The sequence below is a fragment of the Lepeophtheirus salmonis genome, chromosome 9 (genome assembly GCF_016086655.4).
Source record: "Lepeophtheirus salmonis chromosome 9, UVic_Lsal_1.4, whole genome shotgun sequence".
Taxonomy (NCBI): Eukaryota; Metazoa; Arthropoda; class Copepoda; order Siphonostomatoida; family Caligidae; genus Lepeophtheirus; species Lepeophtheirus salmonis.
In genome coordinates, this window is record NC_052139.2 from 20,162,898 (window position 1) to 20,307,076 (window position 144,179).

General features: G+C 30.6%; 2 protein-coding genes and 1 long non-coding RNA gene across 6 annotated transcripts; 1 reads left to right on the top strand and 2 right to left on the bottom strand.

The window, feature by feature from the left end:
* Positions 1–2,163: 2,163 nt before the first annotated feature.
* LOC121124407 (neurexin 1) lies at positions 2,164–41,052 on the top strand. 4 transcript variants are annotated; one of them, XR_011781690.1, is made up of 21 exons: positions 2,363–3,255; positions 3,799–4,084; positions 4,141–4,301; positions 4,820–4,852; positions 17,112–17,270; positions 17,323–17,484; positions 17,545–17,613; positions 25,465–25,569; positions 25,640–25,829; positions 25,892–26,083; positions 26,152–26,295; positions 28,356–28,682; positions 29,017–29,228; positions 29,291–29,459; positions 29,524–29,745; positions 29,799–29,957; positions 30,152–30,508; positions 30,572–30,868; positions 31,729–31,938; positions 36,430–36,748; positions 39,747–41,052. XR_011781690.1 is itself a non-coding variant. In XM_071890899.1 (20 exons), exons 1-20 carry the CDS (start codon positions 2,608–2,610, stop codon positions 40,409–40,411), a joined length of 4,767 nt encoding a protein of 1,588 aa, XP_071747000.1. In that variant the 5' UTR covers positions 2,363–2,607; the 3' UTR covers positions 40,412–41,052. The 4 variants fall into 4 exon arrangements, 2 of the variants coding, with proteins under 2 accessions (XP_071747001.1, XP_071747000.1); XR_011781691.1 differs by lacking the exon at positions 4,820–4,852 and having other exon boundaries at positions 2,164–3,255; XM_071890899.1 differs by lacking the exon at positions 36,430–36,748.
* Positions 25,464–28,466, bottom strand: LOC139906288 (uncharacterized). The gene is made up of 2 exons (XR_011781692.1): positions 28,346–28,466; positions 25,464–27,278 (listed from the first exon to the last, which is right to left on the bottom strand). It is a non-coding gene; the product is annotated as an uncharacterized lncRNA (long non-coding RNA).
* Positions 41,053–41,332: 280 nt separating the features above from the next.
* LOC121124058 (uncharacterized) lies at positions 41,333–81,838 on the bottom strand. The gene is made up of 3 exons (XM_040719169.2): positions 81,721–81,838; positions 80,623–81,659; positions 41,333–42,562 (listed from the first exon to the last, which is right to left on the bottom strand). Exons 1-3 carry the CDS (start codon positions 81,774–81,776, stop codon positions 41,409–41,411), a joined length of 2,247 nt encoding a protein of 748 aa, XP_040575103.1. The 5' UTR covers positions 81,777–81,838; the 3' UTR covers positions 41,333–41,408.
* Positions 81,839–144,179: the final 62,341 nt, after the last annotated feature.

Sequence of the window (144,179 nt, forward strand, 5' to 3'; positions counted from 1 at the left end):
TAGAAGCAACTCATGAGTGCAATTACAAACTAAAACTAAATTAAATCTTGATTATTTTTCTATCCTTCAACAAATTATTCTCAATTTCTATCTACAAATTATTATAATTTTTCCTTTTGATACACTGCAAGTTGCACTTAAATCAGCAAAAAATCATGTTCCTAATGATTTGATTATAGCTCATATCTTATGTTTGATGGACCATATTGGCATCAAATTAAGTCTCACTAAACAAATCATCCCAGAAATTTGAAAAGAAGGCCTATTATTGACCAAAATATGTCTATTAAATATTGGCCTGTATATAAAAATGTGGTCATTTCTTGTTTCTTTTGATTATTTTATTTTTGTGTATAAATAGGTCATGTATATTTTTTTTTATTTTTTAGCTGAGTCGTTTATTTTTTTTTTTTTTTCCAATTGGTAATCTCAAAAAGGAATTTTCTTTTTCTTAGCTGTTGTCATTATTATTTAACTCCTGAGTAGTAAACATTCTTTCCTACTGCAGTTTTAAACCTGATTGAAAATTTGCGTTTGCTCATAACAGACAGAGAGTAACTTTTCGGATTTGTTGTCGAGTTTTAATTGCAAGTCCTTATAGGACTCCGATTAGAATTGAGGATTAATATAGGAGTAATTCTAGCCTATTTTTTGTTTTTGTTTATTTCCTTCTTCCTCTAGGTTCAGCTGCTTGTAGCTGATCTTTATAAAACGTTCTGATAGCTAAGTTGCTCTCCTTCAGAACTTTCTTCAAATGGTTGATTTTTGGCTATTTTTTGTTTACTTGCCCAAAATACATGCCATTTTCATTACTATGTACGAAACATGTCATAGAAAGCGGGAGTGGCTTTTCCAACTTGGCAATCGGAACAAGTTTTTTTTTCCACCACTGTTGTATATATTATTTAATTCTTCAGAAGATAACATCATATATATCACTTACCAGATAAGTATATGTATCATACATCGTGTTGGGCCAGACTTTATATAGTTAGTCCATTCCATTGTTAATACCTGTCCCTTCAGTCCTTGAGATCGGTCCTTGAAACTGTTAGCCATTCTGGCTCTCAGTAGTACTAGAACTGATTTTTGAAAAAATAAATAAAGGCGAGTGTCGTCATCAAGGGGACAGCAGTCCTCAGTCCTAAATAAGTAAATACACAAATTTTCAATACAAACATTTGTTTTAATAATATGTGGATTGGCTTCTTTTTTAATATGTAGGAGCACTATTTTTTTTAATTCAAGATTTTTTTGTGTGGCAACTTCTCACATATAATGCAAAAGAAGAATTGCATCATCACAAACAGCGATGAATCCTTTTTCTTACAATGATTATGTAATAGCAATATATAAAGAAATAATGAAAGACTCAATAAAAGGTTTAGTATGCATATGGTACCTACTTAGACCCTATCTTTTTCTATTTTTCTTGGAGTGAAAAGAAGAATAAGAAGAGGAAAAGATAAAAAAGGAACATTAAGGTGAGGCCTGTTGCACCTATCAAAAGAAAAATTGTTATCAGCTTCTTACAAAAATCTGTAAGAGCCAAGAAACATTAAATATCATGCTTTTTTGGTGCACTTTCATTCACAAACTGTATATGTGGTGTATGAACATAAAAACAATTATTATTAAAAATCAAGAAATAGAAAATATCCCAATTCTTTTTTTTTTTTTTTACTTCATATAAACCACATACAACATGATATTTATAGATATGTACATATTATTGTACAATTACAGTCTTTGTTTTCAAATTTGTTCGAAGTATATTAGCAATTGCTTAGAAATTTTGTTAGATTTAAGAGACTTATATTTGCTGCAATTTGTCCCCTTTCAAATAAAACCCATCAACGGGCCTTTTTTTTAGCGTGACTATAAGAATAATTTGTGCATAGAAATGAATGATAATTCGTGGAAAAATACAAATTGAATCCACACACAACTTTAATAGTCTGTTTGTACGTTGACGGGCAACATATACCTACATTGTATTTATACCCATGTATGTATGTAAAAAAATCCGTCTACCTATTATAATTTTTCATTTTTTCCGTTTAACTTAGCAAAAGCAAAGCAACATAAATTTTTTGTATGTGATCAAGAGAGGCTTTCTACACACATATATATTTATATATAAATATAACGACTACCATAAATGGAATTGTGAGTTTAACTTTGCTGCGAAAGGCTTTTTTTTTTACTGCTCATTGAAAAGCTCATGGCAGAAGGCCTCTTCTTTTCTCTCTCTTTCTCTCTCATGGCATGAACCTGAGGGAAGGAGGAAAGTTAAGAAGAAGGGAAAATTCTCATTCTGTTTTTCTCGCTCATGGCCTGGATAAGCTATGTTGTTCTAGTTGTTATTTTTGGTAATGACCCAGGGTAGGGTATGAAAAAATAAAGAGAAATAAAAAAGAGAGAGATGATTTTTTTAGCATAATTCCTCAGTATTATAGACAAACACCAAGCCAGACGTGCTATCATCAGAAGGAACGTATATATATTTATCCTTTTATCAACCCGTACAACTCATACCACTCAAAAGAAATATTTGAATATGTTTAATCTGTTTCTCATCTTGTTCACGCATTCCATGCAGTCATCATGATACTTTTAGTGCTCTTAGTGTCATTTCTACCCGTAGAGGGTATTGTACTTGAAGGATCCCAAACCTCCTATGCACAGTTCCCACAATGGCTGGGGGACGTCAACTCTACATTAGAGCTCAAATTTCGGACTAATCAGAAAAATGCTCTTCTCCTCTACACAGATAATATTGAACATAGAGATTTCGCACAAATCACACTCGTATCTGGGTCCAAAGTGAGACTCCGCTATAATTGGAACGGAGCACAAAATGGAAACCGTTTCAATATAATAACAGTGAACTTGGGAGCCAGCTCTCCTCCTGGTTCAGTGCATCGGGTGCGTGTCCTTAAAAATGGAGCAGAGACTTCACTCATAGTAGATGATAGAAAAGAGTCCCTCCTCACGCCCCTTGTTCTTACATCCACGCAATCATCTGCCTCGCTGCCACCAAGCACCATTCCAGTTCCATATCAATTTGGGGATCCTGTCTCTAATTCCTTTCTCTACATTGGGGGTCTTCCCACTTGGTATAGGGAAAAGTTTGACATACTAACTTTACCCACAGTCATTCTTGAGCCAAGATTTCGAGGAGAGATCTCAGACATTAAATTTAAGGATGCTCGTACCAAAGTTTTCAAAATTCAGGAGGTTCTTGCTTACAAGGTAAGAAGGAATATGTTGTCAAATCTTAAGTGAACATAAAGTACTAAATTAATGTATGTGATTGAGCACGTACTATGTCATGTTATATATTTTGGTACTAAATATTTAATGCAACTTTTAACCAAATTAAAATGCTATTCCTTTTTTGAAATACTTATTTGGGTTTTGACGGATATTAAAGTTTTTTACGATAAGGTTGTTCAGTAGTTATTATTCATGTAAAATAATATATTCAAAAGTGTTGTATAGATTTCTCCTTCTAAAATTAATTATAAAAGAGAAAAACTCTGATGATTATTTTATGATCCCAGATTCAAAATATAAATATATATTTTTTAATGAACATCATGAGTTTCAAGAGAGAGAAAGAGAAAATAAGGAATACAAGAGCTTTTCTTCTATCCCCCCTTCCAATTTTTTCTCTCTGTGCTCTCGTTCAAAAATGATTCCCCCTTGCATTTATATTGAATCAGATCCTTTCCATTCCAACACAAAAGATACAAAGGATTAACACAATCATGCATGCTATGTTTTTGATTTCAGGGAGTAAGAGCAAGCACTGTCAACGCCTGTGATCATCAAGACCCCTGCCTCAACGACGGGATTTGTTTACCCACGGATAGTGGCCCAATTTGTGATTGTTCTAAAGTTGATTTCATTGGACTCACCTGTGAAACAAAGAAACAACCCCTTGAAGCCACATTCCGTCACGGAGATTACATCACCTACGATCTCCAGCAACGGAACGTGGAGCCAATCCTTTCAACGAATGACGATATTTCACTTTTTTTCAAAACAAGAAAGTCTTCCGGCCTTTTATTTTATACAGGTGCGACATTGGCAAAGAGTCTTGCATCCTATTCTTTTACTCTATCTCACCTATAGGAAACGGAAATGATTATATGAATTTGGGTATAAAGGACGGAGGGGTATCCCTTACTGTTCAGCTAGGAACGGGGAAATTGGACACGCAAATTAAACCCTCGACCGTACGATTTAATGATAACAAATGGCATCATGTCAAAGTTTCTAGGATGTCATCTGAGGTAAGTGTCTATAAAAGCCTTTTCATCTTTCCTTTCCCTCTTTTTATATTTTTAAATCGACATACCTCCTCTTTCCTACTTTTCGTTATATTATTTATGTTTTCCCAAATTCTAATATTATTTACATTTTATTAAAAATCAAATTTCGCTTTTTGTGATTTATTTTAATCGCTCCCCGTTTTTTAACTATTTATTCAATCAAAATACATTCAATTTTTAAATGTCCTCATTTTATTACTATTTGATTTTATATTCTTTTTCTTTCCATTTTTGTGCATCGTAAGAACTTTTTGCTTATTTTTTTCCTTCATACAATATTTTAAAAAAAAAATTGATAAAAAACAACGAATATAAATCATACATTATCTTAGTATTTAAATCATTGTCAAAAAAATCTAAAATACATAAATAAAAAACATGAACTGGAACTGCCCCCAAAAAAAACAATTAATTTTTTTAAAAGAAAACAAAAGATTTTCGTATATTATTTTTCTCCGCTTTATTGCTGTAACTTTCAGGATTTGGAATTCAGAAATCAGATGAATTGCCATGTAAGTTAAAAAACATTTTCTTCACTTTTCCTCTCCGTACTTTTTTTTTTTTTGAATTATCATTTTCATCATCTAAATAAAATTTGAGACTAAATTATAAATATATTTTTGTACGAATTAGTATTAGAAAAAAAAAGTAATTGTATGTCTGTTTTTTTGTTCTTTTCTTTACATACCATTTTTTTTTTTTTTTTTATCACTGTATTATATGTACATAAGAGACTGTAACAAATATCCTTCTTTTAGAAGACATAGAATCTCTCAATTGCTGTCATTCATTTGATTTTTAGAGAAAACCCTCTTTTCATTATTTCCTAACAAATGAACAAATAAATCCTGAATCAAAAATCTTGATCTTATTATTATTATTCCTACCCTTGCTCTCATCTGTATTTGAGTCGTTTCGCAAGACATTTTCCGAAGGAAAGAGACTTGACTCAAATTTAGTATTTCCTAACTTTCCTATAGTAGTCTTATTGAGAAACAAAATAGAAAATTTGTAACTCAGTTCAACCATGAGTTCTTAAGATGAAGCAATTAGCATTTTAATGAATTTGTGATGTATTGTAAAACAAAGTAAGTTATAATACATTAATGATAAGCTATAGCTTAATAAAACTTTTGTTATCCTTTTTATAAATTTTTTCCAAGGAAAAAGAAGGTAAACCGTGAGCCTAGTTTTGGATCGGATATTCTTAATGACCGATATCCTTTGATTCTTTTTTAAATTTTAACTAGTGTTATGTCGATCCTTATTTATTTTGTCCAGTTCAGCTCAGTCTTAGAACCGGTTCTATTGGCCTTTGGAACCGGTTCTACAGATTGTCAGTCCTTAGGTCTGCCAGTACTACAACTGATTAAATAAAGAAAAAATAATGTTAAGGGATGTCATAGAGGATCTAAAGTTATAAGTTTTATGTAGGACTGAACTGGAAAGGACTACAGTCTTACGTCCTAAATAAGGACGGATACGAAACTTTGTTTTAAATATCTAAAGATAGAACACTTAAAAATCTGGTATTTTTTATTTATTTATGTAAATTGGTAAAAGGATGAAATTAAGACTAATGGTGTGATTTATAAAAATCCTAATTCCATTTAGTGAGTGGTCCATTAAACTCTGACTACTATGAATTTTAAACTTCAACAAGATATAATTTATTAACAAACTGTGGAACTTTACCAAAATTAATACTATACATAGATGTGAGTTTAAACTCTCTTAATCATTCATGAAGCCGCCCTGAGTGGCAATGAGGGCTTCCGGGATGCAGAGGAAGGCCTGGTACCCCTACAGATGTAGTCATCTTTCAGGGCGTCCGTGTGCTGGCTGACATTGGCTTTAAGGACCTTGGTGTGGGGATGACGTACACTGTAGGCCTTCTCCTCAAAATGCACCCAAAAGATGTAGTTGAGGGTGTTGACATCAGGGCTCTAAGGGGCCAAAAGTGTCAAAAAGAGTTCAAAATAAATCGAAAGACTTTTTCAAAAGAATTTTGCAACGGAGGAGATTGGGTTCTGTCATTACTGGTTTCAAAAGTGGCCTCTCCACCTTCACAAGGCTCTTTCAACTAACTTTTATAATAGTCCCCTGGACCGCCTGGTGTAAAACTCCAAGAACCCTTGCATGGGCTTTCATGGACTAGAAGGAATTGGCACAGGCTGATTTCTTTAAATCATCTGGGTCCCGTTTCACTGCTTTGATAGAGGTCTTCCTCCTCTCATCCGTTTTGTCTTGCTGGCGGCGTAGACGGTGGTCCTGAAGACGTCCAACTGCTCGGAGTGCATAGTTGTGACTAGTTTTTTATACTTTAATACCTCGAAATATGAATTCATTGAAACTTAGTTAGTTATTGAAATAGTAAGTGTTTAGATTTCAATGGATCACTCCCGTATATCGTAAAAAAAGAAAATAAGGTTTTACAAACATACCCATTTATTGTAAAAAATATATAGTATATCTACAAAAAAATACTTAAGGAATAAATGAAGTTATGATATGTATAAATCACAGCATTACTCCTAATATAAATAATAGATAACAGTTGCTAACAAAAAATATTTTCTTTTACTTGGAAATAAAAAATCCTTTCATTTATAAAAGTCGAATTTGCAAGTGAATAAAAACACTTCACGTTTATATTGCCATTACCTTGCTAACACAAAAAATATACATTATATTGTGTTGTCAACTGATGATATCTGCTAACTTTTTCCTACTCATTGTTCTGAACGTTATTCTGGGTTAGATTAGAATTCGATCTTGTTAAGCTATGAATAATTTCCAAAAATTATATAATAGTAATTTTAATAATGAAGGGGTAATTGGTAATGTAGGCCACAACTAATTTTGGGCCTTTTATCTGTTTCTCTTTGAAAGAATAGTTGTGTGATACAATAAACTTAACAATGTGATATATTTTAATATATCATCATTAATAGCTGGTAGAGTTAGATTTAGTCTGTGGGGCGTATTTTAATTAGGTGAAAAACAGTAATCAAAATGTCGTTTACATTATCTCAATTGTGGCTTAAAAAATAAATTTACAGAGCAACCGTTCATATGGGACCATCTTTATCTTGGTGTGAGGTGTATATGTTCATATATATCGTAACTTAATTCAACTATTAAAAAAGAAAATATGGTTTCATTGAACATACTCTTTTAATGTATAATAGAATCAGTGTATTAAAATACAATTTTATTATTGATATTATTTAACCAATCACACCCTTATTTCTAATTCCATGAGTTTTACACTCATTACTTTAAAAAAAAAAAATATTTATAAGTGTTTTAACTTTAGATAGCTAAAATGTTATCAAAATCACAATGTACCAACCATGAAAAATGTAAAGTTAAAAACAAAGATCACGGTTGACTTCTTTTTTCTTTTTTTTCATAAATATTAACATGAGTTTTATTTAGCTAACTGGCTTTTAAATAATGTAATCAATCCTTTGGTTGGATTGGTCTAAAAAACTAAAAAGACAGAAGTCCTTTCAGTTCGATCCTAATAAAATTTGTCAGTCCTGGGACAGGTCCTTATCGGTCTTAAAAATTAACTATAACAGCTGAAATGACATATTTACTAACTTAAAAAGATAGCTAAAGTTTAAAGTAGGTGTTGTGCAGCTATTATTATAATTTCTAGGTATCATTTTTTATTGGTTTTTATTTTAGTATTGGTCTAACATGCACTATTGATCTGCAGGATCATATATATATTTATTGGGGGAATTAAAAAAAAAAAAATTATTTTAAAAAAATTAAGAAATTTAATTTTGTAGAAAAAAATTAAGAAATTTAATTTTGTAGAAAAAATGTAAGAATTTTAATTTTGTGGGAAATAATTAGGAAAATTAAATTTATTAAAATAATTTTTAAATATTATGCATATTTTTTTAAAAAGAGAATTGAATTCACTAATTTTTTTGGAAAAATATAACAAAAATCCACGGTTATTCACAAAAAAATTTAAAAATCCATAGCTATTTTTAAAAAATAAAATTTTTTGGAAAAAAAATTTGAGAATTAAATTTCAAGTATATATTTAAAAAAAAAAAAATTATATATATTTAATTTTTCGAAGAACAATTTCTAAAATCCATAGGTTTTCACAAAAAGAAATGAAACTTTTTGCAAAAATTTGAAATTTTCTAGAAAAAATCAAAAATGTCTCAAATGGGTAGGGTGGCTTCAGCCCCTCCGTCTTACCCTTGCAGACTCCCCTGAACCAAAAATTCAGCTAATTTTTCATATTCTCATAATTCAGAGTTGGATAGCGTAACGGATCTAAAATTTTAGATAGACCTATGATATAACAAACCAAAAGTGAATTAAATCCCTTTCCTTTTGAAAATTCCCTTTGGAATGACCCGTCTTTATCAATAACATTCATGTACCATATGATATATTCTACTTTGTCATCATCCTCATCCATGTAATACCCTTCTTTGTTGCACATAGCACGTATATTCTGGTGTTATATTATCAGAATACCTACATATGTATCGATATACAAATGTCCATATATATGTGCCCTTAAAGAGTATACCATATAAGTTTGCCCCCACCCTCATACTTTCTATTTCGAAATTTGAGATAGTAGAAAGTTGAAATTCAATTCCCACAACCTTTAAATTATAAGAAAATAACTTTGCTAAGCAAATTATATATTATTGCCATTGGACTAGGACGAGAAGTACCTCGAGATATTGAGACAATTAGCACATTGAAGGATCATGAAAGTAGATGGAAGGTCTCATTATCTGAAGAAGTTTATGAATTCCTCTTTAACGAATATACAAGGGGAGGGGAAAGAGTGACTCAGAGTAGATCCATAGACTGGGAAAACAAGCTGGAGAAGATCAAATCGTAGAAATAGTCATAGTACTTTAAATGATGAGATGTGATCTCCTCCAGCCTCATCCTCAGTCCACGGAACGACTCCAAGTCCCTCTCCTCTTACTCCGATGATGTAATTTTGGAGTCGCTTCATTTAACAAAGCTATTTATTTATTATTACAAGGTTTCGACAATTGAATTTCAACTTTTTGCTGTCGCTGTCTCAAATTTTGAGATAGAAAGAGAACGTATGACGTGCGGGCAAACTGTAGTGACTATAAACTAAGTGTGTCCATCCTTGTTGTTTATTAAAAGAAGGGGCTTGTAAGAAATAGGCTTCAATTAAACATTGCTACAACTTTCACACCAGCTTTATAAAGTTCTTATTCCTCACAATTAGTGTTGTTTCAGTCCTTATCTATTCGTTCCAGTTAATTTCATTCTTAGGACCAGTCCTATAGGTCATTGGGAGTGGTCCTTGGGACTCTCAGCACTAGATCTGAATAAAGAAATAAAGTTAAGTGATAGCATCTGAGCTTTATAAATTTTCAGAATAGTATTTCCATTATATTTCAACAGATGTAATATACCCATGGTTGAATGATGTGAAAAAATATTTAGAAAATGCAGGTATGAAGTTAAACATAGACTATGAGGGTCACTATGTAACCCTCACATTAGAAAAAGTTTAATAAATGATTTTTGAGGCCATAATTATGATAGAACTATGATATAGGTATCAAATTAATTGCGTTTCGGGATGAGAAGCTTGAATTTGATGGTATATTTAGTGTAAAAATAAGAAATAGCAATAATTTTCAATGTTTTATAATAAATTAACATTAAATTTGCATTGTTGAATTTTAACTGAAGAAAGTAACAAACATGAATAAAAAAAATTGAGTGGGATATGGGGCTCTTTAAGTAAAAAAAAGTTGTACAATCATTGATCCTCAAATTGGGCTCCAAAGATATGTATTTTGAAACATACAAACATTTACAATGATTATACCAGGACTGATAAGCAGGACTGAACTGGAACGGAATGAGACTGAACTAGAAGGGACTGCGGGTTTCAGTCCTAAATAAGCATAAACACAACACTGCTCATAAATTTCATCTTTCACAATCCATGTAGGTTATCTTTTGCTGATGACATCACAGCTAAAAGAAATAAATAGCGAGATGGAAGAAAGATGAAATATTACTTTTCAAAACCTTATGAAATTTATTTTTTTCGAATGTTAAAGAATAAACTCAAAAATTGAACAAATTTCATAAATAATAACATACTAATATATTTTGTAATAATTTGTGAATATATTTTTGAAAAAATTCAGGGGTGTCACCCGATCAAACGATTATCAAACACAACTCGAAGAACAACTTAATACAAAACTGAAATATAAAAAAAAGAAGGCATAGGTCAATAATTAGATTAAACTACCTGATCAGTTGATGTTGGTATCTAAAGATACTTTAAGGAGAGTATATCAATGGGAAAAAATCATCACCTTGAATACTGATAGGGTTAAAAAAAATTATTTCTCTCATGATGAAACACCACATCTATTATGCGTGTACACCTAATTTATTTCTAAAAACTTTGCATATTATAATCTTCGAACCTCAATAACTTTCTTCGTTAAAATGAAGAGTTGTTGTAATTTAAAATGTCTTGTATTTTTAAGATTGAAAATAGAAAGGATAAATCAAAATTTAAGATGATTAAAATTTTCTTTCCTACAAATCCAGAAATATAAAAGAAAAAATAATGTTTAAATTGCTACATGAAAAACGCCAGCCAAATTTCCTTAATTTAACATTAACCTGACATTGTTATTTCCTAGATCAAAACTATAAATATTATTTATAGTACTCCGAGCATACAGGCTCGAGGTTAGATAGAAACCCCCTTCAAGATTTCATTTTTATTTCATGGATCAAAAATGACAGTCTTCATTCCAAAATTCATTCATAAATACTTATAGGTTTTGCTCTATAAATATAGAATTTAAATTTGCACTCACTGAATACTTAGCAATTATTCTCATCCCTTACAATGAGGATCACTTTTTTAAATGTGATGATGAAAGAGGGGAGGATTATTTATTATGATACACAATATTTTAATTCATTATCCCCACATTTTGCAACACATTATTAATGATGCACTGATTGAAGAACCTACATAGATTAGCAATTTTTATTTTCTATGCGATTCTCCTCAATTTTAATAGGTTACATACTTCAAATGCATAATTGGAATCATTTTGCACTTTTATAATTATTGTGGTCTAGATATGCCAATGTAACTTTTTAGAGTAAGATTACAAATATTGAGTATACTTACAGAAGGGTATAAATTATCATTTATTATCATCAAAACGGGTAAAATGTATAAAGAAAATAAATGTTTCATATGTCGTGCTAAACATAAAAACAATCTTAAAGAAAAATCAAGAAAAAGACTTAATCATAATTATTGTTTTTACTTCACATATGAATAGGTGCCCAATATTCATAGATATAAAGGGTGTGCAAGCTATCTATTTTGCCAACTTGGCAGGCTCTCCTGCGCAACCCAGGTACTTAGGTAGCTGATTTTTTGTTTCTTAGATAGCTTGCTTAAACTTGCTCCAGTTGGAAAATAAATATTTGGAAAAGGTACGGATCCCTCCTTAGAATCCGCACATAGAGAAACAACATAAAAACTGCTCAAACATTCGCTGGCTAAGTTAGGTAAAAATTTGATGCCTAAATAGGTAATTTTAAGGCAATATAACTCGAAAAAAATTCTCAAATGGCTCCAAAACAATTTTGACGATTTCATCTCACCGGAATCTTGCCTCCAAATTTACTTGATCTGAATCTGAGGTATTTTTATTTTTTGTGTGTGTGGGGTACGATAAATCTACTGAACCCCTTGGAATACCAAAGACGAACCTATCAGTCGGATCAAGAAGGAATTTGCCAAGAAAACAAGTGGCGTAGGTCTGCTTGTGCTTTTAGCCTCGTATAGAGACTACAATTGAGGCTGGAGGTGATTTTATTTAATCGAATAAATAAAAATCTATCCAGGTTTGAGAATCTGGTTTTAGTTTTTTATGAGATAACTGGTAGAAAGGAAAATTCTGTATGAAAAAAAACAATATTTTCGCGGCACAAATAGCTTGTACATCCTGTATTTGAATTAGTTGTAGGCTTCATATTCAAATTTGTGAGATGATTTAAAATAGCCAAAAATTTATGTTAACCTTTAGTACTTTTATTTGGCTTAAAATAATTATATTGGCCCCCAAGTCATCAACAATCTATCCATTTTTGTTACTTTAAGTACAATTTGTGTACACAAACAGGCTTAATAAGACTAATTTAATGATAAAAGTTGATGATAATTTGTCGAGGAAAACAAATGTAATACACTCTCAATTTTGAGAAAAATCATTCCAACATCATTTTATGTAGAAAGGCAGCTTGTAATAGTTAGTATTAATGTATTCAACCAAAGATAAGCTTACAAATTTCAAGGATTATAATCACTAATTTATTCACTTGAAAAAAGGTGTACAATAATTTCATTTAATTAAAAATGTATGATTCTGTTATAATAAAAATATTTTTTTCCATAACGGTCCAATTAATTATTGTATCACAATAAATTCTTAAGAACAAAGAAAAATGCATTAATTCTCTATTAAGGATGGAAAAAATGAGCTTATTTTTTTTCTTAGAAAAAACGACACTTCAAATAAACAGTTTTATGTTTGGATATATATACAACCACAGATTACATGATAAATCGTTTTGTTACATTGAAATTAAATTAATTACAGTGTTCGTAATTAGATTATGTTTGTTTACAAATTATTTAAGCAAAGAATCAATAGATATATAATTGTAAATATATATGACCTAAAAAGAGTGCAAAATTATTTATAGCTATTCTTTAATCCTTGAGAAGGGAATATACATGGATAAAGTTCGTGTGCTCATGAATGACTGAGAGTTACTCTAATAATTAGTTGAAGAGTTATAAGTAGTGATGAAAATCGTGTGTATTTTGGGCATGTTAAGAGAAATAAATTGAAAATCAGCATGATGCCACTAACGATGGGAAGAATGTTTTGGAGGAGAGCAGCTTAGAGGGCATGACTCTCATTAGATCAGCTACAATCACGTCTGACAATGGAAGAGAGAAGACGCAAATAAGCAGGGGCATTGGCAGGAATTACTCCAATGTCAACCATCAATTCTTCTCTGACTTCAAGGATTTGCAATTATCACTCCTCAACAAATCCTCAATGTTTCTCTCCGTCTTTTATGAGTACACATGAATGTGCAATCAGGTTTTCAATATAATTGATTGTAGTAGGAAAGTAAGTTGACTAGTCAGGAGTTAAATAGTAATGACAACAGCTGATGAATGGAAAGTTTATTCGTCAGATTACCAATTTAAAAAACAAAAACAGGCCAGCTAAAAACTACACACCGTTAAAATCACAAGTTGTAAGTGTAAAATTGAGTTTCCACTAGAGATGCAAATATTGTTATAGTAACGTGCGCCTAAAAAAAAGAACTGCTTGAGAGAAGGTCATATAAAATATGGTCATTTTTAGAAACAGAAATCCCTGTAAGCTATACTGCTTCTTGCTCGCTGATACGTTAGATTTTTCAAAATAGGGATGAATAATTAATGGGAGCATTCACATTTTGCTCTTACAAACATGTAGTTTTTAAACAACTAACGCTGACCTCAATTAACCCAATATTTCACATCTATTATTTATGTTACTACACAGGTAGTAGCATTTGTCATTTGTTTATAAACTTGGCATGTTATAGTATTCAAACCTCAACCATTTTTCCTTTCGAAATAAAGAGGAGATTTAAAACTTTTCTGGTTGGGGGGGGGGAAGAAATTGTCAAGTTAGTGATTTTCTTGGGTCCAAAATATTATGATCTTGCAATTTACACTCCTACAAGCAAGACATCTTTTAAGAAAAAGAAACTCTTTACTTTGAAAGTTAGAATTGTTGAGTTTTCAAGATATGCTAAGTTTTTTGAATGAAATTACTAGTATATACGAGACTGATAAATGGAGTAATCCACCTTAAGGAGGGTTCACTGAATTGCTTAAGCACGTATAATATTTCTCTTATTATTATTATTTTTCACTTCTTTATATAACACGGCGTCACAAATCACTAACACAAAAATACAGCATGTATTTTGTTTACAGCTGTTGATAAACTCGTGTCACTTGATATGTTATGGCTATTTCATAATTTATTATTTTTGATAAATAAACAAAGTTATAATTATGCTCCGTTTTCAAAAGGACAAAATTACAATCTCTTATTGATCCCTATTTGTATGTATATATACATGGCCCATCTTATATTTTTATGAAGAAATTTGGCTACAAATGTTGAAAATATTATTAGGTAATACATAGCACAGTATCAACTAAAAAACTATATAGAGTTTTAAATATTATGAAATATATATATAATATATACGAGTATATGACAATAATAGTCTAGGAGTACATAATAGATAAATCTCAGCTGGTATGACTGGTATTTGGCTTACTAATAGATGATTTTTTTCTTTGTTGGGGAAAGGTTACGTGATACAATAAAAGTAAAAACGTAATAAGGATAATAATTATAAAGGAAGAAGATATGCGTGAGAAATAATTAAGGTAGAACTCTGTACAGTGAATCCACCTTAAGTCCATGTTAGACTCGGATAAGAATTTAGGATTTACGTCTGATTAATTCCTGTATATGGAGTGAGATGTCCGTTTTTATACTTTCTCGTCCTCCCATAGCTATTTGCAGCTGATTTAATAAAACGTCATGACAGTTAGGTTGCTCCCCTTCCAAATATTATCCAAATTGTCAGGATTACCAGTTTAATTTTTGGGTTTTTTTTATTTATCCTATCTTATATAACTCTATTAATAGCACAAGTACTCGTAGATGTTGGATAAAACCTAATAATTCATAAATTACAAAATAACTTTCTTTAAGTACCATTATATTAAAGTGAAATTTTTGGGTCAAATTAGGAGTAATAATTTTTTTAAATATTAGTTTTTTAGTACGACAAAATTTTAAATGTAGGTAATTATTGAAAAAAAAATGTAAAATCACTTTTTTAAGACATTTTTTAGGATATATAGAGCAAAAAATTGCAGAAAATAATGCAAATATATACATTTGTAAAGATTAAAAAAATTGTCTCATTTTGAGAAAGAATGGAGATCCTATCAAATGTCTGTAAAAAAGTTTGTTTTAACTTGAACTCGCATAATCAAATATTCCAGTATTTATTAGTCAAATTTATAGTATCACTTGTACAATAAATGCAATATAAAAAAAAAATACATAGAAACATGTGGTGCGTCAACATAAAAACAATATTGAACAAAAATTAAGTAAAGGAAAAAATCTTTTTTTTTACTTCATATAATAATACTACCGAATATTTTACAGACATATTTAACTAAATGAAAGGATTTGTATCCAAATTTGTGGGAAGAGTTTAGATGTTGAATAATTTTAGAAATAAATTAAACTTTTTGAAAAAAATCATTCCAGCTTGATTTTGTGTTGACAGGCCAGATATGTAGAAATTCTCATAAATTCGAATGAAATTACTCAAAAAACCTGATCTCGACAATTGATATTTTGCTCTAACACGAACTCAACTCGAAGCAAAAACTTATCAATTTGAAGATGCACTTTGTTTAATCAAATTGTAAAAGTTGCAATTTCATCTTCTTAAAATGCATTATTTAGTTAAAACATCGAGCATTCCATTTTCCCTATTATTTGTTGATCCTATCATTATATTTTGATCTATTCAAAATACTTGGTTATTATTCATTTATGAGCTTTTAAACTTTACAATGTACAACATAATACTTAAATTTAGTCATTTGTATTAAAAATTACGCCAATAAGATTAAATCATTGCATTATCCTCATCCAAAGTACATTATATCCTTTATTTAAAAATGTTTATTCTCATACCTTGGTTACAACTTGTACACAACATATAAATAATATCCTGAAAGTAAAGACACTTTTCCCTCGTACTTTCAGATTGATAAAAGTGCTTCAATAAATATGATGGACTTTTTTTCTATCACTATTTTCATATCTGAAGGGTTTATCTCAACTTTTCTTCTTTCACATACAAACATACCTTGTTTTTATCTGTTTCTTATTTAGTAAATAAATAATACTTCAAATTTATAAAGAAAAAAACAAAAGAGTTTCTTGATTAGAAATAACTGATAGTGTACATTGTTTGCTTTATCTCTCCTAAACATAAATAAATACATAATATCAAAATCTCCAAAAGATTAAGACAAAAAAAAAGATTTTTTTGGCTTTGTATACATTTTTATGTGCCCTAGAGCGAAATGCATCAATGTATATAAAATTATAAGGAAATCTCCTTTAATCTGTAAGAAGTGCTACTACTATATATTTAATTAAACAGCATCTCAATGAAATAGTTTAGCCATGTATGATTTATATGACAAACAATCACAATCATTCTAAGCATGTTTTTCCACGTCATCCCTAAATCAAAATGCAGCAACGCTTTTGCCGAAACGTCTCTAGAACAAACCACCTCCACCAATAGTAATAATCTCGTATAAACTTTAATTTACTTTTGCGTGTATTTAATCCTCTTTAATACCTCCTTCAATGTATGACTAAATGTGTTACTACTTTGTAACTAAATAAATATTCCGTCATACTTATTTCTTCGCATACACTAGAACAACAGTATTTATACCATAAATAAATATTTATATATATACAACGTAGCTGTCCGGTTCAGAGTAGAAATAATTGCAATTCTTCTTGTCCATCTCTTGAACCATAGGTGACACTGACCGTGGATGATCTCTACAATGAACGATGGGTTACTTCAGGGAGTTTCTCAGTACTTGCATCAACGAAAGTCTTTGTTGGTGGGAGTGAAGCAACCTATACTCTTCCTGGAACCAAGGCACAAAATAACCTTGTTGGATGTTTAAGATCGGTAAGAGGGATTTATATCAACATAATTTGAGTAATTAGCATCTTTGTCATAGGTTATATATACGGCAGATAGTCTTATATTGGATTTATTGGGACTGGCTGAAAATAATAATCAGCTTATTTCTGTTATTGGTGATGTGGAGTACGAATGCCAAGACATTGCTGCTGTGCCTCCTTTGCCTTTCAAATCACAAGAAGATTCATCTTCAAATATGGTTGGAATCAAATGAGGCTTTATTACTTAAATATTTAATACTTTTTTTTTTTAATTGTAGGCATCCATATATATGATGCAAAATAACTTGGGTGGAATTATTTCCTTTACGACACAAGAATCATTTTTGGTAAGTATTAATATAGCACTCATTTTTTATGTAGATTTTGTTTATTAAATTATCAAAATAAACGATTCTTCCTGAAAAAAAATAACATAGAAAGTAATAAAGATAAATCTGCATCGTCAATATTTAATTTGGCAACAATACAAAATGTTATTGAACATATATATAATTAAATATTATATGAAAAATTTCTTCTAGATTTAATAATATTATTAAGTAATTAAGTTCATTACGCATCTGGATCGTCAAGGATCGAAAGGATGTCATCTAAAGGGGGGAGAGAATGCTTAAAGAAGTCACTATGACATAAACGACGAAATAGCACAAGTGAGCAGCGTAGGCCAGCAATCGGGGTTAGTTGTGGAAGATATTGAAAACATGTCAGAGGTACTTCCTAAAACGGCTTATGGGGCTTCTGATCACCAAAAAGATCAAAAAGAAAGACAAGAAAGTGAGTCAAATAATAGCAATAAAGGAATTCGTTGAGAATTCTTTCATTTATTGATTAAAAAACAAGACGGACTTGTCCCATCAAGTGAGGACTTTTTGGACTATGATGTAGTTGAGATAGCCATAAATAAGTTAGGAATCCCAGTATATGATCTGTCCTACGTCAGCTCTGAAATGGGGCCTCGATGGGGCTTGATTGGAGTTAAGCAACCGATTGATATACTGAACAAATTGAAAAACTTAAAAACTTCTTTATGAATATAAAAATGGAAACGGGGAGAGCCTTTTGAAATTGACATAAAAGGTCTGCAAAAAACGATTGAGTTCCACTACACAAAATGTTTTCGCGCAAAGGCACTAAGGACTCAGGCATCACAGAATAGTCACCGATAATGAAGAAGTATGGATAGATCCCAAACCCGCTGTATGCTTCATCGAGCATCCTCCCTCCTTGGAAATCAAAGGAAGGAGATTTTCAGGCGCGTTCAACGGGAGAGAATGGAGAGTTAAGTGGAGTTGGAAACGTGAACCTACACTTTCCAACAGAATCGCTGAGTATAAAATGGTCGACGACGTAAAAAGAAAATTTGACATCGAAATAGCCAGATGGATCGATAATGGATGGCTCAGAGCTCACAGCGGGGCTACCAACAGGGTGATCCCCCTAATGGCAATTGTGCACAAAAAGAAAGACAAAGTTCGACCCGTTCTTGATTTTAGAGAAGTGAACGACTTTGTCGAGTGTAGTGGTCGATGCGGACGTATGTGGCGATAAGATCAGACGTTGGTGAAAATGGTCCCGTAACAGAGTGATACTGGATCTTAAGGACGCGTACATGCAAATAGCTGTGGATGAGTCGTGCATGAAGTATTAGATAGTGCGGGTGAAGGGTATAACCCACACTGGCTCCTCTCATCCACGAGGACATGTGGCATCATCCCAGTAGAGGTGGCTCGGTCCTCTTGGTCCAAGCCCTCAAGCCACAGCCTCAAAATAGACAACATTCTTTCCAAGGTCCATTTTTATTCCACTCGGAATCCGTAGCTGCGTGACCACCTTGATTAATTTCATGGACTCCTTCTAAAGTGGAGGTTCAAATACGTTGTTGACAAATAGTATATAGAATTGGGAGATTTACTCGTTCTTGATCCTCTTTGAAGGGGGAGGGCGAGAGAAGAAAAAAAAAATGTCCTTCTATTAAGGTTATTGCGTATTCTAATATTTTAGATTCCGAAGCTAAAGTTTATTTCAATTTATATAAAGTAAATTGAAGACGTTATTATTTACTATATATAAGAGGAAAAAAAATGAATGAAAATATATTGAAGTCATATATTGTTTAGTATAATCCTCGACTAGGATGACTTCGATTTGTTATTGCTGGTTTTATGTTTTAAAAATTAAAGATTTTCTTTTCCATGAAAAGGTCATAAAAAAATCATTAAGGCCATGGTTTTAAAAATTTAATTTTTTTTTCTGAATTTATAAAATAAAAATAGTAGTGCAAGATACATTAAAATTATATTTTCTGTGTTTGAAGAAAAAAAAAATCAACTACACAATATCTTAGAGGAAATATATAAATGCTCATGAGATACAGATATTTTTTAGAATAAATATTGACAATTAATATATATAGTGTGCAAGTTACAATATCTTTTAAGTTGTAATTTGTATAAACAGACTTTACAAAATACAATTTGTAGGTCTTATAACAGTTAGAAAAACTGTCGTTTGAATTACCAAATATTATACATTATTAAGATTGATAAAAATCACTCATTTATTATGTATTTACGAGAAAAATAACCCTGGATATTTCAACTTTATAGTGGCATTGACCAAAAATATATCAAATTTCATCAATAACAGTTAAAAATGACAACATTAATATATATTAACTCACGATAGTATTAATTCCATTATCCATATCAAAAATAAGGGGGTTCAACTTGTACAATTTGCACATACAGCTTGTACACAAACAAACAATTATTTTTGCTCAGACTGGGTTTGAGATGGCATTTTTTCTTATAGTAGTGTTTTAACTAATATTATGGCCAAGCCCGAAATACAAACCGTGGACCAAAATTTCATTTTCTAAAAAAACGACATAGGACTGGTAGAAGGCATAATTTTTAAATGGAAATTGGATTGAATTAGTTAAAATTATAACAAAAATATTTCCGGGAAAACTTACTTTTTCCCCCATAAATGCTTATTTTTTAAATCTATTTTCAAAATAATAAGAAGAAAATCACAAATGACGTGATCACTAAACCCTTTTTATGCTTCGAGCAATAGTTATATAATATTTAAGTTATAAAGTACAGTTTTAAGGTCAAAGTTACTAAAAAGGTCAACTTCGTCCAAATTTTTATTTTAGGGTGACCTGTTAATTCGATTTCTTGTTGTATTTTAATGAAAAAGTTGTTTGTAAAGTTTTGGTCTTCAAAGAGTGTTTTTTGACCTCATTTCAAAATGATTTTTTTAAATAACATTCTGTATTTGTAAAGGCATTCAGAAATTTTAATTTTAAAGTTATGTTGTGTTCTTCAAAAGTGTAAATTTTAAAGTGATATTTTGAATTTCAAAAGTTTCAGTAAAGTTCATTTTCTCAAGTGATACATAATGTGCTAATCCTTACTTTTAATTTTGAAGAAAAATAAATTGTAGCCCAAAGAAATACTTTGGATACTGAAAGGATCAGAACCGCTGTACTTACCTCCAAATCGAAGCAAATAAGTATCGATCCTCAGTCCTAAATTTTATTGTAAGTGGCTAAAGTAATTAAAATTACTGTTATTTGGAGTACTGAAAACAAATGTACACATAGTTGGACAACGAATAGTAAGGGCAACTTTTCATGAAGTATTTGAAGAAATAAACAATAAGTATTGTAGAAAAATATTTCAATATTGCTGAAGGGTATCAAAATGCCATGCAAATACCATAACGAGTATTTTTAATATTTTGTAATATATATTCTGGAAATTTTTGGTTTGATGTAGCTTTATATAAACTCATCTCCCCGATTGCATCCATATTAATTATGATTGATGATGTACAATTTACATAGATATCCGGTCAGACATCCCATTCCATAGTATATACAATGAATTTTGACTTATTTAATCTATACTTTTTTTTAATGTAAACATATTTACCATTGGAAATAAATCTTAACAATATTAACAATTTCATAAGTTATAACACTTATGATTTATAATAATTAATTTATTCCAGTTGTTTTGTATTCATCTTACAATTTCCAAGGTAAAGATAATAATATCAAAGAAAAGTTTCCATTTTAGTATTGTTTCAACTTTGTATGACGATCACCCTCATGGATCTTTGAAATTGTATTTATTGATGCTCTCATTACTCTGTCTAAGTAATCATTTAATATATTTCTGAACTTTTTTTTGGTTAGATATGATAGTATCAAAATTTACAAATACAAAAATTAATTACTTATACAATTATGTTTGAATTAATTGAAAGGTTGGCTGGGACTATTTAGGATATCTCAAGGATTTATTATTTTCAAATCAAGATAAAGTTCCTTCATTTGCCTGGAAATTAACAATTATTTTGTCTAAGGTGATTAGAAGATATTTTTGTAACCGAAAAGTAGGGCTAAAATTGAATTTGATTTTAATCCCACCCTCCCCAATATAATAGAGTTAGTATGTGTGTGTGTGTCCTTTATGCATGGCCACACTGTTGGTAGGAGGCTGAAATTTGCATGGGTACCTCTCTTGAACATGGGCAGGCTAAGGCGGGGTCCAATTTTCTGAGGGGAATGAGAGAAGTTGTTTTTTGGAGCCAAAGTAGAATAGAAAGGGCTATGTTATAATGTCTCAAAAAACAACTATTCGAATAACAGCGTTTCCTAAATGTATTCAAAATCATAAAATTTATGAGGAAAAAAAACAAAAAAACATTATATTTCTGAATAAAATAAAGTTTGTAGCAATGCGTCTGGAAATTCGTTTGCTTATAAATTTAACAAATAAAAATTACTTTAAAACTGAAATATCAATCATTTTCAAAGTAATTTTTCAATTTTTCTCTTGTTTTTCTCTTTTTTCATTTAATGTCAATTTTCAAGTTATTGAGCATTATTTTCTCGACGATATTATTCCAATAACTTTATTATTTTTGCAAATTCAAAATAATAAAAAAATCCTGGTTGCTTTGTACACTTAAAAAAATACTATTTAATACATTTTTTTGCAAAAGTTTAAAAAAAAAGTTTTTTTCAATTTTCTTCATAAAATTCGATTTGGCAATATTTTTACAAAAATAAATAATGGGCTTCTTATAAATAAAAAAAATTTCATGCATATACGTTGATATGTTATTTGAAGTTAATAAAACTTTCATTAAATTCATACGTGTATTGTAATTCTCGCCCACAGCGAAATTTTTTATTTACTAACGAATTTTTTTTTAAATTGTAGCAATTCTCCCATTTGACGGGTTTTAGTACCAAAATAGTCCCTGTACAACACGATAATCACTATATGATACAAAAAAATTTTGTTCGCGAATAACATGACGACCAGGGACTCTGTGACGTACAATAAAAACGACAAACAAACATTTTTAACTATTTGTATCTAGGATATTTCAATTGAGAAAAATATCTAGTCTGCTGAAAATATTTTTGATTACTAAATTCATTTTATTTTATATGTAGTTAAACGATTATTTGCAGATGAAACGCCAAGAGTCACTCGAAACGATCATAAAAAACATTGTTTTCCAACTCGACTCCATTTTTTTTATTCTACATAATATGTATGTACATCTATAAAAGAGTAGATATTATTATTTGAAGTAAATCAACACCTTCAAGTACATGGCATTGGTCCAACTTTTATTCTACATACATACACAGAGTAACATTAATTATAATATTATAAGACGTGGCGTATTTTCTTTTCTTTTTTCTCCTCTGTGTGTTTCTCTAATATATTACCTGATATAATTTTTTGGACAATGAGAGCCTGAATTCCCAGACAGTCAGAAATATTTTCATATCATCATATAATTAATATGTATGTACAAATGAACGGACTCCATCTCAAATAAGGAAATGAAACATGAATTTCTTTGTCCTGTTCATGTTCAAAGGTGAAGAAGCTTTAAATTCTTGAAATGACACATTCAGAGTTAGAGAAAGAAATGTATAGAGGTCAAAAGTTGGTAATACACCTGATCTAGATTTTAGCTGTTCACAAAGAGGGTTGGAGTTGATAAGAGTTGAAAAAGAAAATACATTTAGAGGAGGTAGAACAAATTGGGGATCCAAAACTTGCAGTAGCATGTAATTATAATATTATTCCAGGTTTTTTAAATGACAGCTGAAACAAAAATAAATCATTTTTGTTTTTATCCTCTGTCTCTAAGTGGAAAAACGTTAGAACAGCAACTAAAAAGGCAACGCGTGTGCGATCTCCTCTGTGTTGGCAACGGTGCCAAAAAAGGCTGCAGAGACAATTGGTATAGACTGCCTACAACATCAAGAAGTCCATTACTCCCCCATAGAGCCAGGAAGACAAAACTTTATCAGCAACAATATAGTTGACTTCTCCTCCATGTGGCCCTCCTCCAGCCAGACCTGACCACCCTGTACTTTGTAGTTTAAGGCATCTTATATTTGCCCATATGGATTCTCTCTGAGCTGTCATTATGACAGGGTAGTACACTATGGACCCACCCATCATCATCAAGACCTGCCAATTTGTTGGCCGACGTGCCACGGCTGTCATTGTTTGTAAAGGAGGAGATATTGAAGAACATTTTAGCTAATTTGGTATTTAAACATATCACAAAAGGGTTTTTAATTGACTTATCTTCATTTCATACAAATAAAATTTTTTGTAGTTCAGTCATGCTACTGCAAGTTTTGAATTCCCTTTCTGTTGTACCGTTTTATTCATTCTAAAAGGAGTTCAATTTTTTTGCTTCCTTGAGGGAAATTAGTTTTCCGAATGATTAAATCAGTATAATTAACGCAGGAGATGTAAAAAAAAACAATGGAGTAGGGTTAATGTTGAACTCCGTTGTATTCTTTTATCAGCTATCGATGTGTACGCTTTTTTTCCTCTTATCCTTGTTCTGAACATTGATTGCTTAAATTAAAATTAGCTCCAAATGATTTATGAACACTTTTCAACAATTATGGACATAGCTAGGAAGAATCGGTCAACTATCAGTTGATTTTGGGTCTTTTTGTGTGTTTTTTTAGAAGGTAACGACGTGTGAATTGTCAAAACTTCTTTTTTCTATCCAAGAACATCCCTACCTAATCTCTTTTTAAAGCAGCTGAAATATTCTAACCAATCTGTAATTTCAAAAAAACGTCTCCCTCCACAACGCCAAACTGCCATCAAAAATAACTTGTTGTCTCTTTATACTTTTTTCTCATTGTAATAAGATTATAAAATTTTAACTTTATAGTAAAATTTGCTTTTAACTTATTATGTAAATAGACCTGGAGTATTATTAGTCTCATAAGTAGGTTATGACTCTCACCTTTTCTAACTAAAAAAGATATTAAATAAGAGTGATAGTGTAATTGTATGTACTAAATAATATAAGATATTTTTAAAAAGGTTTTTTTTTAATTTAAATTTCACAAAAAAAAAAATATATAGAATTCTTACCTACAAAATATGAAACATTAGTCAAAATGGAACAATTTGTGACCAATAACTATTTATAACGAATAAATAATCTTTCAAAAATGTTTCTATAGTTTTTTCATAAAATAGTTATGTCTTCTAAATATGACAAATAAAATACCTACGTACAGGGTATAGCACTCACTTTTTTTACTTTTCTGTATGACATTAGATGTAAACTTTTTCATAAGTAAAAAAAATAAATACTTATATGGAGTACCCCCAAGAAAATTAAAGATGTACTAAAAAGTCCTATATCTAGCTCATATATTTCTCATGTCTCCATGTCATCAATAATTATATTTATGTTCTTCATATATAAGAAAAAGTACTATACTCCATTTTGTTTAAAATATTCCCTTTTAACTTTGAAAAACGCGTTTGAAAAAGTTAAAATGATATATTTTACATAATGGGAAATAAAGTGAGTGCTATACGCGGTGCACCAAGAGTTTATTTGTCGGGTTTTTTTTTTACAAAAAACAATGACTTTAAGAGGAAACTATTTTACCATTTTTGAGATATCTTTTTATTTTTTATAATATAACTATAAATAATAAGTAGCTTTATTTAGTTTATTGTACACCTTTGTGTATTTTCTATATAGTTATATATATATATTTAAATATCAGAGAACATAAAGTATTACTTTATCAAAACGAGATTACATGATTGTTTTTTCTAAATATTTTTTCTTTATTTCTTAAGGTTTTACCTTCATGGAAAAGTACAATCTCAGGCTCAATATCCCTCAAGTTTCGTACTAATGAGTTGAATGGAATTCTTTTATTTAATGGAGGAAATCCACACAAGGTATTAATTCGTAAAAGTAGTGTGAACAAAAGTAAAGTATCAAAAGTCGAATTGATTTTCTTCTAATTAGGATTACTTTGCATTTGAAATCCTTGATGGCCATCTCTACGTACATCTAGATTTGGGTTCAGGACCTGTAAAGATTCGAGCTTCCAGAACACCTCTTAACGATGGAGCTTGGCATCATGTAGAGTTAACTCTGAGTCAACGATCAGGACGAATTAAAATTGATGAGGACTCAGAGTCCTTTAAAACTCCAGGTTTGATTGAATTATTCAAGCAAGGAAATGTCATTAAAATCAAACAATTTATATTTTTATAGGAGAGGCTAATCAATTGGATTTAGTTGGTAATTTATTCGTAGGGGGAGTTGATTATATGGACCCCTATATGAAGTTTCCACCAACACTATGGACAGTGACTCTGAAATATGGCTTTGTTGGTTGTCTTCGAGACTTGACGATCAATGGAGCATCCATTGATGTTGTTAGCTATGCTCATCAGCAAGACGTTGGTAAGATGAATCAAACTAACTTAAGAAATCTGAGTAACTAATAGGTATCAATTTTGCTTGTCATATAGGATCCATCAGATCTTCTTGCCACAAAATGCCGGATCAATGTCATGATAGGCCGTGTAATCATGGAGGAAAGTGTTCAGAAGGCTGGAATAGATTCTTATGTGACTGCTCCCGAACAAGTTTTACTGGAGCTACATGCGGATACGGTAATATTAATGAAGTTAAAAGATTATTGTATCTGTTAAAACATTCATAGGTTTACTTTAAAAATAAAAAGAGATTAGTTATGATTAGGGTGCAGAAAAATATGTGATCATATATTTTACAACACAATTTTGGATTTTGGTCAAAAACAACATATTTTTCACTTTTTGAGTAAAAAATGTTAGATGATACCCTTCCTAGCACATTTAAAAAGATTTATTTTACGTAAAATCTTCTATATAATGTGAAGGGAGTTTTATGGCTGTACTAGCCCTGCCTGATCTACCTAGCTATAGATAAAATACGTCGAGTATTTTTTTTTTTAATTCTAAAAGTTAGTTGAGCAAAACAATGAAAAGTGTAGTTATTTATAAATCAATCACTCAAGAATTTTCATGGAATCATCCTATAATTCTATAAAAGTGAAGAATTCCATTAAGAAAAACATAATCCGTGAGAAACGAACATAAAAATATTTGAAGTCCCCTCAATGTTGTTAAAATAATTATTTTTTACTACAGAATTTGAATTTTAAAGTTATTTACGAAAGCGTCAACATATTTGTCACATCATTCCTTAAAGTTTTATATTTCTATGAACCAACTTCTGGCAAGGCTTTATAACCAAGTGGCTTAACGACGTTAACGTGATCAATTTTTGTACAAATTTGCAATAATACTTTTTCTTGTTACGAGATTACCATGAGTTGCTCTATAAATATAAGGAAATTACTATTTTAATTGAATTTACAAGAATAATAGTTAAACAAAGAAACTGAAAAATGCTTTCTTTGCCCATGTCTTATAAATTCAAAAATTAAAAATTAACTGTGAAATACAGTATATAAAGAAAACTTTAACATGTTTTGATACTTATCTTTACATATTTTGGATTTTTTCTTTACATATATTCCCAACATATTTTGTTAAAAACATAATGTATTTTTCTGACCTCCAGTCTTGATTATATTTCTTTTTTTCGTTTGCTGAAAATTAAAAAAAAGCCTTTATTTAATGAAAAATAGTTCTACATACTTACTTTTTGAAAGGAAATATCTAAAAACTAGTACTAAAAGTGACTGATTATATATTTACTACAACGATTAGTATAAAGAAATGATGCGGAGTAAATCACTGTATTATAATATTTTATTAATAAAGGAATTAGAAGTAGTGATTATAATATTTCTATGAAGAAATAGTGTAAATTCATTCATAGAAATAAAAAAATGGCCAATATATATATAATATATTATATAAACGACGGTGTATAGAAAAAAAATTGTATTCCCATTCTTTTGTATAGAATCTTTTAATATTTTTACTTTGTATATTCATCAATAAGAATGAAATGTGAAATTGTCATTACGTATCAATGGAGAAAAAGGAATCGACAGCTAACAAAAAGTACATAGGGTATTTTTGTATTAGCGAGGTAACAAATAGGTTACAATAAATTATTTATAAAATTAAATTTAATAAATCCCTAACAGGATCTCAAATATAAACATTAAGGAAAAGTAAATTTTTTTTTTCAAAAATTTAAATGACACCAATTTGTTGTGATATAAACTTTGCTCTGAGCTAAGATTTTTCATTTTTGAAGAGATTTTCACTCATAATTATCGTTTAAAATCAATGGAGTTTTGTTCCAATACTAGTGCCGTCCATCTGCTAACAAGTTTTGCCCTACGTCAAACAGTCGCTGTATGATTTTATATCAATTTTAAGGTTGGGATGAACAAGCAATCCAGGGTCGTACTTGCGTTAGAATTTAAAGTGAAGTAACGGAGTGTAGAAACTGATGTTTGTTATTTCATAGGCATTACAAAATATGAGTCAATGAATTGAACTTTAAAAAAGTATCTTCTTGAATGTATTTTCTATATAGGTAATACGGATACTCTATGCATGTATTTATTAAAAGGTTATAATAATAAATAAGTACATATTATAGGCAGCTACAGTTTGTACGTAGCTATTAAATATATTTCAAGATTCAAAAATCTTGATATAGCATACATAAGTGAAATGTTGGTACATTTAATCTTACCCCTTTTTAGCTGCTGCAACCGTCATCTTTGAGGGCTCTCACTCCATCAGTTTGTCCTACAAAGATGGTACAACAACTGAGGCAGATGATATCATTCTTCGTTTCCGAAGTATGGAGCAACACGGAATCCTATTTACAACTCATCATGACACCTCAAAGGATAAATTAGATGTGACAATGGAGTCAGGGCGTGTGAGACTCAGTTTTCAAGTTGGTCATTCTGAGAAGACCATTTTTGCTGGTCAAAGCCTAAATGATGATATTTATCATACCATTCTCCTTCAAAGACGAGGAACCAAAATCCGGGTTGTGGTAGATGATGATGAGCCTATCGATGGTAATGAATAAATGATTGGGGATGTGAAAATATACAAAATCCTCAAATGAACAAAAAAAAAAGGAAGTAAATGTTCATAACTTTAAGAGACGTCATATATATCGACAAATATCTCTATATGAACCATTGAGCTACATTGGGCCTTATACCTTTGAATTTTCAAAATATGGGGCAGGAACAAATAAGAGCCCTAATATCAACAGGTTATCAAAATATGCGTACTTTTTTTTAATGTTGCTCGCGAGGGGTTTGACAATTTTCACATCTCCTTGAATGATAAATATATGTTGAATATATCCTGATAACTTCTTTTGATTTTCCATCAAAAATTTAGCTGAGCTTCTTAATTCCGAATCTATTCTTCGGTATAGTCAAATTAACATTGGAGGGATAGAGCATGGGGATTTAATCACCTCAACGGCCCCAGGTTTCAAAGGAAGGATGCAGCAATTCATAATCAATGCTAAAAACATTTTTGAGCTCATTAAATCTGGACAGATATCCAACCACAAAATGAATGCTATCCTATCAAAGGATGATAATCAAGTATAAGCCTTACCCATAATATTTACTTTTTATGTACTCCTGCCTAACCTTTTTTTTTATAGATTGATTCACAACATAACTCCGTCTCGTTCACTGTTCAAAATACTTACATTGGCTTGCCTCAAATGAAGGCATATAATTCAATAAATATAAGATTTCGCTTCAGAACATTTGAACAAAACGGACTGATCATGTATAACGCAGGCAAAGCAAGTGACTTTATCGCTATTGGTAAGTTATGTTGATATCCAACGATGTGTGTAGGCAATAACATAAAACGATTTACTCCACATAGAACTCATCAAAGGAAGACTTCATTATACATTGAACCTGGGTTATGGATCACTACGAATAAAGGATAATGTACAAGGGAGCTTATCGGATAATGAGTGGCATAAGGTAGTTATAGGTAGACCTTCTAGGTACAGACATACTTTGATGGTTGATGGACATATTGCGAGTAGTAGTACAAGAGGAGACAATTATCATTTAGACCTCGATGGAATATTGTTTTTAGGTACAGAAAATATTAGACATGTCTTGAAGGAATGCTAAATATTTCTTTAATAGGCGGAGTCAGACAAAATATGTATACACAATTACCTCGAATTCTTTTATCCAAATCTGGATTTCAAGGATGTTTTGGTGGGCTAGAAACGAATGGGGAGTTAATTGATGCAATTAAAGATGCATTAGTACCTAGTGCACTTGTTGAAGAGGGGTGTGAAGGTAAAAATATTTATGGAGTTTAAAAATATGTATACAATAATGTAAAGAGGTTTAGTGAATTCCTTTTATGTACTATGTTCCGAAATAAAATGGAAAAAAAGTATTTAATTGAATTTATAATAAATTATTATTTTTAGTAGAGTACAAGTATTGAGATACTAAGACTTCAATGTTGATATTTTTTTCTAATTTAGATGCGGTTTCATATCATTGGGGAACTGGAAATATTGTATATGAATATCCTTCAGACAAAAGACCAGATACAAACAAAGATACTTTATCCCTTGGAATTATAACACCATCTTTTGATGCTATATTAGCACGAATCGATTCATACCGGGACAGTAGTAAACCAGGAGATTTTATGCAATTAGAAATTAATGGAGGGAAAGTATATATGAATTATAATCTCGGCTCAAAGGATATCAACATTGGAGACATATCAACAAAGATCAATGATGGAAACTATCATGTCATTCGATTTACAAGAAACGGAGCAAACTCTACTCTCCAAGTTGATGACAAACCCATCATTCAAAAATATCCCCAAGGTTAATTTTGATACCTATGTTACATGAATACAACTCTTTGCATCAACACTTTTTCTTCCTCAGGTAACAAACACTTGACGGTTTTTAATGATCAAAATACGATATCCGTTGGAGGTCGATTGATTCCTAGCTCCAATAAAGTAGAGAGATCATTTATGGGAGTAATCACTGGTGTTGTATATAATGGACTAAGACCTTTAGAGCTTGCAGCTGTTGGAGATGCTCGCATTCGTGGAAATGTAAAAAAGTTAGAGACAATACCTTTCGACTATCGAGATAGAAATCCGGATTTGTTTTCAAAGGAAGCTATTCGAAAAATGATTGACAAAGTTTATAAATCCCCAGAGAAGGAGAGAGTCGGTAAATTATTTATGTGTCTGTATATTTATGTATATTTGTGGTGCGTCAACATAAGATAATATCGAACTAAAATCAGAAAAAAGAGAAAATCCCAAATTATTTTTTATACTTCATATACATACATACAGCCCAATATTTCATATTTCATTAATATATTTGAGACAATTATATACTTTGTCTTCAAATTTATGGCATGAGTCAAGATGGCCAAGACTTTTAGCTATAGTTCAGAATTTTTACTTAAAGAAACTTGTATTTGTCTCAAATTTGTTTCATTAAAAAATCTATCTATTTCTCATTCTTTAATTGTGACAAAATCAATTCTGGCTACTTTAACTGCAATTTGCAGTAACTCCAAAGGGTCTATAAAAATAATTTATTGATAGAAATTGAGAATAGTTCGTCGAAGAATACAAATATAATCCACACTCAATTTTGATAAAAATCATTATATATTTTTTTTTATCTGTTGACGGCCTACATTTGTACTTGGGTTGTAACGGGCTCATTATTAGAGTGAACTAATATTATAGTAGTATAGAGTTGTATTATTTTTCCACAAGACAGTGTCACTCTCTGTTGCCTTGTTTATAAAAAAATAAAAGTAAGCAACGCTCATGCCTCAGTGAATTAGTTGAATAAAACTTTAAGTATCTTTCGTACAAGAGAATAGTTTGTTATTATTCTCAATCAATGCCTTATAAATGTATTAATTGAGCTTATTGATAATGTAATCACTGGCTGATATTGGTGGTTAGGTGATTTGTAAAGATTTAGTAGGGTAATGTCAACATTATACCCCTAATTTGTACATACATACATTTTTTTTATTAAATGCATCTGCTTTACATTAAATACAGATGGGAGTAATCCACGTGGGAATGGTGAGACAGTTAAAACTTCAGGTTTGAATGGTTATTATAACTGTGATGATGAAGAAGATTGCCAGCCAGGTTCTGGTTCTGGAGATTCCTCTTGGGTTGATTTAGAAAATGAGGATTCGCATAAGGAAACTATTAGTAACAGCAATAAGGAAGACATTCGTGGAAGTTCGCCTCGAGGCAGTGATAGTAAGTTGATTAACATTTTTTTCTGTTCTATGTATGTTTCTTGTCTTGTCCCTATCTTTTCAAACAAAAAATAATAAAGTAAGAACCAACATATTTTTTCTGATCAAAACAAGTTTAAGAAAAAAAAAAGTACCTACTCCAATCCCTATTTGGGCCTTTTTAGTATTGGAAAGCGCATCTCATTATATTGAGGGTGATGGAAGTGTGTTGATTTTGTTTCTCTTTATTTTCATTAGGATGTCATGACAACTTAATTTTCATTTTAATATATTATTATTATTGATACCGTATGTGAATCAAAAGCAAAGCATTCATTTCGTGTTATGTATATTTTTACTCCTCTGGCACTTTTTTTTGTTCCATGCACAATATTTATAACTTGTAGGGATGGCTAAAACGTAGAGAAAAGTAACATAATTTGAATATTTGAAAAGGAAAAACGGTATGTGCTATCGTTCTTTTTCCAATTTTTTTCAATTATTTAGTTGATTATCGTGGTGTGCTCATCTTGCTCTGAATAATGAACTCCCAGTAACTTTTGGTTTATTTTTTATTAAATGCATAATAAAATAAAAGTATATGCGTTTAAATAAATTATCCTCCACTTATACTAATTTATACATTTGTTAAAAATATGACCTTCCTGCATTAAAAAAAAAAAAAATCAACATGGTAATCCTGACGATTTGAAGAATGTTCTAGAAGAAGACAGCTTAGCTGTAACCTTCTAAAATATGAAGGAAATAAATACAAATCCCACTCCGCTCTTAAAAGGACTTGTAACCCATTACTCCGATGTCGATACTGAATTCTACTCTGAGTCTAACAAATAACTACATTTACAACTCCCCAACACAACCTGAGTGTCTTTCACGAACTATTGACTACATCATACTATGCATACATTTTACTATCTCTCTACAAGATTAAAATAACTTTATTAACAGCGTTGGAAAATAAAAACCACTGTTAAGGCAGCAACTACAAAAAAAGTTCGCACTCGTCCAATGTAATAGGTTTTACAACTCTACTAATTTAAATGTAGACAGTTCTCCTCACTATAATAGTGATACAAATTTGTCACTCTAAAATTATGTAACATTCAAGTGATGTTAACAAGGGTCGTAATTTAGTAGAACCACAAGTCTCACTCCCACCTTTTCCTTGTGCTCTACAATATGCCAATCCCTACTTTTTAGTGTTTTGTCATGATTTTTTCGATATCATTATTCTTTCAATATCTACATACAGGTTGGGGACTTCTCCTTTCGCTTAACATTAAAAATAACGATAAACAAGTATTTATTTCAGTTACAAGTTTACAACATACTGAATTTCAATTTATGATAATGTTGTTGACCTCAACCTCAATCTCCCTCTCACTGAAGCGGCTAAACGTTACCTTCATCATGCCCTTCTATAACCAGCTGCATTTTTTATTGTTGGTGTTGATGAAGAAGATCTTGCTTAAACATGCCTCAGAAAGATGAGTCCATAGGATTCAAATTTAGAGGGCTGTAGGCTATTTAACTTTTGATATGGAGTGGTAATAGTGCTCTCCCAACCATTCAATCGACTTTTTCGACATGTGACGGAATTTTCTTGATCCAGAGAAGTACCATGACCTTTATAGTTATAATATATCATTGTCTTAAAGATGTGAGGAGACATGAAATCCTCACAGTTCCCAAAAATTTGGTATCCATGACCTTTCGGGCATCCTGAACAATCTACTTTGTTTTTTACCTATTAATTTTCTGGTCTTATGAAAAAATCTGATTTTTACACATATCTTATTGGCTTCTTATAATTTTGTATGGACGATATAAAATATTATGTCAAATCCAAATCCGTATACATCAAGGTCATATAAGCAGTAATTACTCACTTTGGTGGACTTCTTCTCCTCTCGGTATAAATAAAACTCTTACAATAAATCATATATTGACCCAGTAGTAGTAGTACCAACCCTGTATACACACAAATATCCCTCATTCATATCTAAGAAGAAATAATGATTGTGATACTTGCATTTGTATAATCAAGAAAAAGCTGCTTTGACTCCTTTCCTACCTTCAAGTCTATGCCTAGGGCGGAGGAAATACCCTCCTATACCCATCTCACTAAAGTACTTACTGTCCAATTTGTTTTCTGAATTCTTAAAAAATGTGACTTTCTTTAAAATAATTTTTGATTTGTCAAATTGAGTAAAATTAATTGTTTTATGGGGGAAAAAGTATTTTTTTATGAACTCTCAAAATATTTTCTCAAAAAACTTTTTTTAAATGTATCTTTTCTAAAAAAAAAGTTACGTCAAAATTTCATAAGATTTTTAACAGCCCCCTTCCCCAGCCCAAAAAAAAACAAAAACAAAAAAACTCCAAGTCACGGCTCTGCGGCTGCTCTTACACGTTACTAACAAATGCTTTCATATCACATCCTTTCATGGGAGAGGAAGAGAAAACCTAATAAATAATATAAACCCAATTAATAATCAAGAGCTACCATTTATTGCTATGTTTAATAATTAAGTTGTTACTAGTTGATGTTAATCAAACAATATGCTTTTCTTTTCCAACGATACATCATGTGTTTTAGAAGATAATAATTTTTGAAAGCCTTGCTTTTGGTCACGCCCAAAAAATAAACCGAATAAAGCAATAACAAGGAATATATATATATAGTAAACAAATTTGGTTTTATCTTGAAATTAATATAAGGTTAATTAATTTTATTTGTGCGCTTCTTCCTTATTTTGCTTTTTTTTAATTTATTATTCCTTATTATTATTATTTAGTTGTTGTTCTTTTCTACTTTTTTGTACCCTTTCGGTACCTCCAGGACCTGAAACCCCAACAATTTTAACTTCATGTTTAGACTACGTATAAAATATGACCTGCCGACTGCCGATATGTCAACAAAAGAACACAAATATGAACGTTGTATTCCCGACAATTTGAAGAATGTCATAGAGGAGAGCGACTTAGCTGTCATGACGTTTAATTATATCAGCTGAAAGCAGCTGTGGTAGGAAGAAAATTTAAACAGCTCCCACTCCAATTATAGAGAACATATTGGCTGGAATTACTACGATGTCGGTCCTCAATTCTATACCGCGTCCAATAAGGACTTATACTTATAACTCCCGAGGAACAAACCCTCATTGTTATTCTCCGTATTTCATGAACCCATACAACAACTTTTACTTTATACTTAGATGGTATCTCTTCAATAACTACATAATAATGATAACATCATTGGAAAGAGTACTAATCACGTTTCTGATTAGCAATTGTAAAAATCTTGGAGGCGTGAAGGTCATATTTTATACAAATCTACTCATTAGCATTATAAATATATTTTTAATGAAATAGAATTAAGATTGATCCATGATTCTTTCATAGCGAATCGAAAAAATGACCCTGCATTATTCAAATAAGGAAATTATTCAGGCTTTTTCGAAAGTATAAATAAGGTAAACATTTCATTTTTGTTTTGTTTCACCTTTTAATTTTTGAAGTGATCAATAAAAGACGTAAATATAAGAAAGGAAGTCTACTCTAAAGCATCAAAGGGACTCTTTTGTCCCTTTAAAAAGTTTGGTACTAAATTTTATTTTCCAAAATATAAAGAGATATATAATCGAATCAATACATTACATTTTCATCGCTTTTCTGGTACTGAAATGGTTCAGCTACAATATAACCCTTTTGTGAACTTCTCATGGAACCCTAGATATTTTGAATAGAGATGGCATTTTTCCTTGTGCCATATGGTTGATTTTTTTCCTTTATGTGTACAATAAAGATTAAAATAATGGATGCTGGTATTTTGTCTAACATTTTTGAAATGCAATACTACAAATTTGAGCAAAGATTAGGCTTCCTCACATTTTTTTTATTACAATTAGAACAGTTATTTTGTTTTCAAAAACTCACACAATTTATTTCTAAGAACTTTTATGGTAAACTCTTCAAACCTCTAAAACCCTGAAAAAATAGAAAAGTTCTTTGATTTAAAGTGGTTTTTTTTTTTTTTGTATAGGGGAGAGAGAAAATAGCACATTATTAATTTAAATTTATGTGCTTCGAAAATTAAAATTGTCACTGAATGTTTACTCCTGCAAACAAGTCACATTCTAAATCACAAACTTCCGGATTTTGATAGGGATAATTGTTGAGGTTTGAAGATGATATTATGCAAAGTTTTTAGAAATAAATTGTTTACACGCATGATAGATGTGGTAACCTGTCTTAAGTGTTGAAAGGAAATACACGAAGAAGTATCTATGACACATGTGGGAAAGAAAAAATAAAAATGAATTCCATGTATCTAAAAGTTCATGACTCTTCTAAATAATAATAAAAATGCCCAAATAGATGTTGTTGTTCGACAGGGGTTTTGTTATTTATCTCGTATATTGATCAATAACCATATTATTATCCACAATACACATTCCACTATTCAAAAGGATTTATTTATTTCTCACAGCCTCCATCATGACCAACGTTGGCTGGAATTCCCTTCAACCCAATTTAGGTCTACTATTTCTCCTCCTCCTACTTACCACAAAACTAAGAGAAGCCATCCTTGTTGTTTGTTGAGAAAACTAATGTTGTTGCTTTTCTCACTCAGTTTAACACACTATCAAATCATATTCTGAAAAAAAAAAACGAGATCTCTTTCTCACACACAAAGACATACTCAAACACCTCTCAATCGACCAAGAAAAAAAATCTGTATTGATATAAATTTAGTACAAAACTGTTGTTAAAATATACAACCATAGATAAATTATGAAACCAACAAAGTAAGATTTTATAATTTGATTTTTTTTTTTTTTTTCAACCCTATTTTTGTCTTCTCAATATCACTTGTTTCGTTACGTTTTCCTAGAGGGGGGGAATGTTTTACATTATACGAAATGAATGCTTTATCCTATAAAGGACAGAATATGTAAGAGTACATATTTAAAACTCAAAAAGTAGTCCTTAGTCTGTATAATGTAGAAAGGGCCTCCACTATTTCATCTTTTATTTTATTTGTTTTGTTATATTTTTGTCTTATTTTATTTATTACTTCTTCATTTCATTATTATATTTTTTTTACTTTCTGGACAGTAAAAAGAGTGACACTAACATACGTAAAATCGTCTATTCTTATTAATTCAGCGTATTTATGAAATGATACATGACGAGAACCCTTTATTACGGAGAGATGTCCTTAAATTTCTTTTCTTATAAGTATGTCAAAGCAGAACCATAGAGAAAGAAATATATAGAGGGGATTAGTTGGGAAGAAACTCAATCTAAATTTCAGCTGTTAGAAAAGGGGAAATACGGGACGTTGTTACCTATATTATAGCATGCAATTTTTCCTACAAAAGAGAGAGAAAAAGGACTTTGGCAATTTTTCTATTCTATAAATTAATTTTCAAATAATTGTTCAAATATGTTCACAGCTTAACAAAAACTAATTCTAATTCAATCAAGCAACGTTCAGAACACTCTGAACATCCACTGCTGACAATAAAATACTCGGTATATTTTGATCTAAGTGAAGTAACGCCGTTACGAAGAAAGAAAATTCTTGGAAGTCCAAAATTGTTTTTACCTATCTAATCTCTTTTTATAGCAGATTTAATTTTTCTATATTCAAAAAAACATTTTCCTCATATAGCCATCTGAATAACTGGTTTTCTCTATTTATTTCTTTATCTATGAGCAAAACATACACAAAGGCGTAGATTCATCTACTATTAGTCTCCGACGAATTTGTACATGAGAAAATATTTATGATGTGCTTTTAAAAATAAACCTACATGAGACGACACTTCATCGATGTATGAGCTTTAGTTAATAATAAATTACTTATGCAATGTACACAAATGCACAATACTATATAAGTGATGTTCATGTCCACTCCTCTTTTTTTTTCTTCTTTTTTTTTTGACCAAGTAAGGGCCATTTTTCCCCCTGGTTGTAGAAAAAGTATGAACTAATTAATGAAAACAATCGTGTTTTATTCTGATAACATAATTAATTAAAGAATAGTCTTTCAGATATGGATTGCACGATTTTTTTAAATCCAATAGGGCATGACTGTTGTTTACTTATAGTACTTTGTAAAAAAGCAGCAGAGGGTAACACCGTCTTTTGTTAAAATAAAACAACTCTTTCTGAGGAATAATATTATTTTATATAAAATATTGGTGTATGTTACTCGCATAGGGGGTGCTGGAAAATTATTCTCAGCCTATGCCGTTTGTTTTAACAACAAACTACAGATGCTCCACATCCTTGCAGATTTTTTTATAAAAGTTTCTTTTACCCTATTTTCCCTGGAATTTCGTAACAATTCTACTTATTCTAAAAAATCATAATTAATATGACCAGAAAAAAAAGGAAAATAAAAAAAGAATTCCAAATATATATTATTTTTTACACGTTCCGTTCTTTCTTTCTTTCTTTTTTGACAACGAAGAGATATTTTTTAATCTTACTATTTGTAGTATAGTTCTAAAATGAGATGGATGGTTGAATTAAAAATACCATGTGATCGTCTTAAGGAACTAAAAAACCTAAGATAATAATATCATGATAACAAAAATAATTAAAATTCCTTCAGATATTCTTTACACTATTATTTTAATTTTTCAAATAATAAAAATATAGCCTTTAGTTGGTTAAAAACAAGGGAAAAAATAAAAGTGTGCCTTTCATATATAGAATAATTTGACCTTTATAAATTATCAACTGAATTATGAGATTTTTAAATCCCTAGCGGATCCATTTAAGGTCTTTAATTTCAAAGTTATTTGACTTTGGATCTACTTATATACGTTGTTGTTTTTTTTTTAAATAAAGTAATTATGATCTGATTAATTTGTCGATGAGTGTTTTTAAGGCTCCTTTTAGTATCAACATAATGGTACATTAATAAAATAATTGACTTACGTACATATCTTTGTTAGGTACTATTGAATTAATTATGTGACATTATATATTATTTACATAAATATTTTTATCAAATTTAAACTCCATTTTTTTACAAAATTAAGTTATATAATTTACATATTTTCATGAAAAGTTCACAAAAGTGCTTTTTGTTATCTAAAAAAATATTAGTTTAAAAAGTAAAGATTAATTAAAAGAAAGAGGAAAAATTTGTGACACAGGGTTTTTGTCAGAGTGATGGTATTATTTTGTATCTCCTTTCTATGTTTTTTTTAATTCATTCTTCAAAATCAAACCTCACAAAAGACAAATAACCAACCTACAATTAATACTCCTACATTGCATTGTATATAGCTCTATTCAGGTCATCATCAATTTCACTTTACTATAAGAACAATCCACGATCGCAAAAATACATATATTTATAAATATATATATATTCCGTAGAAATTATCTCTCTTGTGTGATATTTTATTTATTTGTGAATGGGTTTTCTAAATTAATTATTTAGGTACACTAATACTCTTATGTTTGTTTGTTTTTTTACTTTTTTTCTCAGTGTAGCCTTTCAGTTATCCATTCTTTTAATAACCAAAAAGCACGAATTTTATTTTTATCCTTCTTTAAATTGCATCCGTATTATAATTTCAAACATAAAACCTATCAGACTGTTTAAATGTATCTTGATTAAACTGCTCCTTTTTTATCATTTTTAAGATGCGTTGATTTGCACACTACCAACGCTTAGTGCTCTAATTAATTATTATAATTTACTTTTATCAAAAAAGCAAAAAACAAAAACCACACACACACATTTATCTGTGTAATTAATAGTTTCCTTTTCTACTTTAGCCACTCTCCATGTGCCAATGTCCACTTATGTTCCATCACCTAACTACGATGAAGATGAATATCCAATTCACAGCGATAACGATGATTTTGTCAATCTAATTCATCCCAACATTACAGAAGATTCCTATGGCACCACAATGTCAACGAACTACGCACAGCCTACTTTATTTGCCATTCCAGGACAACGACTCAATGAAAACGACGATGAGGGAGGTGAGGGTGAGGGAGGACCCTCGGATCTAGATTCCGAAAATCTAGGATACGAAGGATATGACCAAAAGTGGAATCTTGATGAAACAGAGCCTCCTAGCTCTGAGGGTGCAGACCCACCACCTATTCCTACAAAAACACTTCCAGCCACAATGGTGCTTGTCATAGGAATAATTCTTGGTGCCTTTGTGGCCATGATCTTGATTGTTATCATCGTATTAAAAATGAGAACTCGCGTAGAAAGTGCTGTCAAATGTGAAACAGCAGAGGCCGCTCCCCGATATCAATTTGCTCCTCCAAACGACTATGGGGAGCTTGGAGAAGGGGAAACGGCCACTACATCTCTTATTGATGGAGAAAATGGACTTTTTAATTCATGCGCTGTAAATGGAGATCGATCTAGACTCTTTAGAAAGTCCAATGGCTCAAAGCCCGTGAGAGAATGGTATGTCTGAAGTTAGAAAAACCCAGAATTCACCACCAACAAGAAGTAACAACCCAGCAGAACTTTCAAAGTGCGCGCAAATCCAATAATATACACTCCTATTGATTGATCATCCTCCCGTCTTCTCCACTCAAAAATAAAAATATCTATTAAATAAGAAGACACTCAAAATTGTTTTTATTTACACATCTTAGTATTTGTATTCTAAAGTATTTCGTTATTTGTTATCTAAACGAAGGTGCAAAATCCAGGGAAGGATCGTTTGTTTAATCCCTTTTTGTAGACTTTATATTCCTTCGTTTTGATTTTTTTATCCTAGCTTTTTTCAAATTTTTATTCATTTACATAGATTTATTATTACATATACTATTAAATACTATTAATGATTATATTTGATGAACCCTCCACTCATCACAAATCATGGTCCAATATAACTTTTATTATTATTTATTGTATTTTATCAAAGTATTATAACATACTATTCTTCATTCACCATTTACAGTTTTCCCATGTACCATTAATTATTACGATTCAATTACTCATAAGTATGTTTGTCTTTCAATCAGTTTTATGTTAAAAAGACATCAACTCAAAGTCGAGACAACAGATTTCCCATTAGACATAAAATTATATGTTATTTTTTAACACAAACAGTTCTATTATTATTTAACCCTTTCAAAGTTTATAGCTCAAAAGGAACATAATTCATTCCTAGTATAATTTTTTTTATTCAAACTCTAATGATTACTTTCATTTTGTTTCTGTATGTGTCAAATCTGTTTTAAGAATTTCCTTCATCATATCGATCTATATACTAAATACTATATATATATATATGTATATATATATATATTTATCTTTTCTTTTAAAAATCAATATTTTTGTACAAACGCGAATATTTTTATAATAAAAGTAAGGAATAAAAGACGTGTTTGGACTCTCAAATTTATTTATTAGCCTTTTCAAAATGTACTTGAACATACGATGTAAAATACATAAAAAACAATTTAAAACTGGTTTTTGGAATTAGTGGAAGACCATTGAAAGTTAAAATATCCACTAATGTTATCGTGCGCTTTATAATAATTAATTGTAAGAAAGTTATTATTCCCTAAAATCTTTGAGCCTTTTATTGATGAAAGGGTTTTTGCACCATCACAGAGTCGAATCAAACGGTCTCCAAGGAATTCAATTTCCACATATCCATTTTCGCAAATATTTTCTGAGGGAGGATAAAATGTGACATTTGTTAATCGCATATGAAGATCAGATCTTGGACGAACTTCTAAATCCCATATGCATTTAAGTGAGCCTCCGACTGGGCCCAAGGGTTTGTATGGAAATGTCATTGAGCCTGAGTTTCTCATTGGTATTCGTGGACTAATTCCACAGGATGGTGGATGAACAAAACGATACTGCGCAGTAAATATTGGTCCACCAGATTTGAAATACTTGAGAACTGCCGTTTCTGCATCAACTGCGTAAATAAGTCGAATCTGCGGGCCAGAACTTACATATTTTATGGGCAATCGTCTTGGCTCAGAACAAGAGTCTAGGCATTCAGATATAGTTCTATCTTCGTCATATATTTCGATTCTATCTGTGAAGGAGCCCTTTGAGTCGGATCTGCACTTTGACTTGAAGCTAAGAGAGGTGAGTTCAAGAAGTATTCGCTGATGTTTAGCTGCAACTAAATCGTAATTACATGTAATGACGGGCTGCTCACTTTCTGAATTAGATGGATTCCATTTTTGTTTGTAAATTAGTGTATTGCGAGGAGATTGGAAGACATTAAACTCCTCATTGTTGTCTTGATCTTGAAATAACCTATCACAAAGTGATCCCGGCTGCACTTTGTCCCTTCCGTCAAAGAAATCGTATTGACCCCAAAACTGAAAGGAACTTCCCGAATAGCTTCCGGTCTTAGAGAGAAAGTTAATAAAGAGTGCGTTGGACTTAGAAACAAAGTCTTTTTTATTTGAAGGAGGGTATGAAATGTCATCACAAAAGGTTTTGATAACTGCTGATCCATTACTCCAAGTAGAATCATAAATTGTAAGAGACTCACGACAATCTCCATCCACCAGAGGGTCGATTGGGTTGAGAATTGAATTCACACGAAAGCTTGGAAAAGTGAGACGAACAATTTGATATGGTTTTCCTATAAAACAAAAAGAATAAATATAACTCAATGTTTATAATGTGCTCAAAGGGAAATCTCCCTCTCCCTGCAAATTACATTTACAGAATATGTTAAGAAGAAAGATGTGCATGCAAACATATTTTATGCTTAAGAGATTATGTATAATCAATAAAATAAAAAATAACATAATGAAATTCAAATGTATGTTATGGGCCAAAGGATTTATGGGCTAAGCCAGGGTCATATAATCCTAATGGGATTGTGCACACAACAATTTTATAAATGAATATTCTTTTGATATGATTTAATAAAATATCCACAAAAATATGTCCAATCTTTATTAAAGCAATCTTCTTTTTCATATTCTTAGAGAGTTATTGTTATTATTATTTTTTTTCAACAAAGAGGGTATTTTTTATTTTTTCATCTCTACGGGATCATAGATGATAGAAAGAGCTATATTTATGTCTAATAAAAGGGAGGATAATTCTCAATCCTCTCATAAAATGGTAAAATTGATCACTGTAAAAGTAGATTACATCTTATTATAATGGTGATTCTACGAGATTTCTTGATACCTACCTTCACGAAAAGTAAATAAATGTAAGGGATATTCACAGGTCTATTAAAGGGGGAGTATATCCATAAATATATAGCTATTTATAAGATATTAATGCCACTATTATGGGTTGTAATGTCTTTTCTATTATTAGTAGCAGGCTTTCAATGTGATGATGTATTACTTATTCATTGAATCCAAGCAGTAGAATCTCATTTACTTTTATGACACAATCAAAAAAAATTATTATTTTAATACCACGTAGAATAAAAGTAGATATTTTCCTTCTATTAATGATGGGAGTCAACTACTAAAAATTTGAATTCCGTCGAGGCTCTTTTCTTTTTTCACCATCATCTCACTCATTTAGCAATGGTTGGTTAGTGATATACTTGTATGTAATTATACACTGCTGCCCTTTCTACTTTTCTACTTCAGTTCTCTTCATCAAGTATAAAGAGTGAAGACCTAAAAATTGCAGTGGCATGACTAAATGATGAATACTGCGATTTGTAACAAATGAAGAAAATACAACTCAAAATCATTTTGGGATATGTTCTAAAACTATATTTAGCTACATTTTGAACTCAATATGTCCTCCTTCCCTAGCAATAACAGCCTCAACACGACGGTGACCAGATTGGCGGCTCTTGACGAAAAAGGTCGTGCCAATCGCGTACCACGCTGTCAAGATGGCAGAACGGAGCGAATACAAGTTTGGATGGGAAATACCGGACACGTTATTCTCCAATCCTCCCAAAAGTCCATGGGGTTGAGGTCAGAGCTAGAGGAAGACCACGTGGAGGCATGTCAAAAGTCCTCCATATTTTCGCTTCATAAGTTTTGGTTTTTTTCTATCTGTAGTAGGTTGTAATATAATTCTTGATGTTGTGGTCACTCCGGATGGAGATTCTAAGAGTCTCTGCATCATTCTCCATACTGACACCGGTGGAGATCTAAACAATAGTCTTTTGTTGCTCTGACATTTAATTCTGTAATTTAAAATAACTTGGATAAAATCGTAATTATTTAATAATATATATTTACATTACGCATTGTTACATTTTAATAGTTTTTACAGGGCAGGTTAGCTGAAAACGTATCATGATCTTCAAGAATCACCATTATTTAAAATTTTTGACATAATTTTATATTTGGATTATTTCTTTTATTAAAAGCTCTCCCCAACGCCCCCTTTTCAAGCCTCTACCCAACAAAATTTGGGAACCATTGTCTGTATACATACTTACTCATCCCATTATGACCTTTTTTACTTGTTAAATTTTAATTTGTCTTCTACATTTTTTATAGTAAAGAATAAAGAAAGTTGGAGTCTTTTTTTTTTTATTATTATTATTTTCGGCTCAGATTGTATAGAAAAGAATTTTTAAGATCGGACTTGGGGGAAAAAATCGATCTCAGACCGTGATCAATATTGTGCACGGTCGTAGTGGTACTTTTTTTCCTCCTAGGTGTGTTGACCGTTACTCCATAAAAAACTTACTACGCAGTCTCCATAATTTCATTATTTCAACTGAATTAACAATCAAATTCTATGCAGGGAAGAACAAGTTTAAGAGAGAGGCACAAAATATAATAAAGTGACGTCATATGTGTCATCATTAAAAGCGGCATCTTACGGCATATGAATTCAACCATGTATCTCCTCGTCAACCAAATAAGCACGTTTTGTTACTTTGTTTTAATGCGTATTTGACAAATGCATATTTTTTTGTGCCAAAAAATAAATTATAATTTATGAATACAAAATGAAGACTTCTTAAGAACATCATTACCTCAAAATTAATTTTTATTATGCTGCAGAGTTTGTTTGAAAAAAGAACAAAAATAATTGTATAAAAATTAAGAAGATGGATGAAAAAAAAATGGAAGATGAAAAAAGGAAAAGTTAGGACCATAAATCTTAATCTTGATTATATTCATCCTTTCTCCTTATAATATAAACATAAAGGGGAAAAGACAAGGAAGTCCTTATTGTAATACCTTGATAAGGATACTTGTGGTTTACCTACTTACTAGTGTTGATTTCTTTCTGAAAATCCTAGACCGGTCCAAACCCTTTTCGGTCATTTAAAAAAAAAAGATAGGTACCCGAAAAAAAAAAAAATCGGTCAAAATCTTTCATAATAAAAAATTCGATTTGGATCGTTCTTATTTAAATTTCGTTCTAAGCGGATAGTATGGATCAGCGTGTCTCAAACTTTTTTGATTCAGGGCACCTTTCATAAGTCCATAAAACCTCGAGGTACCCCATTGTAAAATATAATTAAAATGTAACTGTTTCGCCTAAGTGCAAATGTCATATTTATTTTGGCGAGATAGTAATGAACAGAGTCTGATACAAACTGAAAATATTAATAACTCTAAGTTTGTTCAGAACCATCCTTTGGTGGCACAATTTCATGCGGGATGTTTCTCTCACAAATGGAGATAGTATGCCGTATCCCCAATACTGATGAAGGGAAATTTGATGTAATTGTCCTTGTAAGTTCTCTTTTTAGTCTTACAGGTATCCACCCAGACGACCTTTGATGTGTACTCAGAGCTCGTGGACGACAGCTTGCACAAAGTAGCCTGAGGCTCCAATTCCCAGTCTACACTCCTCACAACATCAAAAAGTTTACTAAATCTCCATACAGCTAAGAAGAACTATAATTTCAGAACAACAATATAGCTGACATCAGGCTCCATGGGGCCATCCTCCATCCCATCCACATTATGGGCTTTAAAGTTCGGGATGTCTTTGAGAAAAAAGTATCTGCCACACCGCCCGTGCAAATTCGGATTCGGTACGCTAAAAACACAGCTAAATATGGTATTTAAACATATCAGTTTTCCATAATTTACTCATGTTCTGCAAGTTTTGGGGTTCAACTCTGTAGGTTCTGATGTCTCAGTCTGGACCTAAATATTGGTCCAAATTACTATAGAAAAATTACATTTAAGACCGAAGCTACCAAATAATTTGATCTTGGACCGTGTCCCAACACTAGTATTTACACTAGGGCTCCCTTTACCTTTCTATTTCTTTCTTTATTGAATATGAATAATTAATGTATTTACATAAACGTGAATTAATAATAAAAAGAAAGAAAAAGGATTTTGATGTATTTGTATATTTACATAATTATTAAAGTTTTTATAGTATGAAAGATGCTACTAACCATCTATTTACCTACTACCTTGAGAGAAAAAGAGATAATAGAATATTCATAAAAAGTTTGTTTTAGCGTATAACAAACAAATAAATAAATAAAGTATATCTTTTTGCAATGATAAAAATATTACTTAAGAACTGCATTGTAAAATGTGTTACAATTCTAAAAAAGATGACTTGCCGGCAAAAGAAAAGAACCTGAAAATTAGAGATTTATACAAATTACACCATCCTTTTCAATTATATTTTTTCATGAAAAGAGTTTCTCTAAGTATTTTAGTAATAAATATGTCCTCTTAGTAAGAAAATTTACTTTTTATCGAAGCTATTAACAAGAGGGGCTATTTTAAGGACTTTTTTAAATCAGTGCTGTTATTTTTATAGACCCTGTTCTATGGGTATGTAAAAATGAAATAAATCGAAAAAGCATGTGGACATCCTGACAATTTAAAGAATGTTTCAAAAGAAAATCAAAAGAATGTTTCAAAAGAATCTTTCTAAGAATCTTGCAACGAAGAAGATGGGCGTCTTTCATTGCTAGTGTCAAATGTAGCCTCTCCACTCTCACAAGGCTCTTTCCATCCACTTTTTTTGATAGCTCTCTGGACAGTCTGATGTGAAATCCTGAGATCTCTTTCATGGGTATTCATAAGCTTGAGAGGATTTGCCTGAGCGGTTGTTGTTTACTTTCCTAGGTCCAACTTCATCTTTTTGACATACCCCCTTCTTCCTTTTCAAAGTCTCTGACTTGCAGACGGCGTAGATGGTGGTCCTGGGGATGCCCAACTACTTGGAGTGTGCGAGTGGAAATTCATCGATAACAGTTTATTGACTTTTTTATAAGTTAGAGAGCTCATATTTTTGTTGGTTTCGTAAATAATTGTTTATGCTTAAATAAAAAAAATTCCAATATGAGTTATTATTCTGATATTCAAAGAAAAATTGCATTTTTTGAGATAAATAATCCGAAGTTTATTTCAATGTAGAAAGTAAAGATACGCTTACAGGACCGTATCATTATATGAAATTTTCCATCACTAAATTGCAAAATGGCTGTTGTATGTGTGAATAGATTGCGCTATCGAGAGATAATTAATTATTTTTTTATGGCCTGAATAGGATGGTATTGATCAAGACAACTTTTACTTTCAAATGGATAGCACTACGTGCCACACTATCAACGAAACCATAATTATTTTATGGGAAAAGTTTCCTAACCATGTTATCTCTTGAATTAGTGATCGCAATTGGCCACGGAGATCTTGTGATTTAACACCTTGCGACTTCTTCCTTTACCCAGCGTCAAGTCAAGACCTCAAAGATGGAATTCGTGAAGCTATTAAGGGTATACAACAGCCACCTTTCGATTTAATGATGGAAAATTTCAAAAAAAGATACAGTTGTGTAAGCGTAGCTGTGGCAGCCATTTGGCTGATTTTTTTCTCCATTGTTAATGGCATTCCTTTCTTTGTATATTGAAATAAATATCCGATCATTTATATAAAAATGCCATTTTTCTTTAGACAAATTGTCTGATGTCCTTGCTTTAACTCTTTCCGACTTAATGCTAAAAATTGAGCTTGATAGTTATATCTTGAACCAACACTATTAATGATTTATTTTTTGTATTTGAACATACCAAGTTTTTATGATAGTTTTCTTCTCCTTATTCCTCATAAAGAGCCTTGTAACCAACATAACATTTTTACATTTATTTAAATGTAAAAATGTTGTACATCATTCTCACTTTGAATAATGTATTCGAATATAATTTGAAGGAGTAAGTAATGAAATCATTCTCAATCAAATAGTAAACTTCTATTATGAAAGTACCATACTTTTTTTAAAAGCATATATTATAGGATGGCTCTAATTGTGTATTTAAAAAAATCAATGCTTTTATTTTCATTCTCAAACCCTCTCAATTGGTTCTCTTTGTGAAAGTATACTACATTGCCAATGACATATTTGGTAATCAAATATTAAATTTTTGATTAAAAATTGTAAGTTTATCAGCATTTCCTGACGTTCTTAATCTTAAAAAACAAATGAAACTTAGAATAATTATAAATTTGACCATTAACAAGAATGTTTGTAATAACACATTGGCTGAAAAGTCCAGTGTTTCAAATATATATAGCTGTATTTTTTTCAAATTCACCTCATTTTCAGTTAGTACCAACCTTCAAAAGACAGACGGCCAAAGTTTCATGACAATCTGTTCTTCAGTTTATGAGTTATTCTGCTATGTGCGCCGCTGTTTTTGTTATTTCCAAAATAATGTATCAAAAACAATTTCGTGTTTTTATTTTACAATGTTTTTTGATTGAAAAAAATACCTTTTAAGCTAAGTAATGGCTTGAAAAGTTTTTGTGAGGACTCTGTTCCATAAAGCTAATAAAATAATAATAATTTATAAAAAAACAATATTGAAAGAAAAGAAACTTGTTTTCTTTGGTAAGCGCAGGAATAATCTAATTGATCATTTCCATGCACAGAAAATTGTCAGCGGAAAATCGTAAATTTAACTTGAAAAAAGAGTCGATTTATACAATACCAAGCTTGTTCAAAAAAAAAATTATGTTCCGACGGTTATTCCCTCAGTGGCTAAAAAATTCATCAAAGAGGAATAAGTTTGGCTGAAAATACTTTTCCAAAATAGATATATTTCCCCCTTAAAAAGAATCCGCAGGAAAAAGAGCTAGGATTGTCCTTATTGTCAGATATTTGGCCTAACATATATGGAAAGTTATTTGTTGATATTACTAAAGCGGCCTCAATTAGAATGGAGAAGTTTTCTCACGGAATTGTAAATCTGTCGATGATTCACAGATAATATATTTCCCTTCCAAAAGCTCAAAAATAAAACACATGCCCATGGGTTGATATATACTACGGTAAAGCAATTAAGTAGCTTAAAAACCACCATTTCCCCTTCACAAAGGATTTAAGCCTCTATGAGTACTTCAAAATGAACCCAGAGCCCATGTTGATAAAGACTACGGAAGGTTAAAAAAAATTATATACGAAATTTTCTCTATAGGAATTTTCCTGGAACACAACCTTTTCATTAAGTATGAATATTAAAGCTACAAAACTACTTAACCAACAAAGGTATTTGTTGTGTCTTGGTACCAGGTGCCAACTATTTAAAAGGAGGAGGGATCCATGACGACCGAGAGAAATGAGGAGAAGGAAAGCCGTGAAGGAATAAAACAAGGCTCATATATAAATCTCATCTCTCACTGCTCATATGGAAAAAGGAAAACGGCCTTTTTACCTATTCCAAATATCTAGAGTTCCATGGGTCAGACAAATAAAAGTTAAACCTTAATATTAAAGGCCACCCTATTATACACTTCCTAATGAATATTGATAAAAATGATTATCTAAAACTCTATTAAGCCTACCTAATGCACAAAAAATATTTCCAATACATTATCATTTGGTATACATACATATACGGAGTTATTTAATATTTTTATCGTTTCTTAAGAATACATTGTGATAGGCAAATGCTTAAGAAAAGGTACTTTCTTTTTTCTCCTACTCTTATTTTCTTATTAAACATTTCAACAACAAGTTTTTGTATTTTTCATGTCAGCCATGTTGTCGATAGAAAAAAGATTTTAAATAAAAACAAACATCAAATTACGTCATTATCAAGCAACTCTATCTATATTAAAACATGTTACCACTTTTTAAACTATTTTCATTTATATTTGTGTTGTTTTAAATATCGAACTTAGGGTACGAGCTTTAAAATCTGACAATATTACACAAAAAAACAAATACCTTTTTTTTAAATAAAGCATTAATAGCCTCATCTATAGCTGACAAGAAACCATCCGACAGCAGCTTCGTCAAAAAAAACTTTGTTATTCTATGTATTATCCATGGCAGGATAATTAGTTTTTTGCTCAGCGTTTTAGCAATAGCAAGTCGATATCTTATGATAAAAATCCAGTGTAGAATGGATATTTATCAAAAAAAGAAACCAAAAATCAACATGGTAACCTTGACAATTTGAAAAATGTTCTGGAGGAGAGAAAGAATCATACTCATGACGTTTCCTTGGATCAGCTACAATCAGCTGTGACAAGGGAGGAAAGATAAAAGGATATAACAAGGAAATTTGCTAAAATTACTCCGATATCGATTCCCAATTCTACTCTTAGTCCAAAAAAAACACTCAACAACAAATCTTCAGGATTACGCTACGTCTTTTGTGAGCAAACACAAACGTTGAATCAGGGGTTTAACATATTTGAATCTATTTATGAGAGGATGTTCATTACTCAGGGATTAAATTAATCATGACAACTGATAAGGAATAAAAAACCATTCTTCCAACTACCAATTCCAAAAAACACAGCCCAGCTAAAAATCACACCGAAATTATATCATTATCGATAGCAATAACTAGATTTTTGTTAGTTCTTATTTATTCGGTTCAGTTCTGTCCATTCGTAGGACTGGTCCTTAAGAATTATTGCTCCTTCAGACTGACAGTAAGGGAACTGATTATAAAATAATAAAAAATATAGTTAATCGTCATCTAAAACCGAAATTTATAAGTTTTAGGAGTGATATACAGGACTGAAATGGATCGGATCGACACTGAAGTAGACTGCAGTCTTCAGTCTTAAATAAACACACCAACATAACACTAAAACATAGAATGAAAAGTCCCTGGCTTCATTCATAGACAACGCTATTTTATTTTTTTCATTCGCCTTATTTTCAGTTAGTGCCAACCTTCAAAAGATAGCTATCAAAAATCCCTGAGAATCTGTGTTTTAGTTTGTAAGTTATTTTCCTAAGACTGACACTACTTTTGTTATCTTCAAAAAAATGGATCAAAAACAATTTTTTTTTAAATTTTACAAAGATTCTTGATGGGATAAAGCAGCGTTTAAGTTAAGCAATGGCTTAAAAACTGGTATGGAGATGCTGGTCCTTAAAACGAATCAATAATCATTTGAATTTTGAATGAGCCGATGTGTTAGTCTGAAGTAAAATTTAGTTTTTGATTTTAATCAAACTGGTTTATATAGTTAATGCAAAATAAAAAAAAGGTATTGTAATGAACAACTTATATTCTAAAGCATACTATGTACCAAGTTTAATAAAAATACTAGGTTAGTCAATCATGTAATTGGACATTCTAGAATTTTCAATTTGACGTAGTGTACCGACTGCTGGGCAAGACAGACACATTTTGAATTTATAGATTATAATAACGATATATTAACAGCATACAATACTAGAAATTAAATTATTGATAGTAATAGTACATATATACCCTTTGACGTCACTATTAAGAAGTGTGTTGGAAGTCAAATATAAGTAGGAAAAGTATTATGGTATTACCTTGAATTTAAACTAATCTTGTTATGTACGTAGTTTGAAAAGAAAACAATTATGAAAATTGCTTAGAGTGTATTATCAAATATTCAGTAAAAAAAAAAAAAATTGAATACATTCATTAGTTAGTCTCTTACATAAATATTTTTTATATAATTTTAATTTTTTATTAAAAATGTCCTCTATAAAAGTTTTATAAATAGATAAATAAAGTTTTTTGGGAATTTAAATGTTCCATAAATTATCAAAATTTTACAGTCATTCCCACTCCTCTTTTAGGTCAGATAAATAGTGTCATTTACTGATACAATGCAATATTTAATGCTGAAATTGCTATTAAAAAGATAATTTCAGATGGAGAAAAAAATTCACAATTTCCTTTTCATATTTCAACTAAATTACATAATTAAAAATGTTTATGATTCTAGGAAAAGGTAATTTACTTTTCATTTTTCAACAGTAGATATATGTGGTTTGTTTTTTTTAAATAGCATTCTCAAACATAAATCATTCGAAAAGTATATTATTAGTTATAGGTAAATTTATAATTTAAGAATGTTGGATGATAAAGTCTTAATAGCACTTTCTGTACTTTTTTCTTTGTATGATTTGAGGATAATTCATGAAATGATAATTTTAAATTAGAGTATATTATAAATATTATATCAATAAACATATATTGATAATGAAAACCTATCTACAAAAATACTTTGAATACTTTCAATATTTAATATTGTTTATTTATAGAGATAAGGGTGCTTACATAATTATTTATGTACTTTTTAGAAGGAACTCGGTATGATTAAAAAAACTGACTTTAGCGTATAATTATTAATCCCCTCTTTGTGAATATGAATAGATAAAACTGAGTTCTTGCTTAGAAAATTGTTTTTTTTGTTTTTTTTTTCATATTTTATAGTATTTGTTCCATCTTTGTTATTTTTATACGAGTGACATCATGTATGGTAATATAATATGAAGAACAAGGCTCAGCCATGAGATTCGTGAGAAACAACAGCAGCAATACTTGGGCCCATTCCTGACTCAGACATATCGGAATTCCTTCTTTTGATGTTTTGCATTTAGTTAATATTAGGATTGTAACTTTCTTAATCGGAAGAGACTAAGATATTATTTATTTGTTGAACAGTATAGTTTTGAAGCTTTTGTGCGATATTTTTGGATTCAATGAGTTCAAAAAGGTAGCTGTTATACCACTGTGCGTCTTTTTAATGAGCATTGACTATTGGTTATTTGGAAAATTTAAGATATTCATAAAAAAAAATTAATTTAAAAAAAAACTGGGTGTTTTGAAACCAGACGTCTTCAATGGGGGGAGGGGAGCGTTACTATACCACCGTTATTCTAGTGTTAAGGGGTTGTATATATCTACACAAACAGTTTCTTTATTGGTGTATAGTATGTATAACTGTTGAACAAAAAAAAAAATCCAATTTAATTTTGAATATATTGCATGCAACGTTCACAGAGTACTACAAGTTTCAAATATAATTAATAGCTTAAAAGACGAAGTATATCTATCCAACAAGTAGATTTTCATCTATAAATATCATTTGTTGTAGGATTGAATTGTTTTACTATATACAAGGACAGTCCAAAGTGTATCCGATCTGACAATGAAGGCACAAGAATTTGGTGAAAAGAAAAAAAAAATCAACATAATCCTTTTTCAGCTCTATTCATTGTTCCCAGCAAATTCAAAAAGTTAAATATCCTTTTTTATAAATTTTACATTTGAATCACTTCTAGTATTGATAGTCCGAAGGACCTGTCCCAAGGGACTGATAGGACCGTTCCTAAGACTGGCCTGGACCAAATAAATAAAGGCTGACGCAACACTAATAAGAACTGTCTTGCTCCTCATAATAGATATTAACTGTTGAAATTACTTTTTCATTCTTGGAACATATTTGACCACTGAGCTTCTTTTGTAAGTCTAGGAAAATAAAATAATATGAGGAGGCTAAAGTTGGCAAATAAGTTGCAATGAGGTAGCCATTCTACGTTGCAATAAATTCCCATAATAGTCGGCAAATATAGTTTTTCCTTTTCAAGATAGTCGTGTAAAAAAAATAATCATATAAATTATTGAACAAAAATCACTACTGATAAAATATTTTTAAATTCATTTTTTCTACATTCTAGTTCGTTTCAATGTAAATTTCTTATTTTTACTTTTCATACCATTCCCGCCCCCTCCCCCCCCAGTAAAGGAATTTTTGTTTCTTAATGCCAATATTAACTAAATGCAAAACATCAAAAGAAATAGGTATTTTTACTTAAATTTCTTCAAGTTCTATAATTTAGTACTTGTATTCAAGTATTCATAAAACCCAAGCAAGTACTGATACTTGGTATAAAAATTAGTACTTACGAATAAATAAATATTTTAGTACTTCGACAAAAATTATGAAAAAAAAATTTACGTTTTCCATTTCAAAATATTTAAATATATATATTTCCATGAATTCTAATAATATCATTCAATCTGTCCTCTCCATTTCGGACGATACATTTACTTTCTTTACAAAACAATTCCTTAGATATCTTCCTGTAACTTACTTCTTATGAAACTAGACTAACTCATAAAATGAGGTTGGGACAAAACAATTAGTAATTATATCCTTTATAGTACTTGCACTTGTACTTAAATACATTCCATGTACTTGAAAATTAATTAAATTTTCAAGTATAAAAAAAGTAATAATTTTACTTAAAATTTAAATGAGTTAATTTACTTTAGTACACTTTAATATACATTGAATCCATCCTTGATCCCATACAAAGTATAATTGAATCAAATATGTAAATGTGCCAACATAAAATAATTTTGAACAAAAATCAAGAAATGAAAATAAAATTCAATACATTATTTTACTACATATATGCAACAAACCATATATTTCTTAGACATATTTAACTCAATTATAGGGTTTGTTTTCAAATTTGTCGGATAAGTTAAGATGCTAAATAATTTTTGCTATTGTTTATAACCTGTATTTGATTAAAATACTTATATTAGCTTGGTATGTCCTATGAAATAAAATTCATCAATTTCTCATTCGTTTATTCCGAAATCTTTTTTTTTACTTTAAATACAATGCAGCACATTTAAAATACTAATTAAAATAATTGTTTAATAGAAATTAAGGATAATTTACTTTTTTTTTTAAATGTAATTCACGCTCAATTATGAAACAAATAGTTCTAGCTTTCTTTTGTGTTGACTAGTCTAATATGATTACGTCAATGAGTACATAATTTTATCAATTATTCACCACATAATAGAGATTTATTTTTATTCTCGATGTAAACAATAGCTTAATCTAACAACGCAGCTTTTAACTTTTCTATTAAGTTCCATAGCAACTTTTATGGGAAATTAGTTTTATACTCGTATACAAAAAGGTTATTATATTTTACATTTCTTTAGTAACTAAGAGCGTATTTATTATGAAAGAGGTCCCTAAAATTTAGAATTTTTCTACTTAACACTTTTATGAGGACTGACTTGTCACTATTGTGAATCGTCTTAAATTGCATTCAATTTTTGCAAATTTTATTTTCTGCAAGTCTTTCAAAATTCTGAGAACTCTATTTACTTTAGTGAACCTTTGCTTCAATTATTAAAGACTTAGCTATATTGCCCTTTGTTGAGTATGCTTTCAATTATGGAGGGACACTGGAACGGTAATTTTTGATAATATCATTGCAAATTTATTGGAAAATATTTCAAATGGATATTTCTAATTATTAAAAAGTTGTGATAATTAAATTTCGGTTCTCCTGTCTCCTGGTGTTTAAATAACATAAGATTTTGGTTCCTTATGTCTTTGTTAAGATTAAAAACATCCTTAGTAGAAAGGAAGGCAGGGACTTGTCGAACGGTCTACCATCTCCTTTCTTTTTGTAGTTTTTCATTAAGAAGGCTTCAGTAGATTTTGTAATTGTTTCACCACTTTTAGCAAGGATTTCATCTTTATTATGTACCGTTAATTTTATGAAGACTATTTCTAGTTTAAATTTTTGGGGATATTGTTCGTCTATTACTTAATAGACTATTTATATAGACTATAGACTATTTATTAATTCATTTCTACGAAAGGCTAACTGCTGTATAAAGAGTTAGGGTATTAGTAAGGGTTTCTACAAGACTCATGACTACCATGGTTGCCAGATTCGAACGTAACTTATGAAAAATTGTATCATTTGCAACTTTAAGCCATTTAAGTATTATAGTTGGATTTATAAGGTTTGGTCCATTAGGCATTGTCATTTAAATGCTGTCTGAAGATCAAGAATGTAACAAGTCTGAAAATCAAGGATGCAAATATTTGTATAAAAATTAAATATAAGTTTTATCTAAGCCGATGGATTACATGATTTATTCATTTTTTTAAATACTACATAACTTATTCGTGGGTTCAAAATGTGCATAAACTATTCCTCATATCCCCGCAAAACATGAAATGAAACAATAAAAAAACGTTCACAATTATACATAAGACTTCTTTTTTTTACATCAGTTAAAATGTTGAAAAGTTTTTTCTGTCATCAAATAACATATATATACTTTTTTTTGGGATACTTATTTTACAACTATTTTTTATTTTGAAATGCATATTGTAGATAAAATTATTCCTTTTGTTCTTTAGGATAAAATTAATCTAGAGCATAATTCAGTTTTATCCAAAAAAAAACAATAATAATAATAATTAATGCAATAATGTTTATCACTTTTTTTATTGAACAACTATCAAGTAAGATTAAATAAATAAAAAATTCAATTAATTTCGTAAAATTAATTAAATTTGAGAAAAAATTACTAAAAAGTTCAGAAAAAAAGATCACTAAAAGTCTGTAACAAATTTTCTGTAGAATTTAAAGGGCTAGACAAAGATTCCAGGTGATTTAATTTTTTTTTTTTTAAATTATATTCTTTATATAATAACTAATTTATTTTAAAGACATTAGGAAATTCAGACCAGAACTATCTATCTCAGTAGTTTTGGAGGAGCTGTTGCTTTCCAGGTTTCTGCTATCAAGAGATCGTCCCAATGTTCTCCAACCTAAACGGAAGTTACATTCACCATGTTTTTGGTAGTCTCTACATTTGTATAACTTACAATAAAAATTAACGATTTCTCCAGATATATGTGGCTGTGTGTTAAAGATTATTCCATTATTTTGTCTTAGTGAAGATATTTTCCTTCAACTCTGAATATTCTTTTCCATTGCAGGAAAAGGGAATCTGCAGCTTATATTTATTTCTATAAGTTCCGATTTCGATCTAATGGATCTACCTATATTTTCATGTCGTAGAATCTCATTAAGCTCGTCGTTAATATCAACGCCATTATCCAGGTCATTTTTCAGTTTCTGCAAATTATTTAGGTGTTTTCTTTGTTAAACAGCGGCATTAATACCTTCTTGAACAAATATCGTCTTAGATAAGCCCTCAATTCGTCTTCAAGTAGAACATGGAGATAATATCTTATTATCAAGTAGTGCCGCCTTGCATTCATAGATCAAGTCTTGAATGGCATTGCAGGTGGAGTCATAATCGAGAAGGGAAACATTTAGTTTCCAGTGTGAGTTAAACTTAGTTCTTTTTAGCTTTAACTTTGCAATTATTGGAGAATGGTCTGAGATATAGGCAGGAAGAGCCTTAAAATTGACAAGATATTGAGCAAGGTAAGATGAAGCCAATATACATATAATCTAGTCAACTTCTAATAGTAAATCCAGCGAAGTTCTTCTTAAGAAAGTCATCTCTGGAATAGTTTGGTTTGAAAATGGCCAGTGTTGGACATTATAGACTCTCATTATCTCACCTAATATCCACGGATACGAAATTTCCACAATTGTCAAAGAGTACCAGCAAGGGGGAGATAGATTACTTTACGTGCAGTAGAACTCCTCTAGAGGGATGATATGTTTTGGAAATGGCAGCCAATAGATAAGAAATATGAAAATATGGAAAGAGATGTCAGATCTTTTTCGTATCCTTGAGACGTGTGTCTACAAGTGCAACAACATCTGGAAATATAGTAGAATTAAGATAGTTGAAGATTGAAGAGGCTCTTTCATAAGAGGCAAGTGAGTTAACATTAAATAATCAAACTAATAAGAGCAAATATGTTGAATTGCAGCTGCACAATTTTCTAAAAGAGTAACTGCAGTATCATGAGTTAGACGGAGGACTCCGGAGAGGCCTCTTCTGCTTTTTTGATGATCTTGTTTTATAAAAACTTATGGCTGGGCTATTTGATTTGACCATTATGACATTGAACGTTGATTTGGGAACATTGCTGTCTTCGGAAGTTTTCTGAGGAGCAATGGCCAAAGTGTTCATATAGGGAAATAACTCGGCTTTTGGGTGGGGTTTTGTCACTTCAGTACAGGAATTACCACTTTCGTTTGGGCTCGAAGCAGGCTCTTTTTCAGAGTTTTTACTTATCGATGGATACAGAGAGAGATTGTTTAGTTTGGAAAAGACATCAGCTTCTTCTGAAAGATTATTATCAAATACTGATATTGATTTAGTGTTGTATGGAATATCTTTTGTTAGATCCCGGTCATAATTTTACTCATCTTTTTCACAGTCTTAAGTATTATCCCTTTCCCTTGTATATCGTAAGTAAGAATACCTAATTTATTGATGGCAACTTCCACCACATCATAGTCAAGGAAGGTGTCCTCCTCTTGGAGACTGTCATCGTGATTTTTTATTTGAAGTTTGAAGAGGGACCATAGGCCAGTAAAATAGAGCATACTTGGTTTACATTGGATCCTTCTAATATTTCTTATGAAAGGTTGAAATAAAACGAAAAATACGAAATAATTTTTCCCCAATCTATTTTATAACATCGGAGAAAATTTCAATATTGCTATAAATTATCTCCAATACCGATACAATACGGATATAGGATATATACCCAATATATCGGTTTTCCTATATCGATCTGATATATCATCCCACGTTTAATAACTTTAATTTTCTGCATATGTAGGTTTTTTATCAATAAAAAGATAGTTGTCTTTTGGTGTGCCCTGGAATTTATTACTACCAAAAATCAATATATGGAAAAATTCTCCAACACTTTTACAAGATTATTTATTCTTGATAGTTTTGCCTTTTTCAATCATAATTATTTTGGGAAGTAAACAATCTTTCAAATATTTTAAAGAATTTTAAGTACGTTGTGGACATGTGTACCAACACAATTAATTTTAATCAAGAAAAATTTGTCTCTATCTATGCTATCTGTAACTAATTTTTCAGTGTAGATACTCGATTTAAGAAATAACAATACAATCGAGCGTGCATGTCACATTAAAAAATAGAGTATATGTACGGATGCGAAAATTACCTGAGTGCTCGTGAGTCTAAATCAAAAAGAAAAGTACATATATGTTGATAAATTTGATTTACGTCATATATACTATTAAAATATCACTAAATAAACTAATGAGCTTCTGGCTGGCAAGTACGATAATTAATTAATTAATAAAACTAGTATCTTGCAGATTCCCAAGGTATAATTTTTTTAAAGATGTATACTCACGAGAATTTTTACACTTTTAACATCCCTAAGCATTTGTATAGAATTTTATTAAAATGCTATGTAAAAATGAATGAAATCTCACAGGAGTTTAGGTCAACTCATATTAAAAATGAAAAAAATTGCAAGTATATTTTTAAAAACATGAATGTGATTTGAGAAGAGCTTTAGCAACGAGCTAAAATATTACCTGGTTCATCACGTTATATTGATTTTTGTACTCAAACTGTCCTTATTATTCTTAAATTAAGGAGATACATCCGTGTATTTAAAAACTACGTGTGTGTCTGTTCAAGAAAAAGGGAGAATAACAGAAATTATTATTTTCTACATTATTAAGGCAAAACCTAATAAGTAGTCATGAAAATCGGGTGTATTTTTAAGCTTGTCTGTTTTTCTTTTTATATATTTAAGTCATTTGTGTAAATAACAACAAAAATAATAATTAGTTAAATACCAGAAATAAAAAAAACTACATAAGAACTGGAATTGCAAATTAAACATTATTTTTCCGATACCAATTCTAGAAAAAACACCTGATTCTACTATTCCGGTTAATTGTCCAATCACTCACAGTAGGAAGCCATCAAATTTTGAGACGTTAGGTCAGAGGTCAAAATCAAGGTAGAACAAAAAGATAGTTCGAAATCCTCACATTGCACGGGGTACTTGGGGGTACCCCTGGATCCTTAAAAACTACCACCAATTCAACGAAGGAACCTGATGCTTTGGTCGTAGTTTTTAAGTATCCAGGACCCTTGCCAAACCAAAGGCTTTAAACTATTTTTTGGTATCAAAGTGGTTCATTGGATGTATTGGCAGTGGTTTTTAACCACACTGCCTCTTGGCCAATTTGAGGACAGAAGGTACTCAACCATATTTTAAGAGTCCCTAATCTATTTATTCATTCCCCTTCCTTCTATATTGCAATAATATTACTCACACTTGAATGTATTCTCTTGAGGGATGGGGTAAACAAATATGTTTCGATATTTGTCATAAATAATATTTTCTTCGGGGCAGTTTTCCGTGCACGCAAAAAAAAAAAAAACCTTCCCCCTTACATGTAAAAAATTATCTGTTTTATCTCATTTTGTCTTCTTTACTATTATAAGAAAATGAATCCAATTATAAAAAACGTTCATTGTCTCATCTCAGAAATATATGAAAAGAAACTCTCAGCCACAGACTGGCTGGTCACTCTCTCTATTGGAGGAAAAATGGAATACAAAGTGGAGACAAGACTTGCAAAAAATTATTTGGCTAATCCACACACAAGATCCAAAGAAATCCCCATTCCAACTGGACTTGAGGAGATGATTGTGCATTTCATGAACAACTCTGTAGACTAATAAATTATATTTTTTTACTATTTTACTTATGTCTTTGAACAAGATAGGAAAATCAAAACTTCTATAATTTATAATCAACTGTAACCCTTTATTGGCAAATGTTTGCCTGTTTTATTGAATGGATAGCTTCTAGTTCTTTACTTAATTCTAAATTATGTTTTAATTTTAAATAGTTTTTGTAAATTAATGTTATATAAGTTAATGTTGTTTTTACTAAGTAGTCAGACATCATGTGTGCGGAAAACTGTCCTGTTGAAAATTGCCCCAGGAATATTTCCCTGGGGAAAATTGGCATAGATAAAAATTGTTAGTTAGGAAAATTGTCCGTATTTTGTTCGAACTTCAAAATATTGACAAGCCTTTGGGTTGCAAAAGGTACTTGGATCCTTAAAAATCCCTGCCAATTTATCCAAGCCTTTTTTGTTTTGTTTGGAACTATTTTTTGGTATTAGAGGGGTTCCTTGGATGTGTTGGCGGTGTTTTATTTTTTTCATCTTTATTTTAAGAGGCCCTAAGCTGTTTATTCCTCCACCTTCTTGCCAATCCTTTCGATTTATTTCTGAGAAGATTGGATTGAATTTCAAAAAATGCAATGAACTTGTATTGCAATAATATTAATCACATTTGAAGAAAATTTTTGGTGGACGGAACAAACAATATGTTTAAATATTTTTAATAAATAATATTCAAGGGATTTATAATGTGTTATTATTCATCATTAAGTTGGAAAAAATATGGGCAATTTGTATGCGTAGCAATCGTACGAGGGCCAATTTCCCCAAGGTAGTTATTCCTTTCATTGGTACAAAAGTATATCTATATTTATAAAATAAAAATAAGGGCCAAAAGTCTCAAAACTATATTTGCACTTCATTTGGAGTATGTTGAGGGACCTACACTCTATTATTATTATTTTTTTTTATAAAAATTGTCACAATATTTGTGACTTGGGTAATGAAATGATAGCTTTCAAAACTATGTAAAAATTAATAGATATTCTAATTCTGAACCACTCTGTACAGTGTCCAAGGAAAAACCCTGGACTTGACTTTTAACAAATCTGTATTACTTTAGATTGAATATTTTAAAATACTAGATGGCTTTATTAAAAGTAGGGACCATTCCATTAATAAAGAAAATCTTTTCAAAAATCAACATACGCTAACATTTAGACAAAAAGGTGTGTGATTTGCTCAAGTGAGTGTCAAAGAGTTTTGGAAGGTCATAGAGTACTCTCGGAGTCTTGTTATAAGATTACAATCATGGTAGCTTCCATTCAGAACCTTGAGAGGTCCCTAAAAGCAGAGGTAGACACTGGACATCCGGATCATGGAGGACTTAGATATTGTAAATACCAGAAGTCCGGGCAGATTTTTGGTACATCATGCAAAGTCTCTCAGTTCAGTGATCAGACTGTGAGAGGTTATGTACAGCGTTTGCTGTAGGTCTCGTATGTAAGACGACATCAGCAACTCCTAGCAACAGCAATCAAGCCCAACTGGGTTCAACTATGCCATTTGGGGCTTAGTTGAGAAAAATCCTTTGTCTCCCCCTCATCAAATTTTGGACGATCTCAAGGACTCTATCGAGCAGCAGGGGGTAACCATAGATAAGGTCTTCATAAAAAAGTGCTGCGACGCCTTTATACCAAGATTCGAGGCCATGATAGTTGACAAAGGAAATCATTATGAAAAATAGAAAGATACATCAATGAAGAAGTATATGATAAAGCCTCGATGTTGCACATTTTTTCATTTTTGCAAAAGTTTACCGTATTTGTTTGCTATTAAAAAGTCTGAGATTTTACCTCGCACACTGTACATCTAACAAATTAACTCGATAGATATTAATTTAATTACATTTTGTTTATATTAGTTTTTATTTGATACCATTATATTACTGAATTAAAAAAAGAATATAATATATTTTTTGTGATCTTTTAATAATAGTTATAACAGGTAGGGAAAAAGTAATTTCGTATTTCTCGCTTTATGAGAATAGTTATAATCATTCTTACCAAGTATGCTTCGCTCTGTTCGATTGCATATTGCTAACAATAATCCAGTTTCATAATTCCCTTTCCAAAGAAGCCCTTGTCCCTATTAACAAAAACTCAGACAATCAGTTTTCACAGGTCTCAATTGAGGCCAAATTTGTAACCCGAAGCGTGTAGGCTATATGCAGGAACAGGTGGTAGTCAATTATTGCCAGGTCCGAAGTTTAGGGTCGATGCATAAGAACTTCCCATCAGGGGGCCTCGAGCTTCTGGCGCGTCATTAAAGATGTGTTGAGCCCTCGAGTGGTATTGATGATGAATTTTTAACATCTTTTCACAGATGATGGGTGCTTTTGTTCGATCACTAGCTTCAAACGGTCGAGTTATTCACAGTAGAAGGGAGAATTGAGAAAAAAAATTGCTCGAAACACTGTCGTGTAAACGAATTGAACCCGTCTACATCACAAAAATTCTTCGTCGCTTTCGACGTGTTTTCCCCGTTCCGTTAATAAAAATACAAAATAGGCTTAAGTTCTTCTTTTGACACCTCCATACTCGACGCACGATAGTTCATGACTAAACTTGCCAAGTACAATACTGTCCCAAAATCTTTTGAGACATACATTAACACCTTTTTTTTCAATGTCACCAATAATGAACCAAATAAAATGAGTTAAAAAAAGGTGGCAGGAAATACGAAATTACTTTTTCCCATCCTAATATTTAGATTAATATTATAAATAAAAAACCTTTATAAGGAAAATTATATTTGCTCATCAGCCTTTTTCAAATTATATATATATAAATACATAATTATATTTAATTTAAGTAAAATTAATAAATATATGATATATCTGATGTAATATTTACATTACGAAAAATGATAAAAACGGAAACATTTCCTTACTCATAATCAATTTCTTTAATGGAATACATTTCCAAATATGTACTGAGAAGATATTATTAACCTCCTTTCATTAATAGCTAAACAGTTAGTAACTTTAATTTCAATTTTGCAATAAATAGACTTAACTCTTAAAATACCCTAATTTTAAGAATATAATTTATTGATTTTAATTTAAATATCACACTAATCATGTACAATTCTCACAGAAAAGCTACTCCCACTTAATTGACTTTTTGTAATCTTAATTATTAAATTTTGAAGCTTTCATGTATGTGAACAAAAAATGGACATGTGTTAATTTTTGTCATGTACTACAGTTCAAGAGATTGAGATTGCTAATATATAAGTAAGGTTTAGTTATGTTGTGAAAATCATTAAAATATTGAATTACAACTTTTATTTATCTTTTACAAATCTATATGTTTTAACTTTTTAAAATTTGAAATGTGGATGTCATAATAAGTTTGCCAACATCTCCCCTATTAACAATAATTTATTCAAGATATCTAAAGACGAGGTATATCAGTTGTCATTTTTTTTATTTCCAGGTAGGTCAGAGGTGAGTATCCATTATCTAGGGATGCGCAAAACGTAGAGAAAAATATCGGTCATTAAAGATTAGAAATAGAAAAACGGTTTATGCAATCATAAATTTTCCTATTTTTTTGACATATATTCAGAAAAGTCCTAATTCAGTACTATAAAAAGTTATCCCTCCAACCTTCTGTTTGCACTCTACAAAATGCTCATCACCAATAGTATATTGCCGTCAGACACAAAACGGACTTAATAGGCAATAATTCATCTCTTATGTTTGTAAAATTTATAGATATAACCTCACAAAATGGGTAGTGCTTTTCTTTTATATATATTTTTTTTCTGAAACCAGTGTTTCTAAGTATAAATGTGGTAATCCTCACAATTTCAAGCATTTTTGTTCATGACATTGAATTGAACCAGGTGCTAGCAGCCGTGAGAGAAAGGAAATAACTGCAAATTCCCCTCTTTATAAAGTAAGGATAATACTATGGAATTACTAAAATGTCGATCCTCAATTCTACTCTTAGTCAAACAAAGATTTACACTTATAACTCCCGAGCAAGGCCTTATTGCTACTCTTTGTCTTTCATAAGTACACGCACTAGTTATTATTTTTTGCTTAGATATTCTATCTTTAAGGATTAATTAATAATAATATCAACTTTGTATTTTATACACCTCTAGGAATGAGCCTTGATACATTTCCTGCCAATATTTAAAATTATAAGAAATCAAAAGATGAACATGGCAATCCAGTCAGTTTGAAGATTGTATGGGAGAACAGCTGTTTAGCTGTCATGACGTTTCATTATATCAGCTGCAAGTAACTGTAAGAAGAAGGAAATTACACATAGTGTAGAAGCAATGTGCATACCGGCAGGAATTACTCTGATATCGATCCTCAATTATACTCTGAGTCCCACAAGGTAGGTAGGCCTAATAAGGTTATGAGATAAACATTTGTTATCAATATTTATTGGAAAGTGTATATTTGGGTGGCCTTTAATATTAATATTTTATTTTTATTTGTCAGACCCATGGACCTCTAGATATTTGGAATAGGGAAAGACGGCGTATTCCTTTTTCCATATGAGCATTGAGAGATGGTATTTGTATAAGAGTGCAAGGAAAATGCGGGAGCAAAACATATGGTGCACCTGATTTAAGATCCTTGTTAATATCAGCTGCATGTTATGTTATTTTGGGGAAATAAAATGAATTAGTGCTATAAGGATTAATTATAAGAGAATTTATATTTAAATTCATATGTATTAACGTTATTTTAGTATGCATTTTTAAATCAATTTACACCCAAGATAGGGGAGAATGCCTACTTCAGAGGGAGAAGTTAACAACTCGACGACGGATTAAATAATGAACAAAAAACAAGAAAGAACACACGCATCAATCGTTTTTCCTTTCTTAATTCCTATATACTAAGTTTTATTTTTACACGGATCCCTTTTTGATGTATAATATATGTCTTGCTGATTTTTGAAAATTAAAAGAAACAGAAAATTAACGTGGTTACTATGACAATTTGAAGAATATTTGGTAGGAGAGTAGCTTAGTTGTCATAGCGTTTCATTAAGTTAGCTGCAAGAAGCCATTACTCTCAGTCTTTCATAAGCACACGTACCAGTTTTTATTTATGTTTAGATTTTCAGTCTTCCGTTTAGGAAAATTTAAAAAAAAAACGGTTCAGTTTGCCAACTAGAAGACAAACCAATCCCGCTTTCTATACATATTGTATACACCTTTCGTCATGTCTACAAACGAAACAACGTATATTTCAAAAACATTTAAACGTGGATTTGAGTCTAAATTATGAGGGTCGTTTGAAAAATCCGTACAAAGTCCAAGAAACTGCAATACTGGGGATTATTAAGGTTATTTTTTGTCTCTTGGAAGAATATACACCAATTTTCAGCCAGATCGGTCAATTACTTTCTGTTTGATATTCGTTTGAATAGAGGAAGTGGAGTGATTTGCAAAAAATGGACGAAAAATAATTTTGTTTATTGATTAAACAATACTTTATAAAAACGCCTCAAGAGGCTAAAAAAAGCTTAATAAACATTAAAGGGATCAGCACCTTCGAATAAAACAGTTTATAAGTGGTTTCAAAATTTTCAGAGTAGCTATATGGGCACAAGTGACTCTGAACGTTCTGGACGCCCTATTGAGGTAAGTACTCCAGAAATCAATAATAAAATCCATGATATGGTGATGAATGACAGAAGAGTAAAGATCCATGAGATTGCTAATGCTTTGGGCATCTCGAGTTGGAACCCTATTTCCTTTAATTTTGCAACTACAACTGCTAAGGTGCAAGTTGGTACATTGTCGTGATGAGAAATGACATTTTTTGGGGACAATTGTGGGCATTTTTCTTGAAGCTCGGATTTCAAACGGTCCAATAACGATTAATGATATTCACTTGTAATAGCGTTACTCTTTTTCAGATAGTCGATGACGATTTATCCTTGAGAATCCAAAATACAGTTGTCATAATCTTTCTGGCCGATTCCTTGATTCACACAACGAAACAGAACCAAATAGACTGATTTGGCTGAAAAATGATGTCTGTTCTTACAAGAGATGCTATTACCTAAAAATAACCTTGATAGGTGCAAGTAGTTGCACGGATTTTTCAAACGACCCTCGTAGTTGCGTACAATGAATCCTCAAAGTTTATCTTGTTTATGTACATATGCAATGTGTATGTAAAAATTTAATGATGTAGCTGTATTACTTATATACATTCTTGGAAGGCTTGATATGAGTTTCCTATTAGAATGTATTTTTGCAGTAACATCATTAGTGAATGCATTATTTAATATACATATATTCTATGAATATGGCTACATACATCGTTGAGGCATTATGTTCCTACAAAAATACGATCATATTGCATTCAAACAACAGTTCTTTGAATATTTATTTTTCAACTTTTTTCCCCCTTTCCCTCTATTATAATATATAAAAAACTGATTATAAACTTTTTGATAGCTTTATTCTTTTATTCATTTGAGCTTCTTTATTGTCAAACATATAAATACAGAGCTTTTCAATTACTTTTTCAGTGTCAAAAGTTATTTACGTATAATATGAGCCGTAAACACAAAATTTTAACTTTTAAAAAATCTAGTCAATTTTTTCGATTTGAAGTTTTTGAGTTTACTTTACAAATTGTATTTCGTTTGAGCCAACTTTTAAGTATGAAGAACATTCCTAACTCATGTGTAATATAAATTTACTTTTGTATAATTTTATTTTAATTTCTAATATGTGCTTATATTGAACATATTCCATTCCAAGGAAATGCAATTTAAAGGCTGAACCCCCTTCATATTTTAAGGGTTTTGTTTGTAAAAGAATAACACTTTGTTTTTACGTCAAAAAGAGTATTTTAAAATAAAGTTTCATTTTTTTTAAAGTATTTGGTTATAAAAGGTCAAGTTCAGCTGCATTGTGGATTTTTTTCCCATAAAGGATGAATTAAATAACACAAGCTAATAAAATTTTAATTTTCAAAAATATATTTGATTCTATATTCGATTTTAATAAATACACTTTTGTACATGAAATTCTAATTATTTACACTTTAAATATATTATTTTGGTATTACAAAAAATGATGGATTCTTTTAACTATATGAATAGCACAAGAAATGTAAATATGCATAAATTAGAAATTCGCATAAACAGTTGCAATTGATAAATTAACTTTTATTTGGATTATGCAAGTCTACAAAATTTTAACTTTTTTTTTTCAATCTTTTAAGCTACATATTTAGTTATAACAGTACTTGAAAAGCTGATTACGAAAATGTAATTCGTTTTTTGGTATAAAATCTGGTTTTTGAGACATTTCGATTTGAAACTTTTGGGTATTTTTACTCTTTTGATAAGTTGAAGTATGGAAAAAATCAATAATTTATAAAAAGTCATCTTTTTTAAATTAATTTTTACAGATTTCAAGATGTGCTTATATTTGACACGTGATCACAAAATTTAAAGAATTTATATTTTCAAGTTAAAAACCACCATAATTAAAGGGTTAAGTTAGAAAACAAATTACGTCTTCAGATTTCTACCATATTAATATGTGATAAATTAATGCTCTTGTACACTCAGTTCTGAGCTGTGACTCATTTTTTAAAATTTTCAACATGAAATAATTGTGTTCATGTTGAAGTTCAGGTTATTATGTGGCTTAGATTCTCAAAACCTACATATTTTATGAAAATATGGGGTTGATTTCTAAGTTCAATGTTGCTAGTTATGGTTGAATATTAAATGATATATTATTCCTTAAAGTAAAAAAAAACAAAAACCATGGGGTTAAGGCAACAATAAATACTAAGTCAAAAAATGTAAAATTTCAAACTCTTGTAAACTTGAATACCATTTTAAATCATCACTTTCATTATAATAACTCATATAAACTTATTATTTATTTTCTATATACAGTCAAATCTGGTCTAACGCCACCTGTTTTAAACGTGTCGCTGTACTTTCAGCCTTATCAAGTTTATAATTGTTACAAAATAGGAAATTTGGTTACAGAGATCACTTTCATTAAGCGGGTTTTTTTTTTTTTTTTTATTTCTCTTGCCCAATCCCTTTAAACAGGTTTGATTGTATATACATTAATATTTTGGCAAATATTGTGTATCTAATTCATTGATATTGTATAATATTTTCATTCATTTATAAGAAATTTAAAATATATATCTTTCCAAAATTTGTAAGGTTTCAATTATAACGATAAACACTATTATTTATGGATATTAAAGACTTTCTACGATTAGACTATGTTTTGTAATTAATGGGCAGGATTGTATATTATTTTGAAACTTTTCACTTTTACATACATAAATTGAAAAGTGTGCCAACTATCTACTCCCCCTTATTTAAATTTGTCTGGAATATCTCAACTTTTTACCTAAATTGAGATATTAAGCCCATAATTCTCAAAGAAAAAGATGTCAATGAAATATTGAGGCGTTAATATTTATATTTTAAATAAATAAATATATAGAGAATTTTTTCTCTTTTTTTTATTGATTTTTGATTTTGACATTTGTGGTGGATCAACGTAAAACAATCATGAACCTAAATCAAGAAAAGGATTATAAACATACAGACAAATATGTCATCCACGTTTTTAAATCAATTATAGGCACTGTATTCAAATTTGAAGGATGAGTTAAGATACCCAATAATTTTACTTATAGTATAGAACCTTGATTTGATTTGAGAGACATATATTATTGCCCCCTATATAGCCCTTCAAATAAAATCTATCAATTTATCATTCTCTTTTTGTGAGGATCAATTTATAGTACACCCAAAGAGTTAATCCGAATCACTTGTTGATAAAAGCTGACAAAAGTTTGTCAAAGAGGACAATTGTAAATATTAACCCAAACCGGTGTGTGATTGTTTTGTAACTGACAATATGAAGAGTGTATTTTTTTTTCTTTTTCAAAGTTGTAATCGTTAATTCGTGAAAGGAGAACATCAGAATATAAAGTAATTACGTGTCCACGTGCTCATAAAAGAGGGAGTGTCACATATACAATTTATTCATTATAGCATTGCTGTTCTCCTCCCAAAGATTTTTCAAATTGTGAGGACTGCCACTTTCATTCTCGGTTTCTTACATTTTTACATACCGAAAGGACATAGAAAGCAAGGGCAGCCTTATTTATTTGTCAATCAGAAAAGGTTTTTTTTTTATTTTCCAAAAAGATTTTTGTTATTATTTAATTCCATAAAAAAATACATCTAAGTAGAATTTAATTATTAGTGCTTGTGAACATGAAAGACAGAGAATATCAATGAGGGTTTCTTTGGAGTTATACGAGTAAATCCTTCTTATACTTGGAGTAGACTTGAGGTTCAACATGCGAGTAATTCACGCCTATGTCCTTGTTAGATACCCAGTGGGATTTATTTCATCTCACAGCTGCTAACACCTAATCTAATGAAAAATTATGCCATATATACTTCTCTACTTCAAAAGATTCTTCAAATTGTTAGAGTGATCATGTCAATTTTGAGCTTATTTTTTATTTTTACACATCGGTAGGTAATATTTGATACAACTCTACCCATAACTTTCCAAAATATGTCATAAAATATTAAAGTGGTAATATTTATATAGTAAATAAATAAATCAATGGGGGATTTATCTTTGTTTTTGTTATTTTGTTGATTTTTGTGGAAGAAGGTTTTTGCGTTGACATATATGAAATTTTTAAAAAAGGAGGAAATTTAAATAATGTATATATATATGTATACCAAGAAACTGCTATATTCAATATATAACAACAGCATCCGAATACAAATGTGTAGAGCATAATTTTATACTCTTACGTATATTGTTAGCTTGCTAGTATGTTTTGCAACAATGGTAAAGAAAATAATGCGACTTCACGCTCAAAAGAGCATAACATTATGTATATTTATGCTAATTTTTGTATTTTTCTAAAAAATAAAGAAATATTCTATATATTTAGTTCATTGTATGTAAATATATAAGTAAAATATTTTTTAATTTACAACGAATATATCAACACAAAAGCAAGCTAGAATGATTTTTCTAAAATTGTACTTTTCAACAAATTATTCTTTATTTCTTTCAACCAATTATACTAATTAACCCTTTGGAGGTGCCGTTTATTGTACTTCAAGTAGCCAACATATCACTCAAAAATCTACGGTTTTTTACAAAAAAAATTTCAAAAAAAACAAACAATTAAAACTAAAAATTTTCAAAAAAAAAAAAAAAAATCAAAACTAAATTTGTTACATCATTTGGCCAATTGACAAAAAATTTCTAATAAGTGACAAAATTCCTTTTTTTTTTGGAGGGGCTACATCCCCCAGCCCAACCCCTGCAAACGTGTATGCAACTTGTAATTTGGAGATCTTCCTTGCCAGAAGTAAAAAAAAAGGAAATCATGTAATGGTTCTATCTGATGGCAGATACATTCCCTTCTACTGCTATCTATTATACTTAGACACCTAGTAAACTTATACAATATTTTTTTTGGAAGGTAGGGTCACAACATAAAATAATATTTACGCCAAAAATGCTATCAAAAATGATGCTATTGTCGTTTTTATGTAACAGAAGTTACAGCTTGTGCAAAATTACAAGGTTTACAGTAAATATAAGTATTTAAAGCCATTGACTTCACTTTTCAAAATTGCATTAAAAAAGAAAGATCAAATATAAATTTAAATAGTCGAAATTATTTTAGTGTAATTGTTTTATTGGATAAATTTTCTTCAAAGTAACAACATCAAAGTGTATTATAAAAGTGCAAAATTGTATGCATACATCATGTGTAAATGTCACTCACAGCCAAAGTATTTAATATGTTTTTACTATGTACTACACTATGTAAATGCATTATCTTTAAGTAATACACATATTTAGAATGACTATTTTAGGGCGGCCTTTAAAAATAGCCTTTACTTGTCTCGTCCATGGAACTCTTGACATCTGGAATAAAGACGGTATTTTTTTCAATTATGAGTCCATGTTTCTTTTATACCTACAATATTAAACGAAAGGAAAATAAATTTGCATGTATTGCGTTTAACATTTTTATAATATCAAACTCCAAAATTCACTTCTTTTTATTACAAATTTTCGGTTTTAACAATTATTTAAAATTTTTGGACAAAAAATGTATTACTTATACGGATATCGCGGAGAATGTGTTCCAAAGAATTTTCCAACAAACAAGGTATCTCAATACAAATTATGACTTAATTGGGCGAAAATAATACAAAAAAAAAGACATTTATAGACTTTCATATGCTTAAAAAATATATATATTCTTTTATATTGAAATAAATAAGTATTATAATCAACTGGTTATAGATTAACTAGTGTTGAGTCAGTCCAAACCACTGAAGGAACGGAAAAATACAGGGTGGACAAGGTAAATCCGGAATAACTAATTATGAGACTTTTATAGGTTACGTGATAAAAAACGTAATATTTGTGACAAGCTAAATGTGTTATCTATCAAATTTAATAACAAGGTTTTTTGAGTATCTCGTCGTTCAAGCATGGAAAAAGTCAGGAGAATTTCTATCATATGTAGAAGCTCGCAGCGCAGGACACTCTGCTCAGCAGATAATTTCCTTCTTTAAATATCCATAATCAACCGTTATTGACATGATTAAGGACTTTGATGAGGAGGAAAAGACTGAGAGAGCTGCTTATTAAACAAGATCTGATCAAATCCAAACTAAAAAGTTCATAGCTGGCTTGAAATGATCAATTGACACTCATTCAGACACGCCAATTACTAAGCTGGCCAAGAACCGTAACATGAGCAAAGGGACCATCAAAAATGCCATGAGGATTTACCTGGGTTCAAAGCATCTGCTCACAAAGCAGAATCAGGCAGACAAGCTAAAATTTATATTACCCAAATGAAGTGCAAAGGTGGTAATGTGCGTTTTTTTTTTCGGACGAGAAAATCTTCCCCATTGACGCCAACGTAGAAACGATAGATGGATCTGTTTGTACCCTAATGAGGTCTAACCAGTCGTCAAAAGAAACAACCAGGCTTCAGTTATGGTCCTGGAGGTCATCAGCACGGAGGGTCAAGTTATGCCCCCCCCACTTCTCTCAAAAGGGCAAAAAGGTGACCAAGGAGTCTACAAGGCTGCTTTCAAGGACGTGGTTATCCCATGGATGAATGACGTCACAGATGGAAAGCCATTTACGTTCCATTTAGACTCAACACCAGGCCAAGATTGTCCAAGCGTTATTTGGGCAAAATGTACCAGATTTTTGGCCTCCATTCTATTGGCCACCCAACACCCCGGACCTCAATTTATGTGATTTTTACTTGTGGGGCAGGATGGAGAGGATTGCCTGCAAGAATAATCATACCTCAATTGGTGCCTTGAAGGCCTCCATTGTCAATACAATGAAAGACCTGGATCCACACAAGGTCGCAAGGCATTCATTCACCGTGTAGAGATGGTGATCGAGAACAAAGGCTTGTATTATGAGTAATCATTTTAAATTTAATGTGGCTTTTAAATTAATAAAAAATTATCTTTATATTTTTTTTTACAAGTCTCCTAATTAGCGATTAAAGTTATTCCGGATTTACCTTGTTCACCCTTTAATTATTTCATATCTTGAATGTTAATGATTGTTTTTATTTATGTTATATTTTCTTCTTAAGGTTTTCTAACAATTTAATTTTTTTTTGTCAACTCCTATTATCCAATATTATGTTTAGAAGAATAAATAGCTAGATAATTTGAAAAAAAAAGAAGTTACTGATCAATTTTGATCAAACTTGGTAAGAAGATATATGGTTACAGCAAGAGGGCGTTAGGGCGTTATATTTTTTTTGGTAGTACAAAATGTAAAAAAATTCATAATCTACCATAACTTTGGAAAACAATTAAGATTTTACATAACTCAATTTCAACTCAGCCGGAAGTTTTAGGCTCTATCTATTTCTAAATCTAGTATTTATTGGATCATAGAGAACTTTACCCACGAAAAAATCATTATTTGGAGTACTTTTCTCCTATTGGAAGATAATAAATTTTAATTTATCTTATGTTGCATTTGTGTTCAAAATATTACAACTTTTGTTACAGGAATATATTTTCACTATTAGAACTGATTGAGAGAGTGGTTGAGATAATGAAAATGAATAAATATATTTTTAAGAACACAAAAAAACCATCTTACTATTTGTTTACATTGAATTTACTTCAAGTGAAGCTATCGTAAGTACCTAGTATTAGAAAAATGGATTATTTCAAGGAGCATAATAAATAATATATTTTACACAAGGCAGAAAAAAGTTTTTTAAACACCATATTAAATATTTGTAATCCTTGACGCATTAATTACGAATCTGTTATTTTTTTTTTTTGTATCAAATTTGGCTATTGATAATATTCGATTATAATTTTGTGAGTATTTTTACTCTTATGAAAAGTTATAGTTAACTTTTTTAAATAAATAAAAAATGTATAAAAAATTGTTCTTTTTGAAATTTAATGTATATTTAAAATATTTGCTCATATATTATATACAATCATCCAACCCTCAGAAAATGAAATATACTATCTTAAAAGGCCTCAATATTTTAATGGTTTTGTATTTAAAGTAATAATGCCTCGTTTTGTTTTGTTTTTTTCAATTGCTTTTATATCAAAGGCGTTTATTTGAAGGGTAAATAGCTCGGGTTTCATTTACAAAAAGAGTACTTTAAGTCAAGTTTAGCTGCAATATTATTTATTTTCATTTATATTGAAGAAGCTCCAATTTGCTACGAGAAAACTAATTATAGATTCGTAATTATCGCGTCAACCACTACTAAATTAAATATGGAAATTAAAAGATTTTAAAACAAGTAAAATTTTGTTTTACTTATCACAATTCAGAACCAAGAACAATACAAAAAAGGTTACTAAAATTTTGTTTAACAAATTAAAGAAAATTACTAAAATAAGGAACAGTCTTTAAATGGAAAAGACTTTTCTATGAACTGAAAAATGATAAAGGAACCTAAAAGGATGTATACAATAGTACTGGTACATTGTAAATACATTTGTTTTTATTAATTTGAAACAACCTTTACTTTCACCAATAGATCAATCATTCAATTATGGATGATATTTTTTTGACTAGATAATCTAGATAAGACTGCGAGCTCCTATTCAACTACTGCAATATCGTGGGAAATTATAAAAAAGTTTAATTTTGTGAATTTGATGAAAAAGTTCAGTCCAGATGATAATATTTCCTTGAGTTCTCGGGATAGACCTTCAAGAATTGATTTAAAACCGATCACAAAATTATCGAGATAACTCTTAGTTATTAAAAGGTGTTATTTTTTTTTTGTGAAAAGCTGTAAATTTTTGAACGTTAAAAATAAGTAATCTTTGATATTTATGTGTCAAAAAAAATTTCTGAAATTTAATTTTCGAAATTATTTAAAAAATATATAAAAATTGAAATTTAATTTTTGTTTTTTTTATATTATTATTTTGCTTACCACGCCCCCTTTACCAAAAAATATAATCTTGCAGGCACCCTATGATCCTCCTAACATAGTTTTTAAATATGTATGTCTGTTAAAAAATATTTTACCAAATGCTCCATTTCTCCAGCCAAAATATCTTAAATACAGCGCTAAACAATGCTATCTGGTTTGGATTGTTTAATAAATTTTACATTTTAAGGGTGTATAATTATTTAATGGAACTAAGAGATGATACAGTTTTCTAAAGAGGTTAAAATTTACCGGTTGAAGTCTAATGTGAATATATATTTATATTTGTTAACTTTCTGTTCGTGAACTGGTACTTAATATACCCCGAGATATATAGCATAAATATCTTTTTATTAACTTGAATCTAAATAATATCCCCAAAATATTATATTCCTTTTTTTATTTATCTTCATAATGCTTTGTTTATAAATTACTCCTATGTTTAGCAATTTTTAACAGAGTTTTAGTGAATATAATTAACCATTTTTTGTTAAAGGCCGTTCCTTTGTTTTTATATGATTTCTCAGGTTTTTCTACATTTTTTACTTCAATTTAAGGACGAATTTGTACAACAGTAGCCACAAAAAATGTATTATTTTAGCCACTTATTATATGATTCACGCAACCTCGTCAAAGCGGATGAGTACTAATTTGTATAAAATAATAAATATTTTAAGGAGATTTTATCAAAAATAACAATTTAATCTTTTTACAATTAGATTAAGAAATTATATCTAGTTAAAACTCTATACTTATGTTGCTAAGGTTATTGAAAATATGGATTTATTTTTTTCTTCATCATTCATTCAAGGATTTTTACTTTCTAATGGATATTTAAGTGTGCAAAATGAAGAAAATAGTTTTTAAAAAATGAGTCAAAATTGAAATAACGTAATTATCATTGTTAAAGCATACACTTAGAGTATTCAAAGCCAAGTTTTGTTTCAAATGTTGAAGGAATGGATAATCTATTTGAAGTTTCATTATATCCCGTCTCAGAAACTGGAAGGTACTATTGTAATTGTAGAAAACGTCATAGGTACATAATACTCATTGAGGCTAGTCCAACCAGGCTATATTTCCCAATCTACTATAAAACTCTCGCATTAGTACAGAATGTAATTATCAAAATATATCATATGCTCAAATGTCTTCTAAATGACTTTGCCAACCTATATTGCTCAGCTTGAGCAAAAAAAAAAAAAAAAGAAGAATAAGAGTTCTCTTTTTTGCCCTTTCTGCCACAACCTTCCACCCTTTAAAGGAATGAAAAAAGGCACTGGATGTAATCTCTGTAAACATTCATCTTGTTCGTGCGGGGAAAAATCAAATGGTTTGAGTAATTTTGTTAAATGCCATGAGGGCATCCTCTCTCTTGATCCTTCTTCCATTCTAAAGTGAAGACAGGTTTGCAATCACTACGATGCTATTGTTAGGCTTTTTTGAGGATACTTCTAAGGTACTTGAAAATGAGGATTGTAGCAGTGGTAAGCAAGGCTCATAGGAGTGGAATACAAGGAGAAATCATCAAAATTACCAAACGGTAAAATATCTGCATAAGGCTATTACTCTGTGATGATGAATTAAAAGGAAGAGAAGGAAAGGGAGCAAGGTGCTCCAAATGATAGGATGAAGGATAAAATGACCAAACTCGCCACTTATTTTGTATGATTAATATGTAATAATAGTTAAATAATCATGTAAAAATACAATTAATATATTGACCAAAAAATATGCAATTATAATAATTCATCTATTCATTAGGAACTGAAATACATTTTATCCTTGGGGGTTTCTTTTTTATCCAGTTCACTGGCCTTGTTATAAAAATGATTTTCACTGACGGAGGGTGAAAACCTAATAGAAAGGATTTTGCACGCCCTGCAGCTATTAATAAGTATAAAATAGTAAATTTTCTCTGAATTAATCCAACACTTAATTGCAGATAGGATTGTTAAACCAGATTTATAATAAATAGATCCATGGGTCATTGCAGTCAGCATACTGTAGCTTTTAAAATATGGAAAATCATTGAATTTTGACAAAGAAAAATTACAAAATCAAAGTAATTAATTTCCTTTTTTATGTTTTGCCAGTTACTTTGTTTTCGTGCTGGGTCAACAATTTTCTGAAATATAAAATTTATTCCGGACCACCGTTCATATTCAAAACTGCCGATATGCTTAAAAAAGAAACCAAATAAGAACAAAGTAGTCCTTTCGATTTGAAGATTTTTTGTAAGGAAATCATCCTTGCTATCATGACTAAAGATGATAATATTGACCATATTGCCGCGAGCGTAAATTTAAAAAAAAAGTATGTTTTAGTATGAATGATCTTAATCAGTGATGAAAATACAGTGTATTTTTTAGCTCCCCAGTTTTTTTTGTAATTGGTAATCTGAAGAATGAATTTTCCATTCCTTAGCAGTTGTCCTTATTATTTAATTTCTTAATATTGAACTTATTTCCCTAATGCATTCAATTATATTCAAAACCTGATTGAACTCATAAAACGCGTCTGCTCATAAAAGGGCGAGATTAGCCTTGAGGATTTTTTGCAGGGTTATGATTGTACGTCCTTCTTGGGTTCAGAGTAGAATTGGGAATCGACATCAGAAAAATTCTTGCAAATGGCATTGTTTATATCCTTTTCTCTTTCCTCTCTTGTGACAGCTAATTGTAGCAGAAGTCTAAAGAAACGTCATGAGCATTATTCATTCTCTCATCAAAAACATCTACAAGTTGTCACGTTTACCATGTTGATTTTCGGTTTTTTTTTGTGGTTTTTTTCATGCTCATTTTACATTAGGGGTTCATCATTAATCTTAATAATTATTTCTCCCTACTTTGATAATTATAAAGTATCGCCGAGTAAGGAACAATATAGTTTATAATGAGCTCTGGCAGAAGATATGATTAAAAACATACATACGGCAAATGAACAAAGACCAAAGTCAAAATGTCACCTGAACATAATACAATCTTAAGATTTTGGTAAAAAACTTTTATTATATGAACATGTTTTAATACAGAAATATACGCATAATTAAAGCTCTTCTCTAGTTCAAATTTTAAGAACTTTTACTATAAGTAGTTACTTTTTTCTCTGAGTAAAAATACCTTTGTAGAGTAAACCTTGAAATTTCATTAGAGGGAATAGAAAAAAGAAAAAAAAATGAGTCATAAATTAAAAATTATCATTTTATACTTACAAAATGTTTTAAAAAAAATTACTTTTTAGTTTTTATAAGTAAGGGTTTAATCAGCTATTAAGAACATACTCATAATTGTTAGTTCAAAATTAGCATAGCATGTACCATACTCATAAATAAGTGTTTGCGTATTACCAGAATTGTACTTGCTGGTATGTAAAAATAAAAGCAACCAAAAAAAACATCGTGGCCCTGACAATTTGAAAAATGTTTAGGATTGTAGCAGCCTATCAATACAACGTTTTATTAGATTAGCATTGAGCAAAGAAATAAATCCTACGCCAATTTTAGGAATGTAACGTATAGACAAGAATTACTCCTATCCTCAATTCTACTAGAAGTTCAATAAAGGCTTACACTTATAATTCCCAAATTTATCCTTAATAGTACAATGTCTCTTTCATTAGCACAGGTAATAGGAATTATTAAATATGTATATATTTTCTCATCAGATTTTAAATTTTTTAATTTAAAACACTTCTCCGATTGCGAACTTAAAAAATTTCAAAGACGTTAAGTTCATATTTGATACAGCTGTATGTACCGCAAATCATCTAATTGTTTAAAAATTACAAAAATGTTTAGTCTAATTGTTATATATTTATTTAATTGAGTTGTTCAATCCCCAATTGCATAACTTTTGCATTATCATAGACACGCAATTAAGGATTTTATTACGCTCCACCGAATAATAAAACAAAAAGATACACCTATCACCCTCATCTTAGATACGAAACAAGTCTCTCTGAGCACAACACCATCTACCTCCTAAAACCAGTTAAAGACATTTACCAGAATAGTTTTTAATATAGATCGCCTATTATTTGGAATTAAAAACCAAAATGATTTTGTCAGGAAACTTTATTATATACATAATTTATTTACATATTTTGGATTATTTTATTTGTTAATTTTTTCCTTGTACTAATATGATAATTATATAGTATTAATATCTTTATCTTAAATGAACGGAAGTTGTCTCAAAATTTTACTACTTAACAAAGATAAAAGACATTTTTCAAAAGTTTTATTTTCAACATATTTTCCTAGAAACTCTACTTACTTCTCCGAGTGATTCTCCCATCCCTGCAACTCGTCCAAATAGTACTCGGGATTTTTTTGTACAAAATAATTTTTCAGGATACACTTTTTGTTTTTACTCAATTACTCCTAGTTGGATTGACTTAGACAATCTTTTATAGGTATGCTATTGTATGAATTTATTTAAGGGTTACACTTTCTAAAACAAATATTTAATTCAAGCCCGATACTCCATTTTGTCTAATTTTACAAAAACACGGACATCAACTAATTCAAATTACTGTTAATAGCAACTGTAGTCAAAAATAGCTGAAAATTAACTGTAAGTTGGATAGATTTTACCATCTTTTATTTACAAGTGCAGCCTTCCTCTTGTTGAGGGCGGAAACTTTTCAGACCACCCTCGTATTACATTTACTAAGACTGATAATTTTTATATTTTATAAACTCTAATTGTAAGTCACCATTATAGGTCTTGATTATCTCCACTGTTTGAGATTATATAAAATATTTAAGTACAATTTGTATGTTTTGTAAGGAAGTGACTGCCTTTAAACAAGTTGATTTTATCATATTAATTAAAGTTCTTTTGTTTATCATCTCTTTTTTTCCATCTATTCAGGTACATTAGTACATAAGGCTATATAGTTATATTGCTCTATAACTTATTGTAGGAATGAATATATAATCTAAAAGAAGTATTGGAATTTCCTTTAACTTAATTATATTTTCTTTTATTTGAAAGACAAAGAAAATAAGAAAGGCCTGAAGGTGAACGTTGGTACACTTCGATTTTTCTAGATTTGTGCCATATAATGTATTTTATATTGTCTGACAGTTATTGGAAGGATATATATAACATTATTAAATTATCATTTGGGTTCTAGGCATTAAGTTATAAACAATATGTCATTTTTCTTCAAGTTTTTAACATTTTAATTACCTTATTATTTATAAAATACTAATTCTTTAAATGGTTGGCCGACAAAATATTACGTATACCCATTCACCGAAGAAGTTTTAAAGATTATATTTCGGAATATAAAGAGCTCTTATGATAATAGTAATACTAAAAATATTCATCCATAATACATATATGTATATATACATAAAGTCTTCTTTTTTTTTTTTAAATATGGAAAAAAGTATTTGTTGAAGCGATAATGTCCCTACTAAATGCCCGTTTTGAATGTTCTTTATTTTTATGGATACGAATAAATAAATACACAGATGGAATATAAGATTTTTTTTTTAAAATAAGGATTCAACTTACCCAAGATTAAAACAGAGCAGTTTGTATTCGGTGTATACCAATGCTCCAATGGAAGAAAAATCCCTTCGTTCTGGTTTGCTTCTTCCAGATCTTCACTCGAGTATACTCGATGGCAATAGTCTCCTTGATAATCCAGTTTACCAGCAGGGATATGATCTACTCGAAAGTCGAAACCTGTATTGATAAATGGACCCGATTCCGATGTAACAAACTGAACAAAGAGTGAATTCCCACGTCCAATAACTGCAGAGGGAAAGTCTCCAATGCCACAAAATGTTCCTATGAGTTCCGAAAATTCATTATCTCCATCATAGATGGAGATGTAATCCCTATTACATGAAGATGCTTCATTGCTCAAGGGTTTAAAGGGACAGGTAATGAGACTATCACAGTTTCTTCCATCTACATCAAACGTGGGAGCCGATTGTGTCTTTGCAGAGAATCCATCCACGTAGAGACGTATAAGCGGCTCTGCACTTTTAATAAAATAACGACAATTGAGGGATTTTGGATAGACACCAGGGTATCCTGGACTTTGAACAAAACACTCTTTTGTCATACGTGAGCAGTCAAGAAAAGTTCTTTGACAGAACGAACCTTCGACAAGTTTTCCTCGATGCTCGGAGGATTCGTCATGAAAGGGGACGAGACCAAATCGTTCAGGTAAATCTGGTTTTGGTATGAACAATATTTCGAATTCATAGTCGACATATTCATTAAACTGTTCTGCATAAATAAAAGCTTTGATTTTGTTTGTTTCTGCATAGTAAGAATATATTTGATCAAGCTCGCCACAGTAGTAGCCTGGGTGATAGTCTCTTGATGTTTCACGTATAGAAAAGTATCCCTTAGCACATCGGCCATTTTCCTCCCGTAACTCACCGATTTGAAATCGTGTAAACTTAATTTGAATGATAGTCTCGAGAGGTGCATTGATTTCCACTACGCAAAATAGTTCTTCGTCATAGGGAATTTTCACGTCTCTATGTGATATGATAACTGATGAAGATGAGACTGTTTGATTGCAGTTGGAATTTCTGAAAGAATGAATAATTTGCTTTGCTTTTAAATACACTTTATTTTTCTATTTATACTTGCCTTAAACCTAAAATGGGTTGTCCCAAAAGGAAGAAAACGGAGAGGATATTCCACATTATGTTACATTCACTCACAAGTGTCTTTATGAAATGAGCGCCCTTTATTTTTCTTTACCACCAATCTATTCTTGTAATTCCCTCTCTACATATAACATGTTTTTTTTCTTTTCCCCTTTTAAAAAAAGGGTTTCTCCGCACGCTACTATTTATATGTTTATATTTACCTTCATACATAGATGTACATACATATATATGATAATTAAGGTTCTAAATCGTAAGCATTTTTGGTATTTAAAAAAAAGACCCAAAAATTAATACTGTAATCTAGACAATTTAAATAATATTTGAGAGGAAAACAGCTTGGCTTTCGTTTAATTAACTTTAAGGAAATAAACACAAATCCCACTTCATATCAATCAAGGGAATAACAGATGGGCTGAAAAGTTACAGGCTTCACACATAGATGGATTTTTTTTTTTTAAATTTGTCAAAATTTCATGACAATCTGTTTTTTTAGTTTGTAAGTTATTTTTTTAAGTGATACACTACTTTCTTATTTCCAAAACAATTAATCAAAAAAATTTCGTGACTTAATTTTACAGTAATTAATTATTGTAAAAAATACTATTCAAGCTAAGCAGTTGCTTGAAAATACTCCATAAAGCAAACAATAATAATAATATTTAAAAAAAGACCAATTTTGAACGGGGAAAATATATTTTCATTGTTAAGCCCCGGATTTTTCAGCCCATTTATTAAATATGAATTACTATTTCTTCCTTAATTCTACTTGGAGTTTAACAGGGACCTACACTTTTAACTTTCTGTGGTACTCTCCGTCATTAAAGAGAGCACACAATCTTGGTGAAACTAGGAAGTCCTCACTTCAGGAATGAAAGAATAATGATAACAGCTTTGGAACACTAGCACGCCCAAAATGGTTTGGATTTTCAGCTTTAATTATATCAGTATTATAGTTGTAAATGATACAACATTTTACGAGTGTAATACTTTTTGCATTTTCTAAATCTATTATAAATACACTTTTATTTTGGGAGAGATAACGTCTAAATATAAAGTACTCACTAGTGAGTAAAGCTGATAATTTTTGCAGAGTTATACGTGTAAGTCCTTGTTAGACTTAAATTAATATTGAGGATCAATAGGCGGAGTAATTCCTGCGTAAGTACTTGCCAGATACAGAATGGAATGAGTGTATATATATGATTTTATAGCTGCTTGCAACGAATCCAATGAAACGTCATGACAGCTAAAATGCTCTTCTCTAAAACAAATCCTTCAAATTTTCAGGATTACCAAGTGGATTTTCGATTTCTTTTTTTAGCATGCCGGTAGGTCATATTTTCTACAGCTATATATATATGTACATCGTATGATAAAATCACAAGCAAAACAAAAAAGAAAAGAAAAAAAATCACTAAATACCTATAGCTTTTTTGTTTTGGGATTATATTTAAATCAATGCATAGAAAGGTTCTGTTTTTCTATTTACCTATCAAACTCTACCTAAAATAATCTTGGATATGCTTTTGCTTGTAACCTTTGTGAGAAATGAAATATTGTAGGATATCTTTACAAAGAGCTGTATGTAGCCCATTAGTTATATTCAATTTGCACAAATATACAAATAATGCATGATCTAATCCCATGATCAAAAACAATTATCGTTTTTTTAAAAGGAAAATAAATTAGAGACTTGTAAATGTTTTTAATTTCTTTTGAAAACAAAGTTACTTATTATAATAAATTACTTTTCTGTCGATTTTGTTCTAGAGTAATTTCATGAATGATGGATTTGAATTGCAGTGGAAACCAAAGTTTTTTTTAAAGTTTGTGTACCTACAATAGATACACAAATAGTTAGGTATACATACAGATTGGTCATTGTATTATTATTTGGATATTAATTTTTGACCAATAAATCAAGGTTGAGTGAAAATTAGGATTTTTAAGCATATTATAATTTGAACAAACAGCGTTAAAAGTGATAGTCTTGCAACAAAGGAATTCAACTCTCTGAATGATAATATTATCAGGTAGGCATAAGATATGTCTTTCAAGTATGTAAAAATAAAAGCAACGGAACATAACGAGGTCCCACTGAAGTTGAGAAGAATGTTGGGAGGAGAGCAGTTTAGCTCTTATGACGTTTTATTTGATCAGCTGCAGGTAGCTGTGAGAGGAAGGAAATGAAAACAAATCCCACTCCATATATAGTAAATACATATGGGTCCAAATATTTTAGAAAATATAGAATCATTTTGTAACTATAAAAAGACAATAACACTTTCTAGGTATGAACGGTGATGCATAAAACATGTCTGTTGGTATGAAAAGAGAAAAAAAACTGAAAATCAGCGTGTTAATCCTGACAATTTGAAGAATATTTTGGAGGAGAATTGCTTTGCTGTCATAGCATGTTATTAGATCAACTATAAGAGGAAGGAAATTAACAGAAATCCCACTACGGAGAAACAACATATATACTGGAATTACTCAAATGTTCATTAAATGTCTTAGTTAAGGGCTCACCTAAAAACCTTCCAGTATTCCTTCCTATAAATGGTATGATCTTTCACATAGATTTTGCAAATGTTCAATTTGCTTCAATTTTGGACATGGAAAGATTAAGTGTAATCAACAGCTCAAAAGGTTAAAAAGACTATGCGAGATGGATTTTAAAAAGACTTAAAACTAATGAAAATAATATATTCATGGAAAATATCACCAATGATGACATAATTAATGAAAAGACTGAAGACAAAAATATTGACAAAAAAAAAAGGAATTGAACTGGAAATGATACTCACAGCAGTGCATGTGAAAAGAATGCTGAAACCAACAACACAGACATCCCTTAGTGACAAACCTTCCTCATCATGAAAAAAAGCAAGGTGGGTGAAGATTCTATAACTCTGAAAGGGGACGCAACAAAAAAAGGGAAAAGAAAGCATAGTAATAAGGAAGAGAAAAAAGTTACACTCCAGGATAATACTGAGTTTATTAGTATTAATCAGAACAAGACAAAACAAATTCCAAGCTAAAACTTGGGGCAAAAAGGTTGTAAAAGTGTAAAGGAAGTCAAAAAGAAGAAGAAACATGTTATATTAGACAAGGTTGTTCAACTTCTAAGCAGTCCAAAGAAATAGATTAATTAACTCATGTGAAATAAATAAATTGAAGATCAACATAATATTGGGAGAACGACCTCTCTAAGGAGTGCAATGTCTGAAATATTGATACAATGAAGAAAATGACTGAACTTTCTATAGAGTCTATGGAAAATAAAAAATCAATGCGGGAGCAACTATCAAGGATTTTTAATATGTAATTTTAATTTTTGTAATAATAAAGTTAGAAACTCATAGATGAACCTCTATCGGCTGATACCAAATTGAGTTCCAGTGTGATGGGATGTATCTGAGATCTAAACAAATAAACAAACATCTTACTCATAAAGAGATGGCTGTGAAAAGTTGATATTGTACTCACAAGCTAAAGACTGTCACACCACTTTGCTCTTATTTTTTTGTTGTTGTTTGCTTATGTCCTATTGAATGGAATATTTTTTTTAGATACTCCATATACATATTAATAGTAGTAAATTTAAAATAACTGCAGCTTGGAAAAAAATAAACTTGAATACCTACATATGTATTCTAGAGGAGTGAAAACTTAACTAGTATTAACTCTCTAAACCCTGTGTTTGATTTGATTATACTTCGGTTTGGAAAATTAACCGAGCTAAAGCTTAGAATTTTCAAAATTTGGGTTCATTTGAACTCAAAAAAATCAAAGTTTGAAATATTATAATAATGATTTATCAAATTTTTAATGTCATTACTCAAAAGGAAAGTAAAAAAAATATCAAAAGAAGAGTGAATGAAGTATTAAAAAGAAAGAAGTCAAATTACATATCTGGAAATTTTACAACGCACGAACTCAACCAAACTCGAAAATTGGTAATTTGTCCAAACACGAACTCGATTCGACGCACAACTCAAAAACTCGAACTTGAATGAACTTCAAAACTTCGACTCGAATCCAACACTACATATAACTATTAATATCGGTACAATACGTGGCGTAAATATTGTAAAATATGATATAAAGTAATTCGGATAACAGAACTTCGGACTCGAATCAAACGGGTTATTTACCTACTATTAAAAATATTAAAGAACCAATCGTCAATGATATTTCCAGCTCCTTCCTCAGACTGAGCAACACCGGGTAACCCTTTACTAGTTATTTTATATAATGTACTTCTTTTTATATATGAAGCGTACACTCAAGACAACATACGAAACGCCTGTAAGATTTCATTAATATGACTGCATTGTTTTTTGTTAAATCACAAATGACCAGGATTCTATAAAATTTGTCCTAGAATTCGTTGTTTTTTTCGGCAATCTGAAGAGGGGTTTTTATATTTTTCAGTTATCATTATTATTTAGTTCTTCATGACAGAACACCCCACCTACGCATAAAGTAATAGTTAGTGTGTGTGCTCATGAAATGCATCAAGTAACAATAGAGGTTTGCTCCGGTTATAATAGTACATCCTTGCTGGACTTGGTGTCCAGCAAGATCGACATCGTTGTAATTCCTGCCTATATGTCCTTGCTAGTTATACGTAGTCAGATTTGTGCTTGTTTGCATTAATTCAAAGCTCTAATAAAACGTCATGACAACCTAGCTTCTCTTCTCACAAACATTCTTCAAATTGTCAGGATTACCGCTTTCATTTTTGGACGTCATTTTTTCTCTTTCTATCTCGAAATTCAAAGGTCGCAACCTATTAATAATAGCAAAATAACTTTGCTATGTCCAACGAAGCGACGTAAGAGGAGAGGGATCTCAACTCAATTGATCAAATTACTGGAATAAGTTTCCAAGGTAGGATTAAACGATCATTGACATTTGTACTGTATATTTCTATTTATGTACATATATTCATAGTAATTTTCTGATTTTATGACATAGAAGTCCATCTCCATGATATGATATCTATTACGCTCATCCTGTAATTATATGGAAATAGATCATAGCAGATACAAGAAAAAGTTGTAGCGCTTACCTTAATGAGATGGTATCTCCTCTTGCCCTCACCCCTCAGTCCAAGCATCGAATTCAAGCCCCCTTCTCCCAGAGTACTTTATAAGAGTCAAATTAACAACCTCCTCCACATAATGAGATCTTTCATTTCCTTTCATGATTCTCCAATGTGCCAATTGTCCGAATATCTTGAAAAAGTCTAAATCCATATCCTCCTTCTCTGATAATATATATTTTTCGCTGTACACAAATATTTTATTATTATTAAACAGGGGTGCCCGCAGGAGGTGACTAGAGGGCATGTAGCCCCCACCAAATTAAGAAGTTTTTACTTTGTATTAAAAAAATTTTGGGTCATGATTAATTTCTTTCCAAAAAACTTTAATATTTGAGTTATAAATTTTAGAAAGTTTTTGTGAATGCCTGTGGATTTTTAAATTTCTTAATTATAAATTTTCAATTTTTTTCCTTCACGTGGATTTGTGTTTGATGTGAATATCAATTTTCTTTGTATTTATGTTTCTTCATGTCCTGATTTAGATTGTAGTAATTCAATATATCAATTCGAGATTCTTCCAGAGGATTGAACATAATATACTTTTAATATTTTCATAAGTTTTATCTCCGCTACTGTCGAGCTCTAATTCGTCGAAGTGACCAATTACTTCCTCAGAAAATCTCGATATAACATGGAAAATTTAGACTTTTTATCTTTCACACCTGGGATACGAAATTGTGCTTCTAGTTGTATGAGGCTTTTTTTGGGACTTTTTGTCCAAAAAGGAACCAATTTAACAGAAACAGCGTTATTTCCCATAATTTGAGATTTTATTTCTTCATTTTCACTAAAAAAGTTGTCTTTTAACTTATAGATTCTTTACTCCATGTTTTGAGAATTAATATTTTGTTTATATTTCATCTTCTTAGGCGTGAGTGCGCTGTGTCATAGGAGGAACATGATTCATGACTCATAGACAAGGGTTACAGTATCATCTATCATAAGTAACTTTTTAAAACTTTAACTTTTATTGACCATCGTAGTCTTTGATAACTGGGGTTATAAAACAAACATACCTCCTCTCTTTATATACTATACGTCAGTGTCACAATTGTGGTACTCGGGCCTTTACGAGACTTAGTATATGAAATTAAAGTAAACGGACATAGCTATTATCGATTTTCTTTTATTAACTACCTCACTCCCTCTGATCCCTCTGATAGAATTTGCTTTATTAATAAAGATAGATTGAATATATAATAAAAGTTATGCATATTATAAGTCAATTTTTATGGATTTAATATTGATTTATCATTCATCTTACTCAATAATCCATCATATACATTTATATAATTATTTCAATAATTTTCATTGAAATATAATTCACAATTTTATTTATTTTTTAAGATAATTGAATTATTTATTTATGTATGTGATCATTCATTTTTTTTTTTTAAATCCCTCTCCCTTCTTTTAAGTTTAATGTTTGCATAGTATTATCCAAATTAAATATTTACCTTTAATTATCCAAACAAATTAAACATAGTTTCCCTTTCTTCCACAAATTCTACATAGGAAATTTGTAATAATGATCCTGTTGTTCATCTATACATGTATATATAAAGCAAATATCATATATATATTCAACATATCCTCATTATACAAATTTACATACATAAAATTAATATGTTTCTATGGAAAACATATTATTCCGTTGAAACAGATTGACTTTCATGCTGGGAGTTGTATAAAATATGATCTGCCATTGCGTAAAAAGTAAAGAAACGGATAAATAAAATGGTATATCTGATAGGTGAAAAAATGTAAGGCATAACAGCAGCTTAGTGATAACGCATTATAAGTTTAGCTGCGAGCAAGGAAATAAACACCAATTGATAGGGCAGATCAGTGACGACAATCGTGTGTATAATGGTCCTGTTATAAAAAAAAATAAAACGAAAATCAACAACAAGAGAGGAGGGGGAGAAGGAAATTAACAAGGACATTCCCGAGAATTACTCCCATGTCTCGATCCCCAATTCTACTATTCTTATAATTTTAACTACACAACAAATCCTTCGGGTTACGCGCTGCCTTTTATGAGCACACACGATTGTTCAATCAGGGTTTGAATATAACTGGATATAGTAGGAAAAAAAGTCCATTACTCAAATCATAATTACAACTGCTGAGGATATGAAAATTCATTCTTTGGATTACCAATTCCAAAATAAAACGGACGAGCTGAAAAATACGCACGATTAAGATCACTTGGCAGGAGTGGCTCCAATGTTGATCCTCAAATCTACTCTGAATCCAATAATGACTTAGAGTTTTTTTTAAGGTTGTAAATCCTAAGAACTTTTTAGGAGGTGAGTTTTTGGTTTTATTGAGGATCAAATCCGAGTAATTCCTCCCTATTTCTTTGTTATAAAGGGAGTGGGTCTCTGTGTTACCTCCTTCATCTCACAGCTGATTGTCGCTAATTTTACACACCGCTCGTGAATATCCCTTTTTATAATGTAGTAAGTGAGCGAGGGAAAAAAGAAAGCCCAATGTTCCAGTGTATTAATTACACCATACACATTTGAACTATTAATTATTGCGTCATTTAAATTCTGAATCATTTTTTAAACTATTACCTTCTTTTTTCAAATTTAAATCTCAATGAAGAATCTAAGAATACTTGTATAAATAAAAGAAATAAAAAAATTTGAATTTTAAAATAATTTTAACAAAATGGATTCAATCAGATGTAATTTGTTATTCTTATAGTAAATATACATAATTTGTGTAAGTTACTACAATAAAATAAACTCAAAAGTCATTTTCTGTACATTCCATCCATTTTGTTCCTTTCTTTGATACTGTATTTTTAATTCCTTACTTTCTTAATGTAAAAAAAAAAAAAAACTTCTGTCAAAAATAAAAATCTGATATCTATGATCCAACAATGACGACATCAACAAAGTTACAAATGAAGAAATATCCCCTCAGTTGTTTCAATAAACACTTATTACATACTTTAAATGAAATAATCCCATTTCTCCTCATTCTCCAAAGAACAATTTGTGCCATAGATCCTTACTCATATTTGATATTCTTGTCAATAATAATATAATCATATCCGTCAAAAACTAGAGCGGAAGTTTTAAGTGAAGGGATTCAGAAGATGAATTGAAAATACTGAAAGACATTGGGGTAAGAGGGACAAAAACAAATAAATGTAAAATTGAGTCAATACTTTTGGTTTGTTATTTGTATTGAAGGTTGTGAGTTGAAGTGGGCAATCGTTAAAAGAGCTTCCAACTCTTTAAAATCAACTACGAACCTCAAATGATATAAGGATTTCCAAATTTGGTGTTTCATTGAAGATGAGCGGCTCAAATGATCACTTCATTATCATCATTGCATCGACTCGCAAAGACAGTACAATTACTTTATCAAAAATTATTGTAAATTGAAGTACAAAAATAAATAGGGATTTTAATTTTTATCTTGATTTATGTTCAATATTGCTGATATATTGATGCACCACATATGTAAAAAAATAAAAAAATCAGGGACACCATATGCTTTTTATATTCTATTGTGACCATACATTTTTGCATTCTTTAAATATAAATAACGAGGCCTATGAAGTGTCTTGTAACCAAGGATCGAACTTTATTAGTTTTATTGCTGATATGCAGCACTAAACTGGAATGAACAGGGACTGGATTGTACAGGAATGTAGTCTTCAGTCTGCAATAAGGACCGACACAACACTAGTTGCCATTGGCTTTTAATTCCACTTGTGCTCCAAAAACTGAAATTCCTTAATATTCCTTATATTATAAATGTATCTTCTAAAAAAATATATCATAAGCCCCTTGTTAATAGTAACCATCTCCAGCACAGCTTTTCTCATAGGATTGTTCACAATTGGAATCTTTTCCCGGTTGTTAAAGTGAGAGAATATATTCTAGAGGTTTGAGATTTTTTTTAAAAGGAACTCCTGAAATGTTTCTGATTGTACCTTACTTTGGCTTTCCAATTGTAGTACCCGACATTCTCCGTAGTTATTAGCCGTTGTCGAACATAACAAACTTTGCTTCATATAGAAGATAACTCCCCAAAAAATCCTCAGTGTTACTAATAATTTTCCAATAGCACACTCACACGTAATTGTTCAATACTTAGATGTTCTCTCCTCAAGAATGAAATAATAATGATAATAACTCGAGATAAAAAAAAAATAGTCCTCAACTCATATTTTATACAACTCTATCCATTATATGAGCTAACCTAAACGCCTTCGAGAATTTGTTCATTTCTACATCAAAAAGTTGGTGTTTTATAAATCTATTAACATAAACTGTAAATGTATATAATAAAAATCAGGGAGCACTACATATAGCGACCCTTGAATGCCCAACTTTCCCTTTTTTTTATGCAACACCACAGACCTACAGACAAACTTTGCTTTATTAATATAGATTTAACCGTACTTTTTCTTTGTTTGTTTTCGTTAGTTTCATAACTCTTTCTTTGCTTTTGTGTCACTATTTTAGTTTTTATCAATATTTTTAACATCTTAAAAAGAACCGACAGTATCAGTACTCCTTAATCAATAGTCATTTGATAGATATAAATATAGTCTACATATTTATTTTTTTCGAATAGAGTTACCCAGTACCACCAAATGGTTATAGCTTCTCCTAAAAATTATTAATATTTAAATTAGTCTAGACTAATAAAACAATGTTTCACTCCTGGGTATTTAATATAATTTCACATTTTTTTTCCTTCAAATTAAAAAGATGTTCCATTAAGGGAATCAGAGCATATCATAGATAAAATTTGACTGCATTGAGTAAAACATTGTTCATTTGCAAAAAATCTAGCCATGTAATGTGAAAAGTCTTAAAAAAGATTCAATCAAAGAACTTGTATGTTAAAAATCAATTAATTCTTTATGGATTCCTTATAGTTATTTTTGATCTAAGGAATAAGAATGTACTCATATCAATTAAATTTCCCCGGCATTTTGTAATGTAGGATTGAGTGTGAATAGCTAAGGCACAGCCTGGTAGAGCACTAGGGATAAAAGTACTCTATGACACATCAGTCATAACGTTAATATTGTTTTGTTTTTTCTCAATCTGTTATTATAACTCTTTCATCCTTGAGAAGGGAACAACTAACATCTATGTATTAAGTAACTACGTGTGATTGTGCTTATTAAAAAAGGTGAATAACACTGAGGATTTCTGGGATAGTTATCTTCCTTATTTTTAAAGCACAGTGGTTCTGTTGGAAGACGCCTTATAACTCTGGGCAATGGCAGGAATTACTGCTAGTTAAAAATATTATAAAATTACAGGACATCACAAAAGATTACGTTAGTTGTTATTCGAATCAGGGCTGGTCCCTAGGGAAGGATTTGATTATTTAAGGACTAGTTCTAAATAAATTGAAATGAAGGGACTTGAAAAAATGAAATATAATTTTTTCCTATACGAAAAACATATTCTAAAAAATATAATCATTTAAAAAAAGGTATTACAGAATAAAAGGACCTAAACTCGTTTAAAAAAATATCACCTCATTTTAGAGTTGAAAAAAACAGAAAAAAAGATTATACTCCACCAACTCCTCCATCTCCGATCAAAAGAAAAATCCTAGTACATGCCTTAATCAGAAATGTTATTTAGTGAAATTGTACTACAAAGCATCATTTTTAACGGAAACAAATATTTGATGATTTTATATATTTCTTCTAACAATAATGAGAAGTTATAATTATTCTTACTTATTCTTACCAATAAAAGAGAAAGCTCTATACTTCTTTTATTTACTAGATTAATCTCTTTTTTTCTCTAGACGAAGTATTGAAAAAAGAAAAGAAACGTTTTTTATATTATTTTAAGACGTTGTAAAAAAAATATAATAAGCAAAACCAAAAAAGAAAAAAACTTTGTTGAGGAGAAACTTATTCTTTCTTTCTTTTTAATTTATTTTTGCATTGTAGTTGATTGCCAAAGGGGAATTGGGAGGTTTAGGAAGAAGAAAAAGTTTGAAAGAAAAGAATTAATTTCTTTTTTAAATAGGAATAAAATAATTATTGTAATTATATATAAATACAGGAGAAAATTAGCGAGTCATTGAATCATTCAAGGAGATTTTTTTAGTGGGCTAGAAGTTGCTCAATTTCTTTGTTCCAATTTTTGCCATTTGAGATTTGATATTAAATAACGTGACATAATATTTAGAAATACAAAAAATGAATCAATCTTATTTTAGACTTTTTACTGATTTGATCATATAAAATATCAGAGCAGATATTAAATGTTCAAAGAACTTTCTATGATAGCTATATGATGCAAATATCGGATATTTTGCCCATTATATAAGCCTGCATCTAATTGACGGTCTGTCGTTAGGATTTTATTCATCCATCAAACCCAAAAAAAAGTTTCCTGGATTATTGTGGGAAAGACAAACCTGGTAGTTACATAAGTTTGTGGCTATTATATTTAATGGGTGGGATAAATTATTACCATAATTGGATTTCCAATTAATTAAAGATTAAACGTATTATTGATTTTATATGTAATTGAATTCATGTTTTTAAATCAATATTTATGTCGCTGCTGTGAGACCTATTTATTTTAGACAATTACAAATTTGTGATTACTTGTGTTGTTGTATATCTCAAGCACTTTTTAGTGTACGTGTTTTGTTGTTGTTGCATTTGCTTTCTAGATAATAAAGTATTGAAGTATAAAGTCTAACCACAAGTTTGTGAGCTTATGGGTATATGTGCAAGTCCTTCTTTGGACTCAGTGTAAAATTGAAGGTCGACTTGGGAGTAAATCTACTAAATGTCCTTTCTAGATACGGAGTGGTACTTGAAAATCTGAACACTTACTATTTCTATAATTAATGAAGGTTGAGTGATTGAAATCAATTCATATTTTCATATAAAGCATACACATTTATTTACAAAACAAAACAAAAATCCGATCCCTCCAGCTCACGTAAAGTTGAAAAAGCGACAATTGAATGCGCTATACGAATTTCCATTTGCGCACTCTAAGCAGTTGGGCGTCTCCAGAACAACCTTCTACGCCGTCAGCAAATCGAAAACGCTGCGATAGAAAAAGGGCTCTGACAAAAAGGACATACTGGACCTGGAGGAGTTAATAAAAACAGCCCAGATCAATTCCTTAAAGTCCATGAGGGTCCATTCAAGAGATCTCGGGGTATCACACAAGACTTTCCAGAGAGATATGAACTTTTCCGGTGGAAAGAGCCTATTGAGGGTGGAGAGGACACTTTTTACACCAACAATGCAATAAATCCATCTCCTCCTTTGCAAGACTCTTTTTAACTCCTTCCTGGCACTTTTGGATCCCAAATGTTCTGATGCCCACCCCCTTCACCACACATTTTGGGTGCGTGTCGAGGGTAATGCTTTCAGTGTCTTTCATCCAAACACGGAGGCCCTGGAACACCAGGGCTACAACTTCAGGGAGTACCAGGCCTTCTGCAGCCTGGAAGCCATCATTGTGCTAAGGACGGCTACATTATTGATTAAGAGAGCCCATTCATGTATTTATAGTATTGATTTTGATGAATTTATATTATTAATCAATAAATTATTTCCTGTCAAACTTTAAAAGTCAAAGTGTTCATATTTTAATGGACCACTTGGTACTTTTGTTATTTTCTTCATCTCACAGATGCTCACAACTGATTTAATTTAAAATTCATGACAGCTCAGCTGCAATCCTTTAAAACATTCCTCAAATTGATAGGGTTAGCATGTTATTTTTTTTGTCTCTAATAAATTTAAAAAATGCTTGCAATTTACAACCATACCTATAAGCATAGAGTGGTTATTATAAATAAATTGATATTATCAAACCAAAACAAAAAGATAAAATTTATTTTTAATAAATAATTAAATTGTAATAAGAAAATATGGTGTTTTGAAACATATAAATTGCAACAATTTACCAACACAACTTACAATGATATTAGTTTAGATTATTAGCTATTTATTTATTTACAGGGTGGTTCATATTTAGTCGGACTTAAAAATGCTCCACTACAGGGTGTCCATGATAAATTGGAACTAGTTTAAACTTCATCCAGATCCATAATGTGGATATTCGGTGTTAAATCATATTAATATAAAAGGTTGTGTGAACAATACAGTATAACTTCCACCACAATTGTTTTGACAACAAACAATAGTCATCATGGAACAAGCAAAGAGAGACGTAATCCTCGAATTGGCTCGAGTGGGACACAAGCCTTCTGCTATCTACATGCTTCTTAACTACCCCAGGACCACGGTGTACCGGGTCTTCAATGCCTGGGAGGTGGAGGGGAAGGTCTGCCGCAATGCCCACAACATGAGAAGTGACCGAATCCGCACTCCCCGCTTCCTTGAAGGCCTCTGGCTTCGCCGGGGACTTTGTTGTCCAAGTTGGCCAAGACCCGTGGAGGGAGGAAGCAGCTGGTCTTTAAGGCTGTGAATGGCCAAACAACACATCTTCACGGCATCCATGAAGGCCACCAGGCTCACCAACGGTAAGCGTCTCATCAATGACCTGAAGAGCCATGGAGGAAGAATCATCTTCTTCTCCGACGAGAAGAATTGGGCTATCAAAAGAAGCTACAACGTTCAGAATGACAGGTGGCTTGCCAAGGAGAAAGAAGAAGTCCCTGCAGTCTTCACCACAATGTTCCCGGACTCCGTGATGACCCTGGGTGTCATCTGCAGCACCGGTGAAGTGATGCCTCCTTTTTTCTTCAATCCCAAGTAAAGGGTTATCACGATAAGGTACTGCGAAGTCATGGAGGAGTTCGTCATCCCCCTGGATGAAGGTTACGGTCGCTGGGAGGGAGTTCATATTCCAACAAGACTCAGCGCCCGCACACATGGTCATGAGGACCACTAATCTCTTCAACTCCCACGACATCACTTTCAGGTATCCAACTCACACGACCTCAATCCGTATGATTACTACTGGTAGGGGAAGTTGGAGAGGGAGGTGTGCAAGGTCAGCCACAAGAGCATCGTGGCCCTGAAGGGCTCCATTACGAGGGAGTGGAATGCTGTCGATTCTGCGGAAGTCATCAAGGTATACAAATCCTTTAGGGGCAGGATGGAGAAGATAGTGGCTGCTGAGGGAGGATATGTTGAATAAATTTATTGTTTAATATCGTGTCTAACTTTTTCATATTAACAAATACACTCCAAATTCCATTCTTATCAAGGAGGTTGAATTTTAACATAGTTCCAATTTATCGTGGACATCCTCCTGTACAAACAAATATAATACCTCTAGAAAAATATTTTTATTTACCTTGTAAGGAAGAATACGTTAATACTATTGCTTAAAAAAGAAAATTCAAACTGGTTTTTTTTGCACTCCATCACAGTCAGAAAAAATATTTCTTACAGAGTCACAACTATGACAGACTCTTTATTCATGAGGAATTTTCTCCCTTGATGCTTCAGCAGCTCCCATCCGTGCGTTCTTGGTGGGTCAGGATATATAATGGGTATTCCTCTGATCTGGATATACGGATATACGTGAAGAAGAGGAATGAAGTCAAACCAAGTGAGGAGACAATGTTAGAATTTTTTTGACACCCGTCAACTTTTGCTCTACGAGCTGGGCTGAAAACAAATTTGGACCCATGGAAGTTGGCATTAATCCAGGAAATTACTTTTGTTTTGAGGAACTTCAAATAGGTTTGTTGCTTTGTTTTTAGGCATCTGGAATCATAAAAAGGGGTAATTTATTTCCATTCAAGGCTATTGGATCTCAGGTAATTATAGATTTGAGTTCTTGTATTAGATGTATTTTACTTTTCTTCCAGAAAACTGAAGATTATCTCCGTATTCTTTGCATACCAAGTAAGAGGACTCCTCGTTTTACATTTAGAGTTTGAGTTAGGATTTACTTTTTTGAGTTTCTAGTCATTTTGTATTCATCTTATCATTAAAGTCCTGCTGACTTGGTACTCGTTAGCAAGCTTCCCATTGATCTTGCCGAATTTGCTTTATTTTTGTAAGAACTGCATGAAAAAGCTCTGTTTTTCTCTGATAATTAGCTTTCTTGATTGTTCTGGACTCCTAGAGGTTCCTGATGGCAGAAAGGGGAACTTTACGCTCTTGAGAAAATTGATGATGTCGATTCATAGTGTTGTGTCAGTCCTTGTTTTTTCGTCCCAGTCTAGTCTTAGGATTGATATTATTAGACCTTGGAACAGTCAGTTAGTTAAACTGATTTAAAAATAAATTTAGTTTTTAGGACTGATATAAAGGACTGGATTGGAACAGACTGTGAGCAAACTGAGATGAGGTTATTGTGCCGATTTCACAATTTTGAAACACAGTCATTATCAATTTATCTATAGAAATTCGTCCAGCTCTAATACAGTCCGATTTCTCTTTGAAGCCGGTCTTGATCGAAGGTCTTTAAAGGACCAAATTAGTTTGGTCCACTAAAAATTATAACAGTCTCAAGCCGGACTTGGATTTTCAAATTAAATTAAAAAAAAATTCTTAATATTTGCTTGTAGTTTTATTTATAAATTTTGAACAAAAATCAATAAAAGGATAAAAATCTATTAAATAAAAAAGACATAAATAGCTGAAAATTTAACAATAGAACATTTTTTTCTAAATGATGTCATTATAGATATCAAGCGTCACGTCATGTTCAATTAATCTCAACAATCAAGGAGCCGATACTTATAGTAATATAAATCAATCCCCAAAAGAATTTCAATAGTTAATTTTAAATTTAACTACACCCATAACCAAAAATATACTTTATAGAGTAAATTTGTAAATGGGTTTGAGTGTTCATAGGATCTAAAGTCCTTTTTTTTCTTCTTCTTTAGTTAGAAACCAAAAGGACTTCAGATCCTATGAGTGTTCATAGGATCTGAAGTCATTTTTGTTCCTAACAAACGAAGCATTTATAAATATTATTCTTCACATGAATTGTTCATTTTAATACAAGATTCAATTTTAAAATAACTCTTACATATGTTTTGAATTAGTCAGACTTAGAGTCTAACAAAGAATAAAAAGTTTCATTATGTTTCCCATTGATAGACTTATAAATTCTATGTGTGCAATAAACGATAATACTTTTCCTCATTAATAATCAATGCCAAGCATTCAAAACAGTTTGGAATTGAGGGAAGGTTGTTATTGCTGTGATAAAAGTATTATTTGATATCTGAAGTCGACCACTACGATTTTTAGGCTACAGAACGCTACCATGTACACCAAGTACGGCTTTTCAAGAAACTTATGAAGCAACGATGATCTATCATGTACGGCGCACCGTCTATTGCACTGCAAGAATGTTAGCAAGCGGAATGTTTGTCTCTTGGAAAAAATTATCACTGATATCAAATAGCGACTCTCCTCTAATATTTTCTATAAAATGTCTTACAAATATCATTTTACGAACCAACTTTTCATCTTTGACAAATACAAACACAAGTGAAAATATTCATTTATATTAAAATATACTAATCTAATTACAGTCTAAATTTTTTTACTCCATGAACGTTCCACAATTTATTTTATATGTTTTCATGCATTTTATCTACTCTTCCTTGAACTGAGTAATTTCTGAGAGGTATATAATTCATCATTTAGTCTAGTGAATGATGTACAACTGTGCATAATCTTTCTTACTGACCAAATGTATAAGCTTTTCTGAATTTAGCAATCAGAAAAGGTGTGTTGTAGCAAGCACAGAAAGCCACCAGACTTGCCTTAGTAGTTACGATAGTTACTATTTTAATTGTTATTATTGCAGTTAGTGTCTACTTCAAGATAGCCCATGACAAAATAATCTATGAGATTAAGATCGGGCAGTATATATATATTACGTGGGATTTAAAAAAAAGGATATGGTGTCGTTATTTGCTTCTAAAAGAGGTCGAAAATTTCTTCTTCATACCCTGTACATTTAAATATGTATTTTTATAAATACCATACAGAGATTAATGGCAAAACTACCCTAGCTACTATATTTGTCGGGTTTTTCTTTTTAAACAATTAGCATATAACAACTTTACGTAGCCTATACTTACTTACTCAATGATTTTTATTTCCACACAAACATAAAATAATGCATAATTTTCATTTAAAAGGTTATTTAGAGGTGTCATTAAATATACAGACATAATGAGAAATCCTTTAATATTTTCTGAAAAAGATTAATGATATATTAAATTAAAAAAAACTAACCTTTATAGAATTATTCAGTTCAATTGTTTTGAAAAATCATTATATAATATAAAAGCATTATGTTTACAATGATCATTACAGCAATATTTAGTTTTATAAATATGTGTCTAAACAGCACAAAGCATTTTACATTTATATATGTCTGTATGTAGAATAATTTTTCATCAAACCTTCCTTCTTTTATGTAGCATATGATTTATGAATTAGATAAATGGGTAGTTAGGTTATTGAAATGAGGTAACATTATTTATGTATGAATAAGTGTTAATTTTCAGTCCAAGACCGAGTTCTTGTATCAACCTGGTATTAAGTACTTTTTCTCTTGACCGATTTGGACCAATATTGATACATAGAGGAAACATGATACGTGAATGATTGAGCAAAGATATCAACCGAGAAAGCGGTATAATATGACGTCATATTTATATATATACATGTATTAATAATCAGTAATGACAACTTATTTCCTTTAACTTATTTTTGGAATTATAATGCACATTTATACCCAAAGATAAAATAAGATACTTTGAATGCTAGACAAAAGAATTCAGCTGTTCGCTTAACCCATGTTTCGAGGTATGAATGTAGCGATACAAAAACAAGGATATCCCTTCCAGTTCCATCTTGAACCCTAAGAACGCGTTCAAATCGTAAATCAAAGTTTTTTAATTGGTTCCCTGATGCTTATAGTATACCTAAGTAACAAATACTAAGGGCGAATAAAGTTTAATGCTGCAAAAATATCCATTTGAATGTCGTGTGACTGAATACTCACAGAGAAGTACTCGCATTATGATATGATAGAACTAATTGTGGATTAAGGGTTCTGATTGGGGACTTTCAAGTTTAAAAAAATATATATTTGAGCAAAAAAGACGTAAATAGCTAAACATTTGTATACAGGGGTTGGCAGCAAAATGTAGACTCTCGACCCTCCTGGCAGAGAGTGGTGCAGGGTCTATGTGTATAGTACAATCTGAAGTTACCCTTCAGGGCCCTTTCGGAAAAATTGTTGGCGAGGCGATACATAGATTTGGTGGGCTCCTCCTTGATCTTCTTTGTACTTCAAGTTGGATAGGGAGTCCGATAAATCTTTAAGTTGTACCGTCCACTTCCTCCTTTCCTGGAAAGGTATTTTCCCCCATTTTTCATCTTGGCCTCCCCGAATACTAGGTTCATGGAGCACTTTACAATGTCCATAATCCACCTCGACTTCTAGGAGATCTGAGATGATACCTTTTTCCTTTACGCTTAATCATAAAGGCAGGACGACAAAATGTTTATTTTAGTTCGTTTGTTCATGCACAAAGGATGGCTCAAACAGAAAGTCGAAAAATAATAAATAACCCTTCCTATATTAATAAAAAAATTTATGTACTTACGTTTCCAAAAGAATAATAAATTGAGTTTCATAAATTGTAGCATTTCTGCCGATCAGTCTTTTTTTTTAGTGTACCATATTCAAACAATTGCACTTATACATAACAAAATTTGCAAGTACGCATAATGTTTACTTTTAAAAACTAAAAAAGTGCAATCGTGGATGACTTTGATTTGAGTGACCTTTTTATGACCTTGGATTGTAGAAAAATACTTATATAATATGTCAGAAATTTGTTTGCAAAAATAAATTTTGAATGAGTCATTTTTATAAGAATATGAGGTAGACGACTTATTAGACTGACAGTTTGTTTCGGCATCTTTTATTCTTTCTTCTCACTGCTAATGTAGTTATGAGATCTTGAATGACACTAACAAAGGTCTTGAGGGCTACAATTTTAGCAATGTCCTTTTTTTCTTTCCATATAAAGAAAGTCTGAGATTCTTCTTTGTTTGGCTTCCTACTCTGGAATCATTCAGAATATAGAGTAATGTATTCAAATAAGTACAAGGAAGACCATTCCGGACTAATTTACAAAAAATTACTTTAAAATAATTTTAACAAGCCCTTACATCCAATATATATTTTTATCAAACTTTTTAATGAACAATAATGTTTCTCTAATTTAAAAATAAAGGATGGGATATTTATAAAGTTGCAAAAAAATGTATGAAAAATAAATTATCATATATTATTTATTAAAAAGTTGATAAAGTTAAATAGCTCTTTATAACTTGTTTATACATTTCTATATGCATATACCTATAAAGCTTGTTTACAGTAAAAACTTATTTTATATTAATTTGAAACTTAGACTTTTCCATTTTTAAAAAATGGAACTAACTAACCTGAACACACAAAAAAAGTATACATGGTGGGGAAATCCGGAACAAGTTAAGATTACTCTAGTTCTTTGTAACCCTAATATATTTTATCAAATTCAACTGATAAAACTGTATACCAAAAAGTACAAAAATCTCGAAATGATCTTCAAATATAAACTCAATGTGCCCATTATCATGTGAATGTGTGCTCAGAGTACGCCCAAGGACGCAAATGACTCCATAGGTAAATTATATTTGAGAGATTAAATCGATGTTAACGGATTTTTTGCCATGTTGCCATACTGGATATTGGAAAAGCCTTTGACCACTTTGATTGTGCTAAAAATAACTATATGAAACACATTAGAATGAGATTATGCAGTAGAATGCTAAACAAAAAATTTATGTATGTACATATTATTAGGATTATTATATATGAATTTGATTTTCACCATCATCAATTGCAGCCTCCATAGTAGGTCGGAATGTAATACATACTTTAGCAATGTAAGTGCTGGGCATCCTCTTCCAATGGGAATACATAGTGGCTCTCAGGTTGATGATGTTGTTGTGGCGAACTCTACAGGCGTTGGAGTCAGTACGCCACCATGTCGAAAAGTCCAAAATATTCCAATCAGGTGACCAGGGAGGGCAAAAGTATTTCCATCTTCTTTTTTTCAAATTTGTTTGTCAATCTGGTGTCAAAAGTGGTTTACCACTTTTATGCCGATTTCTTAGGCTTTTTTCATCCTTTTAACCTAAATGATAGTTAACCTTCAGCCTCTCAACAATATTAAATTTGTTATGGCCGCCGCAGACCAATGTGGCAATCTCTAACCTTTTTTTAAATTTTATTTATATTAAACGCATAAAAGTCTTACACCACTTTCACTGACTTTCTAGATCTTTAAGTAGTCAGCGTTTTGTTAGCTGGTAATTTGATGAAAACCAAATTTGCGATAATATTTCACTTGTTGAGGGTTTTATGCCAAATATCGACTGGATGTTTAGTCGTGTGGGTTTCCCAAAGCCTAAATACTAAATATTTCTACATCAAAACCTTTAGTAACAAGAAAAAAAAATCTTTATTCTTTAGCTTCTATAAAGAAAGATAATACTTTCTGGACTTTCTTGTTTATTTATTAATTTTGCTCTCAATGTAAGAAGCCCCATATTTCTAAAAGGAGTCTATAATTTATTAACGTACAACAAATTTTACATTACTTTAATGTACTCAAAACACATTTTTCATATACAAATCTTTGGCACCGACCGCATGTATCCTTTGTTCTATTTCTTTTGGCTCTGTGGCATGACAAACAACAAATTGCACTATTTTTATTTTCGAACTGATGATTTCTTTCTTATTTGGTTCTAAAAATTTCTGAACCGATTTTGTTGCAAAGAGGTTTTGGGTCATTTTTACCAAGCTCCTCAATAAATTTCTGAATATATTGTCGCTGTCTTATCTTTACACCATTAACTTCTTTCAAATAATTTGAGTTTCAAAAGTGGAGTGGACGTCATTTAACGTCCCCGTACTTTTAGTGGTCAATCGTCACCATATATCTTATCAAAGACTTCTTGAAACCCCAGTACATTATCCTTAAATTTTCGGATTTAAAATCACCACCCAGTATGTATATAAAATATAATGTAAAATTTCAATAATATTTTCTTTATGAGCAATGCAAGTAACGTTTTTATTTTTATAATTTAAGTGTTTTTTAGATTAAAATAATTTACTTAAAGTTTCGTTTGAAAGAAAAAAATAGAAAAGTAAATATAATCTTTCCATGATCTTCTGCGTATTTTTTTGGGGGGTGTAAAAATAAAAAAATCAGGCAAAATAAGTTATATGTAATACTAAATTATATGCCAATATTTGAATAGTCAAACATCCTTTCATTCACAGATGTATCAACAAAAAATATATATTAAAGATACTTTTGTAATATCCAGTAAAATTTAGTATACATTATATCCTTTATACAAAGAATAAAAGTTCCAGGATGACAATAGGTATTTTTCAAGGCATGACAAATATTCCATTGAAGACTTTTTTTTCTCTTATGCCCCCTATTATATCTTGAAAAGTCTATTTTTAGCTTTCCAATCAACAAATAAAAAGCTATGTTGTCTTTTTTAAAAGTTTCTGAAAAAATATATCTTAAAGCTTTTTCCCATTTAGTCGAGTTGTATAAATGATATGGTATTTCTCAGTATTACTTGGACAATTTTATTATAGAAACAAATATGAAAGTTTATAACTTTTTAATGCTAACTTTCACTTTTTTGTATTAACAAAATTGTATTTTTTCAAAGATCTTTTTAACTCCATATTCAATTACTATAGATTACAAAAATTTCGTTTTCTTTATGTAAAATTATATGTTTATTTCTGTAGTGGACAATTGCCCGTAAACAGTTTTGCCGAATGCCAATTTGTCGAACAGCCAATTCGCCGAATGCCAATTTGTCGAACAGCCAATTTGCCGAATGTACATTTTGCCACATGAAAATTTTTAGAAAGAAACAAATCAATGAATAGTTAATAATAACTCATACAATTTTTGAAAAGGAACAAAAAAAACTCAATATATATTACAAGTCTTCAGATTTCTTATGAAATCATTTCAAGTCCATAATTATAACATAGGGCCTATAGCCTATAGTTTTAAAGTTTATCTTGATTTTAATATAAAAAAAGTATTCGAGTCGCAATTTTTAACTATCGAGTCAAAAACAAGTTTCAAATCTTTAATACTGGGATCAAGTTGAGTGACAAGTTCTCAAAATATGGACTCAAATCCATGGCAAGTTCCAAGTCTATAATAAAGTCTCCACCTCAGGGCCTAGTTAATCAGCAGCCCTTGAACCATAATCTGACCCACATGAAACAAAGATTGTTCCTGCATGATGTAGATTGTATTATTCATATTCATCTTGTTGAAATGAGCACGTTTTACGTTAATGAAAGCTACCTCACTTTCTTGAAAGTCGGAATTCGACCTTTCATTTCTGCTTTTGAATTAGATTTAATCAATTATTTTGTAGTAACTTCTTTAAAATGATAACCAAATGGACAAATACGAGGGCAATATGGTTGAATATGCGAATGTTTTCACAGCTCCTTCATTTTTAAAGATATTGTAACAATTTAAGAAACAGATGAACATTTTATTCATATATATTCATCCTTTTGATATGAATAAACTGAATCAAAGGCAGCATCACTTGCAAAAACAGACAATCAAAATGTCTTCTTGGCTACTCCCTCCCAAATAATAACAGCGACAAGAGTTCATGATTTTGTTTCCAGCCTCACTTGTGGAAATAAAACGTTTTACGATATCCGAAAGTTGGTCAATGACTGCATTGGAATCTCTTCCATCTCAAAATGATCACATTATACGAAAGTTAATATTTTTCTATTCAGTAATACTTAATTTACTAACTGAAACTTTTAATAATAAATCCTTGCTAACAACCTTCATTAATCAATGTAGAGTCCCTCTACTAGGGACGGTTCTACTGGCAAATTTCTTTATAAATTTAGAGAAGATGGGGTTTTCCACGGTGAAAAAAGATAAATTGCATGAAACAACCATATTTCAGAAGGTCAAAGGTTGTTTATATGCATTCATGATCTTGATGTGGGACAAGGACAGTAATTGTTGCTGAATTCAGGATATAGGACTGTAAGGGTACTTATAGCGACATTTTTGGCAAAATATTTAATTGTCATGTGGTAGGTAGCACAAATTTTCTGTCTCCTTTTAATTTCAATCCAGGCATAGGGGCAATTTTTTAAGAACTTAATAATAATATTAATGGTATTGTACAAAGATAGGGGGCAAACTATAGATTATATTTTGGAGGGAGACGTGATCACAACAATTATTTGAATAAGAATGAATAGTACACGCAACAACAGTTTTTCCTTTATTAATCTCAAAATAGTAATTTATCAAAACTTCCAGCCCAACTTTACCTTTTTGCATACCAGAGTGTTACTTCTCAAAGACATAAATATCCTATGTATTTTGTTGTTCGCCGTCCATTCCATTGTCTAACTTGATAAGTCATTTCTATTTCATAATATATTATTTTTGATAAATTCCCAAAGTAATAAGTTATAACATTATACATTTACAATTTTTTGTTGACCCCTTGTGGTAAATATGTATTGAACATCTTATTATTTCTTAGGAAATATATTAGCTATCATCATGAAATTCTAGACACATGGAATAATCACGCATGTAGCAAGCCTGTTTTTCTTTATTTCTCCTCTTGAAGGAATGCAGTAGAAATTACATAGATTCTTTTTTCCTTCTTTTCTATCAATCATTCATTCTTTATTGCCCCCATGTGTGAATAAAAATTATGCGTGATCATTCCAGATCTTTAGTATTCCATGGCTATAATATACAAATTTAAATTTTTTATAAAATATTATAATACAGTATCGAATAAATATTATGTAGGATGTTAATATTATGAAATATACGAGTATATATATGTATTTCATTTTAAAAATAATATGACAATGATTGTGAGGGATTTTTAAAAGATAAATTGTAGCTGACGTAATTGACTTATTTGGCTAACTACCAGTTGGTTTCGGGCTTTCTTTTTGGAAGAAAAATTGCATGATAAACTACTGGTAAGGACATGGCACAAACAAAAGTAGTTAACATTTAATCAAACAAGTTTATCTTACATTTAGTTCAATAAGCATATATTTTATATGTAAAAAAAATCAACATTTCAAGAAAATAAACTAAATTAACTTTCAAGCACACGAAAATAAGTTCCTAACATTAACTTGAGAATGAAATTTGTGTGACATGATGAAGTAGATATTATCCTTATCACATACAATATAAAAAGGCAAAGAAAAAAAAAAGTTGTTTTTTTATATTCATAAGTTCAATTTATATGTAGATGAGAGACTTTTAATTTTTTTTAGATAAGCCAATGAATACAGAAGTGCTTATTTAAAAATAAAATTCTGCAATATTAGCAGAAATAAATGGAAAAACTAATATATATATATACCTATTACGCACATATATCTTAAAACGTGACTGGATCATTAAAAAGTTTAATCATGAAATAGATAGATATATTGAAGACGAGATAGAGAGAACCTTTACTTTTTGTAATTTTGAACGAAAAGAAGGTGTACTTCAATTTTCTTCTTTTTAACTTTTTGTAGACCTTTTCTAATTACTTATATACACATTGTAAAAATAAAATCCCATGAGGGCCGTTGATGGAGGCCAATGATCTCTTGCTCTTCATCACGACGTTTTCTCACTGATGAGGTATGATAAATAAAGTACATTGTATACGTAATACCTTTATTGTATCACACAACCTTTCCTACATAAAGAAACAAAAAAAAGACACAAAAACAGTTAGTAGTTATCCAAATAATAACAAATGCTATTTATCTCATCAGTACTCTCAGACCATCATTGTCATTATATTATTTCTACACAATCTTTAAAATCAATTACTCTTTTTGCTTGTTATTAGATCCTTTTTGTTGTTCTTGGCAGTCCTCAGCAGATTGGTAATGTGAGCATTTTATATTTGTCAAATCATCGTCATTTCCCACAATGGCAACGCTGCATGGTGCTAAAGAGTGGCATTTATATTCGCAGATGAAACACTTTTGTTGTCCAGTTACAAGCTGCTGACAGAATACATATTGTTAATATCTGGTATTCTCTCTGTGTCCTCTGTTTCGCGCATTTGCTTGTTTTCATTTCAACATATCTCCAACATTTGTTCTTCCGTGGTCATATTGCACTCCTTTGATAAATGCAATCCCTCAAGTCCGACAACGTATTGGATATCCATACATTGTTTCGTATGGAGTTCGCCCAATACCGGAGTTAAATCGATTTTTTTGTATATTGCAATCCGTCAGCCCACTTATTTGTCATATTGTCACGCTGCCACATCATAACAATGTCCTGGATGTCTTGATTGGCTCTCTCACCAGATCCCTGAGATTTAGAGTGGCGGGGCTTTCCATGCACAAGTTTGCAGTTTGGTCACATCGTAACCAGTTGTATAATTATTCTATTAGCAAACTCCCTACCATTGTATCTTTGTAGTATCTCTGATGTTCCCTTGTCACAAAAGATGTGAATAAATGATGAGCAACCTCATCAGTGGTTTTTGTCTTTAAGGTACGCAGGCAGACAAATTTAGTGAGGTGAATTGTTTAAAAATCCAATTTCCAAAATTATTTTACCTGACAATGTAAATAAAAGTAAATTGACCACTCGATTGGAAATTTTTTTAGATTGCCCAGGCATTGTGCACATTACCCGCTCTAATGGGAATTTTGCAGATTGCCGGGGCATTTTGCAAAATGCCAGATTTTCCACATTGCCCATAGCATATATATACTATATAACAATATTAAAATCTTAAATAGTATTTTATTCGATACTTGTGTTATAAAATAAATGAGTTATACTTTTGTATTGGTATATGATAGCTAAAATTAATTCATAGAAATAACAATATGGCTAATATATATATATATATATATACATGTATATACGACAAGGGATCAACAATAAATTGTATTTCTGTCCCATAGAAAACGGAGCATTAGTATATTAAAACTAGAGATAGGGTTTTGAGTAAAGAAAAAACTAAGTATAGTGATTAGTAACGGTTGAGAGTGTGCTCATTTTTTTTTATCTAATCAGTTGTGTGTCTCTTAACATTTCCTCTAAAAGATGAATTCTCGCCTACCTCTGGTATACATTGTTTTTAAATGTATAATAATTTATACAGGGATATTCAAAAGTTTTAAACTTCTCATATTACATCGTAATTATTTTGGCGTAGAATCAATTTATCGTGAATCTCATTGGCTGACATTGAAAATAGAGATTCAATCCTTATAAAAAATTTCCCTCCCTCAAACGTCATGCAATACTTACGGGTGTCAATTTTAGGTCAAGATTCGATCGTCCCAGGACTTCACGAAGCCAGAAGAACATAGAGATACTTCGACTAAAGATTTATCGGAATCTGAAGAGATCGATGTCCATAATGGGTTTTTATCCCCAGGGTCTATCTATGAACTAGGATAATTACATCTCAAGGATTTTAGAACCTGTGGTGCTTCCATATTTTGGAAGTAACCCCTTTTTCGTTTCCAGCAAGAGGAGGCTCCCAAACACACAAGACGCCGATCTCAAAAATGGTTGGAACTGCACACTTCGGTCCTATCAATATATGGAAAGTCTACGAAATGCTATCGAAGCTGCATGGAAAGAACAGTACAGCCATCGACTCATTTCAACGTCGATTATTATCAATAGTTTCAAATAATGGTAGATATATAGAATAAATCATATAAAAAATTATTGCTATAAATGTACTTGTATACTTTTATTAAAACTAAACTTAGATATATTTATTGATTAATTAATTATTGTGTTAATAGTGAGATTTAAACCTTTTCAACAACCCTGTATATGTTTTTTTTTTTGTTTTGTTTTTTTGCACAAATGCTATTTTAGATGTAGAAAATTATCTTCTCTATAGCAGTATTTCATTTTCTTTCCCCAAAACCATATAACAAGTAGCTGACATTAACAATGGTCTTAATTGAGTAATTACCATAAGTCTCTCTCCCACTTTCTTTCCGCTCTCTTACTACAAAAACACTATCTCTATCTATAACTAGAGTTGATTAGTTTGCAATAAAAATTACTTTTAAAAATTAGAAAAGGAAACACTATTGTTGTGTGTGCTCTTTCTTCTTTTTTGTTCATTATTTAATAGGCCGTCCTGGTGTCAGCAGCTCCTTATGAAAGAAGAGTTATCGCCTATTTTTGGTGTTAGTAGTTAAAATATAAACAAATTAAAATTAACTATTTATAAATATAAATTTAATTATAATATTATTCCACTTCTCCACCCACCCCCCTTCAAATAATCTAACATGTAATCGATATTAACAAGGACCTTAACTCAGGTGTACCCTATGTCCTAATAAACTACTCAACTCTAATTGAAAAAAAAAATTCAGTATTTTGTTAATGAAAAAAAGGGTACAAGACGTAGAAACCGAGAGCGAGACTTATGGTACACCTGACTTGAAGTCCTTGTTAATATGAGTTAGGATGAGGTAGAAAACTGACTTAAGGTAAGAAGAGTGATCGAGCTAGGAAACAAACTTGAGGTAGGAAATGAGCTTGGAGTAGGAAGAGCACTTGAGATATGATTAATACTCGAGTTAGGAAATAGATTTAAGGTTGAAAAATGGTTTGAGGTAAGAAACGGATTTATGGTAGGAGGGGAGCTTAAGGCAGGAAACAGACTTATGGTAGGAGGAGACTTTGAGGTAGGAAACTGACTTAAGGTAGGATCAGTGATCGAGCTAGGGAACATACTTGAGGTAGGAGATGATATTAGAGTAGGAAGATCATATGAGGTAAGATGATAGTTTGTGGTAGGAAACGTGTAAAAGATAGGAGAAGAGCTAGGGGTAGAAAGCGGGCTAGAAAATGTAGAAAATGGATTTAAGATAGGAAAGTTTGAGGAAGGTAGGATTAATGCTCGAGTTAAGAGACGGATACAAGGTGTAAGGAGAGACTAGGGTAGAAAACTGAATTAAAGTAGAGGAGATTGTTGTAAGTAGAAGACTTGAAAAGTGATCCATTAAGAAAATTTTCCTCATGTTATCACAATTAATCCGATCAGCTATATTTCTTTCCAAATATTATTTCCTTTCCTGTGTTATTAGAGTTTCTTCATATAAATAATTTTCAGCAATCAAAATGGTTAATTCCTGAGATTAAATACGATTCTTTAATCGTCTGAACGATTTAATTTATCTAACTATTGGACCACTCCTTCATTATTATAATTCCAGGATGATCAAAACTAAAATACGTAATATTTTTTTATTCATTTTATCTCAATCTAGTATTCAAATATGTTTTTTCCCCGATTGAACCATTTAACTCCATCTTGTTTTGTAGGTCTTGCAGAACATTTTAGAGACGTATTATATACTAATTCAAGTAAGTTATTAATGCAATCGACACTTTGCTTATTTTTAAGAGATTTAGAAATCATTCCAAGCTGCAATTGGCAAAACACTTGGAATGATTGTCTACTAGAAAATGAACAGAGATTTTATCCAAATTTTCCAGTATTAATATGTTTGCTAAAAGGACCATAATAATGAAATACATTTTCTTCCTCTGAAAGCAGTAAAAATTAGATGAAAAATAAAAATGTTATTGCAAGAAATTAACCAACACAGTTGTTGTATTGAAGGGTGTGGAATGAAATTATAATGTTTTATTTCCAGGTATATAAGTGATGCTGTACAATTATAACCTTTCTTGTAAGTTTACTGTAATAAGCATAGAGGAATTAAGAATATATATAAAAAAATTAAATTACGATATATAAATTTACTTGCTCCGCTTGATCCAACATGTACCTATATGAGATGTCCCTGCTCATTCATCTTCAACAGCAAATAAATTCATTGTATATAAAGATAAAACTGAGTCTTTTCTCTTTAAATAGATGAATATAGCAGTGAATTAGCCTCCAAAAAGTCAATCCTCAAAAATTAAATTTTATTCCTACTGACTCGAGTTGTATAGTCTTTTCTTTCTATTTGAACAAATTCCAAATGTTTTTTAATGGAACTATCAATCCTTCATGTCCAATCTTCTAAAAGATTTTTTAGGATGAACTATCTAAGGAGCTAAAGTCTCCGAATTATCATATTATATATGACATACGTCCCTCCGCCTTACCATCATTCCTAATTGTGGACATGTGGTCTTCCAATGCTTTATAAATGTATTATTACAACAATAGCTTTCATAACCAAAATTCTGGAGTGATTGAACATATTTCTTGTGCATGATAGATTTACTCCAATGACGTTGAAAACGAACAGCCTTCAACTCCGAATGAGAAAGTAACCTTGCAAGAATAAAAATAAAATGTCCATTCATTAAGTTTTCAAGAAATATATTGGTAGCTTCCCGTCGCTCATGAATAGATCTATTGTACGGGTTGTTTGATAGATTATCATTAAAGTAAGGCCATTTTAAAGATAATCATTATAAAAACGACTAATAGAACCTTTGGACGTTCCCATAAAAATAGAATTTAAATGATTTGGCACACATGCTTCCATAAACCCTCTGTTAGTGAGCATCCTTTTTTAAACGTGGTTAATAAACTTGTGTTAAACATTAACATAAATACTAAGCGAATTTTATTTCATGATAAGAAGTTGACATATACTCAAAATTAGACTAATTAATCATAACAACATAGGATTAGCATATCAACAAGGTATAATTTGTTATAGCTGAAATACTATAATTTCATTTTCGGTACAAACTTCTATGAAATTATAATTAATTTTAACAAACATTTCCTACTAAAAATGTACTCATTCACTTTGATGAAGCTGAGTGTCATGTCTGGAACAACAGCTTTTGTAGTAATTCAAATATATTAAATTGAAAAAAAGTAAATAGACAAAGCAAAAGAACCACTCAAAACTTTCTTTTCTTTTCTTTTTAATACCCTTTCATTGGTTGCACTGATACGTAAATATTATAGTATTTCAAGAACTCCATCTGACCTTGGAGTTGTATATGAAGTCAATATATAATATCCTATATAATTAGAATAATTTTTATATATATACCTATGTGTGTGATGAATGTCTCACTTAGTAACAGAAAAATGAAGAAGATATATTAAATACGAATAAAAAAGGGCGTCAGGAAGAAGATGAGGGAGTTCATCTTAGTATGTATCTTCAATTCTCATATTATTTATGGTTGAAGAAGGAACATGGCAAGTTAGTAATGGCAATGGCAATGACAATAAATACATCACAGGGTCAAACATTTGAAAAATTACTTTATATTTACTAAAATCAGTATTTTCCCATGGTCAATTATATGTTGCATTTTCAAGAGTTTCAAAAAAATGCAGGTTTGATTATATTTTCATCAAATGGACAGAAACAACAAAAAATGTTCTGTACAAGAAGGTTCTACAATAGAAATTTACCTATTCTGATATTTTTAGTAAATCGTTTTAGTTTCGAATTTTAACATAAATAAGCTATTTTTCAGTGGCTATCTTTAAGATAGAGTGTTCGTGCTAGTATACATGAAGTAAATTTCCTGCAGTAGGAAGAACAATGTATCGATTCTGCACACATTGAATTCAAGAGAATAATTCATCCATAGAGCTACGTCGTAACACCATATCTAGGAAGGATGTATAGGCCAGAATTACTCCTATGTCAATCCTCAATTATACTTCGAGTCCAATTAAGACTTAAACTTAAAACTCCCGAGCAAACCCTACTTGTTACTCTTTGTCTCTCATGAGTTAGTCCTTACTTTATACTTGTATGTTCCTTTCTGAAGAATCAAATAAAAATGATAGCACCATTCGAAATGAAAACGTCTGTTTAGATTGCCAAGTAGAAAAGATCGCTCCCGCTTTCTAGTACATATTTTATACACCTCTGTTAATGAACATAAATACTTCAAAAATTAATTCATTTGTAGTGAATGTACTACAAAATTAAATTACCTTGATTAGAACTGCATATACAATGTTGTGAGTAGAAATAACATCTTATAACGATTTGCAAAGCCATGAAACCCAAGCAAACAGAAAGCCGGAAAAGAGAACAAAATATGTATATTATGTACATTGACACTCCTAATATTTATACATAAAAGAATATACTTGAGGGTGTTTGTTCATAATATTAGATCCTTTTTCCCTGAAGCACCAGAGGATTAACTTTTTTTTCAGGAGAAATTCTTTAGAAAAAAAGTATAAATGGGGTTTCATATATCGTGTAATATGTATGAATTTATTTTTTTACTATCATCGTTTTCTATGTAGAATAAAAGCAAATATTAGATCGATTTAAAAAAATTATAATCCATCATTTTAAGTGATTTGACATCTTTTATATGGATTTGTTATTTCTTTTGTAGGTTGTATTTACTCTATGGTTTATTGGTAGAAGTTGTGTGGTCATTACTTACTGTTGTAGAAAATATGACCTAAAACCCATACGAATTTTTGTCTATAGATGTAGTTATCAGTCTCAGCATTGTTTTTTCCATATACCATATATACATTGATTTAACTAAAGAACAATCTAGAGGGTTAAAATTAATGTATGTTTTTTTTTTTTTTTTTTTTTGAAATATTCATATTTTTGATAGTACTAGGAAAATAGCCCCGTGACAAAATTGTCCAAAAGAAAATTGCCCGGCGGAACACATACAATTTTATTCAAATTAGGATTTTGAAAAAAAAATGTGTTCAAAGAAAACTCGGAAAATTTTAGAATAAGTAGGCTGTAGTACAAGAGACAATTGAGCCAGAAGTACTGGGGCGGTAGATTGAAATCTGAACACTTACTCATCAATAATTAATGGTCGCACACGTGCATCCATGCACTCAAAACGATTGGGAGTCTCCAGGGCCAACGTCTACGCCGTCAGCAAGTCCGAAACGTTGGAGAGGAAGAAGGGATTCGTCAAAAAGGGCAAACTGTACCCGGAGGAGTTAAAGAAAACAGCCCATGCCAATCACCTCAAGACCATGAAGACACATGCAAGAAATCTCAGGGTTTCACCACTTTTTTATAGCAAGAGAACTGTTAAAAAGCTGGTGGAAAGAGCCATATGAAGGTTGAGAGGGAACTTTTCACACCAGCAATGAAAGAACCCCATCTCTTCCGTTGCAATACTCTTTTGGATGAGTCTTTTGAGCTCTTGTTCCCAGATACCAGCCTCATCAACTACAGCTGTTGTGTATATGTATAGGAGAAGGCTTGCAGTGTCCGTCATCCAAACACCGAGGCCATCAAAGCCACTTTCAGTCAGCTCTGGGACGGCATGATAGAAGAGTACATCTGCAGCTGTTGCCAGGCCTCCCACCGCCGCCTGGAAGCCATCATCGCTAAGGATTAAGAGAGTTCAGACACATATATATTAATTGTATTAGTTTTGTTAAAATTCTATTGTTAATTAATAAACTATGTATATCTTTTTAAAGTTTAAAATTCAAAGAGTTCAGATTTTAATGGACCAATCAGTATATTCAGCTGAGTCTTTCTCATTCTAAACGCCTTTTTAAGAATCAAATAATAATATTGAAACTTGTCTTGTCCATTAATTTGTGTATGCAAATAAAGATTTCTTTTTTTTTTTTTTGTCAAATGTTAAAAATATAATTCTTTTAGAGACGTAAAAAATGATTTGTCATAAGCATACATAAAAAACTTTGTTAGAAGTTTAACTTAAAAATAAATTTGTTGATTTTACTAACAAGTTGTAGTGTGTAGCATACGGATGAATAGTTTCAAAACTTTAGGGCCGTTGAGCTACCTCTAAATATTCATAGAAATTGTTCAAACTTTGTTAATCGTATTTTTTTTATCAAAAGGAACATATTTGAACCCTCCATTTTTTATTTTTTCACAAAAAGTGATTTTATTAGCACCCTAATGCAAATATATTGAATAGAAAATTTTGCAAACTTTACGATACAAAATTAGAATTGATGCATAATTAAGTAAGAAAATAAAAGGCAATTCAATTATAATTTAATTCATTAAAAACAAAATAAATTCACTTAAAAAACTTGAAATAAAAATAGAGACTTATTAAAAAATATAATGGTTTTTTAGCTTAATTTCTATTGTTCAACATTTAATAGTGTAACATCTTTCAATCATACATAGTACTTGATTAGTATAAAGGTAGACATGTAAAATTAAATTTCATCAGAAAATTTCATACTCGTAGTAAGGTGAATCTTATTTTTAAATTTTCGAAATGTTATAATTCTAAGTCTTCAAAATGTTCCTTATGGTCCAAAGATAACATTTGTAAATTTTGAGACGTTACAAAAAATATTAAAAAAAGTATCACATAAAGTTTTGATAGTGTATACATTTTTTTTAAATTTTTTTTTTTAATAAAATCATCTATATGACTACACATTCCAGTTTTTTGATCAAAATCAAATCGATATTTAATATATTTCATATTTTTTTACGTCGTTGAGTATTTGTTTGCTCAAAACAACAATAATTTTAGTTAAATTAATCATAGCCTTTCGCTTATATATTTGTTATTTAGTATATAAAAGTCAAAATGATTAGACGGATGTATACCAAAATTTGCAAATATTTATATTTTTTATTTACGTAAATTAAAAGAACAAATTTTGTTCACCTTTATCTTGGGTATCTTTTTTATTACCTTTATTTAAGGATAAATATAGGGCGTTCGAAAAATCTTTAACCACTTGAGAAGTATTTTTAAGCTCTAATCAAATTTTTGGCATTTATATCAGCTGAAATTGGTGTAACCCTTTTATTTGTTAACTATTAATGAAAATTAAAAAAACGTTAGACATTGCCACATTGGTCTACGCTGGATATAGTAAATCTGATATTGTTAATTAAACTTTGGAGTCGTTGGGCTACTTCTAAATATTTTTCAAAACTGCTCAAAATTCCCAAATGTTATTTTTCGACAAAGATGAATATTTTGAGACCTTTAAGACACACCATTTCACAAATAGAATATAATCTAATTTGTAAGTTGACTGTTTCTTGAAAAAAGGATTACATATTGTATAATTTCATCTCAAGGAGGGAAAATCTAAGTTATTAATTCAATACCTTTTAAAATACATTTAAGAATATCATTAATGCACTATATTGTAAAAAACTCTTCAACCCTTCTCTATAGTTATCCACTCCAGAGACGTAAAAAGCCTTATAATATATTCTGGTCATTTTCTCCAAATTCTCTGTTAGTTATTAATTTATCATATAACACTTCTTGAATTCAACTTTTTATGGATGATACCTAGATTTTTTCTCACTAATTAACAAATTATGAGATTAGTTGTATCAAGGTTTTTAAAATGTTTTTTTTATGCATAAACATTAACGATGATGATGAAAACAGTTGATGGAAGCCGAGTTAGAAATTTTTGTATCTATTTCGATTTAGAATAATTTATTAATTTTAAAATAAACTATTTAATACATTTTACAAAATTAATCATTATTTTCTCCAACTTCCATTTTAAGTATACAATATAATTATAAAAAAATAATTTTTTTCCCTGTTAGAGAAGAATAAAAGTCTTATAGGAGGGACAAGACACAGTAAAATTGTAGTTAATGCAATGAGACGTTATATTTAATTTTCTAAGAAATAAGAATGTAACTCTTTTGTGAGCTTTACGGTTAAGTATGTCTAGAAATGATATTTTTTGGTTGGAAAAAAAAAGAACCCGAGGAGATGGCATGAACCAGACATATGGTACTCCTGAATTAAGACCCCCTTGTTGATATCAGCTGTGTTTTTATAAAATTTGTGGGAAGAAAATGAATTACTGCTACAGAGGGCAGACTTTTCAATATTTAAAATAGCAACAGTGCAGGAAAAATATCGTAATTATATTTATTTATTATTACTATCGATATGTACGTTCGCGTTCCGGGGATTCCTAGAAAAAGAAATATGCTTTATGTATATGGATTTAATCATACTTAATCAGTGCAACTCCATCTAACTAATTAAAGGAACATAAAATTAAAATAAAAAATAATAACCCTAACAATTTCTAGCGGGTCTGGGAGAAGAAAAGCTAAGCTGTCATGAAATGCATGGAAATGAACAAAAAATCCTACTCTTTATCTAGCAAGGAAATTCACAATAATTAATTCACTGCCGATCCCTAATTCTAATCTGAGTCCAACGAAGACTTACTCTTATAACACCCCCAACAAATCATCAGTGTTACTCTTCATCTTAAACCCACCTGAGATTGCTTTATAATAAGATTTTCACTCTTCAGGACTTAAAGAATAATTATAAAAACATTATAAATTGTAAAACACTTTTCAGATTGCCAACCAGGAAAAAAAACCATGGTCCGTGTTTAAATAATACTCTATAAAACTCTACACTTTAGAATATAGGTTCTACAACGGTAATTCTAACACTCATTAAAAGGAACCAGAGAGCCATTTTATATATGTGTATGGCTTTCAATCCTATTTTTGAGAAATTTAAATGTATTACAAACGATAAAAGTTCATTATAAGAAATCTATTTGGGGATTTGCAAGAATAAACTCTGACATTTCCCGATAATATATTTATATATGATTTAATGAAGATACCAAAACAGTCAACTAACTTATTAAAGAGCTCTGGGGAATTTGAATTTTAACTTGTTTTTAGTAGTCACATAATTCGTATACTAAAAAAATTGCCGTTTATTGACATACATTCAAACTTTTACAATTCAAATATCAGTCAATAGTGTAAGATAAAGTAATAAAAAATTAATTAAAACATATCCCGTAGACAAATAATACTTTGAAAAAAATTAATCTAATATGAAGCACGAACAGGAATATTTATGTATAAAAAAATAAATAATAATAAATATCGAAGAAACAGCGTGTTTTATAGGAAATATTGCATCAACTTATTGATTAATATAATTAAGGAAAAAGTCTTCCTTGCACAGTTGCTAATTAAATAAGTGATTAACCATTTTGATCTCCATAAATTTTCAATAAACATTTGCACTACCACAAAATGTAAACATTTGTGTGTCCTTGCTGCATTGGAGGAAGAAACAAATCCTTTGATCCTCATTAAAATACTTAACGGTCATTTCAATAGTAATGGCAGTATTCTGTATTTAATCTATCTTTTACCAGGGGATACAAACTTATTTATAATTGCTGTAAAGGATTCCCGGGGTCATTTTTTAATGCTCCGTTCTTCCAAATTTATTTTTATTCAAATTACTCTACATATGTTTGTTCCCATACTTTTTGTTCTGCAGAGGTTTTCTGAGAAGTGGATAGCATTGATTTTATGGAAGTAGTTCAATGATTGGATTTTATACAAATACATATGTTAACAATAAGTATTTTATGTAAAAAAATTAATTAAGACCTCATTGGCTTCTTAAGATTATAGAGAACTATAAAATAATGTTCCTTCACATAAAAAGTAGGTATGTTACAAAAGAGGGAGTGCTCTAATCTTTTTTATTCTCCACGTGTTAAGTTGCTAGACCAGCTAATCGATAAGAAGTTTCGTGACGCATAAAACGCCAAAATACGTACATCTTTTAAATCATAAATTTGATTACTTTTTCTTAAAGACATTACAGAAATGTACTTTTATAATGTTCAAGAGTGTTTCAACTATATTGGCATTGCAAAAATTCAAGAAAAAAGTTGCAATATACAGCTTCATTTAATAACTTAAAATAACCGACGAATTGGCGTTGACGTTTTAGGACAAAATGAACCTTCTAATTTATGCAAAAAAAAAAATTTTAAACTTAAGGAAGCTAGAACATTTTTCTATTCATTATTGACAAATATATAAAAATTGATAGACAGAATCAGTTTTTTTTAGATGAAGTTAGAAGTCACTAATGAATAAAGGAAGTAATGAACTACAGATTAGTATGGAAGTGTGGGGAACAAAATCACCAGATCCAATTGACAAAGAAAATTTATAAAAGCACTTCAGGAAGACGAACCATTTCTCTATTCATTTGTGAAAAAATATATAAAAATTTATTAACGGAATCAGTTTTTATGAGATGAAGAAATTTGTTGTCGCTATTAGATAATAAGACTATTTCTTTATCTTCAAATTGACTTTGACGCTTTGGGCCAAAAACGATCCTTATAATTAATAAATATTTTTTGAAACATAAGGAAGCTGGAACATTTACTACTCATTAGTAAAAAAATATAAATGGACTTTAATAATTGAGACATTTATGGGAAGAGACACTCCATACACAACGTAAGAGCCCATTTTCACATTCATATTTTGACTTTATTACAGACTTTGTAACCTACCTATAGAAAGGCAATGGAATTATTCAGGTTAACTCCATTTCATATATGTATATAAGTCTTGAGTTTTGTATCTTAATTTTTAATGAGAGAAAATCTAACATATTCACAAAACAAATAACAATAGTTCTCAGTGTAAATGAATCTGTACTTCAAAAGGATGGAAAATTTCCAGTAAATTTCTGGTGTAACTTCTTTCAAAGAATTTTCAATATTTGCTTTCATTGAAGGGAAAATAGAATTTATGAAAGACATATATGTGACCTGTCAAAACAAAATCAAGTTCAAATAATTTTCTTAGAATTGAGTGTGGCTTAAGTTTGTCGAGGCCTTACAAAAGAAACAAATTTTATCTTCATTAGTTTTCACATACACACTACCCAGAGACAAATGTAGGTATCTATTTTATATTGCATCCAAAAATGTGAATGCTCGAACAATGAGTTCTTTTGATCCTTCACTATATCTTGAAAAGAAACATTCAAGCCAAACCAAGTTTTTTTTCTTTCGATTTAATTTAAAAAGTGTCGCCTTGTTCCTATCTCAACTGGTAAATATCTAAAATTGTAATTCTTAATCTCTTTATTAAAGATTTCGCCTAAAAATTATCTCTTGTCTTAAATTGACGTCTCTGATAGATATGCTATATTTTTTGCTTTGAGGATCATTTCTAACACTTTTTCAAACAGTTTCCAGTTAATTATAGTGTGACTCTCCTCCACTCCCCCACTCCAACCCCCCAAAAAAAAAAAAAAAAAAAAAATCAATTCAATATAAGTATATTAAATTAAACAAAGTTATTAAATTATATATAAAATTCTTGGATATTTTAACCCATCCCAAAAATTTGGGTACAAAGCCTATAATTGACACAAATATGTCTATGAAATATTAAAGAAAATAAATAATTTGAGACTTTTCTTTTTCTTGATTTTTGTTCAAGATTATTTGTATGTGGGCGCATCACATATTTAAAAAAAAACAGGGGTGGAATGAAGTAGCCGAATGAACAACGTATTCGGGAGAAATTATTCTCTTTAACTTAATGTGTAGTGATGTAAATCCTTTATATATTTTAGCTGCTATTTTTTTTTTTTCTGTTACTGTTGCCATTATTATTTAACTCATCAGTATTGAACTTCCTTTTTCAAACAACATTCAATTGAAATTTGATTGAACATTAGTACGTGCTCAGAAATGGCGTTGTTGCTTAGTTAGAATTTTAATTCCTTGTTGGATTCAGAGTGGACTTGATGATCGACAATAGAGTAATTCTTTTCAATGCCCTTTTTTGATTCCTTCTTCCCCTCTTCCAATGTCACACCTGATTGTAGTTGATCTAAAGAAACGTCGTGTCAGCTAAGCTACTTCAAATTGTCAGGGTTACTATCTTGATTTTCGATTTCTTTTATTATAACATGCCCATAATACACACAATTTTCATCAATGTCAATGTGCCTTGGTAAGATACTTGGTCGCTCCTATAGAAGGTACAACAAAGACCATTCCGAAGTCAGATGAAGTAATTGTAGTATTAAAATATTTACTCGTAATCAGTGCAATTTCAGTTGACCAATTTTAGGAACATAACATAAATATGAAAATATATTGTCTAAAGTTTTAAATTTTTTTGTCACAAATAGAAAAAATTCATTCTTGTCAAAAAAAAAAAATTTAATTTAAAATTTTTATTTTATATTCCTAAAAAAGGTTCTTCAACGAGCACATTTTGTCAAAAATTGTCATTGCCTGTCAACTCAAAAGCAATCTAGAATCATTTTTCTCAAAATTGAGTGAAGATTACATTTTCATTCTTCGAAGAATTATCATCTATTTCAATCAACAAATTATTCATATTTACCTCTGGCAAATTGCAATTGAAGTAGAAGTAAGCAAAATTGATCGTCAGGATAAAGTAATAAAACATTGGTCAACTGAATTTCCATTTTAATAGAGGCTAAAGAAAATTGATGTTCATTTTATATCTGTTCTCAACCTTGATAAATCCTGGGAAAAGAAAACTATATACTCCTTGAAGATGAATGATGGAAGGAAATTTACGGCTAAACTCTTGATAACAGCAAAGCTGTTAAAGTTTTCAAGTTCTTGGAAAGACTGTTTACGAATTTTTAATAATAGTATCCAGACTTTTGTTGACTGTCCAGTTATTCCAATAATTAAGCAGTTCATTATGTTTAATCAAAAATTGATAGAGAAATATAAAACAGATGCAATTAAAGGATATATTTTGTTAGATGCTTCCTCTCGAAGGACTGAATTTTCTCAAGAACTAAAGGTAATAAACGCATTTCTTAGTAATTATAAGTTATTTAAAGCACCGAACATTATTATATACTAGGTTCTTGGTCTTAATGATATAAGATCTGTACTTATAGCCGCTGCTGCAGGTCACACTAAATTTTTGTTTGAAGATACCAACCTCCGATGGCTACGTGGAATTGTGCATCTAATTTAATAAAATACTTCCCACAGATTTTCGTACGACAAGAAAAGACTCTTCAATTTATGATTTGTCAATGTAAAAAGCCCATTAGTGGATGATTTTATCCTTAAGAAGGTGTTTTATTTTATTCAGTATTATTTTATGCCAATTATGTTGTATTATTGAAGTTTGGTTGCTTTTGTTCGTATGTTTTCAATGAGCATTTTCCTTAATTTTTGTAATAAATAATGAGGTTACATTTAAGGATATGAATTTTGAATTATAATGTTTAATTAGTGTTTTTTTATATGAACACAAATATTCGTGAAATCTAAACCTTGCTAATGAGGGGGAAAAATTTGATATATTGGTTGGTAGTATCATGTGTAATTGTATTAATATGAAGCCATTGTCGCTTAGAATATATGTATAATGTAATGATAACCAAACAAGTATTGGATCTATTAAACATGCTATATATCTCATATACACAAAGTTCATAAGGAAAGGAAATATAATTTCAGATAAGATCAAGGTGGTGGAAAGTGAAGGTGTGTTGCTTAGATTCTGCAGCCTGATTTGCTGAACTGAGTTACGTCACAAATGTCATATTTACACATAAATGAAATAATAATATGAATATAACAACGTGAGTTGATAATTTATCAAGGTGGTGAATGATGTATACTCCCTACAATGTAATGGGCTGTTCCCAATGAACAAGGTTTTCACTCGGTGGATCTCATCTCCTTTAATGGATGGAAGGATCGTTCGTTGTACACGTGCCTCTTCATATCAAGGTCTATGTAGTGACTTCTGATCTCGTTAATCATTGTCCCTATAGATAAATTCCTCCAAATCTTCCTCAGAATTATCGTATATATTTTTACAACTAAGGAGTTCTATGAAACGACAGAATAATCGACTGAGATACCCAATGAGGAGCAGAGAGAGTCCTCATCCTCCATACACAGATCCTTAATTGAAATTATTGAAAGTTAACTCTGCTTCGTCTCCTACTCTATTCCATTAATAAAAGTCATTCAGTGTCCTTAATGAAAATTACTCATCTCTATCACATTTGTATTTATACCATTATAAGTTGGACTTCGTGATTTACGGTATATACAGATATTTATATAAATCTGACACTTTAGGCTCACTTTGGATTGTTTTATTACTACTATGAAAAACATGTGGATGATTATTCTAGACTCGTAAAGATAATGTGATTTCCTTTCACGATATTTTGGTCTGCAAAGCATATTCTATTCGACTCTTACATATAAATAGTTATTCAGAGCTGTTAAATGACTATGTGCTTTACAAAATATATAACAAACCTCTTAACTTCTGTAAAATTATGTTTAAAAATCTTAATATAATTGAAATTCCCAAACTGATTGAGTTGGGAATCATTTTCTAATCAGTCAAATTGCTCGTCACCATATTAGAATATTTATCTCGCAAAGATCTAGGATCTCCACAAAAATAAATAAATAAATTATTTAATGTTAGCCATAATATCTAATTATAAATTGTTTTAATGAAAACAATAGTAAAAATGTTACAAAATACTACTACTTTTGTTTTAGTATTGATTGAAAAAAAAATAAAGTATCAATGCTATTTTTCAAGATTTACATTCCCTATATATGAGTTCTCCGTAATTTTATTTTTCTATCTTATTGATTAATTCGGTTTAAATGAGGGATGTAAACATTATTTTATTTTTGGGATTGTTGTCAGCGAGTTTAAATTTCAAAATCCTTCCTATTATTAGTTTTAGAACTATTATTGGTCAGTATTACAAACAAGCAATATGAAAGTGGAGAAACTTGATAAAATTTAATTTCCCGAGTACTATTCAAATATTTACTAAAATATATATTTCTTTCTGGAGAGACTCATCATCTTCAGCTCTGTTAGCGAGATAATTAAAATCTTATGTAAATATATTTTTTCATATGATAATGTCATGTTTAGTACAAAATATGCACTTATTTTTAATATATTATTGATTCTTCGCTGTAAAATTGAAAAATGTTCATAAATGATTAGATGCAGATGTTCAAAGTTTATAGGCAAATAATAATAATAGTAGACTACCGTAAAGAGGAAAATGTTTAAAGAAGAGAGGGAATTGATAAATCAATGATTGAGATCCAATTGACAATGGTTAGGATCGAATGGGTTTGAGCTCTATATACCTGGTCAAACTCTGATCAACCCTCGTAATCTACATCACTATTGTTCTCTTTCTTCAGTAAAAGTTGGGAGATGTGTATTTACAATGTAGAGCTCATTTTTTTAGATAAAATAATCTATGTTAAAATGCGACGTGATAAGTTATATCTACCCAAGAATAAAATGTAAGTAGAAATTGCCTTCTAATATATTATTTATAATGTATACTTCATGAATTTTTTTGCACTGCTTTGTTACATTTGTACCTAAGTCTTAATTTTAGTTTATCAACATGTTAGTGTTGCTGTCATCAAAAAGCTTATCAAAAAACTTTTGCATAACTCATTAAACATTTACACTTCTTTTATACTTCAATACGTTATAATATATATTATATATGTATATTTAAGTATTAAAAGCATAGTAAAAGCTGTAGAAGTATGTATTTTAGTGTTAAAACACTGTTCAACATCGAATTTTTTCCCTGTTTGATAATAAGTAGAGTTGGATTCAAGTATCACTTGTACTAAAAAAATACTCGACATAAGTAAAGACTAATTTTTTGGTAAGTTACTCAAAGTCTGCCAAAAATCTTTTAAAAAACTTGAAATAGTTTAAACTTGAACAACAGAAACTTCGAAATATTTATATAAGTCTCAAATAATCTAGTATCTCAGCGAATATATCATTCAGAAAATTATCCAAGTGGTGCAGTTAGCAGAAGCAAAAATGTATATGGCGAAATAAACGGTGGCTAAAATGTGCCAGGCAAAATTACCGATCACAGATAAACATCAAGAATCACAATATACAATGTACCTCAAATACACGTTTGATGCTACATATATGCAATTGCCTTCAATATTTAATTAATACGACTACATTATTATTTCTAATATCAAAATATGTTTATGATACAGGTTAGTCCATTGAAATCTAAACATTTACTAACTCAATGTACGTTGAGTGATTGAAATATATTTAGACATATTAAAGCATAAACAATTAGTAAAAAAAAAAACAAACCTGAGCTCTCTAACTTACAGATAATTCGAGAAAATTGCACTTGAACATGATTGACGAATTTCCATTCGCGTGCTCCAAGCAGTTGGGCATTTCCAAGACCACCGTCTACGCTGTCAGTAAGTCTGAAACGAAGGAAAGAAAATAGGCAACAGACAGAGAGCTATCAAAAGAGTTGTTGGAAAGATACTTATGTATGTGGGCGAAGAGTGAGCTTTTGACACTAGCAATGAAAGAAACCCATTTTTCTGTTGGAAGACTCTATTGAATGAATTTTTTGAGTGCTTTTGAACTATTTTTGACCCATTTTCCACCCCTTCACCCCTCATGCTAACCCCCTCGACTACATCTTTTGGGTGCATATTGAGGGGAAGGCCTTCTCTGTCCGGCATCCAAACGCTGATGCTCTCAAGATCCGTAGCGGGTGTCAGGCCTTCCTTCACCTGGAAGCACTCAGAGAGGTTATATTAATTGTTAAGAGAGATCCGACACACATCTATTTACAGTATTAATTATGTTGAAATTCTATTTTTAATTAATAAATATCTTATAATAATATATTGATTCCAATTCAATTTCAATTCAAACTGTTCAGATTTTAATGGACCACACGATATACTGCTTGAAGAAGCTATCTGTGCCGCAAAAAGGATTTTTTTCAGTTGAAATTTTTTCTCCAGCTAGTTATCAGATTAAAAAATAAAACCGGATTCTGAAAGCCCAATGGATTCTAATTTATTATATTCAATAAAATTACGTCATGTCTCAATTGCAGTCTCTATACGAGACCGAAAGCTCGGGCAGTACTTCGCCACTGGTCCCTTGGCAAATCCTGAAATTAATTCTTGATCCGACTGATAAGTTCGTCTTTGGTGTTAAAGGGGGTTCAGTGGTTTTTATTATAGCGCATTACACAAAATAATCTTTGGATTAAGATCTGGTGAAATTAATTCGTCAAAATTATCAATTCTACCTCATTTTTTTTATTGTTGTTGCCTCAAAATCACATTTAGAATTCCCTCCTAAGGTTGCAAACGAACGTCTCATTGAGTCCCAGAGTTCAAGCAATTGTTATATTGTCGCTCCCGGTACAGGTTCCAAGAAGGGATCCATGACTTTTCCAAATATTTGGTACAACGAATCCGTCAAATGATTACATTTTTTTTTCAACTGGTGCACACTTAAACAAGCTATCTAACAAAACAAAAATCAGCTGTGTAAATGCACGTGTTTACCCAAAAGAGCGCACCAAAGTGGCAGGATAGATAACTGGTGCACCTTGTCCATCAGAAGGTCACTATATACAATGCACCCCGTGAACTTTTTCATATAGAAACCATACACACTTTGCTTTATTAAAAGAACTTTTCAACTTTAATTATTTAATTATATATGGATATATCTATTTATACTTATAGTACCTCAAATACAGCTCAAGTCATTTTTTTTAGTTTTCAAAATTTCCAAACTGTATGTATGCAAAACGTTGGAAGTAGGTATATGTATAAATTAAACTTGCTCAGTATTTTAATATATTTGAGAATAAAAAGAGGATGAAAGAAAGGAATAGAATAAAATACACGTACATACAATTTTACCTTCCTAAGTAGGGTGGGTACTTTAATTTGTGAAGAAAAAATAGCCATAAAGAAGTTAATAATGTTCTAAAAATGGGAATAAAAAGGGACTTACTTCTGGTAGTATAAAATAAATATTCGGGGAATAATGAATACTTATATATTTTGAGTTTCTTACTTTTCTTTTCAAAAGAATAAACTAATATTATTTTAAGTACAATAGAAGTGAACATATAAATAAGGGTTAAATCAAACACAACGTGGTTTCTTTTCTTCACGTCATTCCCTACCCTCCATAGGGCCTTACATGGATCTTTTCTTTAATCCCCCTTTCTTTATAACTCTAAAATAATTAGAAAAATAAAACCCGGGTCTTTATTTAAATAGAAAAAAAATACCACTTGACCTGTACGTCACTGTAACATTATGAGATCTGTTAAAAGATTCCTCCCCAAACGTTTTTTTTAATCGTATCAGAGCTTTACTCACTAATGGCTCTTCTATAATTTCGTTGGATGGTAAAATGAGTGAACCCATTTTATTAAGCTGTAGACAAGGATGTTGCAGTCCCCCCTTGCTATTTATATCTGCCATCGATGACCTAACAAGGACCATTTTGAAAAAGTATTTGGGATTTGCCGTCTCTTTTTGAGGGACTCCACATCTTGACCTATATGCTGATAATGTAACGTTAATGATTGAAGCCAATTCGGAAATTCAACTTCAGTATAGGATCAAAGTTCTTTTGACTTCTTTTAACAAATTTAACTTCAACTCTGGATTAGAAATTAATCTAACGAAAACCACCATCCTTCCCCTTGGATCCTTAAAGCCAGATAGTTCTACAATAATCGAAGGTTGTAGACCTGTACCGAAGGTGAACATCTTAGGTATCGAATGGACAACCAATGGGGTATCAAGAGGTAATTGGGTACAATTAAATATGATGGTCAACAAATAGATCCAAAAATGGCGTCATTTATCTCTACAAAAACAGATTGATTTATACAATTTGAGAATTGTTCCTCTTGTATTATACAGAGCTCAATGGTTTTTCAAAATGACCTTTTGCCAAAATTCATCGGTGGAAGCAAAGTCTGTGCCAGATAAATATATGGTACTACTGGATCTTCCTCCTTCATGGGAACGAAGAATTCCCCGACCCATTTCTGGAATTTCAGATGGGACCAAATTTACGGCACAATTTCAAATTTCCACTGAAAATATCAAATTTTATTATCCGAGCAAAGACTGCAGTTTTATGTTCAACTCTACCCATCACGCTTTTGCTGATTGCCCGGTCTTGAGAGTAGTCAAATATTTGATCCAATTCAACGTTTGTGTGACAAAAGATACTTCTTCTAACTTAATTAAGGCAAATATATTATTTGGAGCTTATAAGAGAAATAAAACTACTTCTCCTGTTCACAAAGCTGGTGGAGTTTGCTCTATTAAATATTAAATCATTGATTGCTAAAAAGTTAACTATTGACTCTCCATTACATGTGGAAGAACTAAAAGCTATAATGATAGGCGCAGCTGCTCGATAATCAGCACTTTCTATCAAAATCCCTCTGTCATCATCTTCGTCGTAGAACAAATTTTATTTGTTCCTTCGAGGTCCGTGCAATATTATAATCTCATCAAGTCAATAATTAGAATACATCGTCATTTTTTATTAACCTTAGCTGATGTTTAGACATTTTTTGAATATTATATCAGGTTATTTTACTTCAGGACATTAAATATGAACTATAGTGGTAATTTATGTTTTGTTTTTTAAAGGTAATTGTCCTGTTGCTTTTTATTTATATGATATACTTTTTTATCTTTATGTGTATTCATTATTTACACTGTTTGTATTATGAATATAAATAAATTATTTTAACCCAAAAAAAAAAATATATATGTTTATATATATTATCAAATTCACCTTTTTCATTATAAATATGACTAGTGGGAGTCCGCGGCATTACTTTTAAAATACAGATTTTGTTTGAATAATTTAGAAGATAACTCCCTAAGAAATCCTCATTGTTACTTTCCGTTTTTTATGAGCACCCTCACACGTAACTACATAGTAGTTTTATCAATTAATATGACATATTCTCCCCTCAATAATGAAATAATAATAATAGAAGTTGGGGTTTTTTTTTAATATGTGGGGACTTTTGTCTTAAGTTGGCTCACTAATAAAAACAAACAGAATTCATTTCAATATGTCATAATTTATATTTAATTCAAATTTTAAAATACACGTGCATGAATTATGAATGAAATACCCTTGAGACCAGTAACAAATATAAACAGAAGCAGTGCTCTTATGATACGCACACGCAACATTTCATTAATACGACTACGACATTATTTTTAATGTCGAAAACAGCAACGCGTTCAATCATTTATAAAGATTTCGCAGATATAATCCTATATATTGACATTTTAGTATGTAAATTAGGAAAACTCGTAGACTAATTATTCTTAAATGTATCCAACAACATAGATTATTATATCCTTTCTTAATGAAATTTGAGGTCAAAAAGACACATCCAAATTAATGAGGGATCAAATTGGGGTTTTTCATCTTTCTCGCATTAAAGCCCTTCCCTAAGGAGGGTGATATCTTCCACCAGTATAACTAAAAGGAAATACACTTGCTGTTTCAGAGTAAAATTTGACATCTTTAATCCCATATGACGACAATGAAGTAGATACTTATCCGCCTTGTGATTTGAGGAAGAATAAGGACTCCCGAAGACTTGCTGCTATTCAGTAACTGATTCCTTTAATTTCACGAGTCACACACATGTAATTAATGGCATTATTAAAAGTTCTAAGTATCGCAACAGTAATAAACAATATCCTTTGAATAATGAACTGAAAAGGTGAGCTTCAGAGGTTGTGTAGATAGTGAGCATCCAAATAGTATAGCAATTCATGCATTATGGGACTAAACACTAATGATTCACGCTGAGTCGTTTTCATGTTATTTGACAAGGCGTTCATCCTTGATAAACACAAAGTAAGATAATTTGTTAATAATTAATAGCTAAGTTCTAGTAATACCATAGAGAAACCGTTCTTACATATAGACCATTGATATACTCGAAGTTGGATTGAAAATTTGCGTGAACCAATGAAAAAAGCAGAATAACACTGAGGATTTGTTTTGGAGTTATAGGTGTTAGTCCTCGTTGGACTCAGATTTGAATTGAGGATATTTATCAGATTAATTTTTGTCTATGTCCTTACTTCTACCCAGAGCCCTATAAGTATTATATGGACTGCTTCTACCCTTGTATATACGGAGTACGATTTATGTTTCTTTCTTTCTTTCCATCTCTCTCAGAGCTGCTCACAGCTAATCTAATAAGACATCATGACAACTAAGCTGCTCTCCTCCCAAACATTCTCCAAATTGTGAGGGTTACCACATTTATTTTCGGTTCCTTCTTTTTAACATACTGATGGGACATAGAATATTCATCACTGACTCTATAACATTTGTCTTTGTTGTAATTTTACTTTCCCATCGAGTGTTATTTTAAGCAACTCACCTTTTTTGAGGTAATATTTGAAATCCTAAGAAATTGTCTTTGAACAAAATATGGTGGATTGACTTAATTTATACTACTCAAAATCAAAGTATATAAATAGGTTAAAAGTTTTTAACAACTCTAGTATAGTATAATATTGATATTATTAATCAACATTCAGCCCTTTGATTCTCTCTCTCTTTTTTAATTTTCTATTAAGAAAGAAATACTTAATACCCTTGCTCAAAATATGACTCCTAACTTTAAGGAATAAAATGCTCCATCTAAACTTTACTTTTTGTATTTTTTTTTTGTAATCGACTGTTTAGAAAAATGTTACAAGTAATATCTTTATCATTATCAGATTGAAAAGCTTATTCTACGCAAGTTTTTTTAATCAAAACATTCTTATTTCAGTTCAAAAATGTTGTTTTGGTAGTAGATATATTAATTGTAGCATAGATTTTCTGATTCTGTTGAAATAAAAATGGAGTAATATAGTACAAAGTCAATAAGATTTTTCCATGTGATTTTTAACCACGAGGTTAAGTGATTGACCCTTGATTAACTCCGGATATTAGTAGAACTCATTGACATTCATGATTCACATAACACTCTCTGATCTATATAATTGTAAAGTAATAATTTTAAAATCCAGACTTAATTTATTGTAAGGCAAAACAAATTAAGTGAATAAATTAAATAAATATAATTAAAATTCATTTGTAGTACACAATTGTAAACCTTGCCAAAAAGTATAAGAAGAAAATTTATTTAAATTATATTAATATCTGTATAAATAAATCCTTTCCAATACTTATTTCGATTACTATGAAACTTGACGATATCCTGGCTTGATACTTAATAGAATGATTAAATGAATTTTAAAACAAATTATCTAAAAAGACTGAACTATCTGTATGTAAACTTATATTAATATGTTTTATGTATATTATCTAATTTGCCATTTTATTACATAATATAAGAGTGGTGAATAAAAGAAAAGAAATAAGTAAAATCATAGGATACATATTTTTTTATATACATACGTGAATAATAAATACTAATTTGTAAATTGACCAATCTGTCTAAGTTTTCTTGTATTCTTCAGTTAGAGCTTTTTATTAAGGTGCTTTACTCTAATTCTTGTTTTCAAGAAGGATATGATGACTCATTTTGGCCAGTTAAGATATAATTCAATTAGATGATTACGCAGCCTTTCAAATACGTTTGGGTTTTTGTCAATTGCGTCTTCATGGTTACAATGAAAAGCACTGCAATGTTTTTCGAGACAATGGCCAAATTTCAAAAAATTACACAAGGGGATCGTAAGCCCTTCCTTACAGGCCAATCCAATTGAAGGACTAGACGTTTCTTCTTAAAATCCGAAGTCACATGTCTTTTCCCTGGATTTGGATATAGGTCTTTATATTTTTTATCAAAAATTCTGAAATATAAGCCAAACCCGTATCCAAACAATCATTGGAAGCTTGAGATGATTTTTCTGTATCTGCTGTAATTACTTATTCTGCATCAAGAGCTTTGAGAAGTTCAAAATCTTCTAAAGTTTCTTATGATTCAATTCCATAATCATCATCCTCATTTTCTTGTATATTTGACGAAAAGTCGTGACTCGTTATTGATTTCCTAACTATTTTGCCATCCCCCCGATCATTTAACTCCTCTGAAATAGCTGGCTGGAGCAAGTTCATTATTTTTTTAATTAAAATTACTTTTAGTCTCTTGAGGGCTTCCTCTGGGGATAGATGAGTATTTGTTCCCATTGATGATACAAATCCGTGATAATACATTATCCTGACAATCTTGATTTAGATGAGTGTTCAAAATTAATTCAATTCCATCATCCTTGATACTTTGAAATAATGATTTGGATGAATGTATGGAGATTAAAATTCCCTTATCAAATTGAAGTTGAAATTTTTTCCTTATTGGGATTCAGTGATCCTGCTACAAATTTATCTGAGCCCTTTTTTATCAGTCCCTTTTTCTGAGTCCATACTGGTTTCCTGGACCTTACTTGCTTCCAATAGCTGTTTCACAAGCTCTTTCCGTTTGCAAGTTTTCTTACGAATATCTCCAAAGGATTTGAGTTCATCTGAACTTGGAGAAACAAAGGGAGTATGAAGTGAGGGGACTGCATAACTTTTTAATTTCTCCCTGGACTTTAAGTCAGGAATCTTAGCCTAGAGATTCCACTCAAAACCATTGATGTAAAATGCCTATCGGAAAATTTAACATTCTTAATAGTAATTGTGTCTTTTTCCTGCGTACTGAGATCCAAATTTTTCTGAGGAAAATGCGAAATACTGGCAATCCCGTGGATTGGGACAAAAGGCCATGGCACAGTCAAGGCTTTGAACCTTGATATGATGCTAATTTTTCAAAACAGATCCAAAGTAGTGGACTTCACTTCAATGAAATTATCTGAACTGCGTCAACAATTATGTCACTACGTCAAATGAGTCATCTAAAAAACTGCCTTCGAAGATCTTTGTTGTCTCCCCTTGATATACAGTTCATCTTGTATACACGTTCGATGCTATATGCACACCCCTACAATGTGAATTTTGAGGTTGAACAAAATAGAATTTTTTTATTCTGATGTTATAGTAAAAACATTATATATTTTTTTATATTAAAATTTCTTGGAAATATTCACTACATTATGTAAATTTTGGGCATAAATGATGAAGTTGTATGTATTATATAAAATAATAGCTACCATTTTTTACAGTTATACGCCTCAGTCCTTACCTTGAAAATAAAAGAAGAAATCAAAAAGTAATATAAAGGAACGTCTTTCGAGCAAAAAAATTAATTAAATGGACTAAACCTCAGTCATAGATAGTTAAATATGCGAATAAATTCTTAACAAGGCATAATCAAGATAAATAATTAACTGCATATAATTAGATCGAATGTTTTAAAAGCATACTGAAAAGTATTGGGGATAAAATGTCGTTTCAAAGGAATAAGAAACATTTTTATCTTGGGGTGCCTAATATCCTATTGACGAAGGGTTAAAAAAAAACGTTTTTTTAAATTATTTATGAAGCTATCAAAATGTTTTTGATAGTAACACATGGGCTGAATGTCTTGGACTTAACAAACAAAACACATTTTTAAATTATTATTATGATGATGATTTTTTTTTTTTTTTTTCAAATTATAAAGCAGAGTTCCCATTAAACATTTTATGTCATTTTTTCGCATCAAGTAACAGTATTAAATTAAAACATGAAATGTTCTTTGATCCATTGTTTTGTCAATAAGAAAAGTAGTGTCACGCTTAGTAAAGAACAGAATAACATGAAATTTTTACAGATGTGTCTTGAAGGGAGATACTAACTGAAACTGATGTGAATTAAAAACAGCACCGGTTTGTGTAGAACTTTTTTGTATCTCCCATCATTTTTTTTTTAAGAAAAGTATTATTTTACTCTTTTTTTTTTCATAATTAGGTGTCCCTAATTTTTGGTACCCTATTAAATATTCATCACAGGGAGAAATATAAATTTTAATGGAAATCGTATTTATTTTTTAGTTTTGCCTGTTTTGTGGATTGACAAACTTAAGAGTGAATTATCTTTTTCTAAACTGTTGTCATTATTAATTAACTCCTGAGTAGTTACCTTCCTTTTTCAAATACATACAATTATATTCAAAACCTGATTGAAAATTCGTTTGTGCTCATAAAAGATGGAGCTTAACCCTGAGGATTTTTTGCGGAGTAATAGTTGTAAGTCCTTTTGGACACAGAATATAATTCAGGTTTGATATTGGAGTATTTTTTGCCAAGGTTCTCCTGTATTTCCGTCTCCCCCTCTTCCCTCGTCAAAGGTAATTGTAGGTTATCTAATGAAATATCATGACAGCTAAGCTTATCTCTTGCTGGGTTAACATGAAAATGTTGGGTTGTTTTACCAAATTTCCAATATGTTTTCGATTAGTATCACTAGGTATAAACCTCCTCCTCCCCTGCTACAGGAATCGAACGCTTATTACATTTTTTAAACCTTTACTATAAAATACATTAGTTATAGATATAATCTTATTTTTTATAACCAAGGATTGGTTTATTCTTAATTTTAAGTTCTGACCTTAATTTTGTATCAAAATTTTTACTTCATGCTTTAGTAAATTTTTTTTTGTTCACAATTTTTTATTTAAAGAACACAAATATGTAATGATTTTTTATATGGTTTTAGATTCGACGAAAAAAAAATCTTCTTGTAATATCGAATTACAAATGGATAATAAAGTATGTAGAGAGATAGGGAATATTCACCTGTTATTTAGAATTTGCAATACAATTATAAAAATAAAAAGAAGTATTCAAAAATAGTTGTAACAATTGAAATATTTGTCTATATGAAGCAATAGATGTTATCTTTTCAAACATGACAACATCAAGATTTTGAAATATAGAAGAAATTGTCAACTTGTCAACAAAGATAAAACTTTTTTTAAGCCATTGATAGAGATGGAATGTGAGAGAGCTTTCAGTCATTTAATTTATGTGTTTTTTTTAAGCCTTATTATTTTTAGTTGTGGGTTCTAGTTTGAAGGCACAGGTTTTCATAGTTTCAAAAAAAAAAAAATATTTCTGTAACTTTTCTGAATCTGAGAAAATACCTTATAATTACAAAAAAATAATAATTTTTTGTAAGAACTTCTCATTTTTCATCACAATTATAAAAATTACAGTAAATTATAAAGTAAAAATATATACTCAAGATTAATTTTAATTTCATTTCATTAAAGATATGTATATAAATTTATAATATACAAAATTTCCCCTTGCAAAAAATACTCAAAAAGTTAGTTAAGATTGTTGCTTGCAAATTTCTTTTTATTCATTTCGATGTCAAGGTTTATTGATAGTATATCAAATGTTGCCTTCTATTTACCACAAAAAACAAAAATGTTTATTTAGAGCAAAGCAATAAGGAACACCCCCATCTCAATCCTAGGGGAAAATATTAACTAACCTTATTCATTGTTTTCTTAATATATAATTGTTGGAGGTACTGAGCCTCACTATTTCTTATGAACATTCGCCGAACCTTTCTTAATTAGGTTTGCAGAGCAAGTCATCATAAATCATTTAAGTCAGACTTGGATGTGTACTTTGATCGCTGCCAAACTCCTGAGACTAACTTATCGAGGCATCGGTGTTTGATAAAATACAACTTAAGAGTCACGTCTATACCATTTAATGAAAAAAGAGATGGACGACTCATAAACTAGTCAAGGAGTAACAGAGCTTCCCGGAGCTGGAAAACATCTTGTTTAACCTATTTTTTATGTAAAATAAAGTTCAATATATTTTGAATATATACGTACCAACTTCTGCTAGTAGATTAACCACATTGCAACCAAAAAATTATATGAAGCATTTAAAAATTCCAGTCCTTTTAATGTGAGTATAGCGTAATAATTTCATTTCAATAATATGTTACAGATACAGGGTGGTCTAGATAAATTGGAAATTTTTTTAAGGTTAAAAACGAACGAACTAGATATATTTGAACCATATTTTTGCTATTATTTGATAACTACATTTAATAGCATTCAATTATTTATAATGCAATCCACATCTCTTGATAACCTCTACCACAGGGCACCAGAGACCTTGGAACGTCTGGGCGACCTCGTACTGAACCAGCCTTCCCATTGAACTGAGTCTGGTCTTATACTTTTAATTTACATTCACTGAATGGATGATGTAGCCCAAGAAATTACACCTTCCAACAAGACTGTGGACAGTCCCACAAGGCCAAAAAGTACAAGATGTCTTGTCCAGAAAATGACGTCACTTTTGTAGGCTGGACTTTTGGCCTGCAAGCACCTGAATTCATGAGATGTCCATCCCTAGAAAAGGATCGAGCATGAGCCCAGTGCCAAGTACCCATTGTCTGTGGATCTATAGATATCATTGTCTAAGTTTGAACCCTTTAAGTTGCCTTAAAATTATCAAAGTTAATTTTTTTTTGTTTTGATATCATCTCTATATTGTACATATGACAACTTTTTGTTTAAAATAACAAATTTAATACAAAAATATTTTTTTATTTGTATGAGAATTCCAATTCTACGTTTCTAAAAGAACGATTTAGCATTCTGTCTATCTGTCTGTTCATTAGCATTTGACAGCCAAAAAATTCAATTGATTTACCGGGGGGAGGGGATCAATTGAACTCTGAACAATAACTAATATAGGCTGGTTGATTGAATTTGATTTATAATTTTCTATCTTAAAACTTAAACAAATAATTATAAAAGCTCTTTTTTGATCTTTTTTATTCCCCGTTCCTTTATACGTACAAAGCACGTAAATAAATATACAAATATAAACATTTTAGTTTAAAGATATTTCTTCATATAAGAACTTTCAAAAAGGCCAAATTAAAAAAAAAAAAAAAAAAAAAAGCAGTGAGGTCAGTAACAATCATAAGACTATGGTAGAACTCACTGGATGAAACCTGTCTCCTCCATTCAACGTCCGCTTCCCTAGACATATCTATAAAAATCTGGATATAAATTTTGGGTACTATATTCCCAAGAAGTGCAATTCCGCCTCTAGTGAGTGATTTAAGCATTTTTAAGGGGGTCAAATAGCATTGGGGAAAAGCTTAACTTTTTTTCTTCACTTGACTTCCAAGCCTGTTGAGTCTTAAACCAGATATTTTCTCATACTTTTGGAAGAAGTCCAGCAGGGGATTGATTCTTTAAGAAGCCTCTGACTTTGAATTAGCTTCTACGGTTAGAGAGACATCATCCGCATAAGCATTGATCAGATGTGGTTTGTCATTAAAAATAACACCAAACCCGCCGTACTTTTTTAAAATATGACTAATTAAAGCTTCTATGGATGCGATGAATAGAAGAGGCACGGTCGGGCAGCCTTGTCTGAAGCTTTTTTTTCCTAATAAATTAGTTCACTTTCTACTACGTTTAACAAAATAGTAGATGAACCTTTATATAAAAGTGCCCTCATAGGATTAAAAAACTTTTTGGGTAGATGTCTCTTAATAGCTTTGAAAATATGACAATGATTTATCAAATCGAATGACTTACTAAAGTCAACTCCATTAATAGCTCTGTATTTTTTCTATTACTAACTGATTCGATAGCTACTTGGATGTTTCGTGACACATCGTAAATTTTCCTTTCCTTCAAGAAGCCTTTTTGAGCCATTCCAATGTTTTTATTTAATATGGGCCAAAACTCCAGATAAAATTCTGTAAGAGACATTCAATACGGTAATAGACATCCAGTGATTGAAGTCAAACCCATCACTTTTTTAAGAATCAAAGCTATTCATCCTTTTATGAATGATGCATGTATTCTACACATCTTTTTCATTGCACGCCCCATTCTACACAGAAAGGTCGTAATTTCATCCGGGCACATCGTAAAAAGTTCTCGAGAAACTCCATCTGGGCCGGCCACTTTGTTAGCTTCAAACTTTTTCAAGATGAAATTCTGAATATTTTCCATTGAATAAATGTTATTGTTCTGACCATATCCACGTTTTTTAGAGAATGAGTTCTCTAGTCGAGAAAATGACACCTGAACGTGATCGACAAATTTTTATTCACGTACTCCAAGCAGTTGGGTGTCTCCAGGACTATCATTACGCTGGTCCACAAGTCAGAAACGTTACGAGAAAGAAATGTGATGTCGAAAAGGTCAAACTGAACTTGGAGGATTAAAAAAAAAACAGCCCAGGCAATCCCTTCAAGTACATTTAGGCCCATGAAAGAGATCTTGGGGTATCACAACAGACTGTCCTCTAGAGAACTATCAAAAAAAGTTGGTGGCAAGTGCCTTAAAAGGGAGGAGAGGCCGCTTCTTATGCCAGTATAAGAAACCCATCTCCTTTCAAAAGAAATGGTGTGTTTCAGCGCTTATTGATGCAGGAATGTGCCATGACAAGATATCTTCATCCCATACTCCAAGGATCTCATTACCAAGGTAAAAATCAGAATGATGACAACAAGAGCTGTGAGAGGAACCCATCCATAAAAAGAGTTTCTTTCTTTCAAAACTTTATATTTTTTGAAGTAGAACAATATTCTACGGAGTACATCGACCAAAATTCAATTCAAAAACACGAATGAAGTCACGACTTTTGAAAGACATTTCAAGTTACATTCAAGATGCTCTGCTCTTAAGACATTGGTTTGGCTACACTTTCAGATTGCTGAACAAAGCTTATACAAAGTCCTCGGGGAGTCTCCCTGAGGGATTAGAAAAAATATTGGCAACACTTTGAAACTTTTTATGAAGAATAGATTGGGCAGCCTCATTAGTAAAATTTCTAACTCTCCGAGGAGAAAGGCAAGGAGATATAAACTCAAAAGTGATGTGAAGACAATTTGACGAATTTCAGGGTCTGTTCCATGTAGCCTCCCCCCTTTCCAGACTGAACCCCTTTCGACTATGGGATCTGAGAAACAAAAATCAAAATTTTAATGCCTATATTTCAACTATGAAACTTATATTGGCTCAGATATGGTCCTTTAAACAGAATCTGGCAACTTCTAATTCTTTTATTGTAAAAACCAATTTTACCTACTCTAATTGCACTTTGAGGCACACTCAAAGGGGTAATAAGAATGATCTATTGATAAAAAATGACGGTAACTCGTCGAAGAATATAAATGTAATCCAAACTCTATTTTCAGAACAATTATTCTATTTTGCTTTTGTGTTGGCGAGCTATAGCTATTAATTAAACAAGTTGACTTTGTACTTTCAATATTGTTTGATCCATTTTTACATTTACTAATAATATGTAAAGTAAGAAATGTCAAAAAAAAACTATGGCTTGAAAAAAGAATTGTAATTTCAATATGAAATCAGAGTAAAATATAAAATTAAAATGTTGATTTATCTGTACTTGTTTTTGGTAAAAAAAATATATTTTTCTCCATGTAATGATACTGTCATAAACAAATACAAATGTTTATCTACATATTTATATACCATATACTTTAAACATATATTACTACAATGGATTCATGGCTATGAAAGAACACATAAAAGATGTATATGTTTTAACAGGGAGGACTCTTCTTTACGAACAGTGACAGGATTGTGATTTGACAAATTGTATTAAAAATTTATATTGGTCATCACAATTATCTAAATAATAAATATATAGTGGCTTCCTTTTCACTTATTCAATTAGCCGAAGCTTTTTTTTTTTTTTTTTTTTTTTTTAATTATCCCTGAAACAATTTATTCCACCTCACCAACGAAGGACTCATTAATGTACCCATTGATTTTGACTTGTTTAAACACGTACACATACTTTTTAAATTATTTTTTTATCTTTGAAATTTTGCCTAAACTCACTTTTCCTAATGCCATTTTGCCGAACAGACACTTTTTGATGATAATTCATGCTGATTCATTTTACTATACAATTGCCTATCAGACTACTCGAATGACAATCATATATTGATAATTATAGAATCAGAGACGATCAAGGGAATAATTTCTTCCGAGCGCGTTGGGTTACATCGTACCATTCATTGAGTCTCTCAATTATTCTCTCATGACTCCTTCTCTTCTCATAACATTTTTTCTCCTTCTAATTTACTAATTTATTGAGCGGTTGCCATGATTTTAACAGAACAATTTTAATAGAGATTCAAGCAAACTGTTGAAACATCCTCATTATGAAATAAATTAATTATTAATTAATCAATAATTAACCAATTGCTATTCGTGCAAATAATTAGACATTTTATAGTTTAAAATTACTGTGACATGAATAGGAAACATAGTAATGTACATAGTATTGCAACATGAATTATCATCAAATAAATACTTATTATTTTTTCTGCAATGTGTCCATTAGAGAAAATAGTATTCGACAAAGTTCTTCGGCATATGCATTATTTTGATGTTTTCCATCAAATTAATAATGTATTGTAATTATATTAAACTTATTAACCTTTTCTTGGCCATTATAGTTTTGAAACTTTGGAAGAATCATTTTTAATACATACATTCCTTGTAGGGAAGTGTTATACCTCCGTCGTTAAATTCTTAAAGTAATTCAATTTGATGATTGAAATATATGCTTTAATAGAGGATCTTTTTAACTATTCATTGATAAACTAGAGTAGACAATCAATTTGGAATGTACACGTAAAATTTATAACGCATATACCTGCTATTGTTTTACTTTATATAAATATTAAAACAGCCCCTAGTTTTTACAAATACAGGGTCGAAGTGATATTTTTAACACATTTCAAAAAATTGACAAAGCAATACTTAAAATATTAAATAATTTATTAAATTAAAAATTATTTGAAAGGTATGGCTTCTAGCTTCGAGTTCTACTCAAAGTAGGCACCTTCAGTGGTGATGACCTTCTCCAGCACCTGAACCTGTTGCAAGAGCACTTACCCTGGTTCCTAGGCAACTTGCTGAAAATCACGATGATGCACTGCTTTAACTGAGCCACTGTGTTGTTTGAGGTTCTGTTAGTGCCTGTTCAACTGCACGCACCCTACAGTAGAAGTCACAGGGGTTGCATTTGGGGCTGGTGGAGCATTCAAAGTTTTAGGGTGGCCACATCAGGGGCTTATTGGATTAAAAAAATGACAAATGGCCCTGATGGTTTTTACTGTGTTCCTTAGCATGCAGGCGCCCTTCATGATGTCACAGTCCTTAAAACCAGCGCGAATCATCATAACTGTGGTTATTCTTTTCTTATTCTTATATCAAGGGTCAAAAATATCTCGTCGACCCTCTATTTCAAAAGTTAAAGAATCAAGTTTTAGTTATAAATTAAGGAAATAAACTAAATAATATATTTGGAAGAATAAGTTGGTGGATTTGTCAAAGCATTGAATTACACATGTGCAAATATTACAGGCTTCATTTCAAAAAAATATCTTTTCCAGAAGGTTTAGTTTAGCTCAAATATGGTTTTGTTTTGAATTTTGTTGAGGAAAATATCAATAAGTGATTGATAGAATAATATACAAAAACTTCATTGTTTACTTACTTATATTTGAATCTAGTTATTACCTTTTTTATAGAACATGATTATTTATCAAGGAATTTTAAAAATTTCATCACGTAAACTCGATGAATTTCTGCTTTAAAAAAATCCATATTTATGTTGTTACACATATACGTTTAGAATAAAATATTCTATGATAAGTGAAATTTTAATTATTAATAAACCAAATAAATTTCTTTGGAGTAAAAAAATTAATAACCGAGGTCCTTGTTCTAACACAACCTATTAAATAGGGTGATTTTTTAATCTTTAAATTGTATTTTATTATGATTTCATGATCACATATATTATATACGCACATATTTCAAATTAGCATGACATTTTCACAAATAATACTCTATTTTTTATGTGGGCTACTGATTTTTTTAATACTCAAAAGTGGTCACAAACCTATAAATGGGTAAAAATACTCAAAAAATTCAAATACAAAATTCTTTAAAATAATCTTTCATATGAAAAAACAGTTAAAGATTTGTAGTGAACTTGTCAAGTATTACCACCATTGACTATGAAATTCAAAAGATTTTTGAAAAACTTTGTTAATGTGTGGTATTATCTTTTAACGTATATAAGCAGATTAAGATTTATATGATAGATCAGAGACATTCACTTTCATAGCCTACTTCATGGTCGTACCATGAATAACAAATATACTTGCTGGGGCATACTGTGTGATGTGTATACACTCTCACAACTGGAGGCAAATCTGGTATAGGTTCTACCCTGAAGCCTGCTATCTGCACCTCATTTTACCAAGCCCCAAAAGCCCGTGACCCTTACCTTCCAGTCTGACATTTATTTATAATGTAAAATAATTTATTTACAACTGATTGATGATATCATATCCCTTAAATGAAGAAATTTTTATTGAAGGGATTTATTTTCTAAAAACATTATGTAGCTGAGCAAAAAAATTTGAATTTGAAAAACAAACAAACAAGTCCATTAGTTACTATATTCTAATGTTTTAAGTAAATTTTGCTCTCATGAGTATATAATGGAATACTTTTATTGTTTAGACTCTCATATAGCTGGTCCAAAATCCGCAACCTTGTAACCCGGCTAATCCCAAAGATTTTCTTGCCCATCCACCTTTACTTACAACATTATATTCACTAATTTTGATAATTTTTAGTGAGGGCTTTTATTCCACCAAAAAAACCTATTTCTGAAATTTTAGACTTATGTGAGGACCAGAGCCCATTTGGGAGTACCTTAAACTTTGACATTTTTTGAAGAATCCACGAATTTTGAGTAAAACAAAACTCAAAATCCACATATTTCAAAAACCTTTGCTCCAAAATACTAACAAGACTAAAAGCAATAATTTACATCTGCGTTTGTGTAAAAAAAAATACCGAGAAAACAATATTGCAAAATATTATAATAGTGCCCCAGGTGTTTAAAAATAAAAGTGGGATATCAGTGTAATGACCTCCATTTAGACGCATAATTATGTAAATATCATATTTACTATAATAGTAAATTCCTTATTTTTCTTTAGAAAAAAATTTGATAGGTTTTTGTTTTAAATGTTGAATAATTCCAGGGAGTTGCAACACTTTTAGCAACATAACTTTTTTTTATTGGACGTTATAATATCTCAAATTTATATAGTTTATTCTAATATATAACAGAATATTTAATAAAATTGAAAAACTCCTTCAATGACGTCACGAGGGATCCATTTTACATTTTTCAAGAACTGATAAGTGGGGCGGCACCGTAATGTAGTGGATATTGACATCGGTATAAATATGGAACGACACAACATAAGCGTCAATGTCTTAATTGTAAAAAAAAAATACATAATTCTATTTCAGATGTTCAAAACTACAATCCTAGAAGATATGACGTAATTTTTTTGCAATTTGATCAAATATTGACGAGGAGTATCTGCGATTTTATTTATGACTGTTTTTATTTCAAGTTTTACTTTAATTATTTTTCTGGTCTATTTGACGTTTATATGTAATTTATACCTCCTTATTCAATATGTCAACTTTATTTTGTAGGCAATGCACTACTTTATTTTAACGTTCTCTTATTTTATTTTATATAATATTGCAAAGAAAAAAAAGATTTTAATTAAGGACTAACATAGAAAGGCTTTAAAAGTAAAAACATTGTTCATCTTATTACTACTAATAACAAAAAAATATTCTCAATATTTTTTTATTGGAGCCAATTATGGGGTTGCTTTCTTTTTTTTAAAGTATTTATATATGATGATTGAAAAAAAGATTGTTCCAATTATTCATTGATAAAAATAAAACTATTTTTGTAAAATTTAAAGTAGAGACAATCAATTTAAAAAGCTCTTATCTAATAATTAAAGGATCGTTATTGCAAATATATACATATATAAATGTCTGTAAATGCTACAAACCAGAAACTTTTTAACATTAACTTAATTAATCTAATTAAATTTGTCTTTATTTAGTACAAAAGGGTAGTGCATTCGTAATGACATTAATTAATTTTTAATTAAATTAATGTAACTTCAATATTTTTTTATCCATAAGTTTTAATTAAACATACATTTTTAAATAAACAAAAGTCCAATAAAATTATATACATTTATAATTCTGTTTCATTATAATTAGAAAAATGAAAATAAATTATGATTTTAAGTCAGGTCACTAAGAACTTTTCAGGCTCAGAGCCCAAACTGAGGGTTACATATCTCCATACTACGATGTGGTAGAGATAGGCATTCAAAAATTGGTGACCCAGCGTATGAACTATTACTTTGGAAATGTGTACAAGAAAAGATGTAATTGTTGTAAAAAAATCCAATTGATGTAGCAAAAAAGTTCAGAAACCTTGAATTGCCGATTGAATATGTTCAGGTGTCAAACAAAAAGGAAATTATGAATTCATTTACCAGGCTTTAGATATGCCGTCGATTTCCACGCAACGAGACCCTTCCAAATCAAGGCAATGAACTTTATCGGAAGAGTCTTTACATGTTTCTATAAAGTCCTTGGAGAGTCCCCCTGAGGCCTTAGACAAAGTATAGGTAATACTTCAAATTTACCAGGCTCATTTAACAAACTATTTC

Excerpts from the sequence above, each read along its gene's own strand:
- LOC121124407 (XM_071890899.1), top strand. The coding sequence starts at position 2,608 with ATGATACTTTTAGTGCTCTTAGTGTCATTTCTACCCGTAGAGGGTATT. Across the intron at positions 4,085-4,140 it reads CGGCCTTTTATTTTATACAG|GAAACGGAAATGATTATATG; the intron begins GTGCGACATTGG and ends TCTCACCTATAG. Across the intron at positions 25,830-25,891 it reads AGAGTCCTTTAAAACTCCAG|GAGAGGCTAATCAATTGGAT; the intron begins GTTTGATTGAAT and ends ATATTTTTATAG.
- LOC121124058 (XM_040719169.2), bottom strand. The coding sequence starts at position 81,776 with ATGTGGAATATCCTCTCCGTTTTCTTCCTTTTGGGACAACCCATTTTA. Across the intron at positions 81,660-81,720 it reads CAACCCATTTTAGGTTTAAG|AAATTCCAACTGCAATCAAA; the intron begins GCAAGTATAAAT and ends TCATTCTTTCAG. Across the intron at positions 42,563-80,622 it reads CTGCTCTGTTTTAATCTTGG|GAAAACCATATCAAATTGTT; the intron begins GTAAGTTGAATC and ends TTTGTTTTATAG.